The following is a 144,179-nucleotide window of genomic DNA, read 5'->3' as shown; positions in this document are numbered from 1 at the left end:
TACTGTACCTAAAATGCCACGTATCTACCATGAAATTACTACAATGTATTTATAATATATTATTTATTCTAAATATGTATGCATATTTAAATCATTAACGAAGTCTAATTATTAATGTATTATTTCTACATTAATGCATTATGTCATATATTAATATGCTAATTAAATCACATTAATATATTTATCAAAACAGAAAATGTATATACTTCATCAACAAAACCACCTTGCAGTCAAAGCAATAAACATGAATAAAGAATCCAGGAAGTACCAGGTGCTATTCTAGGGCTGGAGACAAGCATAAGAGATAAATAATATTTATCTTGTTTCTTAATGTTGGAGGAAAAGCACAGTTACTAAAAAAAAAAAAAAAAAATGAGGAAATAGATGGAATTTTTTTAAAACGGGACTACCTTATCTAAGTGACTCTTAGGTAGAGAGATATTTTTTAGGCTTTTATGTCTAATTTTACTGTTAAACTTTGAACTTGCCTTTTCCTGAAGGATGAAGTACCTCTGCTCTTAATGGATAGCCTGCCTTTTTTTTTGTTCCCAAATAGGGTGAGATTTTTCTGAAGTAATTCTTGGCTAAGAAGTAGAAGAGAGGAAGGTGAAGAGAATGGTTAGGATTAAATACGCAGGCACATGAGAATTGTACCTGATTGTTCAGTTCTGCTAGGAGAAAGAATGAGGAAGACTAGAGGACTGAGCCTCAAGAAAGGATCCTCGGCAGCCTCTAGGACAGGGAAAAGGAAGAGAGGGAAAGCATGCAATCAGCCTTTAGACACAAATTTCCCAGTCTGCTAAAGAAAATCTCTTGCTGAGTGCTATTAAATGTTGCATCCTGCAGAGACTACCACTTAAAAAATACATCACTAGAAAATGAGGAAGGAGTGACCAAGTCAGGCATGAATAGGCCTTCAGGCAAGGTCAAGAAATCTGGGTTGAGTGGCCCCACTCATTGATTTCACAAAACAGCAAGAGAATCAGGGACCTACAAGTGAGTTGAAATTATATATGTAACCCAAAGAACAGGAGGCTGGGCCAGGGGGACAAACTGTTCTGGAATACTCTCTTATTTCTTCTGCTGGAAACTCAGGCTGTTTCTCTGCTAAGGCAGGCCTCTGACAAAGACAAAGCATGGGGTGGCTGTCCCTCATGCTTCTCAAAGAGGTGCCCCAGCCTCAGTGTGTACACATTTTTTTTTTTTTTGAGACAGAGTTTCTCTTGGTCACCCAGGCTGGAGTACAGTGGCCCACTCTTGGCTCACTGCAACCTCCGCCTCTTGAATTCAAGCCATTCTCCTGTCTCAGCCTCCCCAGTAACTGGGATTACAGGTGCGTGTCACCATGCTCGGCTAATATTTTATATTCTTAGTAGAGATGGGGTTTTGCAATATTAGCCTTGAACTCCTGACCTCAAGTGATCTGACTGCCTTGGCCTCCCAAAATGCTGGGATTACAGGCAAGTTTTCTGTCTGAAACTGTCTCCACCCCTTCTGGTCAATGAATGCATCCTTCCTCAATGTCTTCTCTCAATTTATTTTGTTTCTAGGATATTTTCTTTTAAAACATCCATATCTCTTTGCGTGGAAACTACACCCAATCTACCTGAACCTGCAGCACCCCTCCGGTTACCCATTTGGATTCTCTGATTTCACTGCCAAAACTCTCAAGGAGTATTTTATCACATACCACCTTTATTTTCTCAGTTCTCTTTCATGTTTTAAACACGTAAAATCTGATGGTCTGTCCTCAACCCCACTGAAACTGTGATGCCAGAAACTTTCTAAATGATAAAGAGAACAACCTTTTTCATCTGCCCCCTTTGAAGAAGCCCTCACCAGTCTTGAGGGAGTTTGCCCTCTTCAGAAATACTGTAACATTTACATACTGTAATACTATATCGATACTGTTTTATATATTTAATCCCATGTCTGGTGCTGTTTCTTTAATTTATTCAACTACTATTTGCCTCTATGGTTAATTTTCCAAGAGTTTCTTCTCTCAACAACCTAATTATAAATTCCTTCATTTCTGCCCCTTATTTTGTGCTTTAAAAAAAATCTCTCCGTGGTACACCAATGTTCATAGCAGCATTATTTATAATAGCTTTAAGGCAGACACCACCCAAATGTCTATCAATAGATGAATAGATAAACAAAATGTGGCATACCCATGCAATGGGAAATTCATCACCCACAAAAAGGAATGTTCTCATATATGCTACAGTATGAATGTACCTTGAAAACATCATGCTAAATGAAATAATCCAGACACAAAAGAACAAATATTGTAAGATTCCACTTATGGGAAATACCTACAACATGCAGATTCATAAAAACAGAAGGATTAGAGGTGGCTGGGGCGGGGGGTGCGGGAGGGAGAATAGAGAATTATTTCTTAACAGTTGTAAAGTTTCTGTTTGGTGTGATAAAAACGTTTTGCAAATAATGGTGATGATTGCACAACACTGTGAATTAATAGTGTAATTAATACCACTGAATAGTATACATAAAAATGGTCAAAATAGCAAATTTATATTATATATATTTTCTTACAATTTTAAAAATTAACAATATGATATAGTAAAACGCAGTGAATTATATGTTATGTAAATTATGTTTCAATAAACCTATTTTTTTTTTTTTTTTTTTTTGAGACAGAGTCTTACTCTGTCGCCCAGGCTGGAGTGCAATGGCGCCATCTCGGCCCAGTGCACTCCAGCCTAGGTAACCAGGTGAAACTCTGTCTCAAAATAAAAGGTGCACACTCTGAGGCAATCTCGGCTCACTGCAGCCTCTGCCTCCTGGGTTCAAGCAATTCTCCTGCCTCAGCCTCTCCAGTAGCTGGGACTACTGGCGCCGGGTCTACAGGCGCCAGCTACCATGTCTGGCTGATATTTTGTATTTTAGTCGAGACAAGGTTTCACCGTGTTGCCCAGGCTGGTTGCAAACTCCTGAGCTCAGGCAATCCTTCCCGCTTTGAAAGCCTACCAAGGTGCTGGGATTACAGGCATGAGTCACCATGCTCGGCCTCAAACTATTTTAAAAGACATCCCTTTGGGAACAAGATATAACCTTACATGTAATAAATGTTTAAGTAATATTTATTGTATCATTTGTTATAATGAGATTCATTAGGGCATAAATTTATATGTGGTAGAAATTAGATGGGTTTTTCAAAGTATGCATACCAGATACGACATGATTACTCTTTGTTTGGGGCTTAGGTAGGTTTAGACAAAAGCCAAGTGCTGAGCAAGTGTGAATTGAGACCTTAAACAAAATTAACCATTTTTACCTCTTCTAGATTACTGGATGTAAAACCAGGTGTGTCACACATACCAACTTCCTAATCTTAAATTTGGTGAATAAATGAATAAAAGTATTAACAAAGTATGCAAATTTGCTTCACGTATATATGCATATATGTTTTTTCTTGACCAACCTTTCATCATTACAGTTGAGACATTTTTTCAGACATCTACTTTTAAGATATAATGCATTATACTATGTCAATAACATAGAATATTGTGTAGCAATCTAGAAAAAACTGTTTTAGGAAGAATATTTGATGACATTAGAATATTTATGAATATTTAGGCCAGGTGTGATAGCTCACACCTGTAATCCCAGCATTTTGGGAGGCCCAGGCGGATGGATCATGTGGTCAGGAGATCAAAACCATTCTGGCCAGGAGATCAAAACCATTCTGGTCAAATTGTGAAACTCTGTCTCTACTATAAATACAAAAATTAGCCAGATCTGGTGGTGTGTGCCTGTAATCCCAGCTACTCAGGAGACTGAGTCAGAAGAATTGCTTGAACCTAGGAGGCGGAGGTTGCAGTGAGCCAAGATTGCGTCACTGCACTCCAGCCTGGCAACAGAGCGGGACTCTGTCTCAAATAAATAAATAAATAAATAAATAAAAGAATATTTATTACAATGGAAATATTTATGATATATAGTAAATACAAATGCAAACTTTTGTATGTATGCCCATTATGCATTTTAGTAAAGATGAGAAAAAGATTTTATTAGTTACACATTTCTGTGTAACAAATCATTCCAAAACTAAGCAATTAGTTCTCTAAAAACAGTAATTATTTATTACCTCTCATGATTTCTATGGACCAGGAATTCAGGAGAAGGTCAGATTAAGGAGTGTCATTTGTGAGGTTGTAGTCAGATGTCACTTGGGACTAGAGTCTTCAGAAGACTCAGTGGGGACTAGAGATTTACTTTTCTTTCTGTTCTTTATTTTCAACCCCCAAGCTTTATTACAATAACAAACTGAAATTGAATGTATTTATGATGTAAAACATGATGTTTTGATATATGTATACATTATGAAAGGATCAAATCAGCTATTTAACATATTTATCACCTCATATACTGATGATTATTTTTGTGGTAAGAACATTTAGGATATACCTGCTTAGCAATTTTCAAGTATGCAATACAATATTATTAGTTGTATTCACCATGCTGTACAATAAAACTCATACACCTTGTCAAACTGAAATTTTGTACCCTTTGATCAAAACCTCCGCATTGTCACCCCTCCCCAGCCGCTTGCAACCCTCATTCTGCTCTAGTTTCTGAAATCAACTTTTTTAGATTCCACATAAAAATTGAGATCTTGCAGAACTTGTGTTTCTGTGTCTGGGTTATTTCATTTAGCATAATATTCTCCAGGTTTATTCATGTTGTTGCAAATTACAGAATTTTCTTATTCTTTAAGGCTAAATAGCATCCCATTGTGTATACCACATTTTCTTTATCCATTCATCTGTCAATGGATGCTTGGGTTGATACCACAGCTTGGCTTTGTAAATAATGCCACAATGAACATGAAGTGTAGGTATCTCTTTGATATGCTGGTTTCATTTTCTTTGGATAAATACTCAGAAGCGGTATTGCTGAATTATATGATAGTTCTATTTTTAATTGTTTTTTTCCTTTTTAAGATGGAGTCGCTCTGTTGCCCAGGCTGGAATGCAGTGGCACGATCTTGGCTCACTGCAACTTCTGCCTCCTGGGTTCAAGCGATTCTTCTGTCTCAGCCTCCTACTTAGCTGGGATTATAGGCATATGCCACCACCCCTGGCTAATTTTTGTATTTTTAGTAGAGACAGTGTGACCTCAGGTGATCTGCCAGCCTCAGCCTCCCAAAGTGCTGCGATTAAAGGCATGAGCCACCATGCTTGGCCTATTTTTAGTTTTTTGAGGAACCTCCATGCTGTTTTTCATAATGGCTGTACTAATGAGATTCTCTCCAACAGTGTACAAGGATTTTCTTTTTGCCACATCTTCACCAACATTTGTTCTTTTTCATCTTTTTTGATAATAGCCATTCTAACAGGTGTGAGGTGGTATTTCCTTGTACTTTGAGTTTGCATTTGCCTGGTGATTAGTGCTATTGAACATTTTTTCATATACCTATCAGCCATTTGTTCAGGTTCTTTACACATTTTTAAAATTGAGTTATTTGTTTTATTGCTATTGAGTTGCTTTGAGTTTCTTACATATTTTGGATATTTGTCCATTTTCAGATACAATATATATGGTTTGCAAATATTTTCTCCCATTCCTTAGGCTGTCTCTACATTCTGTTGATTATTTCCTTTGCTCTGCAGAAGCATTTTTGTTTGATGCAATCCCAACTGCTTATGTTTACTTTTGTTGCCTGTGCTTTTGGAGTCATATCCAAGAAATTATTGCCCAGACCAATGTCAAGAAGATTTTTCCCTTTGTTTTCTTGTAGTAGTTTTATGGTTTCAGGTGTTAAGTTTAAGTTTTTAATCTATTTTGAGTTCATTTTCATATGTGACATAAGGGCTTATTGCTGTTTTCAAAGTTTTTTCTTTGTCTTTTGAGAATTTGATTGTAATGTGTCTCTTTATATTTAATCTGCCTGGGGTTATTTGGGATTCATAGATCTGGATGCTCATTTGCCTCTCCAGATTTGGGAAGTTTCCTATTATTATTTTTTTATATAAGCATTCTCTTTTTTCTTTCTCTGCTACTTTTGTGATTACTGTAATATATATGTTGGATTGCTTGATGTTGTCTCATAAATCCTATAGGCTGTTTTCACTCTTATTCTTTGTTGTTGTTCTCTGGCTGAATATTTTAAATGATCTGTCTTTGAGCTCATTGATTCTTTTTTCTACTTGATTGAGGCTACTGTTGAAGCTCTCTATGGAATTTTCAGTTCAATCACTATGTTCTTTAGATCCAAAATATCTGCCCTGTTCTTTTTTATGGCTTCTCTACCCTCATTGAATCCCCCATTTTGCTTTTGTATTGTTTTCATGATTTGATTTAGTTATCTGTGTTCTCTTATAATTCACTAAGCTCTGTTGATTATTTTGAACCCTTGGACAGGCAATTCATAGATCTCCATTTCTTTAGGGTCGGTTACTTAATTTTGTCATTTGGTGGTGGTATTTCCCTTATTATTCACTCACTATCTTTGTGGCTATAGGCTGATGTCTGTGCATATGAAGAAGTAGGCATCTATTCTGCATTTTACATCTGGCTTTGGGAGAGAAAGCCCTCACCAGTCAGTCTGTCCAGAGATTCTGGGTGGCCTCTCTGGTGGAGTCTGAGGGCAGGCTTCCTCCTGCATTCCCAGGCAAGTTGCCCTGGTGCCTGAATCAGCAGGCAGGCAGGCTGATGGTGGACCTAGATTCTGGGTTCATAGGAGTGAATCTGGCTCTTGTGTTTGCAGGGGTTGGCCTGAAATCTGGGTTTGTAGGGGCCAACTTGTCCCTAAGATGGGCCTGGAGTCTGAGTTCATGGAGGCCCACTTGGTGCTAAGATGGGCCTGGAGCCTGAGTTAACACAAGGGCTAGCCTGGTTACTGGGACTTGCCTGAAGTCTGGGTCTGCAGGGTTTGGCCTAGGGGTTGAGCTGCTGGGGCAGACATGGCTCTGGAGTGGGTGTAGAGCATAGGGATGTTGAGTTGGTGTGGTGCTTGAATGAAGCTGAAACCTGAGGCTATAGAGGCCTGCTTGCAGCCTGGGGCCATATGGGCTGGTCCAGCATAAGGGTGGCCCTGGATGCTCTCATCCACAGGTGCTAACCTAGAGCCTGCGATCATGAGGGCTGTTTTGGCACTGGATTTCATGGAACTAGGCCTGACGCTGGGGTCCATAGCAAAGTATGGGGCTCAGTTCACTCTCTTTCCCCCACAGGGAGGGTATCTTTTTCTGTGCTGTGCACCCCTTGGGGGAGAAGTGATATGAGTAATATGGGACTCCTTCTCACCGTCTTCAATGTGCCTTTTCTTATTTCTGTGCTACACCCTAGTTATGTAATCTCTCACTGGAATTCTTTAGTTCTTGGGAAGGTACATTCATGCATGGATAGTTGTTCAAATTGATGTTTCTGCAAGAGGTTATGTGCTAAAAAATACCATTCTGCCATCTTGCTGAGGTCTGCTTTTGAGGTGACTCACTTACATGGCTGGCATGTTGGTGCGGCTGTTAGCTGGGGACTTCAGTCCTTTCTTTGTGGATTTCTTCATGGGGCTTATTGAATGCCCTTATAAGATGGCATCTGACTGGCTTCTTTGAGAGAGAAACTAAGATGAAAGATAAAAGGCATTCTATGACCTTGCCTTGGAAGTCATATTTCATCACTTTCATATATCCTATTGATCACACAGGGTCAGCCCGATTCAGCATGTGCAAGACTACACAAGGATATGTAAGGATCATGAGAGGCTATCTGCAAATTACCACACATATATGTCAAAATAATTTATAACGTTAATTAACATTGATCTTATTTTTCTTTTTTTTTACTTTTCTATATTTTAAAAATTTTTTATAATAAACATGATTTTGAAATTACACACATACAAATCAACAAAAGTATTCTTTTTTCTTAAGCAAGAGAAATTTATGTTTCACTATCCTGGAGGCTGAAGTTCAGGATCAAGGTGTCAACAGGTTTGGTTTCTCTTGAAGCTGTCTCTGTGGAGTGAGATGTTTGTGTTTTCACTGTCATCATCTTCTTTTTAAGTAAAAGTTATTTTTTTTAAAGCTATACATAGTCCAGAGAGGAGTGAGTCAATTGTTGTTACTTTGATGTAACATTGATGCCAAGCTCAAGATCAAGGTGTCAGCAGGTTTGGTTTCTCTTGGAAGTGTCTCTGTGGATTGAGATGGCTGTGTTTTCACTGTCATCTATCTTCTCCTACTTTTTAAGTAAAAGTTATTTTTTTAAAGCCATACATAGTCCAGAGAGGAATGAGTCAATTCCTGTTACTTTGATATGACATCGATGCATCTATGCTTTTCTGTTTAATGTAACCCTATAACTAAGGAAGGAGAATTTGTATGGGAGGAGGGATAGTTTTAAATATAGAGCAGAAGACTGGAAAGAGGTGACCCACGATAGACAGCATGGGGTAAGCACGGCGGTATTTGGGCCCCAAGGGCTAGAGACATGAAAATGGATTAAGAATCTTATAAAAAGCAACGAGTGTATTATAAGGATTTTGAGTTTCCAGCAGAAGACAGGCTTAATACACACCTTATCTACCTTTGTTTCCTTTTGAAACCCCATTAAAATGAGATCAAAGGGATTTTGCACAAGTGGGAGACAACCTATCTCTCATCATAGCAGAAGGCTGGAAGTTTATTCTCTCAAGAGGGTAAAATATGAGATGTTTAGGCTGGGGGACCCTGGTCTCTGGACCAGGCCTACCTAAAGGCAGACATACTACACTTGAAACTGGAATATTAACTGAAAAGTTCTCCGTCTCACCTATGGACAAGGCAGAAAATATAACTGCTGATAGGTTCTAGGTTTTAGACCTTGTAACTTGGCCACAGAAAAAGGATTTTCTAGTTCTGTGTTCTAAAAATTTGGGAAGGGAGTCATTTGGTTAGGGAATCATCTACCTGAATCACATGTTTGCTCCTGGAATACTCAAATGTGGCCAAAAAAGAAAGGGACTATGATTGGCTACGTTTGAGTCACATGCCCATCTGGGCCTAGGTAAGTGGGGCAGATGGGGTGGTTGAAGGTAGTGATGGAGAGTGGGAATGTCAGGCAGATGGTGTCATAGACATCAACTATAGCTTCTCACCCTCTTCTATAGGAGATGATGTCATGTAGGCAAAGGTCCATGAAGCTGAAAACAGTCTTAGGAATGTAAGAAAAAAAGTCTACTTTACCATAATTATGGTTTTTCAAAGAGCATATTTAAGAAGAATTGAATTATTTCAATTCTTCTTAAAAAATCGTGAAACAAATATTGCCATTGTCATCTTGTTGCCTGATCATTGAGGTGAACTCATAATGGTAATGCGCTGGACTCAGTCATTGTCCCTTGAGAGGATTAAATCATTGCCAGGATGAGAAGCCATGTTTTTTGATTCCTAGTCCTGTGCAATTTTTATTTTATCATCCCAGTGATCAGGATGGGATCACAAATTTGTAGATAATTGGACTGGGAAGGATATCTGGAGAGATGCTGCTTATGGGGAATGAACTGCATTTATGTCCATAGTTTAGTATCTCACCCACAATTCCCTCAACATCAACCCCAACACGTGTAAAATCGATAGAGACTGGAAAAGTGCTGCCAAATGCAGACCGCCTGAGGAGCCGTGTGGCCTACTTTTGGAATAAGACTGAAGGATTAACTTCTGGGAAGGACTTTCAATCTGTTTTTCTGATAAGATTGATTAAAACCATCTAACCAAGTTTTGCACTGTATGAAAGAACTGATGGATTGTATCATCTGGCTTGGCTAAGTTTAGTTCAAATTCCTTAGAGGAGTTCTAGCTCCACTATTCAGGGAAGGAATCTTCACCATAAGACTTCCTGTGGGGAAGAGCAGCTAGGAGGGCCCAGAGGTTAGCCCCACCCCGCCCCGAATGTCTCATTTTAGGTAGCAAGTGGTGCATTATTTTCAGTAAACCAGCTGGATATCAGTTAGACAATTTAACATGTATTTAATATACCCTTTTGCTGAAATTACAGCATGGAAACATTATTTTTCTTTGCCAGTTCTCTTTGTCTCCTTTCCATTTCTCCCACCCTCTCCTCTTCCCACCAAAGTTACTTTCCTTTGTTATTTTTGGTGTAAAGAATTTTCCTTCAATTAATTTCAAGGCTTCAGAAAAGCAGTTAAAAGAAATTGAGATGGAGAGAGGTATCTGATCTTCTTATTACACACATGTAGCCCTATACCTGTGGAATTGAACTGAGTAAAAATGATTCTATCTTTTTGTTTGCTATTTAATGATCGTCTTTACTTTTTTTTTTTTTTTTTTTGAGACGGAGTCTCACTCTGTCGCCCAGGCCGGAGTGCAGTGGTGCAATCTTGGCTCTCTGCAACCTCCACTTCCCAAGTTCAAGTTGATTCTCCTGCCTTAGCCTTCCAAGTAGCTTGGACTACAGGTATGTGCCACCACGCCTGGGTAATTTTTTGTATTTTTAGTAGAGACAAGGTTTCACCATGTTAGTCAGGATGGTTTTGATCTCCTTATCTCGTGATCTGCCTGCCTCAGCCTTCCAAAGTGCTGGGATTACTGGTATAAGCCACCATGCCTGGCCAATAGTCTTTACATTTTAATGGTGAGTTTAGACCATCTACACTGTGGTTATTAAGATATTAATAATAATATTAATACTCTTTATTTTCAATTTATCATTTTTTCTCTCCTTCTTTTGGATATTTCAAATTTTCTTTCTTCTAATTTTTCCCCTCGATTAGTTTGAAAGTTATATAATCTATATCTTTTGTTTTAGTGGTTGTACTTACAAGTTTAAAATACATACTTGATTTAACAAAGTCTAATGTTAATATATTCAGTGTTCTGGATAATGTACAGACCTTAGGAACTTTAAATTCTGATCTCAGTCTTCCATCTTACTCCTGTTGAAAATTTTATTTCCACTCTTTTTTCTAAACAGCTTTGTTAAGGTATGATTGACATGTGATAATCTACACATATTTAAAGTATACAGTTTGATGTTTTGATATATTTATATACCAATGAAACAATCACCACAATTTTTTAAAATGTATTTTTCTAAAAATAATCTAATTCACATTCAGACATAACTGGTTGCACATTACCAACATCTGCTAGTTTTATGTAAACTTGTTTTACTTAGAGTTCTATAGCTTCTGTACAACAGTAACTATGATAATCACTATTCATCAAAATCCACTAGGCATTGTGGTAAGTGCTTTTATTTATTTATTTATTTATTTATTTGAGATGGAGTCTTGCTCTGTTGCCCAGGCTGGAGTGCAGTGGTGCTATCTTGGCTCACTGCAACCTTTGCCTCCCAGGTTCAAGCGATTCTTGTGCCTCAGCCTCTGGTGTAGCTGGGATTACAGGAGCAGGTAGATATGGGGTTTCCCCATGTTGGCCAGGCTGGTCTCAAACTCCTGGCCTCAAATGTTCTGCCCACTTTGGCCTCCCAAAGTACTGGGATTACAAGTGTGAGCCATCATGCCCAGCCACTAAGTGCTTTCTTTACACTAATTATTTCCCATTGTTTTCTCTATTGTTTTTAATTTTTAATTATAGAAGCAATACAAGTTTGTTAAAAATGAAAGTACTCAACTACAATTAGTCATATTTTTAAAGACTTGGTACCCTCATTTTTTCTGCAGAGTGGCTGTATGTTTATTGTTTGTCGTCACTGCAGATATTTTCTGTGCATTTGAAAACATGCATTATTGTAATAAAAATGGGGCTAAATCCGCAGTTTTTTTTTTCAGCTCACTTTTTAAACTTACTACATCAAGACCTTTCCATTTCATCCTCCTCATGGCTCCACGATGAATACAGCTTTGAATAAATGCATTGGGAACATTTTGACGAATTGCCTCTTATTTTTAAGAGGCAATTTGACGAATTGCCTCTTTTCTTCCTTTTTTTCTTGATATTACAAATGTCACTTATTTTTATTGGATAAAATCCTGATGGGGAATGCATTATTTCCAACCCTCATTGTCACCATTTGAGTTGGGTATGATCATTTCCTGTTCACAAATGAGGAATTTTATACTTAAAGCCTTAAGTGACTTACTCAGCTCTTAAGTGACTGAGTGGGGAATGAGATTCCTGGTTTCCTGTTCCTGGTGGACAGCATTCTTACCCCTCACCACACTGCCTCTCCTACTAGTTTGGAAAATGGTTTAAAAAAAATTTTAAGTTTATTTATAGTGAAATTGTCAGGAGGATTACTGAGAATTTCCAGCAAATAGTAGCCTATGGAATTAGAATGCAGGGGACAATATTTCAGGCAATTTATATTTTCACCTGGTCCTTCAACTGAAGACTCTGATGTGAGAGCTGAGGAGCTATTTATAGCAGGTGCCTTTTGAGCACCCTGGGGAGATTGTGAAATAGCTGTCCATCATAGGCATCTAGGAACTGCTTGCTCACCTTTTTTTTTTTGTTCTGAAAGAAAGGATACAGACCATCTGGGCCAGTAATTTAGGTCCAAAATTGGACTTACATTTATTTTACTTAATAAATGTGTTTTTGAATAGTATGAGTTGAATTTTGGTTGGTTGAATGCCATTTTTAGTGCTCCAGGGGCACACACATTTCTTGTAATCCTTTAATGAGTAACTTTCTAAAACAAATAATGCTTTGGTAATATGAATACATTTCTCTTAATTTATATTGAATATAATTTATTATTTTTCTGTGAAGCAGGGAATGCTGTGCTCAGTTGTTTGCGTTTTAGAATGTGTTGGCTGGTGTGGCCATATCAGTTAACAGTATCATGGAATATATATGCTATTAAAAATATAGACAGATATATTTCAACCTCTCACTACAAAGTCCCAATCAAACTATGTGGTGAAGCCATGTAATTCAGAAGAGGGGGTATAGATAAAATTCCATGCCAGGAGGAGTATAGCTGTAGACACTGGGTACCTCTTGTCCTGCTTACATAGTGGGCCCTATTCCTTCCTCAGATGGTATGTGGAAGAGCTGGCTCTTCAGTTACCAAGGCCACAGTGAAGAAAATAAGGTAGAAACAAGTGAGAAACTGACAGACCCTTTTTTTCACCAGCACCATTGCATGCTGTGAAAGTATTATAAAATGTTTTTAGTCCAGCCTGAACATTTTTGTTCTTAATAGCACATCAGTTCACATTTGCTCATTAAAAAAAATTGTTTTGCCCAATCAGCAATTGATTCCATGGCTTCGATGATCTTTAGAGATTATGGAAATCTTTAGAGTTCAATTGTTTCCACGGCTTCAGTGATCTTTAGAGTTCATCGAAATTGTGGTATGTGCAGATAATAAGGACTAACTGGGGGCAAATAGATTCTAACTTTTAACTTTGACTAATTTTAATCAGTTGGATTTAAGATATTTTGTTTTTTTTTTAAATAATGATTCTACATGGAAAAAAGCTAACATTTTTAACATAAATGATTTCATGAATATGCCTGGTGGGATATAATGCTGAAATAAATGTTAATGCCTCTCATAGTATAATCTTGATCCTCAAAGTGAACATTTCTCAGACTTTTTAAGTTCATAACTTTGCATTGCTTTTAGGTCATTTTTGGAAGAATAACTGGAAATATAGAGCATTTAAGGTAAACAAAACCAGTCACTAATTAAAGTGGTAAGAACAGATTTTAATCTGTTATAACTATGATAATGGGGAAAACAGTCCAGTGTGAACTGAGTACAACTTTGATTTGTACAGAAGTGACTAAGCATTTTTAAGGGAGAACAAGGGAGTGGGGATGAGACATGGAGGGCCTCAGTAGATTCAGGAAAGTGAAAAATTACAGAGTTGGTCAGTGTAAATGCAATTAAGCCAGCTGTGTCTGCTGGCTGGAAATTACTGAAGTTAGGATTCTGTCTTTCCAGAGAGACTGGGGAGCAGAAGCCTTATCCTCTGATGTTAACTGGAACAAACAATAAATTTTTTTGGCAGCCTTGAGATCTCTCCAGCAGGTACTTTAAGTGGGACTAGAGTCATCTTAGGATGTGGCCTTGAGCTATTAAAAACTGTATTAGAGTTTGTTCAAGTCTCTATAGGCCAGGATTGAGGCCTAGTTGAAAAGAGAGCTCAGAGGAGCCTGGCTAGAGTTTGGTCAAGGAAAGAATCTTTGTCAATTGTAAATGAATAACTTTGCAATCCCAGTACTCCCAATTTTGGACATTTGTACAATGGAAATAAAAGCACTAGCAACTAAAGATAACGTACCAGGACGTTTAGTGCACTATTCATAGAAGCAAAAACTGGGAACATTTTGAATATTCAGATAATGAATAAACTATGATATCACCATACTACAGAGTAGAATGCAACTATTAAAAAGAATAAATCAAATCTGTATGATTGATTTTGGAGCCAAGATAAATGACCACAGTACATTATTAAAGGAAAAATCGATTTATAGAGTAATGAGGTTTTGAAAGCTCTATGTGAAAGTAGAATCCCATACATATATATATGTGGGAGATACCTTTTTCTATCCCATATTGCATTTTGATACAGGATAGAGAAAGTTGTGTGTTATCTTAGTGAAATAAGAATGGTTGGAAAAGAGGGTTATTACATTTTTCTTTATGTCTATGTCTGTACTCTTCAACTTGCTACAGTGGCCATGCATCGTTTTTTAGATTTAAATATCTTATAAAACACGCAAGAGTTCCTTCTTGTCTTATTTATAAAAGGAAACAAGACTGTGATTCAATGTGATAATGTGAGTATTCTGGCCATTTAGTATATAAGTCTAAAAGGATTTACGGGAATTCAAATACCTCTCAAACTTCAATGTTTAGGTTGATAATTTTCAAGTGTGGCAGTCCATGCTCCTCTGCATTGATTTCTCACTGCCCTGTGTTTATTTCCAGCAACCAAGAAGCTTTATTGAGCTTTATACCACTTATGGTCTATATTAAAAAATCAACAACCACCCCTCAGTTCCAATCCCTCGCATCTCCACTTGAGAAGTTTTACCCCAACCTAAATTGATCCATGACTTTTTACTACTGGGAGTGGCAATCACAGAGATGAGCTTTGAGAAATCTTTTTTAATTAAAACATTAGGGAAAACTGGAAATTTCCCTACGACTTACTTACTTATTTATTTGAGGCACCGTCTTGCTCTGTCGCCCAGGCTGAAGTGCAGTGGCACACTCTCGGCTCATTGTGACCTCCACCTCCTGGGTTCAAGTGATTCTCCTCTCCTCAGCCACAAGAGCAGCTGGGATTACAGGTGTGTTTTACACAGATGTTAGCTTGTAATAAGTAACATACTATATATATATATTAATACATTCTACTTGGTACTATACATAATAATTACGATTACTTAAATATGCCTTTCTACATTTTCTGTTTTCTCCCAGAGAGACTGAGAGCAGAGATTTTCGTCAGGTAGTTTGATAAATCCCTAAATGCAATACACATTGAACGCAGGCACTATATTTTTTTCAGTTACCAACATTGATTTGTTTCATTCAGGAGCTTTAGAGTTATAAACTCTATTCTCTGATGCTGTCAAAATTTTTTCTTTTTGTTACAATTAACTGACTGTGACTGGGTGCTTATTCTGGCCCAAACATAGTTCAAAGGGAAGAAAGAGGGAGGAACAAGAAGGGTAGAGAAAACTTGCCATGATTTTTAGACAAGTGTTGTAAGAAAAAGAAGCAGAAAAGGTATCAAAAAAGTGAATGTGTCTGAAAAAGAGATTGCACAAGGTGGAATTTACTGAGCTGGAGGAATATGAGAGAATGTTGCATACAAAGTCTCCTGAAAGGAAAGGAAGGGAGAGATGGGATGAGACACATTAACAGCAGGTTTCGCGTCCCCAACTTGAGGCAGCTTGCGTGGAATTTGGCATAGGGCGAATGGACCTGCAGCTTCAGGAGGGACCTGCTAGCAGGGAAAGTTGTACTATTTGACAGTGCGAGTATCTTTTGGGAATTTCTGCCTAAGGGCGTGGCTCAGATAGGCACAAAGGTCTATTGGGACCTCCCTGAGAAACAGAATAAGAGGTGCTCAGGCTCTTCCCCCTCTTCCTGTATGCTTGGAACCTTTCAGAGATTTGCTGTCAAATATTGGGTCCAGGACCAGAAAGTTAAAGAAGCAGGACTTGGGAAGAAGTGACTGGCTTTGCTAATGAATGTTGAAGCTTTTTTTTCTTTCTCTCTCAGTGTAGATGATTTGGCTTTTTCTCCTTGTGTAAAGGATTAAAGCACTAAGTGTCTTTTAAGTCCAGTATCTCTTTTCTTATTTTAACAAAATCTTCTTTAAAAAAGAACTCATATATATTTATTATAGAAACAGCAGATAAATGGTGATAAAGAAGAAGGAAATCTATATGACCCCCAACTCCCAGAAATAACCACTATTAAAAATTTGATGTATAATGTTTCAGATTTTTAATACATTCACATATTTTCTTAGAAAAATGGGATTCTACTGAATAAACTTTTGTAACTTGTATTTCTCACTTAATTGATGCTGAATAGTTTTCCATGTTACTAATATGCTTCAACATTATTATCATGTTTTGAGAAAGAGTCTCGCCCTGTCACCCAGGCTGGAGTGCAGTGGTGAAATCTCAGGTCACTGCAACCTCCATCTTTCAGGTTCAAGTGATTCTCCTGCCTCAGCCGCCTGAGTAGCTGGGACTACAGGCGCATGTCACCATGCCCAGCTAATTTTTGTATATGTATTTTTTGTAATTTTTGTATTTTTAGTGGAGAGGGGTTTCACCATATTGGCCAGGTTGGTCTTGATCTCCTGACCTCTTGATCCACCCACCTCGGCCTCTGACACTGCTGAGATTACAGGCGTAAGCCACTGCACCCAGCCACTTCGTCATTATTTTATAATGATTGCACAGTGCTACATCTTATGAATATGTTTTAATTTATTCAACTAGTTTTGGCACATAGATTGTTTCTAATTTTTTCCTAGTATAAGTAATGCTGTATGAAATATCCTTATACATATGCAATCCATATTCTTTTCTTGGAATATATTTCTAGAACAGGAACTGCTGAGTTAAAGGGTATTCACATTTTAAAAAGCTTTTGATACACATTACAAAATTATCTTCCTCCCATGTTGTACGATTTATACTCTTACCAGTAGAGTATAAAGGTGGCATTTTCCAAACCTCCTGCCAACATTGGGAATTTTCATTTGTTCATCTTTGTCAAGTTTATAGATAATAAAAGGTATCTTATCATTGTTTAATTTGTACTCCTTTTCAGGGAAGCTGAATTTTTCATGTGTACATTTCTTCCCTTATAAACTAGTTATTAATATCCAGTTGTTAATTGTGAGTGCTATCTATATGTTAAGCCTGTTAACCCGTTACCATATGTATTTCACTTTTTTTTTTTTTTTTTGAGACAGTGTCTCTGTCACCCAGGCTGTAGTACAGTGGTGTGATCTCGGCTCACTGCAACCTCTGCCTCCCAGGTTCAAGTGATTCTTCTGCCTCAGCCTCCGGAGTAGCTGGGACTACAGGTGTGGGCCACCATGCCTGGCTAATTTTTGTATTTTTTAGTAGAGATGGGGTTTTACCATATTGGACAGGCTGGTCTCAAACTCCTGACCTCATGATCCATTCACCTCAGCCTCCCAAAGTGCTGGGATTACAGGTGTGAGCCACCATGCCCAGCTGTATTTCACTTTTTAATCTCATTTTGTTATTTGTAAATTGATTTTGATTATAGTTAGTTATATTTTACATAAATAAGTTTTATATTTTATGGTTTAAATATTGAACTTTTTCTTATAGTTCCTTCTGTTGTGATTGTGATTAAAATATTTTCATGAAAAAAGTATTTAATCATGATCAAAATAATTTTAAGATTATAAAACCAATAGAATGATTTTCTTCAAGCTTGTATGTAATTTATTTTTTTTTTTTGAGATGGAATCTCATTCCATCACCCAGACTGAGTGCAGTGGTGAGATATCAGCTCACTGCAACCCCTGCCTCCTGGCTCAAGTGATTCTCCTGTCTCACCTTCTCGAGTAGCTGGGACTACAGGCACTCGCCACCACTTCCAGCTAATTTTTTATATTTTTGGTAGAGAAGAGGGTTTCACCATGTTGGCCAGGCTGGTCTTGAACTCCTGACCTCAGGTTATCAGCCCACCTCCGCCTCCCAAAGTACTGGGATTACAGGCATGTATGTTGTTTCTATGTTTAACTCTTTAGTCCTCCATGCTTTTACTTTGTGTGTGGCATGAAGTAATGATTGCATCTTTATTTTTCCTAATAATGATTTCATCTGTTATTGAATGGTTCATTCTTTTCACACTGGGTTTAAATATCATATTTAATAAATACAATAAGCATTTACTATAGTATTTCTGTGTGCATTTCTGGGCATTTGGCCCTTTCCATTGCTCTACTGCTTTTGGCACCAGTAACAAACTTTAAATTCTCATCATTTTTAGCCTATTTCGTACCTAATATCTCCCTTGTGTTTTTTTTTTAATTTTCTTTACCATTCTCAGTTTTTTATTCTTTTCATTAACTTTAGGATTTGTTTCTTGACCTATTTGAGAAATTTCTTTGGGATTTTAAGCAAAATTTGATTATATTTATAAATTAATTTGGGGGGAATTAATATATTTACAATGTTAAGTTTTCCAATACAGAAAAATTATATAACTGCCCATTTATCAAACTGACTTTTTATTTTCTCAGTAAATTGTATATATATTTTATATGGGTTATTCCCTTTTTTTTTTCAATTTTCATTTGACCAATAATTTTATTTTATTTTTTTGTTGCATTTTGGATTTTGGGGTACATGTGCAGAACATGCAAGATAGTTGCATAGGTACACACGTGGCAGTGTGATTTGCTGCCTTCCTCCCCTTCACCCACATCTGGCATTTCTTCCCATGCTATCCCTCCCCAGCTCCCCGCCCCACCGCTGTCCCTCCCCTATTCCCCCCAGCAGACCCCAGTGTGTAGTGCTCCCCTCCCTGTGTCCATGTGTGCTCATTGTTCATCACCTGCCTATGAGTGAGAACATGCAGTATTTCATTTTCTGTTCTTGTGTCAGGCAGATTCATCCATGTCCCTACAAAGGACACAAACTCATCATTTTTGATTGCTGCGTAATATTCCATGGTGTATATGTGCCACATTTTCCCAGTCAGGTCTCTCCTCGATGGGCATTTGGGTTGGTTCCAGGTCTTTGCTATTGTAAACAGTGCTGCAATGCACATTCATGTGCATGTGTCCTTATAGTAGAAAGATTTATAGTCCTTTGGATATATACCCAGTAATGGGATTGCTGGGTCAAATGGAATTTCTATTTCTAGGTCGTTGAGGAATCGCCACACTGTCTTCCACAATGGTGGAACTAATTTACACTCCCACCAGCACTTTTACATTGCTGGTGGGAGTGTAAATTACTCCACATCCTCTCCGGCATCTGCTGTCTGCAGATTTTTTAATGATCGCCATTCTAACTGGCATGAGATGGTATCTCAATGTAGTTTTAATTTGCATTTTTCTAATGGCCAGTGATGATGAGTATTTTTTCATATGTTTGTTGGCCTCATGTATGTCTTCTTTTGTAAAGTGTCTGTTCATATCCTTTGCCCATTTTTGAATGGGCTTGTTTGTTTTTTTCTTGTAAATCTGTTTTAGTTCTTTATAAATTCTGGATATCAGCCCTTTGTCAGATGGGTAAACTGCAAAAATTTTTTCCCATTCTGTTGGTTGCCGATTCACTCTAATGACTATTTTTTTTGCCATGCAGAAGCTGTGGAGTTTGATTAGGTCCCATTTGTCTATTTTGGCTTTTGTTGCCAATGCTTTTGGTGTTTTGGTCATGAAGTCCTTGCCTACGCCTATGTCCTGAATGGTTTTGCCTAGATTTTCTTCTAGGGTTTTTATGGTGCCAGGTCTTATGTTTAAGACTTTAATCCATCTGGAGTTAATTTTAGTGTAAGGTGTCAGAAAGGGGTCCAGTTTCTGCTTTCTGCACATGGCTAGCCAGTTTTCCCAACACCATTTATTAAACAGGGAATCCTTTCCCCATTGCTTGTTTTTGTCAGGTTTATCCAAAATTGTATGGTTGTAGATATGTTGTGTTGCCTCCGATGCCTCTGTTCTGTTCCATTGGTCTATATCTCTGTTTTGGTACCAGTACCATGCTGTTTTGATTACTGTAGCCTTGTAGTATAGTTTGAAGTCCAGTAGTGTGATGCCTCCCGCTGTATTCTTTTTGCTTAGAATTGACTTGGCTATGCATGCTCTCTTTTGGTTCCATATGAAGTTTAAGGTGTTTTTTTCCAGTTCTGTGAAGAAGGTCATTGGTAGCTTGATGGGGATAGCATTGAATCTGTAAATTACTTTGGGCAGTATGGCCATTTTCACGATGTTGATTCTTCCTAACCACGAACATGTAATGTTTATCTGTTTGTGTCCTCTGTTATTTCGTTGAGCAGTGGTTTGTAGTTCTCCTTGAAGAGGTCCTTTACATTCCTTGTTAGTTGTATTCCTAGGTATTTTATTCTCTTTGTAGCAATTGTGAATGGCAGTTCGTTCTTGATTTGGCTCTCTTTAAGTCTGTCTTTATTTCTGCCTTCATTTCATTGTTTATCCAGTCAACATTCAAGAGCCACTTGTTCAGTTTCCATGAAGCTGTGAGGTTCTGGGTTGGTTTCTGAATTCTGAGTTCTAACTTGATTGCACTGTGGTCGGAGAGACTGTTTGTTATGATTTCAGTTGTTTTGCATTTGCTGAGGAGTGCTTTACTTCCAATTATGTGGTCAATTTTAGAGTAGGTGTGATGTGGTGCTGAGAAGAATGTATATCCTGTGGATTTGGGGTGGAGAGTTCTGTAAATGTCTATCAGGTTTGCTTGTTCCAGGTCTGAGTTCAAGTCCTGGATATCCCTGTTAATTTTCTGTCTGGTTGATCTGTTTAATATTGACAGTGGAGTGTTAAAGTCTCCCACTATTATTGTGTGGGAATCTAAGTCTCTTTGTAAGTCATTGGGAACTTGTCTTATATATCTGGGTGCTGCTGTATTGGGTCCATATATATTTAAGATCGTTAGCTCTTCTTGTTGTATTGATCCTCTTACCATTATGTAATGTCCTTCTTTGTCTCTTTTGATCTTTGTTGCTTTAAAGTCTATTTTATCAGAGTTGAGAATTGCAACTCCTGCTTTTTTTTTTTTCTTTTTGCTCTCCATTTGCTTGGTAAATCTTCATCCATCCCTTTATTTTGAGCCTTTGTGTATCCTTGCATGTGAGATGGGTTTCCTGGATACAGCACACTGATGGGTTTTGGCTTTTTATCCAATTTGCCAGTCTGTGTCTTTTGATTGGTGCATTTAGCCCATTTACATTTAGGGTTAATATTATTATGTGTGAATTTGATACTGCCATTTTGATTGTAGCTGGCTGTTTTGCTCATTAGTTGATGCAGAGTATTCATTTTGTTGATGCTCTTTAGCAATTGGTATGTATTTGGAGTGGCTGGTACTGGTTGTTCCTTTCTATGTGTAGTGCCTCTTTCAGGACCTCTTGTAAAGCAGGCCTGGTGGTGACAAAAATCTCTGAGTACTTGCTTGTTCGCAAAGGATTTTATTTTTCCTTCACTTATGAAGCTCAGTTTGGCTGGATATGAAATTCTGGGTTGAAAGTTCTTTTCTTTAAGGATGTTGAATATTGGCCCCCACTCTCTTCTGGCTTGTCGGGTTTCTGCCGAGAGATCTGCTGTGAGTCTGATGGGCTTCCCTTTGTGGGTATCCCAACCTTTCTCTCTGGCTGCCCTTAGCATTTTCTCCTTCATTTCAACCCTGGTGAATCTGATGATTATGTGCTTTGGGGTTGCTATTCTTGAGGAATATCTTTGCGGTGTTCTCTGTATTTCCTGAATTTGAATATTGGCCTGCCTTGCTAGGTTGGGGAAGTTTTCCTGGATAATATCCTGAAGAGTGTTTTCCAGTTTGGATTCATTCTCTTCGTCACATTCAGGTACACCTATCAAACGTAGATTAGGTCTCTTCAAATAGTCCCACATTTCTTGGAGACTTTGTTCATTCCTTTTTTGCGCTTTTTTCTCTAATCTTGCCTTCTCATTTTATTTCGTTGAGTTGATCTTTGACCTCTGATATTCTTTCTTCTGCTTGGTCAATTCGGCAGTTGAAACTTGTGCATGCTTTGCAAAGTTCTCGTGTTGTGTTTTTCAGCTCCATCAATTCACTCATATTCCTCTCTAAGTTGTCCATTCTTGTTATCATTTCATCAAATCTTTTTTCAAGGTTCTTAGTTTCTTTGCATTGACTTAGAACATGTTCTTTTAGCTCAGGTAAGTTTCTCATTACCTGCCTTCTAAAGTCTAATTCCATCATTTCATCACAGTCATTCTCCGTCCAGCTTTGTTCCCTTGCTGGTGAGGGGTTGTGATCCCTTGTAGGAGGCGAGGTGTTCTGGTTTTGGGTGTTTTCCTCCTTTTTGTGCTGGTTTCTTCCCATCTTTGTGGTTTTATCCACCTGTCGTCTGTGTAGTTGCTGATTTTCAGATTGGGTCTCTGAGTGGACATCCTGATTACTGATGAAGTTATTTCTGTTTCTTAGTTTTCCTTCTAACAGACTGGCCCCTCTGCTTTAGGACTGATGAGGTCCACTCCAGGCCCTGCTTGCCTGGGGGTCACCTGCAGCAGCTGCAGAACAGTAAGGGTTGCTACCAGTTTCTTCTGCTGTTATCTTTGCCCCAGAATGATGCCTGCCAAATGTCAGTCTGATCAGTCCTTTGTGAGGTGACTCTTTGGATATACAGGGGTCAGGGAGCTGCTTGAGGAGACAGTCTATTCCTTATAGGAGCTCAAGTGCTGAGCCGTGAGCTACATTGTGCATTCAGAGCTGCTAGGAAGGTACGTTTAAGTCTGCTGCAGCAGAACTCATAAACCCCCTTTTTTTTCCCCAGGTGCTCTGGCCCTGGGGTTTAGGGCTTTATTTATGGTATCCATTGCGTTGCTGCCTTTTTTTTTTTCTGGGCTGTCCTGCCCAGCAAGGGGGCAGCCTAGTCACTGCTTGTAGAGGTTTTGCTGAGCCTCTGCTGTGGGTTCCACCCTGCTGCTGGATCTGCTCTGCTGTCATGTGTATTTCCCTGCAGTCCTGTTTATATGGGTGTGGTTAGAACTGCCATGGCAATGTTGGTCTGCCTCTGTAATGGCAGGCTCTCTCTGTTATGATGGGTTGCCTCGGCAATGGCAGGCTGCATCAGCAATGGCAGACTACCTCCATAGGGGTGGAGTGCCTTGGTAATGGCGGACGCCCCTCCCCCACAGAGCTGGGCTGTTCCCGTTTTAGCTGTGCTTGCCGTGAAACTCTCAACCCCGAGCTTTTCCAATTGCTGTTTGTTTTTGTGGGCATGAGACCTGCCGAGCCTGATCACCTGGTTCCCTGCCTCAGAGCCCCCTTTTTTTTTAAGTTGAACGGTTGACTCTCTCCCAGGTGTTCCAGTTGCCTGCTGAAAGGGCGCAGGGATCTGTGTGATTTCCCGTGTGGCAAACCACTGCGCCGGCTGAAACAACGTGGCTGCCTAGGAATCTCCTGGGCTGCTTTATGTTTCAGTCCCGTTTAATCAGATGAATGGGCTAATCTGCCTTCCTGGATCTCAAATTGCCAGTTTAACAGGGCAACCAGACCAGTGTATTTTGTACAGAGAGCCACTGCACTGCAGCGCTGGCTGAAACAGCTGCACCAGCCGAAACAGCCCCGCCGGCCAAAACAGCCATTCTGGCGACCTGTGGGGCTCCTCCACTTGGGAATCTCCTGTTCTGTGGGCAATAAAGATCCATCTGGAAATACGGCGTCCACTCACCCTCTGTGCTTTCACTGGTAGCTGCAATCCTGAGCTGCTCCTACAGCGCCATCTTGAAAAGTCCTGGCTTATTCACTTTTTAAAAAAATATTTTTTAAATATTCAGCTAGGTGCAGGTGGGCTGAGGCTGAAAAGGGTGTCAGCCGGTTATTCACTTTTTTTATTCCTAAAAATGTTGTTGTTGCTATTATAAATAATAATATAAATAAGAATTTTCTATTTTATTTTCTAAGTTTTAGGTAGTTCTGTGGAAAATTTCATATAATTCCATATAATTGTTCTGTGGCCAAAACAATTAATTTTGTATACTTATTTTATAAATTTTTTGTATATTTGTAACTGTTCACCTTGCTTTTTAATTACTTACAAGCAAATTTTAGTTTGTTCTACTGAGAAAATGAACATTACTCAATCTGCAGGTTGAATATTTTCATCTCCATTTTTCTCATAAAATTCTTCTTTAGTTTCTTTTTCTTGCATGGTTGCAATGGCTCAAATGTCTAGAACAGTGCTAAATGGATGGTAGTGATAATGAGCATCCTTTTCTTGTTTCTCATTTTAGCATGAATACTTTTAGTAGTTTATCATTAAGTATGATGCCTGTGTGTGATTTGAGATGGAGTATCATGTGAAAAACAAGTCTTTTAACTTTGTTTTATGAATTAAAAAATTGATATTGAAATTTATTGAATGACTTTGCAAGATTATTGTGGCAATCCAAAAGTTATTCTCTGTTGACTAGGCTGAAGTGCAGTGGTGTGATCATAGCTCACTGCAGCCTTGAATCCCTTGGCTCAAGCAATTCTCCTGCCTTAGCCTCCCAAGTTGGTAGGACTGCAAGCATCTGCCATAACACTGGGCTATTTATTTTTTTATGATAGAGATGGGGTCTTGCTATGTTGCCCCTGCTGATCTAAAACTCCTGGCTTCAAGTGATCCTACCATTTTGGCCTCCCAAAGCACTGGAATTACAGGGGTGAGCCACTATGCCCAGGCTTATTTTTTACATCTTTAGAGTAACTATGTTTACATATGAAGTTAGTCTGTGGTTTTCTTTATTATGCTTTATCATTTTTTTTTAAGTTGGGGTATTATGTCAGCTTTCTGTTACTTTTGTCCACTTGAACACTTCACATATCAAAGGAATTCATTGTGCTTGAAGCTCAGAGAGAACTCGATTGTGTAAGTAATCTGGACTAAAAGCTTTATTTGGAAATAATTTCTTATTAACTTTTACATTTTTCCATGGTTACTGATTTGTGTTTTGACTTCTTCTTGGGTCAGTTTGCTTCTAATTATTATTTTGGCTATGTCTCACAATATTTGACATGTGGTATTCTCATCACTGAAACTTCTAAGCATTCATTCTGTAGTTGTGGTTTTAATTTATTCTCCAATCGATGACTTAAAAAAAGAACTCTAAAGTTTCCCCGAGAGCTTGGGGTCTTTTTGACTTATACTTTTGTAATTAATGTATAGTTTTATTACAGTGTGATCATAGAATATGGCCAATTTCTTTTGGAAAGAAATTACTTGAATTTTTAGAGTAGCCTAATATAGAATCAAGTTTTGCAAATTTTTCTTACATTTTTTTCTTAATGGGCTAGACAGAAGATCCTTCTCTTTAATTATTCATTTATTCATTGAGCATTGTTTCCACCACGTGTCTCATACATGCCAGGCATTGTATTAGGCATTGTAGGATATGTAATAAATAAGTCATAATCTTTCTCTTAGGTTGATAAAGTTTGGGTAGAACATAAACAAATGTAGACCTAATTATAACACAGAAAGAAATGCAACCACAGCGAAATGTACAAAAGCAGCAGCCAGCTACAGTGGGAGTCAAGCACTATCGTAGGTTCTGGGAATACAAACTTGCCTAAGATGACCCCAGGAGGCTTTCAGGGTGAGACACAAAGCCCAGGCAGGAAGTGGCCTCTTGACAGGAAGAGGGAACCTCTTCTTGAGTCACAGGCAATGCTTAGAACTAGTAGCGAGTATGGGCAAAAAGATGGGATCTCCCCATTTCTTTGCAAGGCTGTGTCATTGTAGAACCTTTAGTCAAACTCCTGGACTCTGACCGAAAGGGTCCTGGGTCTTGGCCTCTGTGTTAACAGTGTACTTCATAGGAAGGATTTAGGATCCATCCCTTCCTCTCCTGGCTATAGAACTAGAAAAGAGCTGGGCGCGGTGGCTCATGCCTATAATCCCAGCATTTTGGGAGGCCAAGGCAGAAGGATCACAAGGTCAGGAGATCAAGACCATACTGGCTAACATGGTGAAACCCTGTCTCTACTAAAAATAGACACACAAAAAAAATTAGCTGCACATGGTGGCATGTGCCTGTAGTCCCAGCTACTCAAGAGGCTGAGGCAGGAGAATCACTTGAACCCAGGAGGTAGAGGTTGCAGTGAGCCAAGATCACACCACTGCACTCCAGCCTGGGGCAACAGAGTGAGACACTCCATCTCAAAAAAAAAAAAAGAAAAAAGAAAGAAAAGAACTAGAAAAGAATCTCTACACCAGTGGTCCCCTCAACCTATTTGGCACCAGGGATGGAAGACAATTTTTCCACAGACTGGGAGTGGGGAGATGTAGATGGTTTCAGGATGAAACTGTTCCACCTCAGATCATCAGGCATTAGACTCTCATAAGGAGCATGCAATCTAGATCCCTCACATGCACAGTTCACAAGAGGGCTCATGTTCCTATGGGACTCTAATGCCACAGCTGTTCTAATAGGAGGCAGGGCTCAGGTGGTCGTGCTCACTTACTGGCTTCTCACTTCCTACTGTGTGGCCTGGTCCCTTAACAGACCATGGACAGGTACCTGTCCATGGCATGGGGGTTGTGGAGTCCTGTGCTATACTTATGACATAGTTTGAATGTTGTCCCCACCCAAATCTCATGTTGAGATGTAATCTCCAGTGTTGGAGGTAGGGCCCGGCGGGAGGTGATTGGATCATGGGGTCAGATTTCTCATTAATGGTTTGGTACCATCATCTTGGTGCTGCTGTCATGACAGTGAGTGAGTTTTTTTGTTTTTTGTCTGTTTGTTTTGAGTCAGGTCTCATTCTGTTGCTCAGGCTGGAGTACAGTGGTATCATCACAGCTCACTGCAACCTCTGCCTCCTAGGTTCAAGTGATTCTCCTGTCTCAGCCTCCCAAGTAGCTGGGATTACATGCCACCATGCCTGGCTAATTTTTGTATTTTTAGTAGAGACAGGGCTTCTCCATGTTGGCCAGGCTGGTCTTGAACTCCTGACCTCAGGTGATCCACCCGTGTCGGCCTCCCAAAGTGCCGGGATTATAGGCTTAAGACACCCTCCCCCGCAAGCCAGTAGTGAATTCTGGCAAGTACTGGTCATTTAAAAGACCCCTTCTCTGTCTTGCTTCTGCTCTAGCCACATGACACACCTCCCTTTTTTCCTTCTACCATGATTGTAAATTTCATGAGGCCTCCCCAGAAGCCAAGGAGATGCCAATATCACACTTCCTGTACAGCCTGCAGAACCGTGAGCCAATTAAACCTCTTTTCTTTGTATAAATTACCCAGTCTCAAGTATTCATAGCAATGTAAGAATGGACTAATACAACTTAACTTTCCTGAGGCTGTTGTCTCTGTTGGGCACTGAAGAATTTCTAAAAGTCTCTCTTTCTTTATGTGGCATGCCACATTAACCCAGTCAATTGTAAATAAAGTGACTGATGGATACCATCAAATCACAAAAGTTCACATTACTGTAAATACAAGGGGGGAAGCAAATCAACATAATGTTTCAAATCCTCAATAGGCCTCTTTATCTGTTTCTGATTGAAGATTGTCACATCAACACATAAGCAAAAATGCCTGTGAAGGTAACGTGTATTTTAGTGCACTGCATTTTTATATCTGAAGTTTACTTCTATTACAAACTTCAAATGCTGAGAAAGGGATTTGTTTCGGTGCTTACAAAATTTTCCTTTTGTAAGCTTTTTCCTGCTCTTTGGGCTCTCACAAGTTGACAACAAATTACTCCCCTGATAGTATGGTGAGACTGAGGGTTTTTTGTCTTTTTCTGTTATTCTAGAAAACACTGTATCTTCTGTAAGGGGGGAAACTCCTGGTTTGATTAACACTAAATAATTATGAGACAAACCTGAATATAAAAGATTACTTACACTTGTGCTTATATTAAGATATCGCATATTAAAAATCAGGGTCGATAATTTAACAGACTCATGGTTCAGAAATCCCCTGGGGGACTTTAACCATCTTTTTTAGGTGTTCACTTTGCCAAATAGGCTGCCTCTGTGTCATATCTCTACCTGAAGGGCTGGCTCAGACACTGATTTGGGGAAGCATCACCCTTACTATACCAAGAAGTCAGACACCTAGGTTGAACACTATGCAAAGTCAGATACTCCAAGGGCTTTCCTGGGAAAGGAGTTTGAAAAGGGAAGGGTGGGAACACCAGCTCGGGGCGGACATCTGAATCCAACAAAACATCAGGGATGGTTTGCCACATTTGTGAGCAAGACAGAAAACGGCAGTTTGGTCCAAATTCCCAGCACACCAAAGGGGGCAGCAGCGCGCGTCTGTAAAGTGTATTGTAAACTTGGTGATAATTTCTGTTTGCCCTCACACTCGCTGATAATCTCAACTGCTTGACGCAATCCAACAGATAGCCATGCGGATGTTCAGCCTTAAACTAGCTGAAATCACTTCCACGAGCTCTTTAGATAAAGCTGCCTTTGATAGTCTTCATTAACCCCTCCCATATTTGCTCCTCAGCGTCCCCTGGCTTAGGAGCCCCGGACTTTGAAATCTAACCTAAGCATTCTCAGATGGCAAGAGTCTGCCTGCCCCAGTCCCAGCCACTTAGTCAGGCTTGCGGCTCATCTAACAAACTGGAGCCTGGGATTCCAAGAAAACGAAACCAAGCAGTTGTTGTGCTCCGAGGTCACCTGGAACACAGAACAACTTCCACCTGCTGTCCGAGTTCCCGATCCTTTTACTTGCTGTTCGAGAGCCCCAGTGAAAACTTGAGTGAGATGAGAGAGCCTGGAGCCCACCGGTCTCCTCAACTCCCCTGCACACACACACGTTTAACCTTCCACTTGTAGTGACCTGCCCTCTAGTCTGACTTATCAGCTGTTTGGCTTTTGTCACTGAAGGAAAACAAATTGTGGAATGTCCTGCTCTGCAGGCTCATGAGATGGCTGAGCCAACTCAGGGGTTACGAGGCAGTTTGTGGGTGAGGAGAAGAATGATCTTCAGTTTCTGACCTCCTGGCACGGTGGCAGGCGGTATTTATCAGGAGGTGCATGTGACTGGTTAAGACTCAGAGCCCCAGCCTGAAGGAAACAGCTGCTCTCAGCGCGCTCCGGCACTTGGCAGCTGGACAGGCAGAGTGCTGATGTGAAAAATACCGCGACAAAACCACCCCAGTAAGTAAGTAGCTGGAGAACTTTCCTCTCTCTCTCTCTTTCATTCTCTCTCCCTGTGTGTGTGTGTGTGTGTGTGTATGTTGCAAGCCACCAACAACTTTTGATTTTGATTTTGGTTTCCCTCTGGCATGATAGAAGGAGATATTTCATTTGTACCTGTTAGCAGCCATTGGTGTTTTTACAGCCCTTTTTTAGAACCTGTTATTTTCGGCAATGGTGTCATAACTTTGAGGATGAATGGGGCATATGGGTTCATTCCTGTCTAGGAAACAGCAAGTTTGTTTCCCAGTGTTAAAGATTTCTCTGGTCCATGGTGTTTAGATTCAAAGCCAAGATTCAGGTTATGAAGTAGAGACTTCATTGAAGTGAGTTGATGACTAGATTTGATTTTAATCTGTTTCTACCACTGAAACCTGAAAACATAGTTGTTTAAAATGACTTGTGAACTTATTGTATGGTTGACTTGACTTTTCCTATTCAATTTTTGAGAATATCTCATTTAACTATGTAGAACTGTCTGCAATAAAGAAAACTGACAAAATAATATTTATCTTCATATTAGGAATTATATTTAGATTTCTTGCCTGCTTTCCAACTAATTGAAAGGTGTATTTTATAGCTACTTTCCTGTGCTTCCCCCTCAAACAAGCTAATTCACCTTCATTACTTTAAAACTAAAAGGTTCAGCTGCTCCTAGTCTTCCTTGTTTTAGTGTTTTTGTGATGCTTGGGCTGTTTCTTCCTTGTTTATGACCTGGCTGGGGAAAGCATTGCCTGCAGCTGATGATGAACTCTGGGAGGACCGGCTCTTCCTCAGGCTCATTCAGCAGTAATTGTGCTTGCTCTTGGGAGAGCAGCAAACCAAGCACCAGGGTTGTTCGGTGAGTTTTGTCCTTCCTTGGTAGTCACCAGACAGAATGCTTCAGAGGATAGGTAAAAGGGGAAGAGAGAGGGCAGAGCTCTGAACTGATGACATAAACCTCTGAAAGCGACAGGTCTCTGAATCAGAGGCTGCAGGGAGATATCAAACAGGTTCCTGTTTCTGGAGATTGCATGGACCTCAAGGAGGGTGAGCAGAGAGAGGCTGGTTTTATTTGAAGTCTTACCAAATCATTGTTTTGCTTCTGATAAGCCTAGGACAACCCTGGAGTGCGCTTACTTCCTCGTGTAACAAATGGATTCTCCTACAGGCTCAAGTTATACAATTTTCTTTCACCCTCTGCCCCCTACCATGAGGGAACACTGTTCTCTCTCCACCTTCACCACCTCCTGTTGTTTGTGGAGAATGGATTAAAAATGACCCGGGCACACCACTTCTGTGGTCAAGTTTCCCTCAACACTGTGGGTCTTGAGTACTGCAGCAACCAATGTTGGCTGATGGAAGCAGCTTCCGATGCCCTGTCTAAACAAATGGCTAGTTTGACATTGAGAAGTTCTCCACCTTCTTTTCCTTGAAATGTAGAAGAATCCACAAAACCTAGAGTAACCAATGAGGAAAACTAGTCCCATTTCTCTGTTCCTCGTTATGGCATTTGTGCGAGGTTGTTGGGTCAGGCCGTGGCCATGTGGTCTGTGACTTCCCTGTCTGACTGCTGGAAGCTGGCGGTCCTCCTAGGTCATTCTTTAGGGAGTTGGTTTCTGGTATAGTTTCAGTTTTTCCATAGGTTGGTAGTGGAAAAGAACTTTCTGGTGAAATTGTGTCTCCGGAATCATCAAGCCTCCCATAACAGAAGGGAATGTCTATATGGGAGTCAGTGATTCTTTGAATTATCCAACTGCTGTATTTTTTGAAAGCCAGTAGACTATTTTGAAAAATCCATGATACCCTGACTTTTCCAAATATTAATAGCAAAATAATAAAAAGTAATTATTTTACTTGCAGGTAGTATATCCACTTAGTCAAAAACTTTTTGACTTGGATAGGAATGATAGAAGGTACAATTTAACTCTCATTTCAAAGATGAGGAAACTGTATCAAATTTATCAGTCACAGTGCAGAGCCAAAGGAGAGAGCTCAAGGCTTCTACTACTATTACCATCATAATTTTCCCACTAATAACAGTCCCTTACATTTATTGTGCACTTACTGTGCCAAATGATGTGCTATGCCAGTGTGTTTCTTTTCAGTCTCCTCACAATCACTCTGTATTATATGTTGTTATTCCAGTTTTATAGATAGGAAACTGAGGTTTAGAAACCCTTTAGTCACTTGACCATACGTGACACAGACAGGAGGGACACCTAGATCTGACTTTAGAACCTGTACACATTAAAAAATAAAAGGGGAATCCCAACCATTTATATCTAAAAACTCACGACATGCAAATGAGAGTATTTCCAGCACAATACGATTACACACACAATGCGTGTTATGGCCTTTTTGAGCTCTCCGTTACGGGAAGGGCTGGGTTTCCCCCTGTGACAATCCAAGCCCGGCTCTATAGGATCACTGGCTGGTGGCATGTTTTTCTCTTTGAAAATAGTTCAGTGATGGTCCTCATGTTGGTAAGAACAGCAACTGGAACTTTGTTACTAACCTCCAGCACATGGCTCCCACGCCCCTTCTGGCCTTTCCCTCCATTTTTCCTGTCACTCCTTTCCTTTGGAGGACAGCCACTCCACCCATGCCCCACCCCAAATAGCTGGCTTAGTGTTGATAAAGCTATTATCAGACCCGTTTCCTGTGGCTCAGCCTGGAAGGCTGGTTGTCTGAGTAGGTTGTTGATGAATAGAAACCATGCACTCTGCCACTGTGCTCCGTTTAGTTGAGCTGTGGCTGTAGGGGGTGGGTCACAGGGCAGGGGACTCGCTGGCAGTGAAGAGGGAGGAGAAGTGTGCTCTTCTCTGCTGCCCACACCTGCCATTCGCCCTTAGTCACACTTCTCTGCACGCCACTTGCGTATCTAAAACACTGGCCGTCTCATCAGTGGGCCATGAACCTGTGGATTTTCTGGGTCATCAGACACACAGAACCCTTACAGAAACCTGCCTCCTGAATCCTTTTAAGAATGTCATTTAGCTGTCCACATTCCTCCACTTTAGGTTAAGTTTCAAATTTTGGGTTGGAGATAAGGAGAAAGAGCACCAGGTAGTACATAGTCAGCAGGGGACCTTTGATTAATCAGGAGGAAAATCAAGCACTAGATATCTCTGAGAAAGTTATCAATGTTTCTGCAAGGTCGTGCTGACAACATTACACATTTTGAAGATCAAGCTATTTATAGCATGAAGAAAGAATTTTTAATCTTTAATCCCACCTGCCTGCTGCCTCTAAAGCTAAGCCCAACTCAGTAGTAGTAAGTGATGTGGTTTGCTAGACCACAACCACTGGGAATTGCCTCCAGTTCTTGCTGGGAATTGCTCATTTCCGTAGAAATTGGCATTGTACAGAGGGTGTTATATGGGGACATGTGAAGTGGACTCAGAATCATGACAGAGTCCACAAGTCATACTACGGAGCCGGTTTGAAAGAAAATAAAATGCTTGATTCGTTCTGGGGGGCGTCTTTTACAATAAGGGCACAAATTCTGGGATACAATACCTGTTTCATTTCTTCGTTTTTGCCCAATTGTTTGTTTCAAAGACATCTGCTTCCAAAAAGTTACCTTTCTTGGCTCCTCCTTTCCCTCGGTATTAATGGGTCACTCACAGCCCCGGAGTTAACAGCTTCAGTGTCATGTCCCTACTGCTCTTTGAGATTTGAAGTCTTCGGGGTTTTTGCTGTTTCCAGTGATTATTATAGCTTCAGAATCTGTGGTGTGTAGAGTCACTGTGCTTCGATCTCTGAGCGCATCTTTGGTATTGAGAAGACAAACCATTTATATATGCTGGTATAAAGCACTTGCTTGCACTTTGCCACAATCCCATGAAAGAGGGAGGATACCATCACCATTGTTTTCAAAGAGGAAACAGAGGGCGAGAGAAAATGAGTGACTTGTCTATGGCCATGGGAAAAGTAACTGTCAGAGCTCAGTTATATCTCCTGTCCACTGACTCCAAGTGCCAGGCTTTTTCTATTATTTGTGCTATCTTTCAGAGAAAGATCAATTTCGACTATTTCATGACCATGCACTTACATAATCTGTGGAATTACCACTGGTGATAAAAAGTTGCATAATTTTTATTCTCTTTTGATAGGCAAAGAGTGAACAGATAACTGATTTGTGACATGCCACTCATGATAGTTCCAAAGCCTGTGGATGTCTGACGTTGGAAACAGGGTCAGCTTAGTCTGCAGACACAGTATTTGCTTAGGGTATTTTTTTTTTTTTTTGAGACGGGGTCCCACTCTGTTACCCAGGCTGGAGTGCAGTGGCGTGATCTTGGATCTCTGCAACCTCTGCCTTCCTGGTTCAAGTGATTCTCTTGCCTCAGCCTTCTAAGTAGCTGGGACTACAGGCATGCACCACCATGCTCAGCTAATTTTTGTAATTTTAGTTGAGATGAGGTTTCACCATGTTGGCTAGGCTGGTCTTGAACTCCTGACCTCAGGTGATCTACCCACCTCAGATTCCCAAAGTGCTGGGATTATAGGTGTGAGCCACTGCGCCTAGCCATCTTAGGGTAATATTTTTAAAGAAAAGTGATCACTTTTCTCCCTTGAAGGACTCGTGGTCAAGTTGGGGTTATACCAACATGGCATGATGTAACATTCAGCTTTTAGAGACCATGTGGTTGTTTCCTGAGATATGAAAACTGCAGTCTGCTCTTCAGCCTGCACACTCCTTGCCCAACAAAACCATTGGCATTCTTGAAAGTTCTGCCTGGGTACAGCATCTGTATTCCTACGGCGGTATAGCATACTCTAGCCACCATGAATCATGTCCACTGTGATCATTTCCCTCTGCACAATTATCTGCCCACAACTGAGAGAGTCTTAACTTGCTAGAATAATGGAGACTCTTCAGTATCTGTCAATTTCCCCATGTGACAATTCAGTTCATTGTGTGGCAGCATCATCAGAGTGTTGTCAAGGGCATAAAAATGGCAGTGCATGTTGCCTGATGGTTTTATAGTGCGTATTGTAATGGCCAGGGCTTAGAGGTAGGGGAAACACATGTGAACAGCTTTGTGACAAGAGTTGCTATTATGCTGTTTCTTTCTAAAGCAACTTCTGAGTATGAATGTGAAAGGTAGCCTTCTTTGAATTATAAAATATCCTGGGCCGGGCGCGGTGGCTCACGCTGATAATCCCAGCACTTTGGGAGGCTGAGGCGGGTGGATCATGAGGTCAAGAGATCAAGACCATCCTGGTCAACATGGTGAAACCCCGTCTCTACTAAATATACAAAAAATTAGCTGGGCATGGTGGTGCATGCCTGTAATCCCAGATACTCAGGAGGCTGAGGCAGGAGAATTGCATGAACCCAGGAGGCGGAGGTTGCAGTGAGCTGAGATCATGCCATTGCACTCCAGCCTGGGTAACAAGAGTGAAACTCTGACTCAAAAAAAAAAAAAAAAATCCTGAAAAACATTTAATTTCTGAGCTGACTCAAAAGCATTTTTCCTTAGTGATGACTATAATCATCAGAACTTTCTTCACTGTTCAAGAGGACAGAGGGGAAATATGATTTTAAAAAAAAGAAATAGTAAGTTAAAAATATACCTTCCTGGATTATAGTCTGTAGAATTTGGGGTAATAGAAAGCTTAATGCCCTTATTGTAAGTGGAAATTCGACTCAATGTATAAATGATTTCTGTGGCTGCAGATATCCCATCTTTTAAGTTTCTATTTGGAGAGATTGGTAATTTTATTTTCTGAAGTCTCTGTTTGCCAAATCCTGCCCTATCTTCACACTAAGTTAGTGTTGGTTTAGGTGGATTGATCTCTACCCCACAATAGGTTCTAACCCCCTTGCAAAGATCATTATGCCACTGATTTGCTAAAGTATTGTAAGTTTTCTTAGAGTTTCAGCTCTGAGCATGTTCCAGGTGCAACTTTCACAGAGAACTAGTAATGTGGGGAAAATAACATGGAAAAAAATAAATTCATATCTAATCCCAGAAGCATGTTTTACTTGTTTTTTGTTTTTGTTTTTGTTTTTGAGATGGATTCTCACTCTGTCACTCAGGCCGGAGTGGTGTGGTACAGTCTCGCTCACTGCAGCCTCCATCTCCCGTGTTCAGCAATTCTCCTGCCTCAGCCTCCTGAGGCACTTGCCACCACACCCAGCTAATTTTTGTATTTTTAGTAGAGACGGGGTTTCATCATGTTGGCCAGGCTGGTCTTGAACTCCTGACCTCAAGTGATCCACCCACCTTGGCCTCTCAAGATGCTGGAATTACAGGTGCGAACCACCACACCCCACCTAGTCACTACTTTTCTATTGCTTAGTTATTTCAAAAATCACAGACAAGGCTGGGCACGGTGGCTCACCCCTGCAATCCCAGCACTTTTAGAGGCCGAGGCAGGCAGATCATGAAGTCAGGAGTTCGAGACCAGCCTGGCCAACATGACGAAACCTTGTCTCTACTAAAAATACAAAAAGTAGCTGGGTGTGGTGGCATTCGCCTGTAATCCCAGCTTCTTAGGAGGCTGAGGCAGGAGAATCGCTTGAACCCAGGAGGTGGAGGCTGCAATGAGCTGAGGTTGTGTCATTGCACTCCAGCCTGAGTGACAAGAGCAAGACTTTGTCTCAAAAAAAAAAAAAAAAATCACAAACAAGTAACTGATTTGAGTGTGTGTATGTGGTTTTAATTGCTTGTCCTTTTCCCATATGGGGTGTTTGTACTATGGTAGAGATCTTAATAATTAATAAATTGACCAAAAGGAGGGGTGACAAGCTGCAGAATAACTCAGGCAAAGAGGTGATGAATCTGTGATGGAACCAGACTCCATTAAAAAAAAAATTGGCTCAGTCACTCTCTGTTTTGTTTTGAGAAAGTAAAATTTTCCCTCCATCCAGCAATTCAAATTTGGCTGAACCAAGTTTCCTTGGAGTCTTTTACATAAACTAACATTGGGAAGGTACCAGGGGGATTCTTTCCTAGGAATTGGCACACATGGGTTGGTTTTACAGAACTCCCTAGACCTAGAATGAAAGGAGTAAAGAAGAAATGTTTTTTTTCTGGCCACATTTTAACAACTTGCTTGTGACTATCAGGGATGAATCTCTTCAAGTCTTGAGTTAATACAGATTTCTGGAGCTCATAAACTACTCAAGAATTTTAAACAGTTTTAAATTGAAGAATTGGGTAAAATCTCCATATTTGGTTCTGGAAAACTCATATCATGAGTTTTATTTGACTGAACTTTGGACTCTGCTCAGCTTTCACTTCTGTTTTTTAAAAGTAGAAAGTATTCCACTTATGCATGGAATGCTTGCCATTCAAAATCATATGAGTTGACAGGATGTTTGAGAGATCGTTATTTTTTTATTGCAAGGACAGTGCCCAGTCTGAATGGTGGTGCTGGAGAGATTTCTCTGTAATCCATTTCTCTCCCCAGTCACTCTTGATTCTGAATCTGCCTCTTTCTACTTTCCTTCTCTTATTTCTGCTATTGAGAGAGGAAATAACATAACATTTATTTTCACATCACTCAGAGGTAGGCATCATTAGCACTCTTGCAGAAGAGAAAAATAAATTTTAGAGAAGTCATATACCTTGCAGAAGGTCACAAGCCAGTAAGAGTCTAGTCCTAGTCTGCCTGGAAACAAAGTAGGTGCCTTTTTCATCCAATCACACAGTCTCTCACTATGTCTATGTTAAAACTGATGATGCTCTCGAAAAGGGAAGCATTCTGTGGAGTTGGGATTCTGCTGTCCTTGTCATGCAATTGACATTATGTCATGTCATGCCTAATACATATCCATTTCCATTAAAAGGATACTGCAGGACAAAGAAATATCCTAGGACTCTGTAGATTTGTAGTTGTGCCCTGCAGTATCTCTTTAGCTTCTGCCCAGAACACATTCAGTTTTTATTATTGAGGTGTTCTCTCAACTGTGCTGCTCTGTGTCTTTGGCAGGGTGCTCCTGCAGAGCTAAGCCTTTGGCAACACTCAAAAATCATTATGCTATCTCAGATGGTGACAGGTATGAAAAGATCATGACTGTTGGACTAGCTGATTAACTAGCAGTGACAGTTTGCTTTAAAATATATTTGGTTTTTATAAGAAGTGACATAATATTGGCAAGAAGAGGGACAATCATATTCATTCCCATAAAATGTTTCTTAGGGCTATGATTACAGATAGATAAAAGGGCCAAGTAGACCTTGAAGCAGAACCAGTGCAGAATATCTCATGCTATTTTAATTCTTTATGTTTTTAGAATAAATACTGCTTTCAACCTCTTTGGAAGTTGCAGGAACTTTGGTTGACTTAAGCCAATGATGGTGGATTTATTATGTAAGAATTGAAGGTTTGTCTTTTTCAGCTACAAAGATGACGGAGACATGTGTCATACATAAAATTCTGCAACTATTTGGAATACCATCACATACCTAACTTGTAGATGAGAGGCTAACATATTTGGAAAATTGTTTTGAGCTTTAGTCACCCATTTAAAAATTTTCCTCAACCAAAACTTCAGGAAGTACAGTCTAGTAGGATCCAGGATTTACATTTAGGTAACAAAAGTCAAGGGACAAAATGTAGAATATATTTTCATACAAGAGGATTCACTTGGTATTTCCTTTCTTTTTTTCTTTTTCTTTTTTTTTTTTTTTTTTTTTTTGAGAGTCTCACTGCATTACCCAGTCTGGGGTGTAGTGGCACAATCTCAGTTTACTGCAATCTCTGCCTCCTAGTTCAAGCAATTCTCCTGCCTCAGCCTCCTGAGTAGCTGGGATTATAGGCACCCACCACCACGCCCAGCTAAGTTTTTGTATTTTTTTTTTTCAGTAGAGACAGGATTTCACCATGTTGGCCAGGGTGATCTTGAACTCCTGACCTCAAATGATCTGCCTGCTTTAGCCTCCCAAAATGTTGGGAATATAGGTGTGAGCCACTGCGCCCAGCCTCACTTGGTATTTCTAAACATATGCTTTTGTGCTGTGTATTGCACAAACATGAAGAATATGGAATTTATCCCATAGGATTTTACTGTTTAACAGATCAATATTTTTAAAAGGTTACAGTAATCATCTTACAATACATAAATGTGTACTTCGTAAAAGAGGTTGTTCCCGAAATGTTCTGTGGGAATTCAGAGAAAGGAGAGAGCTGACTCTATTGGGATGAGTCAGGAAAGATTCCCTAGGGTTGGTCACATTTAAGCTGGATATAAAAAGATACAAAGTCATTGTTCAAGAAGAAAAAGGGTATATTTGAAAGAGTACATTCCAGGAATAACATGTAACTTGTTAGAGCTGAATCATGGGGTATATGTTGGAGGAGGGAGGGGAGAAAAAGAGCAAAGATAAGAAGGTTCCAGGAGGTTAGCAGTAGTGTTTACCCTTCTGAAGCATGTAAGTATTTTTGAGAACTGTTTAGAGTCAAAAGAATCCTTTTTGTAATGGAAAATTTCAACCATATACAAATTAGACAAAATTTTGTATAATTAACCCCCATTTATTATCTAACTGTAACAATTTTCAATTCATGGTCACTTATTTAATTTATATCCGTACCCATGTTCTCCTCTTCCTGTATTAGCTTGGAAGTAAACCCCAGATGTTTCATCATTCCATCTGTAAATATTTTAGTATGTGTTTCTAAAACATAAGTTCTAAAAAGTTCACAATGTTGGCAGGGCGTGGTGGCTCATGCCTGTAATCCCAGCACTTTGGGAGGCTGAGGTGGGCAGATCACAAGGACAGAGATCAAAACCATCCTGACCAACGTGGTGAAGCCCCGTCTCTACTAAGAATACAAAAATTAGCTGAGCATGGTGATGCATGCCTGTAGTCCCAGCTAATCATGAGGCAGAGGCAAGAGACTCACTTGAACCCAGGAGGCGGAGGTTGCAGTGAGCCGCAATCATGCCACTGTACTCCAGTGTGGGCAACAAAGCAAGACTCAATCTCAAAAAAAAAAAAAAAAGGGGACAACATGAATATATTTGCATTCTGGGGAAAAAAAATCTCTGAAGGCAATAAGGAGGACAGATTAGAGAGAGAAAAATATTGAAGACCAAAAGAAGACTCCAAAGATAGGTTTGAATCAAGACAATGATAATAGGATGTAAAAATTTTCAAAATATTTAAAAGGTAAATTTGATTGTTCTTGAGATTAATTGTATATCAGTATGTAGGAAAGGAGGGAGTTAAAGAAATTTTGGATGTTTCAATTTGAATAATCAGTGTATGAGTATGCCATTAGCCTATATAAGGTAGAGATTCCTTAAAAAGCAGTTAGCCTGGTTCAGCATTATACAGAGACTATTGGAAACACATTTTTAAAAACTTCCTGTTACCCTTAAACAAAACTTTGAGATTTTCACCGGTAGTCCCAGCTACTCAGAAGGCTGAGGCAGGAGGACTGCTGGAACCCAGAAGTCTGGAGTCAGTTTGGGCAACATAGTGAGATCCCATCTCAGGAAAGCAACAACAAAACTTTGAGACTCGGAGCATTTGGAATAATTCTGACTGTCCCACCTTAAGAAATCCATAATGTCAGCCACGGTGCTTCATGCTTGTAATTCTAGCACTTTGAGAGGCTGAAGCAGGAGGATCACATGAGCTCGGGAATTTGCGATCAGCCTGGGCAACATAGGGAGACACTGTTTATTGGGCTGTTCTTGTATTACTATAAAGAAATACCTGAGACTGGGTAATTTGTAAGAAAAGAGGTTTTATTGGCTCACAGTTCTGCAGGCTGCACAGGAAGCATAGTGGCATCTGCTTCTGAGAAGGCATCTGGAAGCTTACAATCATGGCAGAAGGTCAAGTGGGAGCTTGCACATCCATTACACGGCAAAAGCAGGAGCAACAGAGAGAGGTGGGAGGAGCCACACACTTTCAAATGACCAGATCTTGTGACAACTACTATTGTGAGAACAGTGCCGAAGGGATACATAAGAAATCCACCTCATGATCCAGTCACCTCCCACCAAGCTCTACCTCCAACACTGAGGATGACAATTCAACATGAGATTTGGGTGGGAACACAGATCCAAACCGTATCATCTGCCTCTACAAAAATCAAAATATTAGTCATGGTGGTGCATGCATGCCTGCAGTCCCGACTACTCAGGAGGCTGAGGTGGGAGGATCGCTTGAGCCCAGGAGGCAGAGGTTGCAGTGAGCCAAGATCACACCACTGCACTCAAACCCGGGCAACAGAGTGAGACTCTGCCTCAAAAAAAAAAAAAAAAAAAAAAAAAAAGAAGGAAAGAAATCCATTAACAAAACTTTGGAAACATACAGAGGATAGCATCTAAAATGTTCAAAGGGACAGAGGAGTTACTTAGACTTAAAACTGAGACTTTTTAGTTTATATGATTAATAGTTATACAGCCTAAGGCCAGTGAACATGACTTGTTCACCAAATCCCAAACCACTAAATGTTTGAAAGAGATAAATTAAGAATAATGTGAGGAATCCCCCCCACATTTTATGACAGTGTTCAAACCAAAAATGTGAAAGAATTTTACAGTTAATACCCATATACCACCAATTCGATTCAACAGTTAAAAATGTACTACATTTGCTTTTTAACACATCTATCCATTTATCTGTCCATTGGTCTATCTTATTTTTTCTTTTTCAAAATCCATTGTAATACCAAGCATGGTGGCCCACACCAGTAATCCCAGTGCTTTGGGAGGCCCAGGTGGGAGGATATCTTGAGGCAAGGAGTTTGAGACCAGCCTGGACAATATAGCAAAACCCCATCTCTGAAAAAAAAAAAAAAAAGCCAGGAGTGGTGGTGTGTGCCTGTAGTCTCAGCTACTGGGAAGCTGAGGCCAGAAGATCACCTGAGCCCAGGAGTTCAAGGTTACAGTGAGCTATGATCACAACACTGCACTCCAGCCTGGGTGACACAGCAAGACCCTATCTCTAAAATTAAAAAAAAAAAAATTAGTTGCAGACAGCAGTACACTTCATTTGTAAACATTTTATCATGTATATTACCAACTAGAGTTCAATATTTGTTATTGCACAATTAATATTTTACACAAGAGAGATTAAACTTACAAATTTATTTTCTCAAAGGGAAAGGCTGTTATTCAAGAAGGATTAACACAATTCATGGCTGATTCTTACTTGATTATTTATGAAAGCAAAAACCTGAGAACCTCTTGATTCTCAAAAGTTGTTGCCATCCAGAGCAGCCTCATCCTACTACAGAATAGCCTTTGAGGAACTATCAAGTATTGTCCTGGCAGACCCACGTTCCTCTCAGTGAATGTTAATTGAATTTGAATTTAAAGAAACTGACACCTAGAAATGTCAGCTTTTTGCCAGTAACTGACAGAGCTGGTTCTAGAACAAATTACAGCTAATGGTTTCTCATTGAGCATCGCTCCTTACCTCTAACAACTCTGAATAGTAATAACGCAACACAGCAGATGACTTACTAGTAAAAAGGTAAAGCCTTCTACATCAAGTCATTATGAGCTTGCTCAGTGCTCAATGGGACTAGGTAGCTGGGCAGTAGGAAGAGAGGTAAAATGCTCTCTCACACACGCACACAAAAAGAACTCTTTATACACAATGGAAAAAATGCCTGTATTCATATTTACCCTCTGACTTCCTCCAGAAGAGGATTAAAGCAGCTTATGACAAAAAGCAAAAATAAAACTGAAAATGATTAATACAGGAATAAAACAAAGGCCAAAATCCACCAGTTAGTCAGGTGGGGAATAAGTTTGGACCTAGAAAGCTTTAAAACGTTCTCCATTATGTCAAATTCTGATGTGATAAATCTTGCTGACTGGTTCAAGAATTAAAAATCAGGTTGAGATGATGTCTAAAAGACATGTTCATTCAACTGCTTTTTTGTTGATGAAGATATTGAGTATTCATTTGGAAACTGAAAAACTTGGTCAAATAGCCAGGCATTTGCCTACACAAGAAACTGACATTTTGATAATAGAAAAGATTTTAGGGGTTTGATTGCTTTTTTTCGTTTCCATTTTGATGTTATGGCATCAGTCTGTATCAGTGGTTCTCAACTGAGAGTAATTTTGCCTTCCAGAAGACATTTGGCAATGTCGGAGGATATTTTTGGTAGGCTCACTGGGAGTGGTGGAGTATTACTGGCATCTAGTGGGTAGAGACCAAGGATGCTGCTAAACATCCTAAAATGCTCACGACAGCCCTGCATGACAATGAATTATCCAACCAAAAATGTCCATAGTACCAACATTGAGAAATTCTGATCTATGTGAAACAATTAAAAATCTCACTCTAACATACCTTCAAGACACTTTAGATGAGTTATATGCAACATTTTTGCTTGTCTGCTGCTAAGCAGTAAGTGGTGATGGCTTAATACACTTGCAGAAATACTGCTGCTTCGGCATCAGAGTGGAAATGAGACGACAAACGGCCAGTCCTTCAGAATGCAAAGCCAAGTTGGGTAGTTCACAACACAGGCTAACAGGATTCTTTGGTGTCCAAAAGATCAAATGCTGGTAGGCAAGGATACTGATACTTAGCAGGAAAATATTCAAAGCAATGAGGGATACGTCATTGTTGCTGGGGTTTGTTTTTTGTTTTTGGTTTTTTTCCCCAAGGTCTAGCTCTATTGCCCAGGAAGTGGTGCAATCTCTGCTTACTGCAACCTCCATCTTCCGAGTAGCGGGGACTACAGGCAGGCACTACCCACCTGGCTGTTTTTTGTATCTTTTGTAGAGAAGGGAATTTCACCATGTTGGCCAGACTGGTCTTGAACTCGTGAGCTCAAGCAGTCCTCCTGCCTCAGCCTCCCAAAGTGCTGGGATTACAGGTGTGAGCCACTGCTTCCAGCTGACACACTGTTGATTAGAACAGAACAAAGGATCTTTAGGTTGTAAGTTATGGGACAGTTGATCCTGGGACTTGAGGAGTTCATTTCTCTGCTTTTAGCTTTTTTCATCTTCAAAAACTCAGGAAAGAGAACTGAGGGCATCAGAACAGGCCGATTTGATATACTCTTGCTGCCAATCTGATGACTGTATATCTCTGATATATGCGATTCTTTTTCATGTTCCCCTTACTAATTATAACTATTATCCATGTTCGTAACCACACTGTTCTTCTTCCTTCTTTCATATTACAACTGGAACCCATCTGCTTCCCTTTGGTTATCTTCTCTTCCTTCTGAGTTTTCAGCTTCCCCTACTAGATTATCCTCATCAGTGCATATGTGTGCTTCAGTAACTCTCACCTTAAAAAATATCCTTTGCTTGCCACAACCTCTGCCAATTTCTCTTCACTGCAATTCTAAACAAACGTGTTAAGCTTGTATTCTACACACATTATCTTTGTTCCTTTACCTCTCATTTACTCTTGCACTCACACCAACCTAGCCTTTGCCCACAGTTCCAAGAAACTACCTTTGTCAAGGTCACCAGTGACCTCCTTGTGTTAAATTTTTATAAAGCAGATAGTTTTCCTTTCTCTTCTTATTTAACTTCTCAGTAGCATTCAACACAATTGACGGCCTCGGTCTCCATTCTATTCTTGGCCTCATGGCACAGCATGCTTTTAAGTTTTCCTTCTTTCTCTCTGACAGTAGCTCCTCAATATGTTTTGCTCCTCCTCCTCCTCTCTCTGACCTCTAGATGTAGGAAAGCCCAAGGCTTAGAAGTGGGTCCTCTTGTCCGGCCTCTATATACTTTCTTCCTGAGCAATCTGAACCATTGCTCACTTGGTGATAAAATCCCAGATGTTTCCTTGGCGCTCCAATTTGTATACATAACTGCAACTTGAGATCTACACATAGCAGTTTCTCACCTGGCCTGTTTAGTTCACTCCCGGATACCCAGACCCTGGCATAATGTCTGGAAGATAGAGACATATTTGTTGAGTCAGTAAAGAACTATTTGGATACAGACACATTTTTTTCTGTGACAAGGTAAGAGTTAGCTGCTTTTGCTCTCAGAGTTGCACTTTTATTAGATTAAAAGTTAACACTTAGGCCAGGCACGATGATTCATGCCTGTAATCCCAGCACTTTGGGAGGCCGAGGTGGGTGGATTGCTTGAGGCCAGGAGTTTGAGACTAGCCTGGCCAACATGGGGAAACCTTGTCTCTAGTAAAAATACAAAAATTAGATGGGCATGGTGGTGCATGCTTATATTCCCAGCTATTTGGGAGGCCGAGACAGAAGAATCATTTGAACCTGGGAGGCAGAGGTTGCAGTGAGCTGAGATTGCTTTACTGCACTCGAGCCTGGGTGATAGAGTGAGACTCTGTCTCAAAAAAATAAAAAAACACTTAAGCGTCATCCCGAAATAAAAAAAGAAACAAGATACTATTTAATAACTGCTTATTGGTTGATGGATAGATTGAGTAATCAATTGGAAATGTATTAATACATAATCCTTTTTTATTCCGATTTATTTATTTATAACATAGAAATAATGCTATTATTTGCCAAATCATGTTAAAAGACACAGATAATAGTTTTTTAATATTCTGTGGAGAAAGACATTTACTACATACAAAATTGCACACAAGATGGTGTAGAGATTGCATGTATTAGCAATTTCCTTAGTCTGAGGACTGCATTGCACTTGTGCCTGAACTCTTGTGGTTTGTGAGCCAAAAAAATACCATCAGCCCTCATTGTTATAAGTCTTATTTGAAAAGCTACACTGGATAGTGTTTCTGTGATATGGCTAGAATTATGTAATTGTCCTTGCAGCCTCACAGCCATTTGCATTGAGAGGTGCTGGGTGAGGCTGGTGGATAGCACAGCACAGTAGCCCCTGGCTGAGGCCTAGGCTAGAGCACAACAGACTTCCTGGCATCTGACCAAGGTGCTGAAGACTAACAGGTGAACAAAGTGGAGAAGGAAACAGCTTCATGGGCAGGAGTAAGGAGTAGTAGATCCCAACAGGGTCATAGGTACTTCTGCAAAAGAGAAAACTTCTGTTTTCAGAGTTGAATGCTCAGTCTGAGGTTGCTCGTGGAATCTTGGGAGGGGATTAAAATTTCAGTATCTTAAATTTTTGTGACTCCAAACAGCTGATGGTGAGTATCAGGAAGTGAAGTGACTTTTTTTCTCCCCTTTTGCATTGGGCAAGTGCATTTACTTTAAGGTAATAAAAAATGACATTGAGTGGTAGAACCTAGGAATATCGATTTCCCTTTGTCTTCTTCAGAAATCCTCTGGGGCAATTGGCCTTTGTGTGTTTGAGTAGAGGTCATGAAACTTTTATTACAGACCCCCTTCAAGCCCCCAAGGAAAGCTATGGGCCTTTACCCTAGAAGGAAGCCCATGGGCACAAATACAGGAAATTCTGCATATGATTTCAGGGTTATATAGATCTCCAATCCTTGGTTGACGGCCTAGCTGTGGACAGAATGTTGTACCCCCAACATTCATATGTTGAAGCTTTAACCCCCTAATGTGACTGTGTTTGGAAATAGAGCCTGTAAGGAGGTAATTATGGTTAAACAAGGTCAAAGAGTGGGGCTGTAATCTCTGATAGGGCTGGTGTCCTTATAAAAGGAAGGGATACCAGACTTCTCTCTCTTTTCCATGTGACAGAGAGAAGGTAGAGGAAAGAAGAAGGTGGTGTAAGTCCCTGTTTGCACTTAGGCAATCACCACAGGAATAAGGTGGCCATCTGCAAGCCAGAAAGAGAGTCCTCAGCAGGGACTTCTCAGCCTCCAGAGCTCTGAGAAATCAATTTCTGTTGGTAAAGCCATCCAGTCTATGGTGTTTTGTTATAGCAGCTTGGGCTAAGACAGGCCTCTTACCCTGGAAGCTGCTCTGGCCCGTAAGGTAGCTGTGCTCTTGCTTACTGATCCATGGAGGGACCAGGATGAGGAGGGGAACATTCTAGTGAGCAAATGTTCTGGGGAGGTGTATGGGAGCCTTGGGGCACCAAAGCAGGTCAGCCAGTTGTACCACACCTGGCTTGCTCTGCCCCGGGCTTCATGAGTCCACAGAGATAGAGTGAAGTGTGAAGGTCACCCAGAAGGATGATGTGCTGTCATGCCGGGTATGTACCTCTTCTTTAGGAGTTCATTTCACTGGGCAGGCTGTCTACCAGAAGCAAGGGGCCTCTTTGAATTTTCTTTCAAGCGTTTAATAAGAGGCATGTATCCTCCTAGACACAATCATCCCATTTCGTAAAGTAGAGAAGTATCTCCCCACAGTTAAGACTGGAGCCACCTGAGCCCTAAACAAACAACTGGCAATGTGGGAAGTATATTTTCCAGACAAATCCACTTACCCCATCCTTTCCCCTTTTGAGAAAGCCGCCATTGTCTGATGTAGGTAGAATGTGGGAATAAGGACAATAGGAGCTGCCATATGCAGGCTAGCTAGTCTGATACCTGGGAGAGCAGGGGCAGAGTCCTTAGCGGGGCTGTCAGAGTGAGTTTGGACTGGGCAGAGGAGGGCTTGAAAATCTTTTCCGGAAGAGTTAAAAAGAGAAGCCAAGGTTTGAGTGGCTAAAAGTCATCAGCAAAATCTGGGATTCAATGTGACATGAGTAAATGAACAGTGTCAGGACCCAAGTGTTGGAGCCAGGGAACCAATGGTTTGTGCCAAGACCCATTTAGAATTCCCAGACTCTGCCTTCTCAAGCTCACTTCCATCAACTCACCTTCAACCATCTCACAGACATCCAGACCTGGTTCAGATGTGCAGCACCCAACAGCCAGGGATTATAGCTTTTTATTGAAATCCCTGCTATCATTTTAGACCAGACTGCTGAAAAAAAAAATGTGTTGACAAGGAGAGATGACCAGATTGGAATAATCTTTACAAAATTAAAAAAAAAATAGATTCCCTTGAAATCAGACCAGTGAGCAGAAATTCCATGCCTGATGATAGCATATAGCTGCTTCATTTCTCCAAATCAAAATGGCCAAAGGGTGACTTCATGTCAGAAAACCTAGATGTTTTTAAAACAGGTGCATTAGTTCAAAATCAGCCTACTGCCTCATATACTTTTTATGTCCCAGAGACCCTGGTATGAGTCTGGATTCTATAGTAGCTTACTATGATGAAATATTTTCCTTTCTTCCACTAACTCACCATTTGCACTTAGGCAAATCACCTTATCATTTTGGCCTTGGGGCTTTGCTTTATAGAACGAGGTAGTTAAACTGGCAACTAAGTAAAACATCCCGTTGAAAAGTGGAAACGTGTCACCTACTAGTACAACATCTTTCTCTACTGGAGCTATAGTTTTCTCTGAGTAGACTCAAAACACTGTCAGAAGACGTGAATGACCAAGCTGATGAAACCAGGTGCTTAGAGACCAAGGCTCACAGCTGCACTGACCAGTTAATAACCTTTCCCTGGCTTCTGGTTTTTCTTTTTAGGGTAATAAACAACAAAAGTAGAATACCAGTTCAACTTATATAGTCACTAATTATATAAGTGACCCATTCAAAGGGCTAGAAATGATCCTACAGGAGATTATCCTGAAGGGCCTACAGTGATAAATATCTATGATTTACTTGAGTCTGACATTGAAAAGTAAGTTGTGACTAGTTGTAATCAACAAATCCAAAACAACCTAGAGAGGAAGTGGGAGAGAGTGAAACTATACTGGCTTTAGTGTGTGGAATCTGAAAATGTTTGCCTCTAAACATGAATAGGTACACTTTTTTTTCAGGCAGCCCAGTGTACATTCTAGGTTCTCTAAATCTTTACAAAGTAAGTTATTGAGGGGACATTGGCACCCAGTCCCATGCTCTTCAGAAATCATTAATGGCTACCTATTTTGTCGATTATGAGAACTTTTTAAAATTAATATAAAGAATAAACCAGAAATCTGAGGAAACTCTAAAACTTGGAGGCGATCTAGACATTTAAATGATATTATAAGTGGAAATAAATAATAACACATTAGACTAACCAAGCTTGACAAATGCTGTAGAAATCTCCAAATGTACTTTCTTGCTCAGGCAGGAGGTGAAATTTGTCTTGCAATTTGAAATTATGTTTTGAGTAAATGTATGTCAGAGGCTTAAGTAAGCAAAGTGACTGTCTTGTCATTCTCCCTTGGTCCAGTCCACAACAGTAACATTCCGAGAATCTGCACTGCTGAAAGGTCCTCCTTAGCTTTTGCATCTGTGGGGTTAGTAGTAGCCCAATGATTCTGAGGTAGGGCCTTGCAATCCCTAACCTTTTTGACACAAGGGACAGGTTTCGTGGAAGACTATTTTTCCACGGACAGGCCAGGGGGTGGGGGTTGAGAAGATGGTTTTGGGGTGAAACTGTTGCACCTCAGATCCTCAGGCAGTAATTAGATTTTCATAAGGAGCATACAACCTACATCCCTCGTATGCGTAGTTCACAATAGGGTTTGTGGTCCTATGAGAGTCTAATGCCAAAGGTCATCTGACAGGAGGGGAGCTCAGGCAGCATTGTTCCCTCACCCCATGCACCTTCTGCTGTGCAACCCGGTTAACAGGCCATGGACTTAGCCACAGCCCAGGGCTTGGGGACCCCTTGTTTACAGGACCAGGAAGATATTATAATGATGTAATGAGTGAAATGAATTAGAAAAAAGAAAAATTCTGGATGAGGCATGGTGCCTCATGTTCATAATCCCAGCACTTTGGGAGGCTGAGGCAGAAGGATTGCTTGAGCCCAGGAGTTTGAGACCAGTCTGGAAAACATAATGAGACCTCGTCCCTTAGAAAACAATTCTTTCTCTGTTTGGAAAAAGTGATAGTTCACTTTCCTCTTAAACCTAATAAAAGAGAAAAGGCACATAGTGGGATGGTAAATGGTAATGTCACTTGGTCTCAATTTGGGGAGACAGCAGAAGGTAGTAGAGGCTTTTGGGAACTGAGAGTCAGTCAGTTGCTTCTCAGCTCCATCCGAATGTCACTTCATGGGAATGCAGCCCTAAAATTAGCAGAACTGATTTTTCCACAAGAATCTAGAAAACTGGATTTTTAAAGTAAAAGTTCAGATTTGTAAATTTTCACAATTAATTCAAAATTTTTGAAACTTTGTTAGAGCCAATCCCGTGTGGACCTAAAAAAAAATATGCATCTAGGAGCTAAATCTGTTTATAAGCTGTAGATGCCGGGTGCAGTAGAACTTACTAGCTTACACCGTCTTCGATTTGTAGAAAAGACAAAGACTCTTGGTTCATTATTTATAAGTCTTTAAACAGGGTTTATCAGATAAAGAGAAAAACATTTAAAAAGAAAGACAATTGAGAACAATATTTATAGTGTGTGAATAGGACTTGTGCTCTTGCATTTCATTCCTATAGCATCACAGCCAGAATTCTTGGGTTAATATGGAATGCATGATTTTATTTTAGGATCCGCAAGGACATTGATGTGAGCTATTACTGATGTCAGGCTTATGGCATCTGTAGTCATCTTGCTGTGAATATGGCCCTTAATAAAGACTTCATCAGAATGATTCAGATAGGGCCTTTGTTGTAACAAAGATATGGGGATTTGGATATATGTAGATGACATATACAATTTTCTAGCTGTCAAAAAATAAATGTTTGGGCAGGGCACAGTGGCTCACACCTGTAATCTGAGTACTTTGGGAGGCTGAGGGGTGGGAGGATCACTTGAGGTCAGGAGTTTGAGAACCGCCTGGCCAACATAGTGAAACCCTGTCTCTGCCAAGAAATACAAAAATTAGCAATGTGTGGTGGCACACGCATGTAGTCCCAGCTACTCAGGAGACTGAGATGGGAGAATCACTTGAATCCAGAAGGCAGATGTTGCAGTGAGCCAAGATTATACCACTTCACTCCAGCCTGGGTGACAGAGTCAGACCCTGTCACAAAAACAAAACAAAACAAATGAAAAACCTGTACTCCCATCACATTGCTTTAGATGCATAAGAGCAATATGTTTTGGGTCTTGAGTATTTCTTGACATTTCAAGTGTAGATACAGCTTTAGATATTTCAGCATTTTTTTTCCTACTCATTGATTTTTTTTTTAATGGTAGCTTTTTGTCCATGTCTCCCAATTCAAGTATATAGTAATAAGTTAACCTGAGATTTATTAAATTTTAATTTCTATTTTTTCGATTTTAATAATATAATAAAATAATTGTGTTGCATTTAGTAGTATAGAAGTATCTTTTTACCTAAATGCTTGGTGAATACTTTCAAATTTTGCATGATTAATAGTTAAAGGGTGCTAAGATAATTAAATAAATATATACATGCTCTGTTTCATGAACTAGAAATTAGAAACAAAGTGTGAGAAGAAGCCACTAGAAATGAGATATTGTGGTGAGATAAAGATTGACAAGGGTCTAAAACTGTGAACTTGCAGACTTGTGAAATCCCCACAGATGACCACAGAAGCTAATGAGGTTCTCTATTTCACTTTAGCCCCAGCTTGGTTTCACTTACTATTTCAACTCTTTGCTATTCTTATTATGACTAGTAGATCTGTTAGCAAAACTTTTGGTGAAAATGTTTTTGTATAATATCCACTCTTCAAAATGGTTTTAGGGGCATTAATAACCTGACATGCATTTATTTTCATTCCACAGAAGAATAAATGCAATGTCCAGACTTGGATTCCATTCAAGATCCATTGGTACACTTGAGATATTACTGACATTTCTAAATGTATCTACTGAAATCTCCCATTCTTTAACCTCTTTGTGGGGAGATATGTGTCTTTGTATTCCCTTGAGTACTTCTTGTGTGTGCTTAATAAATACTTCTTTAAAATTAGATTGTAATTGATCAATAAAGATATTATTGAATGGTTTGGGTGGTATGCCCAGAGATAGGTAGTTTTTAACCTACCACAATAATGAATAATACAGAGTAAGAAGCATATTATAGAATTTTCACTAATGAAAGTATGGACTGTCATAGTAGAAATGGGATTTAAACTAGTTCTAATGTCATGACATAAATCTCTAGCCTATGCTGCCTTTTCCCCCTTCCTTTCTCCAACCCTTCTTTCCTCTCTCCTTCTCTTTCCTTCCTTTCTTTGCAAAATGGGTATATGTAGGTAAAATATATGTGGCTTATGAATTTGAGAGGAGTGACCAATAGAAATCATTGCATCCCTAGGTAGAGGGCACTTTTTGGTCCCTTACCAAAAAAATAGTAACAGCAGCTAACACTCATTGAGGATGTACCATGCCAGTCAATAAGCCCTTTCCCTGTAATAAACTCATTTAGTTCTCATAACAACCCTACAACATTGATAGAACAATTATTATTCTATCATACATATAAAGACACAGGCACACAGTAAATCAATTTGCCCCAAACTACACAGTTAGAAAGTTTAAGAATTGAATTTGATCCCAGTGGTCTGGCTCTAGAGTCCAGGCTCTTAACCACTGTATTCAGAAAAGAATTCATTGAAGAATGAGTAAAATAGGAGCTGTGGTGGCTCAGGCCAGTTGTCCTGGCGCCTGAGGAGGCAAGATTATACATTCAAGGCCAACCTGGGCAACATAAGAACCTCTCAATCATTTTAAAAAATGAGTAAAATGTGTAAGGCCCACAAGAAAGTACTATGTTGGGTTATGTCACATGGCTTTCACAGAATCTTTAGTTACGATGTACAGAACATGATAATCCCTCTCTCCCCTTCAAAATGTTTTTGAGTGAAAGAATGGACAAATACATACTTTAATCCCAACTTCAAGACCTCACCATCCTGTGAGCATTCCTGCTTTTCTAGGCCTCCCTGCCTTCTTCAGTGCCATTTTCTCTGTGTGAAGTGCTCTCCTTCTTCTCTCTGACCAGAGCATCCCTGCTTGTGTGGCTAGACATAACTCAGTTCTGTGAGTCACCTTGCTTTTGCCTCTCAACTCTTTCATGATGCCCCGTGTCGTAACTTCTGTCCATGTGTGCCCCCCTCTCTAGATCCTCAAGCCTCTGAGATCACAATCTGTGCCTGACATGTACTTGTACCTCTGCCACGATGTTAATCATAGTGTCTGGCACAGAAATAAGTGTTTATTCAACAGAGAAGAAAGTGACTGGAGAAATTTCCAAGATTTCCTCTTGGAAAATCTATAATACAAAAAATTGGGAAGCATATCTTGAAATTCCATTATGGGCCTGTTAATATAAAAGGAATAAAATTATTCAATAATGAAAAGAGAAACATCAAGACGAGAATAAGGTTAGACTCATCCCCAGCCCTCTCCCATTTCTGACCTCCGTTCCTCTCCTAAGATTCATCCCAACCCTGGTCCTAGTCCCATCCTGGACAGTGAGTCCCTCCCTAAGGTGAGCCACCTATCTCCCTGGCCTTGTCCAGACACCTAATCCTCACTCTATATAGTAATTAAAACCCTAGTTTTTGGCCAGTTGTAGTGGCTCAATCTCAGCACTTTCGGAGGCCTACATGGGCGGATCATCTGAGCTCAGGAGTTTGAGACCAGTCTGGGCAACATGATGAAACCCCATCTCTATCAAAAATACAAAAATTAGCTGGGTGCGGTAGTACACATGTGTGGTCCCAACTATTCTGAAAGGTGGGGGAGAATTGCTTGAACCTGGGAGGTGGAGGGTGCAGTGAGCTGAGATCATGCCACTGCACTCCAGCCTGAGCAATGAAGTGAGACACTTTCTCAAAACAAACAAACAAAAACAAACAAATAAACCCACCCCTCAGTTTTGGGTGTCTCAATGCACAATGTTAATTAAGTAGCGAAATCTTGGCATTTTAAAAAATCTGAAATATTTACATAAATGATTTAACCCAAATCACTTGTAAGGGTCAACTGATCAACTGATTTGGGTCAAATCACCTATGTCTTGAGCTATACTCAGAGAATTACAGCTGCATTAAGATATCAAATTCAAAAAAAAAAAAAAAGAGAGAGAATAAGACTAGAGAAGAAAATTAAAGAAGAAACCAATTTGAAGTTTAGAGACAATGTCAGAAGAATATGATAGCAGAGAATGGTAGTCATATAAAGATATCAGGCAGGCTGGGTGTGGTCAGGAGACTGAGACCATCCTGGCTAACACGATGAAACCCCATCTCTACTAAAAATAGAAAAAATTAGCCGGTGTGGTGGTGTGCACTACTCCAGAGTTTGAGGCAGGGGAATTGTTTGAACCCAGGAGGCAGAGGTTGTGGCGAGCTGGGATCACACCACTGCACTCTAGCCTGGACAACAGATCGAGACTCCATCTCAAAAAAAAAACCCACACACAAAAGATATCGGGCATACTTCTGGGCTAGGGGCTGAAGAAATATGGTTTTGTTCTTAAACCAGTGGAGAGACCAACAGAAACATTCAGTAACATACATTTTACAAAGCTAAAGGAAGTCAGTATGCTGAGTGCCAAAATCCACCTGGAAGGGTGAGGAGAGAGGAGGAAAATTCTGGAAAAGTGAGTAGGGGATTGCCAAGCAGAAGTTTTGAGGAAGGAGTGACATTCAAAGAAAATAAACAACGTGTGCAAAGCATGGGGTCTGTGAAACCAGAGTTCCCTTTTACAGCGTATCACACACGCTGGAGTAAAGAAGAAAGAGGAGTGAGGGAATGCTAGGGGCAGGCCGTCTATGCCACGGAAAGGACTTTCTATTTATGCAAGACAAAGGGGAACTGTGGAAGAATTTTGGAGAGAGGAGTTCTGCGATCGATCTGTTAATTTGGAAAGATTGGTTTGGCCCCAGGGGAGAGGAGACAGAAACAGGAACTGAGAATCAATCTAGAAGTCTGAGAAGTGAGCCACTACAGTGGGGCAGGGGAAAGGGGACAACAGCTTGAACCCAGGAGAGGCAGTGGAGATGAAGGGCAGTGGGCAAAGAGAAGAAACAACTGGGAGGTAGGTGATCAGACGTGGGCATGAGGGATGGCAAAAGAGGGTGCTAGGAAATCTAGGATGAGTCCCAAGTTTCTGGCATGGAATACGCAGAGGCAGGTTGAGCCATAGACCAAGGAAGGAAATATAGGAGATGCAGCAGGTTAAAAAATGAGAAGGACATATTCTCTATGTCTTTTATATTCTGCTTAACTCATTTCCAAAGTGACGGTACCATTTTCCATTCCTACATATTCTTTAATTAAAACTATTTCATTGAGACATGGTTCATATACCATTAGAACCTACCCCTTTAAAGTGCACAGTTCAGGCTGGGCATGGTGGCTCACACCTGTAATCCTAGCACTTTGGGAGGCTGAGGTGGGTAGATCACCTGAGGTCAGGAGTCCAAGAACAGCCTGGCAACATGGCAAAAACTTGTCTCTACTAAAAACACAAAAATTAGCTGGGTGTAGTGGTGTGTACCTATAACCCCAACTACTTGGGAGGCTGAGGCAGGAGCATTGCTTGAACCTGGGAGGTGGAGGTTGTAGTGAGCCTAAATCATACCACTGCACTCCAGCCTGGTGACAGAGCAAGACTCTGTCTCAAAAAATAAATAAAGTGCACAGTTCAATGGTATTTAGTGTATTCACAAAGTTCAACAACTAACACTATCAAATTCCAGAGCACTCAAAAAAAAAAAACAAAACGAAAAATGGTGAACCCACTGCAGTCACTCCCCATACCTGCCTTCCCTCAGTGCCTGGCTACCACTAATCTACTTTCTGTTGCTATAGTTTTGCCTATTCTGGATGTTTTCTATAAGTGAAGTTATACAGTATGTGACCTTCTATGTCTGGCTTCTTTCACTTACCATAACGTTTTCAAGGTTCATCTATACTGCAGCATGTATCAGTACCTTGTTTTTTTTATCGTTAAATAATATTCCATTGCATGGAGATACTTCATTGTGTTTATCCATTTATCAATTGAGAGATATTTGTGTTGTTTTCACTTTGGGGAAATTATGAATACTACTGCTATAAACACTTTTCAGTTCTCTTAAGTATGTACCTAGGAATGAATTTGCTAGATCATATGGTCACTCTAAGTTTTTGAGGAGCTGCCCAGCTCATTTCCAAAGTGACTGTACCATTTTACATTCCCACTAGCAATGGATGAGGGTGAGATACGAAAACTTACCCAAAGGTTAAATAGAACTTGCCCAAAGTCACCTGCTGGCAAGTAGAAGAGCTAGGATGCAATCCCGAGTCTGCCTGTCTCCAAATCCTACTCCCTTTCTCGGCAGTTTGCATGTCGCTGGTCTCTGTTTGGTTTGGAGTCATCAATGTAGAGGTGGTAGTTGAAACCACTTCTGTGGATGAGTTCAGTGTGGAGACGTGATAACCATTGGCAGTTCAGAGGGCCAGCAGTAGGAGAGGAGTCTGCGGATGAGACTAAGAAGATGTGATTAGAGGTATATAAGAAAAACCAGGGAAGGGATGTTGCCAGGAAAACCAACCAAAATGAGAATTTAAGGGAGAGTGTGGTCAAGAAGTACTACAGTATGGCTGAGCCTTAGCAGAAGAAGAGAATGAAGAGAGCTTAGCAGGTGTTAATGACTTTTGCCAGAGTAGTCTGAATGGAGTATGGAGGCAAGAAGTGGAAGGGGAGTTAGATAGAGCTTGATTTTGGTGGTCTTAAGAGAGGACCAAATAGAACCAGCAAATTCTGTTTGGCTGTGAGGGATGAGAGAGATGGCTGGTAGAGGGTTGCTAAACGTTGTTTGTTTGTTAGTGTTTGGTTTTGGCCAGAAGACACCTCACGTTTACTTACTTACGTAGAGGAAATACAAGGGGAATTACAAGCTAGAGGAAGGAGATGTGATAAGACGCATGAACTCCAGGCAGTTACGTCAAGAAGCTGGTGAAGAGAGAAGAAAGACAAGGTGCTGTTTCTAGGTGTGGGGGGTGCAGATACCTTCATACGGCAGGTCAAGGGAAATTAGTTCACTCTGCACTTCCCTTCACTTGTCTTAATTTGCTCACACCTTAGTAAATTACAATTGATTAATTCCTCCTTTTATAACCTACCAACATCCTTGTTCTCATTCCTTGGTCTCCTCTAACTCTTTTTTTTTTTTTTTTGAGACGGAATTTCACTGTTGTTACCCAGACTAGAGTGCAATGGCACAATCTCGGCTCATTAAAACCTCCGCCTTCTGGGTTCAAGCAATTCTCCTGCCTCACCCTCCCAAGTAGCTGGGATTACAGGCATGCGCCACCATGCCCAGCTAATTTTTGTATTTTTAGTAGAGACGGGGGTTTCCCCTCGCTGACCAGGATGGTCTCGATCTCTTGACCTCGTGATCCACCTGCCTCAGCCTCCCTCCCTCTCTTTTTTTTTTTTTTTTTTTGAGACAGAGTCTCCCTCTGTTCCCTTGTGACCCAGGCTGGAGGCAGTGGCACCATCTTGGCTCACTGCTCACTGCATCCTCCGCCTCTTGGGTTTAAGGGATTCTCTTGCTTCAGCCTCCCGAGTAGCTGGGATTATCAGCATGTGCCACCACACTCAGCTATGTTTTTTTGTATTTTAGTAGAAATGGGGTTTTACCATGTTGCTCAGGCTGTTCTCAAACTCCTGACCTCAGGTGATCCACCCGCCTTGGTCTCCCAAAGTGCTAGGATTATAGGTATGAGCCATCAGGCCCCATTTTCCTCTAACTCTTTAACCTTTACTTTATGAAAGCTAGCTGCTTCTCCCGCTATCTTTCTTTCTCATTCTCTGTTGCTCTAGATCCACTAATGAGTCCAAAATACCCATCAAAAACCCTACTTTCTAAGAGTTGCACCATTTCTGAAAGCTAATCTGGCATGCTAATGAACCAGTCTATCAAGCTCTAAAATTCTTAAGAATGCCCAAAGTTCTCTTTTAGCATTTTCACAGGCTGTTTCTCATATGTAAATCTGTTATTAATCCATTTATAATATTATTTAATAGAAAAATGTATTCTGCATTTCAAATAACCACTTCACAAATTTAGTTGGGAACATTTCGCAATTTTAGGATTTCCTTTTTTTTCATTGTGATTTATGCTCTTAAAACATTTTTCTTTTCTTTTCTATTTTTTTTGAGACGGAGTTTTGCTCTGGTTACCCAGGCTGGAGTGCAATGGCGTGATCTCGGCTCACCGCAACCTCTGCCTCCTGGGTTCAGGCAATTCTCCTGCCTCAGCCTCCCGAGTAGCTGGGATTACAGGCACGCACCACCATGTCCAGCTAATTTTTTGTATTTTTAGTAGAGACAGGGTTTCACCATGTTGACCAGGATGGTCTCGATCTCTTGACCTCGTGATCTGCCTGCCTCGGCCTCCCAAAGTGCTGGGATTACAGGCGTGAGCCACAGCGCCCGGCCCCTTAAAACATTTTTCAAATGAATTTTTTTTTGTTCTGTTGAGGAAGGCACTGTAGTAGTATTTATCCCATGTCAGAGATGATGAAAGTGAACCTCAGAGAAATTAAAGGGACCTAAGATATTACATATTTTTTAGCCTCTTATATTTTCTTCTTTGTTTGTAGGTATGGACTGTGATTTCTTTTCAGGAGTAAGGTGAAATTAGTTGATGTCTTAGATGGGAGAAAGACAGATAACGTTGCCTCTTGAGATTTGTTTTTCTTTTAGGGAAAAGAAGAACCATTTGCTTCAGGAAAAACATCTGAAATAAAAGGGAATGACAAAGCTGTTAAGTGGAGCCTTCTAATTATGGGCATCAAGCTGTATCACTTTATTTGAGAGCACAGAAATAATTTTAAACAAACTGTTTTTTTGGTTCCTGTACTTTACTGTTAATTGGTTCCAATAAAAATTCCAGTTCCAAATCCCTGATTTCAGAAGTAATTTCAAACTGAGATGTTACCGTCCCATAAAAGAGTAGTGTAAACCCATGGGTTTCTAAATAGGAGCAAAATGTTTTCACTTAGATAACATAGTACAGTTTCTCTTAGAAAAGAGAAATTCATATTACATCTTCAGTATCTTAGTGTCTAAACAGTAAAGGAAATCTATCTATTAAAGCTTATCACTGTCAATAGTGAAACTGAATAAGAAAATTAATAAAAGAAAGCAGCACTGGGCAACCCCTATGCTTTCTGTAATGCTTTCTTTTATTTGTGCCTTTGAAAAAAAATCCACAGATGGTTCAGAACTCAATGTGTACCTACCTGACCCCAATCATTTTCTCTGGTTAGCTTTATTTATTTATTTTAAGATGGAGTTTTGCTCTTGTTACCTAGGCTTGAGTGCAGTGGCACAATCTTGGCTCACTGCAACCTCCACCTCTTGGGTTCAAGCGATTCTCCTGCCTTGGCCTCCTGAGTAGCTGGGACTACAGGAATGTGCCACCATGCCTGGCTAATTTTGTATTTTTAGTAGAGACAGGGTTTTTTCACATTGGTCAGGCTGGTCTCGAACTCCTGATCTCAGGTGATCTGCCTGACGTGGCCTCTCAAAGTGCTGGGAATTACAGGCATGAGCTACTGTGTCCAGCTCTTCTGTCATCAGCTTTTAATCTAAATATTGTTGTCTCACATGTGTTCTTATTCATTTTTCACATAATGATAATTTTTTTGAAAGCAAATTGCACATATCTATCCTATGCCTAATTCTGGAATCAGGTTCAGATATTTCCAACCACCTCACTGTCTGACACTGTTAAACTTAGCCTGTATTTTCTACTGTAATTTTGTGACCCATAAAGCTTAGTATCTTTCCTGTCGAGAAGGCTTCCTAGATCTCCTTGGGTGGAATTTGGTCTCATTTTTGTGCTCCCACAATGCCCTGGGCATCTGTCTCTGTCACCAGACTTAATGGACTCATTGGTTTATAATAACTGATTTATAATGTATCTCCTGTATGGGATTGTGTGCTCTTGAGAATGGGCTCTCTACATCTTTAGCATATAGTGTTCTGTTTAATGCTTAATAGACAATAAATATTAGCTTTTGTGCCCCAACCAAACTAATGCCTTTCTCTGAGAACCTGGGGGTCCATTTAAAGGCAGTCTTTCATTACGTTAGTGCTTCTGGCTGCATTCCTGTGTAGCAACTTAGAATTCATGTTTTAAAATCCTTTCCCCTTGTTTTTAGTGGCAGTCAACTTCCACTTCCAGACTAGAGTGATGGCAGTTTAGGGGAGATTTTGTAGTCCAGGCTATGCCTTCTGTTCACATTCTCTTGCTTTTTCTTTCTGTGTAATGTCTTCATTCCCTTGGAGCCTCCTTCATGTAGATTCTATCCTTGGAGATTGTCTTCTGGATCCAGTGGGATGATCCCTAAGAATTTTACATATGCAGTTGTTAAAAATGCCTTCTTGTTCATAGCAGGCGCATGAGGCAGAACACGTTGGTATTGGCACCAAGTACTAAACAGAAGTCAATAACCAGCTCAGAGCTCATCTCACAAGACCGCATTACATTTTATGGTAACAATTAAGTAACAAGCAAGATTTAGCTGAATTTTATTTATTGCTGGATTGCTGGGAGGGGCCTAGCCTCCCAGAGTTTGCTGGGGAAAAAACCTCAACACAGTGACCAACATGAAGAGTGCCTAAATGATTCCTTCTCTTCCTCCTCCTCCACATCATCATCACCACCACCACCACCATTATGATCATCATCAAATCCACTCTGAAGTAAATGGAACAACAAAGGATTAAGGGAATGTGACTTTATTTCAGGGAATTGAGATCAGATACTTCCAGAGTATTAGGACCACAGACAGGATTCTTAGGAATATACTATTGGCATTTTTGGGAGAAGAAAATATTGATCTTTAAAAAAATAATTTTTCCAACATTTAAAATTTTGAGGCTCAAGTTTCCTAGTTTCAGTTTTTACTTTGGGATATTATTTAGAAAGTGAACACTTGAATTGCCATAGTGGTCTTAGCACTGCAATGTGGTTGAATGTGTCCATCTGGAAGCCATCCAGCTGCAGGTGTCTAGAATGTGTATATGTCATTTCCATTCTATATTCAGCTGCAGCCAAATGCTAGGAAAATACCCCTTTGGTGGGACTTTGGAATTTTGTGGTATTTATTACTAAAGCTTCTCCAAGAGTCTGATTTTTTGTTCATATGTCAGATAGCTATAAATATGTTAGATTGGTTGCCAATATTAAATACCAGTAACCAAGAAAACATAAATAAAATCAGTTAAACCTTATTACTTGTTACCAGAAAATGCAATGAGCCCTTGTGAGATGAGCTCTGAGCTGGCTATTGACTTCTGCTCAGTACTTGGTACCAGCGATTCTCTGAGTTGCCAAGCTTGCCGTAATAGCGAAGGTTATTTATTCTCAGACAATAGGGCCAGTGACGGAATGCTTATGAGCCAAACACAGGGAATAGTAAACCTTTGTTCTACACAATGTCTAGAAATTGTTCTAATAGGCAGGCCTTAACAGCAGCTAAAATTCTGTGGGTAGTAGAAAAACATACGTTATTGGAATTGGACTTGGCTTTGCAACTTAACTAGTAACATGGTACCGGACAAGTAATTTAACCTCTCTAGGCCTCCATTTCCTTATCCATGAAATGGACATAATAAGACTTGGTTATGGGAGTAGTATAAGATTTAAAGATAATATAGAGAATTTTTCCAATGTTATATCTGTCACATTACATTGCCACCAATAAATGGTATGTGTAGATGCTGTTATTACTTCATTTTATAAAATCCAGCACAGTGTTGATTATTCCCCATTAGTGAAATCTCTTTTCATGATAAAATAAAAAAAAATTTTAAACCCAGGAAAATCCTATTACTACATTAAATAAACACATCCAATCCAAGAATGACAAAAAAATATTTTTAGAGTTGAAAATTACAGCATTAACCCTGGCTCATTCCTACTGTCATTGTTAAATTACCTTTGGAGATATTGCTTCACCATCCATAAATACGGGGGACTTTAGTCTTCATGTCATGAGTTGTGGTCCATTTACAATGAATGAATTTTGCTGTAAGCACCGGGCCCATTTCTTATATTTGTGCTATCCCAGCAGGTTTGTGATAGAGCAAGTTTGACAGTGATGATAGTATGACTTCCGTGGAGCACGCTGGGAAGAACACCTGATAGAAGAAACTAAAGTAGAAAGAAATATTCAAGGAACAGAGGAGTGAACTTAAAAGGAATGAGAAGGAAAATCTAAACAGAAAGAAGATCAACACAGAAATAGCCAAAGAATTTCAAATATAAAGAGTAAACTAAGGCTGGGCCCAGTGGCTCATGTCTGCAATCCCAGTACTTTGGGAGGCCAAGGTGGGCAGACGGCTTGAGGTCAGGTGTTCAGGACCAGCCTGGACAACATGGTGAAACCCCATCTCTACTAAAAATACAAAAATTAGCTGGGCATGGTGGTGCATGCCTGTAATCCCAGCTACTCTAAAGGCTGAGGTAGGAGAGTTGCTTGAAACTGGGGGGCAGAGGTTGAAGTGAGCCAAGATCACGCCACTGCACTCCAGCCTGGGTGACAGAGTGAGACTCAGATAATGAGAGCATTGGAGAATATGAGTGGTAGGGCAGAGATGCAGAAAGCCTGGTGGGAAAGGTGGGGATCATAAGAAAGTTAGCTCAGGTGGTAGTTGCTAGAATAAAATATTTTGAATCAAGTCAAAGGATGGAAGAGAAATGAATTTCTTTCTGTTGTCCAGGCTGGAGTGCAGTGGTGGAATGTTGACTCCCTGCAGCCTCCACCTCCCAGGTTCAGGTGATTCTCCTGCCTCAGCCTCCCAAGCAGCTGAGATTACAGGCATGAACCACCATGCCTGGCTAATTTTTATATTTTTATTTGAGACAGGGTTTCACAACGTCGGCCAGGCTGGTCTTGAACTCCTGACCTCAAGTGATCCACTCACCTCGCCCCCGCCAAAGTGTTGGGATTAGAGGCTTGAGCCACCGTACCCTGCCTGTTTCTCTTATTATTTCATTTCCAATGGTATCTTAATGTCCTCGTCACTAAGCAAAGCTAGGTGAAATGGGATTTGGGATCTGTGCCATGATGAGGACACCACCTAACAAATGCCAGCCTTGTTTTAGTTTTGAGGCTCACACATATGGAAAGTGTGACTAGACCATAACAATAGAAACTCAGAATTGCTCCTTCAATGCAGGGGAGAGTTCCCATATACATTGTTCCAGAAGTTATCTGAAATAATTTTAGAAACAGGACATTATACAATAGCCCAAAGAACAAGGAACACTAAACTTCCTCTCAAAAAATAAAAATAAAAGATTAAAACCCCAGATGAATTGAAATATTAGCATTCTACTCTTGACAGAAATAATCCTCATAATTCTGGTTCCTTTCTTCAATTTTCACAATGGCTTTTGTACATTTTCTCCTTGATAAACCTCAGAACTTGATAAACATCATACCTTTTGGCAGATGACCATGTCTCCTTTTTAGAGTAAATGAAAGTTGCCAGACAGAAACTTCCTTGACTTCCTTCCATAAAAATGACAGATTTACCTATATTGATGCCCTTTTTTGGGGGTCTCCTGCTATTGCATTGAAAGAAGTGGTCGTCTTCTTTATCCAAAGTCATTCCCTCCACCTGTATGTGGATCCCTTACTCTTGTCCTCCCAGGGACCATGTTACATGAATTAACTTCTCAGTCTCCTGCCCCTTCCTCCAATTCTTTTTCCCTGCCAATTCTTAGCCCTTAAAGAAGCTCAGGTCTTAACTCAGAAGTCTGTAATAGATATCTAGAAGTTAACTCAACAATTTCCCTTCATATAATCAAAGGAAATAATTTAAAACAAAATTTCTCTTTGGAGTCTTAAGCATCTATAACTCAGTACCGCCAAAGTGAACTCATCATTTTCCTCCCATAAACTTGCTTCTCCTCCCCTCTACTCTCAATTTCTCATTCTCAAGGAAGTGGCACCATGACCCAACCAAATATCTAGCTACAAATCTAGGAATTATCCTTGATTTCTGGTCATTCCCCATAGCCAGTAAATCTTTCTGAATGTATTTTCAAAAGAAATTCTGTAACCAGCCTCTTCTTTCCCATCTCCATGGACACATGCTGGTTTAGACAACCATCATCTCTTGCCTGAATGATTTTAATCAATTACTAACTGGTTTCCCCATCCTCATTGTAGGTCTTTACTACAATCTCTTCTCCATTATGCAGCTGGAAAAATCTTTTAAAATCCAGGTATGGGCCAGGCACAGTGGCTCATGGCTGTAATCCTAGTACTTTGGGAGGCTAAGGTAGGCAGATCACTTGAGGTCAAGAGTTTGAGACCAGCCTGGCCACAACATAAGGAAACCTCCATCTCTTCTAAAAATGCAAAAATTAACCAGGCATGGTGTTGCATGCTTGTAATCCTAGCTACTTGGGGGGCTGAGGCAGGAGAATCACTTGAACCTGGGAGGTGGAGGTTGCAGTGAGCCAAGATCATGCCACTGCCCTCCAGCCTGGGTGACAAAGTGAGACCATCTCAAAAAAAAAGGAAACATCCAAATAATGATCATGCCACTCTTCTTTCAAACAATGGCTTCCCACTGCCCTTTGGATAAAGTATATGCTCCTTACTAAAGCTTACACTACTGTCATGAGCTGCTACTGACTTTTTAGTCTCATCTCTTGCCATAATACTTTTGGTCATTCTAAATGTCTTTTCGATTTCTCGTAATTGCCATCTTCTTTGTCAACCTAAAACTCCTCAGGCTCCTAGATTAAATTAGTGCCCCTTCCTGCCTGCTCTGTGGTACAGTAGGCTATTCTATTGTAATTGTTCCTTTAATTCTTTACTAGAGTGTAAAGGCAAGGATTGTGTCTGTCTTGCTTATCCATTTATCCTTCGATTCCCCAACACCAATCCCTTCTACCAGCCACTCTAGTATTTTGTTCAGTGTCTGGTGTCTAGTACATTCTCAGTAAGTATTTGTCAAACAAATTAATTATCTTTCAGAGTTTTTATTATTTCATTTACTAAACTCAATCTTAATTCTCCTATGGTGTATCAAGTAATATAATCACAGCACTTAAAAAAAAATCTTATGTCTGTGGTGATACAGGGAAATTAAGTTTGCATATTTCCAGAACGATGAATGCTGACATCTTTGGCATTAATCTTTAAGACTTCAAAGTTTGTAACAATTACCACTTGTTTTCACAAAGCATTAGTCATTTAGGGAAACCTCTTTGTCTCCATATGGAGGTCGTATTAATGTAAAGATATATATATATATATATATATATATATATATATATAGTCATTTATGCATAAAGATAATGACTGCCTTTAGCAGGGAAGGATCTTCCAGATTTTTTTTTATCTTGGAATAGAGTTAATGTGATAGACAAGACAATCTTTGAAAGTCCTAATATGGCCAACATCATTTCAGAAGGATTTGTTGAATACTTACTAGCTATAATATTTCACCTTATAAATCCTACAATTACCAGAGCCAGGAGAAAGCTTCCCTGTCATTTTGGCATACTTCCTAGACACCGTCTGGGAATTTAGTCTACAGCATCTCTCACAGTCATGACCTAACTTTGGCTTGAGAACCTTTGGGAATTGGAGCCCCTTGCTGGTGAGGCTGCCTGGCCCACTTATAGGTGCAACAGTGTCACCGTATTTTTTCTTCAATATCTTTTCTCTTCTCTAAACGAATATCTCTCTTCCTGTCGCTTCCACAAATTGATCCTCCACTTCAGGCCTCAACTTAAAAGACTTTTAATAAGGGAGGGGAAGGAGTAGTGCAGGTAAAGGGAAACCCTTACCCTGAGCACTCAGCAGGCTCCATGATGGGTTCACTTCACCTGACCCTGTTTGAGGATTGTTTATCCTTAAACAATCTGGTAAAGCAAGCAGCATTATGGCATTTTACTCAGAGATAAGTTAGACTTTCCCCCATTTGGTTACTAAGGTTGAAACGCGATGTTTTTGTTTTTTTTTTTTTTTAATGAAGAGGTTCTGAGTCAAGAGCCTGTTATGCTAATTTATATCTGTTACTGAATAACTATTCAGTAATTGGCTTCCTTTCGTTATTTCTGAAATTGAGAGCACAGTTCTTTTTGTCCTAGGCAACCTCAGAAGGATGTTTTTTTGACAAAAGTGGCTTCACAAGTCCTTTTGCTACATGAACATATCATAGCCTTTGAAATCACTCCCAACAAAAGTCTATTACCCTTTAAAAATAACACTTCTCCTTTAGAAATAATTCAAACCCTGGGAGAAATTTAGCTGATTATGTCCCTTTGAGACTTGGGAGAAAATATCTATGCTGGAGAGCAATAATTTTCATCACAGCCAGAGAGTACCTATCAACACTACAGCAAGTCCTAAACAAACAGCAAGTCCGAACGTCCCCATTGGGAGGCTAAACAGCCTGCACTAAAATAACATTGACATTCATGTTGAGACAATCAGTAGTGATTTAGGGTCAGAGTTTCGTGATCACAACCACAAACTGTTTTAAGGATTTCAAAGTCAGTGTTTGGAAATTCTTAATGAGTAATCCACTTATATATTTGCATGAAATAGTAGTTTATATTATGTGTGTAGAACTTGGTTTTGTCGCATAGGTGGGTTTTTAATAGGCTTCATTTTTTAAAAAGCTCACTTGACTTAAAAAATCATGTTACCAAATAACTATTTTGAATATTTGCCCTTGTTAATTGATTTTGTGGGTGAAGTTTAGACAGAATCTCAAATGGCACCTGTAACTCAAAGTTTTTGAAAATGCTTTAACACAATGTGCATTCTTTTGGGTATCATTATCTCATTCTATGTGGGGGTTTCTTTCTGTTCTTTTGTCAGGTTATCCAAAGTACTTATCCTTCAGTTTGAACAAACCGTTTCTACAGACTGCTTCTTCCATGCATTTCCCAATGATGCTAATTGCCCTTAAAGTTCTTTTGGATTTGGAACTCTATCTGTATGGAAACAACAGGTAAGTATTTCTTTAAATTGTTGTAAATTATGTAAGAATTCTCATAAAACAAATAAATATGCCTAGAGAAACTGAAAGAAACATGATGTTAACAGGAGTTATCTTTGGATGATGAGATTATGGGTAACGTTTTCCTTACTGTCCTTAAATAATGTGTACACTTAAATAATAGGTGTACATTGCTTTTGTAATAAAGAAGCCTTTTTTGAAAAAAGGCAGTGGCAGACTCAATAATGTCCACACATAGGAAATGAGATCGCAGGTAAACGTGCAGGTGACAGAAGGCGGAGGAGAAACTCAGACACGTCTACTGATTGCAGAAACAGATTGTAACCCAATAGCCCGGCCCACCTGGTCCATTACATGCCAGTTTCTTTGCAGATCAGAAATATAACCCTAGACATGGTGATGAGTCTTTGTTTCCAGGTTATCTCTACTCCCTTATGGGAACGCCAACACCTTCCCCAAACAACTCAGCTGAATAATTTTGGTTTTGAATTGAGAAACCAGTTTAGTCTAGGCCTATTTGTTCTAAGTAGTGTGTCTACTGTTCAGTGAGTAACACGATAAAAAAAAAAATGACTGTATACACATGAAGGAAATCAAACTTGCTAATTGTTCAATCTTGATACTAATAGAGCTTACATTAGAGAAATCAGAGAAGTTCTACCCCAACATGCCGTGGAAGAGGCAAGTTCTCATAATGAATATAGGCAGATACTATTAAGTTTAGAAAACTGGCAGAAATTTTTGTCCCAGTGATGTTTACTTAAAGCTGATCTAGTAAACAAACTTTTAAAAAGTCTCTTAAAAACATACGGTATCAGCTGAGCATAGGGGCTTACACCTGTAATCCCAGCACTTTGGGAGGCTGAGGTGGGTGGATCGCCTGAGGTCACGAGTTTGAGACCAGCCTAGCCAACACAGTGAAACGCTGTCTCTACTAAAAATGCAAAAAATTACCTGGGTGTGTTGGTGGGAGCGTATAATCCCAGCAACTTGGGAGGCTGAGGCAGGCAATGCCTGAACCTGGAAGGCAGGGGTTGCAGTGATCCAAGATCACTCCATTGCACTCCAGCCTGGGCAACAAGAGCAAAACTCCATATTAAAAAAAAAAAAAATCTATACACATTCATATAAATACTCATATTCAAAGACAAACCTGTGACAAGTTTTATTACATTCATTTCCTCATCCATTAGTGCACTCATTCATTAATTCAGTGAATAATTTTTGAATATCTTTTATGTGAAAGCAAAACCTTAGGCATTAAGCAGTGTACCAGAGGACAAACAAAAATTTCTACAGTCTTGGAGTTTACGTTAATAGCACTATAGAGATTAAAAAACAAATAAACAAGTAAAATATGTAGTTTGTCAGATGGTGTTAAGTGTTACAAAGAAAAATAAATCCAGGAAGGGAGGTAGGGTATGCCAAGTGAGAGGTGGGTGTGAGGTGAGAGGTGCGTTTGTTTTAAATAGGTCAAGAAAGGCCTTACAGATAAGGTAACTTTGTTAAAAGATGTGAGAGTTAGTTTCAGATTACTTTAATAATCTGCTTTCACAAATCATTTGAGCAGCAGAATTGGGAGAGCTTGTATCCAGTTTCTCTGCTGTTTTTATTGAACACTTGACATAACCCTTTATTTTATGTTCTAAGAGTGGTACCTTCAGCACAAGAATCTGTTCTTTCACAGAATGAATAGATGGCAAACATTTTTTTCCCAAAGTTATGTGCCTGGTGAACAGACTCATTCCAATGTCACTCCAGTGGTCTCACTGAACGAATACAACCATACATATGGTCATTAGGTGTTTTTTCCTATTCATTCACATTTGTTTTCTGAAGTTGACTATGAACCCATTGAAGGTAAGAATGGGACACTGATTTGTTCATCTTGGCAGCCTCAGGGCCTAACCTAGTGCCTGGCATAGGTCAGGTGCTCAATGATTGCCAGTTGAATAAATCAAGTTTGAGAGTAAAATAGACATTGACTTTAAACAGCTTATGAGATGACTCCTCAATGGCTTCGTTTATCTACTAAAATGTCTAAAACGGATAAATGTCTTACATCATGACAGTCTTCCTCCTGCTTCAAGTCCTGTGGGGACCTGGCATCAAGGACCTGCTGTGTAAAATAAAGCGATGATGTCTACCCAACAGCGATGCTTTTGAGTAAGCAATTATAAGAGGTTATTTCCAATCACGTTTTCCCCATGACGATGCTGGCAAATGGGATAGCTGTTATCCCGACATTTTCCTTCTACCTCTGTGACAGATCATCTAACGTCTTTTTTCTGAGATGATGTGGAGGAGTGATACCCTTAACACTAGTTTAGCAGGCAAAATTATGATGGTTTGTGGTATCCATGCTTGTGGAAGTAAGAAGAAAGGGAACACAGCAGCTTTATTTTATAGTGGAGTCCTGATTCTAGGCCTTCATAATTGTATGGATTGGGGTAAGTTGCCAAACCTCTGTGAATCTCATCACCTCACCTGTGAACTGGGAATAATTATTACTACTTCATAGCCTTGTTGTGAAGATCAAGTTGGATAATATATCCAAAGCATTTGGTATGATACATAGTATATAATGTGGGTGTTAAATAAATTAACAGTAGCATTTTTACCACTGCAAAGAATAATCTTATTCTCAGGCAAATAGAATTTTTTATAGTTGTTTAATATTTATGTAATCACTGAAGATAATGTTCATAAATATATTTGTATTAAAAAATTTTCTCTTTACACATCCTTTATTAATATTAAAGTAACCAAGTAACATTTATAGTATTCTTGAGTATCTTATCACTTAAGAATATGAGGAAAGATGGCCAGGCATGGTGGCTCACACCTGTAATCCTAGGACTTTGAGAGGCCAAGGTGGGTAGATCACTGGAGCTCAGGAGTTTGAGACCAGCCTGGGCAACATGGCAAAACCCTGTCTCTACAAAAAATAAAAAAAATTAGCCAGACCTGGTGGTGTGTGCCTATAGTCCCAGCTACTTGGGGTCATAGGTGGGAAAATTGTTTGAACCCAGGAGGTCAAGGCTGCAGTGAGCTGAGATCACACCACTGCACTCCTGCCTGGGTGACAAAGTGACACTCTGTCTAAAAAAAAAAAAAAAAAGATATGAAGAAAGTGTAAAATATTGCATCCAAAAATTTCAGCAGCAAAGTGGGATGATATATAACAGGGAACATTTCTGTGGTCTCCATGCACATCCATGCCCAGGAACAGCTTAGCAGGTATTTTGGCATCATAAAGGTTCATGTAATCTCAATCACTATGATACTTGTAGAAAAATAGAGTAAGTCATTATCTTTTCAGGTAGGAAAGTGATGTTCTAATGGGGTCTGAACTCTAGACTAATAACTTTCTCTTGTTTTTTTAGAGTTTTCTTGAAGTACAACTAAGGACAGAGTTCACCACTAGGCACTAACGTCACTGATTCACATGATTATGGAGATGGTCTATCTGATGCTGAAAATGTCTCTAGTTTTTTGACAACGGTTAAACAACCATGGGATCAAGTGGCCTTGGGAAAGCAGCAACATTAGATGAACTGCTGCGCACTTGCATTGAGATGTTTGGTATGATCCGTTTCTCCTTTCATCTCTTTTGGGTATCTCGATGCTCCCGCTTTCCTCTATTCAGAGGCAAGTTGCTTGTGAAACAGAGTTCAGTCTCTGTACCTTGGTATTTAAGGCCTTTTGGATTGACCCCAGTCTGTCTCTCTAGTTTCACTGCCCTCCGCATTTCTTTCCCTTTACTGCCCACAGCTCGTACTGCAGTCCAACTGTCCACTTAATGTTTCTGGAACATTCCCTGCACCTTTCTACCACCGTGCATTGGTCTTATTCCTTTCATTGAAATTCTGTTTCAGGGCCGTCTCAGATGTTCATAATACCACTCCTAGTCTCCTTGATCAGGAATGCTGCTTGCCTCTTCCCAAATCCCACATCCCATTGTAATTCCAGATAGCACATGGCATATGCCTCTGTGATTGTTTCTTGTTCTTTTGTCTCAGATGAATGTGAGTAGCACAGTTTACTGCATTCTACATTCATGCATGTTGTATCTACTATTAGACTATAGACTTTACAGCTGTATGCTCCTTGTGGTGGTGTTTTCATTTCCACCACAGAATTCTGGATTACCCTTGCTGTGTTGTTGTTTTCATATCCACCTCAGAATTCTGGATTATCCCTTGCACAAAGAAAGTCAACTCACATGAGGATTAGTTATTTATTGAATTAATTACTATAGAAACCAGAGTTAAACCAGAGCAAGCTTGCCAGGTAAAATACAGGATGGCCAGTTACACCTGAATTTCTGACAAACATCTTTAGTTTAAGTGTGACCTAAATAATGCCTGGGACATACTTACACTGAAGAAATTCATCATTGTTTCTCTTAAATTTAAATTTAACTGGGTGTCCTGTATTTTTATTTATTAAATCTGTCAACTGTAGACTAGAGGAAGGGTAAGACCCACCTACTTTTACTTGCAAGGAAATACTAGCTGAACTAGGAAGTCAAAGATCATTGTTCTATGAACAGTTTTTTACCCTAATGCTTCTCTATTGATGTTAGAAAAAGTAGAGAATAGCACTGTGATATCTTCACTTCTTGTTCTATTTTTTTTAAACAGATGACAATGGAGAGCTGAATAACAGTTATTTGCCAAGAATAGTTCTCCTGATGCACCGATGGTATTTATCTTCCACTGAATTGGCAGAAAAACTTCTCTGCATATATCTTTTCAACTACTGTGTAATTTTTACAATCATAAATCAAGCTTTGTATTTAGATAGAGTGTCTATCCAAAGCCAGTAAATTAAGATGAATAAATAGTCTTTGGTTATCCAGCTCTTTTGTGAATATATATAGATGTCTAGACAAAACATAGCTGGATGATAGACCAGATAGTTGACTCTCCATCTGGATGTTTTGGCTGTACTTGAAGATAATCACTAAGATGTAAAATGAAGCAGGAACTGTAGGCTGGATGTTTCTAACTTGTCTTAAACGTTTCTGTTGTTAGAGCAATGAGAGAATATTTAACAATGATTCAAGACCAAATTTATTTATTCTGGGATGACAAAAATGGTGGGCATAGAGGATGCAGCTTAATCATGTGGAAATACAGCCAAAATAAGATGCTGTTGCTTGGCTAAACATCAATTTAGTTTTCACATCTCCCCTTGCTGCCAAGACAAATGAACATTCTAGCAGGTTTATTATGATTTGTTGACTGACACTAATTTTAGATTTTCTTCTGAAATACAAACAAAAACATAAATCCCATGGTTAAAAATGCCATTCCAAAATGAGGGCTTTTAGCAGCCTACTGCTTCTGTACATCATGCAGTCCTGAAAAGTGGTTGAAAGCCAAATGACTGAAAATGCAGTTTCCCATTTGTAAAAGGTTCTATTCCCTGCGAGACAATGCTTATTACATAATCTCTAATGCTGGTTCCTGCAGTCTTTGCCTTCTTCAAGCCCATGAGGCCCTGGAGATGAGTGTTAACCCCTACAGGGGGAGGGGAAGGCCTTAAAGGGAGAGGTGCCATCGAGTGTTCTTAGGACCTACCAAGGCTTCTGGAGCCAGTAGGGTGTCCACCTGTTCAGTTCAAGCTTCCTCCACTTTCTACTTCTTCTCTTCATCCTCCTCACAATCTCAGAGCAGAAAGGGATGTTAGAGCGTCTATGAGGTCTGTGAAAGTGAACAAGATCCTAGTCCCCAGTGGTCCAAGGGTTATATGAGTCCACTGTTGAAATGTAGAACATAGGTAAGGATGGAGGACATTGACTCAGTCTGGCCATACTCCTGACAATCTAGACATTGTCCAAAGAATGTACTATCAACAGCATTCTCACCCTTAGCATGGCCACCAATTCATGAGACACAAATAAAAAGGGATGATTAGGCATAGTAATGTTTAATGTGGGAAAGGCGAAGACTACCTATGAATTGACATTTCTTTAAACTTTCCTCCCTTTGGATTCCTTGCTCATGCTGTATCAATTGCCTGGCATATACACAAGCTCAATATATATCTGTTAAAAGGAGTATGAATAAATAGACTTACAAGTAAATAACACAACTTGAGTACTAATATACCTGAAAATGGCATTTTCAAATATTGAAGAAGAAATTAGAGTACCCATACTGTTACGCATAGCATAACCATAGGAATAAGTTTTGAGAAATTCATCATTAGATGATTTCATGATTTTGCAAACATCATAGAGTGTGCTTACAGAAACCTACGTGCTGTAGCCTACTACACACCGAGACTGTATGATACAGCCTATTAATCCTGGGCCACAAACCTGTACAACATGATGCTGTGCTGAATTCTATAGGCAATTGTAACACAATTGTGAGTATCGTGCATATAAACATAGAAAAGGTGCAGTAAAAACACAGTATAAAAAATAAAAAGTGGTACACCTGTATAGGGCATTAATCATCAATGGAGCTTGTAAGACTGGAGGCTGCTCTGGGTGAGTCAGTAAGTGGTGAGTGAATGTGAAGACCTAGGACATTACAGTATTGTAGACTTTAGAGACATTATACACTTAGGCTACACCAAATTATAAAAATTACTTGGTTTTCTTCAATAATAAATTAACCTTAGCTTACTGTAACTTTTATACTTTATAAACCTTTAAAAACTTTTTAACCCTTTTGTCATAAGACCTTAGAACACAAACATATTGTACTGCTGTATAAAAATATTTTTTTAACCTTTATTCTACAACCTTTTTTCATTTAAATTTTTAAAAACTTTTTAAACTTAAAAGCAAAGACACAGACACGCATTAGCTTAGGTTTAGGTTTATACAGGCTCAGGATCATCAATATCACTGTCTTCCACCTCCATCTCTTGTTCCACTGGGAAGTCTTCAGGGGCAGTAACCTGCCTGAAGCTGTTTTACAGTTAACTTTTTAATTTTTTTTACAGAAGTAAAAGGAGTACTCTAAAATTACAACAAAAATAGTATAGTAAGTACATGAACTAATAACATATTTATTCTCATTATCAAGTATTATATACTATACATAACTATACTAGATATTTATATGACTCACAGAACAGTAGGTTTACACCATCATCACCACAAACACATGAGTAATACGTTGGGTTACAACATTATGCTGGCTACCATGTCACTAGGCAACGGGAATTTTTCAATTCAATGTCATATATGCGGTCTTTCATTGACTGAAATGTCATTATGCGATACATAACTGTATAAGGCATTAATTCTAAATATAAAATCTTTTTGGTTAAAGTAGCATTTCTCTGTGCTGTCAATTTGAATTATGTATAGTTGGCAATCTATTTGTAATTACAGTTGGCAGTTATTGGTTAATAAATGTGAATAAAAGCAAAACTAATTCAGGTTTCAATTGTTCAGTGTTGAAGTCATCAGAGGCCACTTATCTCCGTATTTGAGTGTCCATATAACCTGAATGTCCCTAGTATGGTCCTCTTATTAGGAATTTGTATAAATTGAGGACACAGCTACAGGTATGTGCAAAGGAAACAAGGTGCAAGGATGTTTTCTTTAACTGGCTTACGTATCAAAATGCCACTGGAGAAAGCTGCAGTGAATTTCGATTGAAGATCTGCTACTTCATGAGGTAAATATATTTACAAATTTCATTTCTTATACCTTCTGGTTCTGGCACAGTTTGTAGTTTCTAGTTCTGGAATTGTTGATAATTTCCTTTTCCCCAAGCTGCAGACCTAGTTTGACAGAAGCATCTACTGTGATACCCCTCCCACCAACTTTGTTAAAATTGGTCCTCCTCTGTTGGGTGGTGTGGGGGGATCTTTATCTTTTGGACTAGAGATCAAGTAATAGTAAATGTGATTAGGGAATGAAACTAGCTCTTAGAGAGGGTGGATTTATTTTCTTCTACTCCCTCACCACACGCATTCCCACCTACTTTTGTTAATTGAAGGAAAGGTTTCCTCTCAACCGAAAGAGGGGCTATGAATGGGAGTGGTTTTAGATTGAAGAAGGGCAGAGAGAGGCTCCACGAGATGGATGGGGATTTAGAGACAGGAGATGGCTAATTTGAAGTATGGTCCTGGATGGTCCCAGGTTTGGTGTTAAATGTAGTCTGTAAAATGGTACAATTGTTTCTGTAGATATCCAACTTGAAATCTTCCAGCTGCCAAAAATATTTGATGCCTTTCAGGTACTGGATTCTGAAGTTTCCTGCAGAGTTTAATTTGGATCTTGGTTTGGTTCGCATGACTGAGGAATTCCGGGAAGTAGCTAGTCAACTAGGATATGAAAAACACGTCAGCCTCATCGACATATCCAGCATGTAAGAGTGGAACCAACGTCTTTCATACTTGATGAGCCCACTGCTATAGGGGAGGAAGTAGTAATCACCCAACTTGTCCTGAGTCCATCCCATTCCTGAATCCAGGTTTGCTTCTGTGAGCAAAGCCTTTCTGCAGTGAGCTCAAGCCATATTGGACACAACTCACCTCTCCAAGCTGCAGTTTCTGTATTTACAAAATGCAGACAGTACCTTTCTCACAGGATTACTATGCACATCCAATAAATACATAAGATAGCGCATGAAAGCATTTGGCACACAATAGATGCTCAGTATCAGTTACTGAGTTGGAATCTAGTTGATGTCTCTTATGCCTTCACTACTCAAAGTGTGGTCCGCAGACCAGTAGCGTTGGTGTCACCTGGGAGCTCATTAGGAATGCAGCCTCTAAGCCCTGCCTTAAACCTGAATTGGAATTTGCACTTTAAAGATGCCCAAGTGATTCACATGCAAGCTTGAGAAGCTCTGTAGCATGGTGCTGCTGAGGTTGGCCTCAGAACAACAACCTTATGGTGGTTGATCATAGATGTGAGGAGCTGGTTAGCTTAGTTATTAGGTAACTGGTGCAATTAGGCCACTTTCACATCAACTAGGTAACTTTGCACAGGGAAAACTATTTGATGATCCTAAATATGGTTATACATCTTGCAAATGTATGTTCTTGTGTTTTAGGTATTCATATTCTACTCTGTTTTCCACTGTTGATGACTATTGAATACTTCTTCAATAGTAATCAATAGTGAATGATCCAGGAATTATAAGGGATGTTTGGTGAAAATACATATTATTTAGGATCATTCCTAATGAATCAGAACCTCTGGCAGTGAGGTCCAGGCCCCTGTCTTTATAACAGGCTTTCCAGATAATTCATGTTATACTGAAGTGTGAGAACCACAGCTTCTACTGGTTTCCATGTGCCTTAAATCATCAATTATATCCTGATAAACTCCCAAATTTACATATACTAGCCCCAACCTTTCCTTTATGATCCAGACCTTGCCGGTCACAAAGAGACTAAATAAGAGATTCTGGATGGATCAGTGCAAAACTTACTCTGTCTGGAAAAACAACTCCAAATTTATGTTCTATTGGCAATTGGTCAGTGGTTTTCTCTTCAAATATGAAAGATGGCATGTATTTTGCACAAGCCCCTGGAAGCAAGCCAAGAGTTACAGAGTCAGTAGGTTAATAACTTCCATTGAGTGAAATGGGCTTTCAGCACATTGACCGGACTCACTCTTCTTTTATAGTCCTTCCTATGACTGGATGAGAAGAGTCACACAGAGGAAAAAAGTATCCAAGAAGGGAAAAGCCTGTCTGCTGTTTGACCATCTGGAGCCCATTGAATTGGCTGAGCACCTCACTTTTCTGGAGCATAAATCTTTTAGAAGGATCTCAGTAAGAAACTTGACATTTATTCTTCCAAGGATAACAACCACCATGCCAACTTTCCCAAGAGCCGCATTTTCATACTCTGAAGTGTTGGCAGCTTCTATCACTGTGCTCTGTTGGAAAAGTGCCCTTAATTCACAGGAACAATCCCTTTTAACCAAAGATAAATATTATTCTGTCTTTATTTTATGGCTCAGGAGCTATATTTCTGTCGCTATTTTCAATGTCTCCTTTCATAGGATTAAAGCATGATTTTTCTAAATACTCAGTGGAGATTTAACCATTCAAGGTTGATTTAGCTCCATTGACTTCTCCCAAATGAATATGTTTTGCTAGGCCCTTCGTTTTTGGGAAAAAATATTTAGTTAGGTTCAGATTTGTATAAATGGCTAATTATGGGTGTAGGTTGAAAATAGGAATTGTCGACTATAAGGAGAGTCTCAATATCAGGTTGTTTCTTTCCCAGAGATAGAGATCCTGAATTAAACTTCTCTTTCCTACTCATCTTGAAGGAGCCTCATTCCTTCCCAACTCCCCCTTTTCTTTCTCTGGTCTGTGATTTCTTAGCCTCCTGCTCTCTATCCTCTTGTTATGGTAACATTTTCTACATTGGTTCACAATCAGCCAGCCACTTTGCTTTGTCTCACCAAGCTCTGGGGAAGTCACTCCTCCTTTTCCAAGGCGTCAGAGAATGAATTACATTCGAAGCATGAATTTCTGAAAGGCTGATTCTTTCACTAAGTAATCTTACTTGGAGAGGACCTTAACGATTCCCCGCAGGCAGGCCACGGGAGGGAGTCCCCTGCACTGTTTATATGATAGAAAGCTTGTATGTATTTCTTGACATCCATGCTAACATTCTGAAAATATGTTTGTCTTGCAGTCTTGCTTCAACTGAATTTTTTCCCTCTGTCTTCTTTTTCTTGAAACAACTTTACAACGCATGCTAATTTGAAATCGTTACATTTATGTTCATATCCTGTCTTTAAGATGCCATTGTATCTTTAACTTGCCGAATTGGAATCACCAGCAGTGTGTTAAAATTGGAAATTCTTAAGTTTTTCTTCTGGAGACAGTGATTGTTTATACCTAGGGTGTTCCCAGGAACCAGCATTTTACTGAGTGCCACAGGTGGATCTTATGAACCAGTAAATTTTGAACTCATTGGAATAAGACTTTAAATCTTGCCCCTTTCTCCTCTAACCGACACTGTGATGTATAGTAGTGGGTGTCTGTGAGTAGGATGAGAAGTGGGGTTTGAAAAGCAGCAAAATGATATTTAAAAGACACATGTATATTGAAACTTGTAGGATGCCATTTTAAATGTGAAATAAATTGTTCTGTTATGAAATAATATCTCACCTCTTCTATGCAATATTCTAATTTTTGATTTTACAAAGTCTCCATTAATTCAGAATCTCTGAATCTTCCTTTCCTAGTTCACTGATTACCAAAGCTATGTCATCCACGGCTGCCTGGAGAATAATCCAACCTTGGAAAGATCTATTGCTTTATTTAATGGAATCTCTAAGTGGGTCCAGTTGATGGTTCTTAGCAAACCAACCCCCCAGCAAAGGGCAGATGTTATCACAAAGTTTATCAATGTTGCAAAGGTATGTCTGGTCATCAGACTGGGGTTCCTGAGTTCTAGATGTTCATTTACTTTACTGAGAAAAGTCATTGAGGAAATGTGGTGATCACAATATGCGGGCATCGGACTCGCTGATGTCTAATGAACAAATCATATTTCTACCATGCAAAAAGATTTGCTTTCAAAAAGTAATGCTTAGAAGCATTTAATGTAGCTATTTTTCTGTGCAATAAAATAGATATATTTCTCTGATTCTATTTGTGCATCCTTCTAAATTAATGTAATCTTTTTCCTTAGGTCCTTGTTATTAAAATTGTGCATGCATTTACTTGTAATTTAGAAAGTTTAGAATAATTCAGAGATCCTTAAAAAGCATTGATGCATTTTAATTGCAGAAGCTCCTTCAGCTCAAAAATTTTAACACCCTGATGGCAGTGGTGGGAGGCCTCAGTCATAGTTCCATTTCACGCCTCAAAGAGACCCATTCTCATCTCTCTTCAGAAGTTACAAAGGTATAGTAGATTTGATTCTAATCAAAAGTAAAAAATGCATTCGTAAATTGGTCAAGTTTAGCATATGCCTAACAAATGTCACTCAGAGTGGGAAAGTTTTCCTTTTAAACCAATGGTAGGTTATACATGGGGACAAAGTAGAAAGGGTAGCCACACCAGCTAAGTCCACCTGGAAAAACAGGTTGGAGGTGGTGGTAAGTTCCCAGGAAGAATGCTTTGACATATCATTAACGTATTGTAGTGGTAAATATTCAACAGATACCTATTTGGTCCTTGCTATGTGATAGGCACTGTGATACACAAGGTAAATAAGAAATAGCCAGGCATGGTGGCTCAGGCCTGTAATCCCAGCACTTTGAGAGGCCGAGGCAGGCGGATCACCTGAGGTTGGGAGTTCAAGACCAGCCTGACCAACATGGAGAAACATCATCTCTACTAAAAATACAAAATTAGCCAGGCATGGTGGCACATGCCTGTAATCCCAGCTACTTGGGAGGCTGAGGCAGGAGAATAACTTGAACCCAAGAGGTGGAGGTTGCGGTGAGCTGAGATCTTGCCATTGCACACCAGCCTGGGCAACAAGAGCAAAACTCTGTCTCAAAAAAAAAAAAAAAAAGAAAAAGAAAAAAAAAGAAAAATAGTTCCTACCCTACCTCCTGAAATAAAGTCACTGAATGACTATTCATGACATTGTGTTGGGCACATCAGAAGATAGAAAGAAGGGGAAGTCATAGGCCCTGTATAGAAATCCTCAGATTTACAGCTGAATTGTCATGAAGAAGTATATATTAGATATTAAAAAGAGTGATCATTTTACAAACTGAGCTTTTCTGTTATATTTATTTTCATGACATGATAGTCATGTTTCTTCTTGAACAAAAATGAACATTGTATAGGGATGAATCTTTATGAAAAGATTCTCATGTAAGAGTGCACTTTGCTGTTTCAGTCAGGGCACGTCTAGCTGTGAGTTTAAAAGAAAAAGAAAAAATCTTCTACAGTAATTAAACAATAAGGAAATGTATTATCTGTCAGGAGTGGTGGCTCACACCTGTAATCTCAGCTCTTTAGGAGGTGGAGTTGGGAGGTTTGCTTGAGGCCAGGAGTTGGACACCAGCCAAAATAACATAGCTAGATCCTGTCTCTACACACACAAAAAAAATTAGCCTGGTGCATTAGTGTGTGCCTGTAGTCCAGCTATTTGGGAGGCTGAGGTGGAATGTTTGCTTGAGCCTAGGATTTTGAGGCTGTGGTGAACCATGCTCATACCACTGCACTCCACCCTGCGGGACATACCTGGAAGTCTAGAGAACAAGCCAGCATGGTCTGTTCAGAGCTCTGACTCAGGTGCTCTGCCTGCCTGAGTATCAGGGAGTTTTGTTTGTTTGTTTGTTTCATCAAACTGATTTCTCTCCTAATTGGGCTATCTGTAGCAACCAAAAAATTATGTTCCCTTGTTCATAATTTGTAATAATGAAAGTTGAAGATAGGGAAGACTTCTCACTTCAACTCTTCACCCATACAATTAAAGACCTCTTGAGCCATCTCAGGTCTTAGGTCCATCCCTGGACCAGTAACAGTTGCCAGAGGAATATAATGTACTCATTGGCTTAACCCTGAGTTCCTGAACCAATCACAAACTAGAGGGATGCAATTACACTGATGATAAATGAGAACTCATTCTTGGTCCTGGAAATGGAAACAGCTCTGTCTGAGTCACATGGGCTGCTTTGGGAGATAGTAAACTAATCAAAATTGGGATCTACTAAAAAGGTCTGGTTGCTGTGAAGTATCCATCGATAACTTGTCCACATAAGAGGAAGTAAGCCACAGAAGTACCATTGTTTGACCTCATACTCTTATTCATTCCAAGTAGAATGGGACTTATTATGTAATAAGTACTTCATTTTCTTTTCTTTTCTTTTTTTTTGACGTGGAGTTTCGCTCTTATTACCCAGGCTGGAGTGCAATGGCGTGATCTCGGCTCATCGCAACCTCTGCCTCCTGGGTTCAGGCAATTCTCCTGCCTCAGCCTCCTGAGTAGCTGGGATTCCAGGCACGTGCCACCATGCCCAGCTAATTTTTTGTATTTTTAGTAGAGACGGGGTTTTGCCATGTTGACCAGGATGGTCTCGATCTCTTGACCTCGTGATCCACCCGCCTCGGCCTCCCAAGTACTTCATTTTCTCTTAGCTTTGTACCAAATCTCAAGGAAAAAGCAAAACCAAATTTTAAATGTTGTGAAGAATAAGAATCTGATAGAAGCTTATAGAGGCTTGGAGAACTACCAGTGTATCTTTTTAAATTATACGTGGGAACTTCTCTAACAGAGAAAGAAACTGAGGCCCAAAAAACTGAAGTGACTTGCTCAAAGTTACTCTTCTAGTTAGGCAGAATACAGAACCACAGCTATCTCACACCGCATTGCAACTTTCTCTACCCCATACTGTCCCAGATTAACCTCAAGTAATATCTGGAATGTAACTTTCTTGGAATAACTAAACAATTTTTAATACTCAACATGCTTCAATTTGTGGACAGTAATATTTTCATATATTCCAAAACATCTAACTGTACACGATGCCATTTAATATCACAACATCCTAGTAGGTAGGCAGACTTGTAGGCTGTTTCTGTTTTATAACAAAATGGAACAGGCTGATCAAGGCACAGCCAGGCCTAGTACATTTTTTTAACTTTCTTTTTTCCTGATTCATATTTCCCTGCATCAATGCTGGTGCAAGTGATACTTTTCTCAGTAGCTGAGGAATTTCCTAGCCATGCATTGCAGGGCCTGGGGGTATGCAGAAGGGAAAGTTGTTTGAAAATTCTACTTTTCCATCTGTTCCCAGAACTGGAATGAAATGACAGAGCTGGTCTCCTCCAACGGCAACTACTGCAATTACCGCAAGGCCTTTGCTGACTGCGATGGCTTCAAAATCCCCATCCTTGGAGTACACTTGAAAGACTTGATAGCAGTTCATGTCATTTTCCCAGACTGGATGGAGGAAAACAAAGTGAACATTGTGAAAATGCACCAGCTCTCCGTTACCCTGAGTGAACTAGTCTCCTTGCAGAATGCCTCTCACCACTTAGAACCCAACATGGATTTGATCAACCTGCTCACGGTGAGTTCCAAGGAGCCAAGTTTGGGCTTAATAACTCTTCTGCAGGAGACATAGGACGATGTGTGCCAGCAAGTCATTCTGGGGGAAAATTGGTTTCAGAGTCAATAAATGAGAGGAAATCTCATCGGACAAGGGAAAAGGAACCCTGGTTAATATTTTCCATAACTGGCAAATCTTGGGGCAAAAAAATCTGTCTTTGTTCAGAGGGGCCCAGTCTGTGCCAGATGGCTCCACTTCTGGAGTTCTTAGAGAGGCTCCTCCAGACTCTGTCTCAGCCCTCATTCTCCTTCTGTATGTCCTCTAGTCAGTCATCTGCTCCTCTTTATCCTCATTGCACTGCTTTGGCTGAAGCCTGTAGTAGTGCAAGGACCTTCTACATGATCTTCCTGTTCCCATGATGAACCTCCCAAACCCCCAGGTTGTGATTTGCAGTCTGGCATTCAAGGTTCTTCAAGACTCTCTCCGACCATCAGCCCAGCCTTGTTTGCCATCACCCTCTCCCACATTTCACCAGTCTTTGAGAAATATTGAACTTCTTGTACTTTCCACTGTGAAATGCTGCCTACTGCTTCCTGGCCTTTGCACTTTCTTGGAGAATCCCATCCCTACCCATTGATGTGTTGAGTTCAAATTTAAAAGCCTGTCCTTCGGGGCATTCTCTTCCCCTCTCCAAAGCAGTCATGCATCTGTCACATGTCGCCCTTGCACTTTATATTTTCCTTAACTATAGAAGGTGTCACTTTGCAATCAATTTTTTTTTTCTGTTTATCTGCCTTACATATCATATCCCTAGCACCTCTCACAGTTACTGGCATATTTAGAAACTCAATAAATGAACTGCATGCTGTATTTAGGAGTGATGTGGCTTAGACAAAAGAAATTCACCTACCACTCACATTTTTTTGGCATTTGTAGCATACATATTTAGATAGTCTCTGGGTCCTATCTTAGAACATTTAGACACAACAGGTGTATAGAAGAGAATGTTTCCCATTGGCTGCTGCTTTGTGGGAAGAAGAAGCATAACCAAATTCTCTCTCTTGCCCTTCCTTAAACAAAAGTAGATTGCAACTTCCCTGTTTGGGTTTATAACACTGTAGCATCCGAAATTCAGCTGCAATACTGAATTAACTGTTTTCCTTTTATCGCTATGGAAATTGAAACCAATAACTCCTCTCAATTTCTGAGATCCTAAATCACCTAGGACTGCTACATTGGAATAAGAGTGTGTTTTCTCACCCTTCTCACAAATTATTTCTAGAGCATGTAATTGTTTACCAAAGAATAGAACTCTGCCCGGGTGTGGTGGCCCATGCCTGAAATCCCAGCACTTTGGGAGGGCGAGGTGGGTGGATCACGAGGTCAAGAGATCAAGATCATCCTGGCCAACATGGTGAAAACCCGTCTCTACTGAAAATACAAAAATTAGCTGGGCGTGGTGGCATGCAACTATAGTCCCAGCTATTTGGGAGGCTGAGGTAGGAGAATCACTTGAACCTAGGAGGCAGAGATTGCAGTGAGCTGAGATTGTGCTATTGTACTCCAGCCCAGGCAACAAGAGCGAAACTCCGTCTCAAAAAATATATATATATCTATATCTAGATATAGATATATATCCCTCTAAGTGTAGGCAATAATGCTAGCTATACCCTTCAAACAAAGCAGAAGTGGCCAACACACAGAAACACAGATCTCTTAAAGTTTAGTTTTTATAATAAATAGTAAACACACAGACTTTCTCTACTGGGGGTGGGAAACACAACTCACAATAATCTAAACACCTGCATTTATTAATCATTTGCCATGTAAATCTGTTTCCATTAATAAGTGACAAGAGTTACAGCCCCAATCAGAGTACAGACCCACGGTCACAAGGGATGTCCGCAGACCGGTCTCCACATGGAGCCTAGGCTTCCTGTGTCTGTGTCCAGGCTGTCCACGATGTCAAGCATGCATAACTTCAGAGAGCAGGTGCCTACCCTTGGGCAATTTCTCATAAAGATAAAAGATAATAATGAGGTAGGGAGATTAATTTTGAGTTATAATTGAAACAAGAAACGTTATGACAAAAAGATTTTTAGAGTAACATTAGGCTGAGCGTGGTGGCTTGTGCCTGTGATTCCGGCACTTTGGGAGGCCAAGGCAGGTGGCTCACGAGGTCAGGAGTTCAAGACTCAGCTGGACCAACATGGTGAAACCCTGTCTCAACTAAAAATACAAAAATTAGCCAGGCATGGTGGCACCTGCTACTTGGGAAGCTGAGGCAGGAGAATCGCTTGAACCTGGGAGATGGAGGTTGCAGTGAGCCAAGATTGTGCCACTGCACTCCAGCTTGGGCAGCAGAGGGAAACTCTGTCTCAAAAAAAATAAAAAAATAAAAAAAAATAAAGCGGGGTGGGGGATATTTAGAGAAACATTGAAGGGTTTTCAATAAAATTTCAGGAGTACAAAAGAAAAAAATCTAAACTCTAGAAATAAAGGTTAAGAAAAATATTCTTTTTTGCAGGGAAGGAATCTTTCTCTCATACTGAAGGAAAACTTAGAAGCCATCAAGCGCCATATTTAGTAACTGCAATGTTGGGTAGCATAGCGTAGTGGCAAAATCCTAGATGTCAGACCTTACTTTCAGCCTTGCCTCTGCAGTCCCTTTGCTTTGTCTCCTTGCTATCAGCCTTGACTTTGGCTTTTTTAAAATAATCATTTTGTCGGCCGGGCATGGTGGCTCACACCTGTAGTCCCAGCACTTTGGGAGGCCAAGGCGGGTGGGTCACGAGGTCAAGAGATCAAGACCATCCTGGTCAACATGGTGAAACTCCGTCTCTGCTAAAAATACAAAAAATTAGCTGGGCATGGTGGTGCGTGCCTGTAGTCCCAGCTACTCGGGAGGCTGAGGCAGGAGAATTGCCTGAACCCAGGAGGCGGAGGTTGCAGTGAGCCGAGATCGCGCCCTTGTACTCCAGCCTGGGTAACAAGAGCGAAACTCCATCTCAAAAAATAAAATAAAATAAAATAATTTTATTATTGTTTTGTGCTCATTTGTGAGGTCTTTTCCAGCTCTAAACTTCTAGGATTCTAGATGTAAGAACCGGTGGAGCCTTGAATATAAGGAAGCAAGAGTCAACCTGATTCTGTAGTACCAGCCCAATAGCGCATCCCAATAGCACAGTCCTGTATATGAGTCCTCAAACATCAAGCCAAGATCCTTTCTCTCTCCCCACAACTAAGAAGAAAGTTTAGTGCAGGCCAAGTGTGGTGGCTCACGCCTGTAATCCCAGCACTTTGGGAGGCCAGGGTGGGCAGATCATGATGTCAAGAGTTCAAGAGCAGCCTGACCAACATGGTGAAACCTTGTCTCTACTAAAAATACAAAAATTAGCCAGGCATGGTAGCACATGCCTGTAACCCCAGCTACTCAGGAGGCTGAGGCAGGAGAATTGCTTGAACCCAGGAGGCAGAGCTTGCAGAGTGACTCCATCTCAAAAAAAAAAAAAAGTTCAGTGCATAGCAGTATATATTCATGCTTCCTGACTCCTGGGGAGTTAATGTCCTCAACATGGGGACCGAGGAGGCTTCTCTCCCTTGGGATATAAGGGCAATGTTCTCTATGAAGCCACACACATCTGGATTAGAACCATATGGCTGACCACAGCTGCCCCAATGCATGTGAAGGCGCCCACACGCCAGCATCAGAAGGGTGATTCATTTTGCCTATTTCTAAGAACATTTCCCTCATATCCCAATTCATTTTGGGACTCTAAAGTTTCATCCAAAGTGTTTGTTTTCATCTAAACATGGCTCGAGTGAGGTCACCTATATATGGAGATAGCCCTGGAGGACAGAAAAAGAGAACCCTTAAGTTCATCAACAATTATTAAACGCCTACTCTGCGTGGTAGGCTGCAGGGCAGTGCTTTAACTTTCTGTAATAGTTGATTATGATTTCCACAGCACTTTTCATATATATTTCCTCAGTAAATTCTCACATGCACCATCCATGCAGCCTGGGCAGGGCAGCAAGTGGAACATAACCCTTGATCCTTCCTTTTTTTTTCAAACAAAAAAAGAAACTGAGATTCACAAAGGACAGGGAGTAAACGTCTGCATCCCAGCCTGGGCCAGGTTCCCCTCAAATGGACATTTGTGCTTTCCTGTGAGCGCACTGCTGACATCTAATTTTTTATTTCACGTCTGTAAAAATTAATACTGCTCTCTCCCCCTCTTCATGATGTGCAGTAAAGGAGGTAATTGCAAGGCAAAATCTATGAGGGTGGGGGCTATGCTTGTCATTTTTATCATTGTATCCTTGGCCCCTGGAAAACAGCACCAGGCGCGTTGAGGGAAGGAGGATCATGCCACCAAACTGTTGGGATTGGTATTGTTCCTCTTCTCAGGAACTATCTGGAGAGAACATTTCCCTTATATCCCAATTCACGTAACCCGGAGTTTTAAAAACTGATGCTTCTGTTGCATGGTATATGAAATAGTCTGAATCTCTTCATGGTATTTTTAGCCCTATCAGTTACTTTTACCATTTTGAGTACATGCAAATAACTGGAAAGCCCCTGTATTTTTAATTTTAGTCTCATTTTTAAAAAAGAAGAAGAAGAATAAGAAGAGTTTCAAAAATGGTGAGTAGAGGCAGTCTGACGTCCAGGTGTGTTTTATTTTGTGATAAACAGTCGAGCCCATGTAGATCCTAATGAAGACTGAATCTGCAACCAGCTTTCCTGAAAGGATAGGTTGGTCAATGCAACAACCTAAAATAGTGGACTGGAACATTTGTCAGAAGAAAAAAAACAGCCAGGTTCAAAATATGTTGGACAAAAGCAAATGTTCTTGAAATTCCATTGACAAGCAGCCCATATTATTAAAAAGGTGTGTAGAAAGTAGAACAGATCACTCTTTAGGCAGGTCCATAAAGCCCAGAGGAGATCAGAGAGAGGAAGTGGAATCGTGGTTGGGAAAGAAGAGATGCCAGGAGCTTTACATTTACGAGGGCAGCTTTACATTCATGGATAAGCACAGTGGCATTCGACTGTTGCACTGACTGGAAGTCAAACCCTGCATTTGTGACCTTCTTTTTTTTTTTTTTTTTTTTGAGACGGAGTTTCGCTCTTTTTACCCAGGCTAGAGTGCAATGGCGCGATCTCGGCTCACCGCAACCTCCGCCTCCTGGGTTCAGGCAATTCTCCTGCCTCAGCCTCCTATTTGTGACCTTCTAAACAAACCTAGTCAGACACCCATTCGCTCATTTCATCTTCGCCACAGTCCTGGGAGGCAGCTATTATTTATGATCCCCATTTCACAGATCAGGAAACTGAGACTCCAGAAGATCCATTGCTTGCCCAGGCTCACACTACTAATAAGCAGAGAGCAAATATTCGGAGACTACCAGAACATTTTCATCGCTGAGCCAGTTATCTCTTTGACACATGGAAATACCACGGATGTTCTGTTTCTTTTGAAAGAGCATCTCCCTGACTTAGTGTGTGGCTTATTTGGATTTTTGGTTGGCCGTTATAGTGCTGCTGTCATCTGGGGCAGATGCTGGTGCCAGTCATTACGGGATTTGGAAGCTGAGTCAGGAGGAAGGGAACATGCTCCTCCATGTCTGGATTAACTCCTGATAAGGAGTTCAGAAGAAAGGAGTCACTCAGTTTTCTTTTTATGTGACCTTCACAGTGCAAGGCTGCAAGCTGGGACTGTGGGTACAGAGGTGCAATAGACAGATGTGCTGCCCACTTTCACGAGGCGTAGAGCCTGGCAGAGTTGTCTGTTGTGGGATTTACAAAATGGTAGTCAACTGCCCATGGCTGATGTATTTTATTTAGCCCACATGGAATTATAAAATTTTTTGTTGTTCCCAGTGTTTAAAAATTGGGATAGTTTACCTAAAACTCCAGATTTCTGGCTTCTCCTAACAAATCAGAAAATCTGGAAACTCAAGGACCATTGGTAGGCTGGCAGCAATTTGCCATCGCTGGGTAGTGATGTTCATCCCAAACCACACCTCTCCCTGTTGCTTCCTTAACACAAAGAGAGGTGTTAGGGCCCATTTATCATCGCACATTTTTCTTATTATAGCACAAAGAGGAAAGATCCCTAAATAAATTACATCTGTAAAGACTGTTTTCCAAAAAAGATGCTCTGGTACCAATGTCTCTATCAACATGTACCTTTTGCACATCCTACTTTGCTCTTTTATATAATGGGCTGGCTCCTAAAGCCGTTTGTTGGTGACATGTAGATGTTTCCTTTCCTATAAAAGGGCAGAGTCGGGGAGGTAGGAGTGATTGCTGTTCAGGGGAAGGCAAATACAATCTCTCTTCTTTGTAAGCAAGATTTTCATGATCTTGAAATGATACTGGGGAAACTTTACAGTTAAATCAGTTTGATTTTGTTTAGAAAAAAACTGTGACAAAGTACAGACAGCCAAAAGAAATGTGACCTGATTATGAAGTCCTTAGTTTAAACGTTATATTCAAGTAGCTGCTGCTAGAACAGCGACTAGAATGGTCCCTGGCACATAGTACATTACTGACAAATATTTGTTGAATGAATGATTTGAAAATGAAACTTTATGATGCCAACTTCTTTTTTAAAAGAAGTAGAACAGGAAAAGGAATCTTTGAAAACATCTTTGCCTCTGAGTTTTCTCTTGCTTCCTCCTTTCTTTTCCCTTTCACTCCACTCTCATACACATATTAGATAAAATATGTTAAAGAAAATTTTTCCTTCCTACATCATCAAAGAAGGGAGCCAGCACTGGTTATGTTCATGGCCAGGAAAGTGATGTGGTTCATCGAGTGTTCTAGCTTTAAAGGAATGGGTAGGAATTGTTCAGACTTATTTTAAGCCTCGTGACTTCTGTTTTAGGTGAGCAGGAACATGCATTGTAGGCTTTACAGATTTTATCCATGTTCTCCAATCTGGATCTGTGTTGTCCTTGCCTACAGTGACCTTCCTCTTTCTCTTGTCCAAATTAAGTCCCAATCCTCCTGGTTAAGTCGCAGCTCACAAGGACCTCCATGAATCTGTCCTGATCATTTCAGTCTCCAGTGGCCCCTATGCATCATCATAATAATATGACACATGCAATAACAACAGTAACATTAACACTACACAATAACATTCCTTGAGATTTTACTGAGGTCCTATGTGAAATACTTTGCATACATTATTTCGTTTGGTCCTGATATACAGCCAACTCAGTAAGGACTTTTATGATCATTCCCATTTTCCAGATGCAGAAACTGAGTGTCAGAGAGGAAATGACTTGCTAAACGTTACAGAGCTAGCCAGTGGCAGGCTGCATGCTTGAACCCAGCCCTGACTGACTACACAGCCTCTGATCTCTTCTACTTACTATGCTGCCTCCCTGATTCCTGACCAATTCCTGGAGCACTTAAGTGGAGCAACTACTTCACACTCAGCATGTACTGCCTTTTATTGCTATGAACACATCTTTTTAGCTTCAAATAAGTTATCAGGCCCTGGAGGGTAAGAAATTATTTTATATCAGCTTGCCTCACCAGGACTTAGCACAATGCTCTCAAATAATAGGAACCTAGTTAATTGTACCTGTATTTCCACCTTGAAGGCAGCATTTACTACACTTATAAGTCTTATTGTTTGCATCTGTCCTTGCTTCCAGCCTGGAAACAGCAGGTCTCCCTCATCTGTCACTCAGCACTGAGCATCTGGGAGCTGCTCAGTAAATACTGCTGAGGAATTGAGTTGATGGTTCTGGTCAATACTGATGATAAACGATATTAACGTTTTCTCTTTTAAATTTCAATTTCCATCTCTGCACTCCGTCTTTTTATTGTTCTGCATTTACTCAAATTACTGTAGAAATTAGACAGTGAACTTAAACATTCAACTTGAAAAATTCAGCAATGTAAATAAATAACTAAAGGTAATCCAACATATTTATCCCTTTTAATTTTGTTGTAGCTTTCCCTGGACCTCTATCACACTGAAGATGATATTTACAAACTGTCACTGGTGCTGGAGCCTAGAAATTCTAAATCGGTAGGTATAATTTTCTCTCTAAGGATCAGTGCCAGTCACTATTTTTTTGTTATTTACAGTAATTGTCTATAACAGTGTTGCTTTATGTTCTAAAATGGAAGAATTTAAAAATTGACCTTATTCCCATTTTATCAGTGGGGGGACAGCTTAGCCCTGACAGTTTGAGAATTATGTCTTCATACCAGAGGCTAATAAAGAGGAATAACGTCATTCTCATTACTCTGTTTTATAATTGATCTTCTATTTGTTGTGTTCCTGCTAAGAACTCAACACAAATAGGACCAAAAAAAAAAGGAAAAGAATAGTAAATCATCTTAATGTTAAAGATCATTTGGACCCTTCAGGCTTTAAAAAAGTTCCATTCAACATAAAATTAGATTTAAAATTGTAAATATCTTGATGATAATTTACAAATTTCTCTGCTAACCATCGATTCAACTCAGAATTTGGATGTCACATTGGATGGTGTCTCATTTAATAGATGGCAAACTCTTAGTAAATAAACATTATATAATGAGATTGAGGGCTGGGTGTGGTGGCTCACACTTGTAATCTCAGTAATTTGGGAGGCCAACATGGGCATATCACAAGGTCAGGAGTTCAAGATCAGCCTGGCCAACATGGTGAAACCTGTTTCTACTAAAAATAAAAAAATTAGCTTGGCGTGATGGTGGGTGCCTGTAATCCCAGCTACTCGGGAGGCTGAGGCAGGAGAATTGCTTGAACCCAGGAGGTGGAGGTTTCACTGAGCCAAGATCACACCACTGCACTCCAGCCTGGGCAACAGAGCGAGACTCTGTCTCAAAGAAGAATAATAGTAAATAATAAAAATAAAATAATAGAATTTAAATTGCTATTAAACAAAAGGTAGTATCCAAATAGGTTTTTAGTTACAGATTAGATTTCAGTAACAAAAGATGCTTGTTTTATAAGCATTTAAAACATAAAAAAGCTACATAAATGTAAGTTTCTGCTGGTATTATGAATACACAAAACTTACTCATTCTTCTCAGCATCCCTGGCCCTAGTTGCTCAAGGCCCCAGTTGATGTTGACAAACATGGCCAGTCGTGGTAGCCCATGCCTGTAATCCCAGCACTTTGGGAGGCTGAGACAGGAGAATTGCTTGAGCCCAGGAGTTAGAGAATAGCCTGTGCAACATGGTGAAACCCCATCTGCATTAAAAATACAAAAATTAGTCGGGCATGGTGGCACACACCTGTAGTCCTAGTTACTTGGGACACTGAGCTGGAAGGATGGCTTGAGCCCAGGAGGCAGAAGGTGCAGTGAGCCAAAATTACACCACTGCACTCTGGTCTGGGCAACAGAGCCAGACCCTGTCTCAAAATAATAATAATATAATTGAAAAATATGTGTTTTTTTTTAATCAGCAGCCTACCTCCCCTACGACACCCAACAAGCCTGTGGTGCCCCTGGAGTGGGCACTAGGGGTGATGCCAAAGCCAGACCCCACAGTCATCAACAAGCACATAAGGAAATTAGTTGAGGTAAGTGGATGAGGGAGAATAAAGAGAGGGCACTAGAACACCCCTTCTCTTTCCAGAATATTCTGCGATTGTCCAGGAATCTGATGGAACCCATGAAAACAGCCCTCTGGCAGGTAGGAACAATTTAGCAGGCACTTCATACTACCTAGCATTGGCCTCTGGGGAGAATCAATCGGAAAGACCTCTTCCCTTTGTCATCCATCTACTCTCTCTTGCCCAGATACTCTCAGCTACTCTCAGCGCCTCTAAGCTCCTCTCTTTCCCAGGCATTTGCCACCTCTGACATTGTCAACAGCTCAAGGGATTGGGGATTAGAATCACTCATAAAAAACTCACATGGGTCACACTAAGATGCCCAATAAATTGGTTACCCAAGGGCAGGAAAGAAATCCTGTAAGTTGGGTAGTTTCTCCTTTTGTATAGTTTTGGAATTTGACCATACAGAAGCCCAATGTTATTGAGATTAGAAAAATCACTTGGAGGACAAGTGATTTGGAGGACAAGTGAATGGAGGACAAGGCTCTGTCAGAGTTTTCTGTGTAGAAAAAAGAGCAGAAGTGCCAATGCAGGGAACACGGAAACATCTTGGGTAGAGGAAACTGCAATCCTGAACTAAATGTCCACTTGAATGGATTGGTAGGTACATCTGCTGGTGCAACAGAATTGAATCTTTGGGATATAATGTGCTTTGGGCTGGGAAAAGATGTTTAAAGAAAAGGAAAGAATGTCTTACATCTTAGATAATCCAAGAAACTAGGAGGCGCTGAAAGAAAAATTTTATGGAGCATGTGAGGCAGGAAGGAAAAGGGTGGTGCTGGTGCAGAGAGGAATATTAGTGAGAGAAGGGGCTGAGGAGATAAGGTCCAGTGGAGGCGGTGGTAATAACAGACCCAGCTTGGAAATGGAAGGTGAGGAAAGGATCCAGGGGCCCCCAGGGAATGCAAGGACTGAGTTGTGGCTCAGGAATGTCTGAAGCCAGGAAATGGAGTCAGGTCTGTTCTCTCTCCCAGTGTTATTCTGACTGCCTCTGCCCACTTGGAGAGTTTCTCTTTCTCTCATTCCATCTTCCTTACCTTCTCTCTCTTCCCTTTTCTCCAAATTCCTTACCATTGGTTCACTCAAACAAAAGACCTGGATTTTCTGATGAATTTTACTCCATAAAAAATCTTCAACTCAACAGTATAAATGTGGATATTAAACTATAAATAGTAGGTATTCCAAAATAGTTAACTTTTAAGCTATTTTTATTATAGCTAAGCAATGATACTGGGATTTTCACACACACACACAAAAGAATGTTTTCTGATTTTGCACAGTTCTGTTACCTATGAAAAAGCTTGAGATAGGCTCATTTTAGTCATATTTTTAATTAACGCCTTCCTTTATACCTTACCTACTTCCCAAAATACTCCTGAAGCAACTGCCAACATAGGGCAACACTGATAAATAGAATAAATAGAAACTACTGGGAAAAGGGAGAAAGATTAATTAAAACTGGAATCAAAATCAAATATTAATTTGTGTACATGTGTTTGCAGAAAGAATTTACAAATTTTTTTGAAAACCTAATTTTGCAGAAGGCAATGGGAAACCTTTTTTATTTTTCTCTGATTATAAAGGAAGATAGAATCATCGAAAGTATTAAAGCATTACATAATTTGTAGAAAACAAAAAGCTTTACTTTGAGATCTTGGTCGTTCTGTTCTCCAGGGATAACCACTGATACTTTGTAGATTATCTTCTGACTTTATTCTCTATGTATATATTAACACACACATACTACATACATACATACATGTATATCTTACACAACTTGGTTCAATTATTTCTTTAGAACAGATTCCTTGAAGAGGAATTGCTGTGTCAGAGAGTAGGCACTTAAAATTCCTGATTGTCTTCCAGAAATACCGGGGCTATTTCCGTCACTAACTTGATACAAGAGTACCTATTGTCTCACACCCTAGAAAATGATCAATCACAGTATTTTAAGATTTTATTTAATCTGAGAGGTTAAAAAAGTTTCATTTATGTTTCTGTAATGATTGGCAGAGTTGAATACCTTTCCATGGAGGTATTGGCCATTTGTATTTTTATTTGGTGATTGCCTGTTTGACTTTTGTGTCTTAGCTCTCATATATGCTGCAAATAACTTGCTCTGTTTGACATTTATCTTAAAATTTGTTAATTAAACTTTTTGGGTTCAGATATTTTGCATTTTTTAATAATAAAGTATTTTTCTTTATGGCTTCCGACATTGATGTCATGCTAAGAAAGTCCTTTCTCACAATAGGATTAGGAAACATGAAAAATATTTTCATTTATTTATCTTTGGTACTTTTATGCAGCTTTGGGGGTTGTTTTGCATTAAAATATAGAATACACTAGTGCAGTGACTCATGACTGTAATCCCAGCACTTTGGGAGGCTGATGCAGGCGGATGGCTTGAGCCCAGAGTCTGAGGCTGCGGTGAGCTATGATCATGCCACTGCACTGCAGCCTGGGTGACAGAATGTGATTCTGTCTCTAAAAAGATAAGTAAACAAATAATATATAATACATCTAGAGTATAGTTTGGAGGTAATTTATTTTGTAAGAATATTAGCCCTGGCCGGGCGCGGTGGCTCAAGCCTGTAATCCCAGCACTTTGGGAGGCCGAGGCGGGTGGATCATGAGGTCAAGAGATCGAGACCATCCTGGTCAACATGGTGAAACCCCGTCACTACTAAAAATACAAAAAATTAGCCGGGCATCGTGGTACGTGCCTGTAGTCCCAGCTACTCAGGAGGCTGAGGTGGGAGAATTGCCCGAACCCAGGAGGTGGAGGTTGCGGTGAGCCGAGATCGCGCCATTGCACTCCAGCCTGGGTAACAAGAGCGAAACTCCGTCTCAAAAAAAAAGAAAAAAAAAAAAGAATATTAGCCCTTTAACTCAACAGCAGTTACTGGATAATCCATAATTTCTCTGTGGATTTTAAAAGATACTTATCAATATTTTAAATTTTATATAGACATGTTTCTGGACTCCACTCTCTGTGGCATTTTGTATCGTGTTGTTTTGATTAATGTAGCTGTGTAGAGTATTTGATTTCTGAAAGAACATGTTCCTCCTCATTGATCTTCATTTAAAATAATTTTTTGCTTACTTTTAACATACCTACTTTGATTTGAACTTTATAATCAATGTGTTCATTTAAAACAAATCCCCACTGGGATTCTGATTGGAATTGGATTAAATGTACACTTTAATTGTTGAGATAACACCTTAAAGCTTTATTTTATATTGTCATCGTGTTGGAATTTGTAAATTCACTAAGCCAATTCCTACTCAACCCTGAGGTTTTGGTTTAAACCTTGCTTTTCCCAGGAAACCTTTCTTAATCTACCTCCTCTTTTCCCCTCACTGATAAGACTATTTTATTGATTGATTGATTGAGACGGAGTTTCACGCTTGTTGCCCAGGCTGAAGTGCAATAGCACGATCTCTGCTTACTGTAACCTCCTCCTTTCAGATTCAAGCAATTCTTGTGCCTCAGCTTCCTGAATAGCTGGGATTGTAGGCATGTGCCACCACATCCAGCTAATTTTTTTTTTTTTTTTAGGAGAGGTGGGATGGGGTTTCACCATGTTTGTCAGGGTGGGCTCAAACTCCTGACCTCAGGTGACCCATCAGCTTTGGCCTCCCAAAGTGCTGGGATTATTTATAGGTGTGAGCTACTATGCCCAACCTCTGTTTTATTTTTAATTTATTTTTTAGAGATGATGCCTTGCTCTATTCCCCAGGCTAGAGTGCAGTGGTGTGATCTTGGCTCCTTGTAACCTCAAACTCCTGGGCTAAGCAAGCCTCCTGCCTTACCCTCACAAGTGGCTGGGACTACAGGCATGCACCACCATGCCCAACTAATTAAAAAAAAAAAATGTAGCAATAAGGCCTCTCTATGTTGCCCAGGCTGGTCTCAAACTCTTGGGCTCAAGTGATCTTCCAACCTCTGCCTCCAACTCCCAAAGTGCTGGGATTACAGGGGTGAGCCAACACACCCAACCATTACTCTGTTTTTATCCTCAACAAACTACTTATCTTATTATATTACAAAGGCCTATTGACTTAGTTATCTTTCACTAGATTATAAACTCCTTGATAGAAAGGATCATATGCTAATTATCATTGCTTTCACAATAACAAGTTCAGAGCCTACTTCACAGTCATTCAATAAATACTTATCTCGGGCGGTGGCTCATGTTTGTAATCCCAGCACTTTGGGAGGCTGAGATGGGCAGACCACGAGGTCAGGAGATCAAGAACAGCCTGGCTACCATGGTGAAACCCCATCTCTACGAAAAATACAAAAAATTAGCCAGACGTGGTGGCACATACCTGTAGTCCCAGCTACTCGGGAGGCTGAGGCAGGAGAATCGCTTGAACCCAGGAGGCAGAGGTTGCAGTGAGGTGAGATTGCGTCACTGCACTCCAGCCTGGGTGACAGTGAGACTCTGTCTCAAAAAATAATAATAAATAAATACTTATCTTTCCTTTGCAGTCTGTATTTAGAAACTATGATCATGACCATGATGGGTACATCTCTCAAGAGGACTTTGAAAGTATAGCTGCCAATTTCCCCTTCTTGGATTCCTTCTGTGTGCTGGACAAAGATCAGTAAGTTTTAATTTTGTTTTATTTTAATGCAACTACCCTAAAGCAGAAAATTATTATCAGAGGAGAGAAGGAGAAGCTTGACGGCTTCAACCCTAGTGCTTTGATGAGCCAGGTCTAATTTGTCACTGATTATTTACTTGTGACCTGAATGGAATCACCGGGCAGACCGTGTTGTCAGTGTTGAGCACAAGTGCACATTTGTAAATGATCCAAGTGCACCATTTGCTATATTGTTTTTATTGCTTAGCTCTCAACCAAAAAAAGAGTAGAGGAGAAATATAGTTAGGTCTAGCCTGGGAGAGTCCTCAGCATTAGTGGGCCCGAAAGCAATCTTTTTTTTTTTTTTTGAGACGGAGTTTCGCTCTTGTGACCCAGGCTGGAGTGCAGTGGCGCAATCTCGGCTCACCACAACCTCCGCCTCCTGGGTTCAGGCAATTCTCCTGCCTCAGCCTCCCGAGTAGCTGGGATTATAGGCATGCGCCACCATGCCCAGCTAATTTTTTGTATCTTTAGTAGAGACGGGGTCTCACCATGTTGACCAAGATGGTCTCGATCTCTTGACCTCATGATCCACCTGCCTCGGCCTCCCAAAGTGGAAAGCAATCTTAAAACTCATGAAGATTAAAAAAAAAATTGGCTGGTCATGGTGGCTCATGCTTGTAAACCCAGCACTTTGGGAAGCTGAGGTGGGCAGATCACTTGAGGCCAGGAGTTCAAGACCATCCTGGCCAACATGGCCAAACCCCATCTCTACTAAAAATATAAAAATTCACTGGCGTGGTGTTGCATGTCTGTAATCCCAGCTGCCTGGGTGGCTAAGGCAGGAGAATCCCTTGAGCCTGAGAGGCAGAGGTTGCAGTGAGCTGAGATAGCACCATTGCACTTCAGCCTGGGTGACTGAGCAAGACTCTGTCTCAAAAAAAAAAAAATTATTTATAGTCTTCATGAAAGCATGATAGCTGCAGATAGCCAAGAAGCATTAATACTCTGTTTTTTTCTTTGATTGATCAAAGGTTGTCTTGATAAACAAAGAAAAAATGTTTGTTTTTAGCATCAAATGATTCCTAAAAATCAAATGGCTTTAGAGACTAAAACCCAACTTATTAAAAAAATAATAAAAATTTTAAGAAATTGCTGAGAAATCCTGGCATTAATTTGATTGTTACTTGTGCAAGATTTATTCCTAATTTAAAAATCACCTGTAAGGAAACACTGGATTTTGTTTTGGTAAAATGGGCAAATTAAATTACATTAAAATCCTCTCATATTTTTGCTGTTATGAGTATTTTTAAAAAATGAAATTTGGGGCCAGATGTGGTAGCTTACACCTGTAATCCCAGCATTTTGGGAGGTTGAGGTAGGAAGATTATTTGAGGACAGGAGTTTGAGACCCGCCTGGGCAACATAGTGGGACCCTGTCTCTAACAGACAATTTTTTTTTTCAATTAATTTAAAAAAATAAAATCTATAATTCAACACACCAAGAAAAGTCTTGACACATTAATATAACTTAAAATCCTAAATTCATCTTCAATATATACCCAGAACAAAGAATACTTTTAAAATAAATTATACTAGAAACATAAACTTCCTTTACAAAGTAAAATTTAAATTGCCTGCTAACTACCCACTTCTTCACTTAGTTTATTACTATCAGTGACATGTAAATAGGACATTGACTTAAAATAACTTCCCAGTCTTCATTTCTTTTATCTGTTGGTTCTAGAGACAGAATTGAGATTGTCGCAGCAAATATCTACATCTATCTCTATCTCTATATCATCATCTCTATATCGACCATTACCATATAATATCATACATATCATCTTATTGATATCTATAGAATTGTTTTCTATGAATGAAGGTTTGAACTATTCATCTCGCTTACATGACACTGAAGTTTTGAATGGTTAATACTGGAAAGATCTCAAAAAGGTGTTTTCTGAACGATTAACAGAAGTAGCTGTTAATTAGTGCTTTTGAAAAAGGAACTGACTAGTCACATGTGAGAAACAGAGGATTAAATCTCATTAAATAGATGTCTTTACTGTGTGACTTCCCAGACTTTGTATAGGCTAAAGTATGTTACATTGTGAGTCCCTAGGAGGAGTGATGGGCTAATGCACTGTTACACAAATGTATGTAGTAAATTATGTGATGAATTTGTGAGACAGTGCATTAATAAATTTATTTATCTCGTATATATGACAAGGATTGTTTTTGGTGTCTTCATTATGAAATCTATGCCCATTCCTTTGAGTGGGCAAAGGACACAAATGGATACTTTTCTAAAGAACACATACATGCCAATAAACATATGCAAAAAAGTGAAATGCAAATCAAAACTGCAATGAGATACCATCTCGCACCAGTCAGAATGGATACTATTTTTTTTTTTTTTTTTTGAGACAATCTCGCTCTTTCACCCAAGCTGGAGTGCAGTGGCACAATCTCAGCTCACAGTAATCTCGGCCTCCTGGGTTCAAGTGATTATCATGCCTCAGCCTCCCGAGAAGCTGGGATTACAGGCATGTGCCATCATGACAAGCAAATTTTTTTCTTTTTTTTAGTAGAGATGATGCTTCATCATGTTAGCCAGGCTCATCTTGAATTGCTATCCTCAGGTGATCCACCTGTCTTGGTCTCCCAAAGTTCTGGGATCCCAGGAATGAGGCACTTCACCCAGCCAAGAATGGCTATTATTTAAAAAGTCAAAAAATAACAGGTGCTTGCGAGGTTGCAGAGGAAAGGGAACATTTATATACTGTTAGAGTATAAATTCATTCAACCATTGTGGAAAGCAGTATTGCAATTCCTCATGCAGCTAAAAACAGAACTACACTTCAACCCAGCAATCTCATTACTGGACATATACCCAAAGGAATGGAAATCATTCTACCATAAAGACACAGGCATGTGAATGTTCATTGTAGCACTATTCAAATATCAAAGACACGTTATCAACCTAAATACCCACCAATAACAGATTGGATAAAGAAAATGTGGTATAGATATACCATGGAATATTATATAGTCATAAAAAAGAACAAGATTATGTCTTTTGCAGGAAGATGGATGGAAGTGGAGGCTATTATCCTTAGCAAACTAATGCAGGAAGAGAAAACCAACTACCACACATTTTCACTTGTAAGTGGGAACTAAATGATGAGAACTCATGAACACAGAGAAATGAATAAAGACACTGCCCTCCTTGATGGTGGAGGATGGGAGGAGCAGAAAAAATAACTGTTGGGTACTAGGTTATGCCATGATTTATCCCCAGGTTTGATTATTTAAGATCCCTTTCTTAACTCCTATGCAAAATAACTTTAATAATAATACTTATAATGTATAATAATCAGTTACTTTGCATCGGAGGTAAGAAAGGGATCTTAAATTCTCAAGCCTGGGGGAAAATCGTGGCACAGCAAACAGCAATAGGGAAGGAAGCCTGGGCAGGGAGTATGGGGAAGAGAGAGATGAAGCTGAACTTAAATACATTGATTGAGACAGAGTGGATCATCAGGAAGAGAGGTCCAGCAAGCTATTGAAGATGTGGTACAAAAATTCAGGACAACAGTCAGGACTGGAGATGGAGATGAAGTCTTTAACCCCACTGCAAGCTGGAGTCCTGATCTTGTGAGCACACTCTGGTGGAACGCTTAGAAGGTGGTGAGCTTGGGGCCTGAGGAATAAGCCTTCAGGGACTACCCTCCCACATGCAGACACTGAAAAGAATCAGTGGGCCCTGCAGGCGAGCTGGAGAAGAGGGAGCTGGAGAGGAAGGAGGAGAAGCAGGGTGGCATGCAATTCCAGGGTCTCTAAGGGGAGTGTGCCAAAAGAAGGAAATATGTCTCTGTGTTACCTCCTGCCAATGAGAAAAGGCCACTGAGGATGTCCTTGGTGACAGATTGGTAGGGTTAGAAACCCAAGAGGCATAAAGAGTAGCTGGAGGAAATGATAGAGGAGCCTAATGAATACTCTTTTTGAAAACTTTGGGAGTAAAAGAAAGATGAGAGAAATGACACCTGTTAGAGATGGCAGCAGGACTGAGGAAGGATATTTTTCAGGTGAGGAAGTCTTGAGCATATTTGTGAACGGAGGAAAAACAGGGAAGAGACTGAGAACCTGGAAGAAGCAGAGTCCCGGGGAGGCTGGAGAGTGCTGGATGGGGCAGCCCGTCCTCTGAGAGACGGGCCCCAAGATAGGACAGAGGAGGTAGAAGAGAATTCTGAACTGGAAAGGAAAGGTGTGATCGCCAGCACATGCTGATGGACAGAGAAGCAGTCTGGAGCTCACCTGTGTCAAGTGAATCCAATCACTTTTGTTTTTGAGACAGAGTCTCATTCTGTCGTCCAGGCAGGAGTGTAGTGCGATCTCAGCTCACTGCAACCTCTGCCTCCTGCCTCAGCTTCCTGAGTAGCTGGATTACAGCATTACAGTTACACGCCACCACACCCAGCTAATTTTTGTATATTTGGTAGAGTTGGGGGTCAGGCTGGTCTTGAACTCCTGACCTCAAGTGATCCGCCCACATCGGCCTTCCAAAGTGCTAGGATTACAGGCATGAGACACCGTACCCAGCTGATTTGATAATTTTTGATAAACAAGAAGTAAGTGTATGTGGTAAGTAGGGGTAGGAAGGTGGGAAGAACCAGAGGTTTGCTCTGTGTGGAGTAGATCTGGAAGAATTGTTCCCAGCCAGTCACAGCAAATGGGCTGTCAGCCACTAAGATGTGAGTGAAAACATCATCAATGGAGTAGCAGCCCAGACAGCGTCAAGCTGAATGAATTTGAGAATGGTCAGCCCAATTATTATAGTTTTCCGCCTTTCTCCAGCATCCTAATTCTTGCAGCCCTACAGCTAGGCAAGGACTAGAATGATGTCCTTTGGGAAACTGCTGTTCATAATAAAGAAGACTTTCTGTGCTGCCGAGCACAGGCCACATGTATGCTCATATGAATATGCTCCCGCGCACGTGCGTGTGCGCTCACACACACACACACACATGGGTGCACATATGCAATTTTCTGCTTACTGAAAAAGGCTTTGAACACCTGAATACGCCTTTTACGGTTCTCCCCTTCTCTGAGATGGAATAGAGAAGTGAACATTCTTCATCTGCTTTTGGCCACAAAGGTTTGGGAAGTGGGTGATTAAAGTGTGACAACTGTGGCTGCACCTGGTGGCTCACACCTGTAATCCCAGCACTTTGGGAGGCTGAGGTGGGTGGATCACCTGACGTCAGGAGTTCAAGACCAGCCTGGCCAACATGGTGAAACCGTCTCTATTAAAAATACAAAAATTAACTGGACAGGTGGCACACGACTGTAATCCCAGCTACTTGGGAGGCTAAGGAAGTAGAATCACTTGAACCCAGGAGGTGGAGGTTGCAGTGAGCCAAGATCACACCACTACACACCACGCTGTGCAACAGGAGCGAGATTCCATCTCAAAAAAAAAAAAAAGAGTATGTCAACTACTTAGCAACCTGGTATTCAAAGACACCTCCCCGCTTCTTTGATTCTTTTAACAGGGATGGTCTGATTAGTAAAGATGAAATGATGGCTTACTTCCTGAGAGCTAAATCCCAACTACACTGTAAAATGGGACCAGGATTCATCCATAATTTTCAGGAGATGACCTATCTCAAGCCAACCTTCTGCGAGCACTGTGCAGGATTTGTAAGTCTGTTTTCCGTTGTTTTCTTATGCATGTAGTTATTTGTGTAGCATTCTGAAAAGGTAAGAAAATGATACGCTAAATAAAGTCCACTGTCTGCTTTGAATCACAAGTAAAACAAGGTGGTTCCCTGAAAGTAAAGATTGAACACCCAAAGCAAGATCTTTGGGTTTCATTATTTTCTAGGAATGCAGGGCTAACACAAACAGGGAAGGTTGTCGAGGGCTGTTAACTCAAGAGAGTGGTGTCTATTAATCCCTGCCAGGGAAAAGTGTCAGCCCAGTGAGCCCTGGCATTCATCACTAATATTCCTAAGTGGTTGCAATTAAGAGGTGCATTTATCTTAGCCAGTTCCTTCCAGTTTTCATTTCATGTGGTATTAGTGACCAGAAATCCATCAGGGCATGGTTCAATAATTCACAACTCAAAAAGGAAAAAAAAAGTCTTCTTGGAGAGAAGCTGGTTATAATAATAAATAACATTTACGCAATGCTGGATGGTAATAAAGTACTCCCGTAGACATTAGGGTAACTAATCTTCATTGCAAACCCTTCAAGTGGGTATTTTACATTTGCCATCTTGCTTATGAAGATAAAGAGGTTCAGAGGAGATAACCCAAGTTCCTGAGGATTGCACAGGTAATCATTACCAGAGCTTGGACCCCGGCACAGGTGTATCGACTCTCAGCCCTGTGCTTCACCTATACCACTGCAACAAATGAAGACTGTGTGCTTCCTTCCCCTACCTTTGATAATTCTTTGGGAACTGAGGCCAGTTTTTGATCCTGGCCTTAACATAAACGCTTGAGCCCTGAATGTCTTCCAGTTGATATTCAAGTTAAATAAAATGGAAAATGCGGCATTCCAGGTGAAGGAGGCCCAGCACCCAGATGAGTAAGACAATTGTCCCTTTTTCTAGATGCCAGAGCTCAGTTGTGTTAGCTTCATTTGGCAGCCATGTCCCCCTGTGGACTCACTGACCCATACTGAATTTGTTGCTGATATTATATGCTACCAGAAATTACATTTTCCCCATCCCGTCCTCAAATAACTGGCTTTGGGGAGCCCAAGGTAGGAGTCTGTGTTCAAGCACACACTCTCTGGGAATGGGTAAATAAGAGGCAGTTGTTACCTCAAAGATGGCCCCAGGTGGTCACAGCAGCTGATGTGGCACAGGGCAAAGCCAGTCTAACTAGCTCTCTATTCATCGCAGAGAAGGTGAAGTTCTTTAGCATCTCCACTGGGATTGCATGACCAGACCATTCTATCATAAAACAAATGGTCTCCTTTTTCATGTTTCTCTATTCTGATGGAAATTTTTGGAAATACATAGACCTGAAAATTCTGGTGTGGTATGGGGTCATGTGTAACACACTCCTACAGAGTGGGACCCAGTGAACAAAAGGTCAGGCTGTTGGGCCATGGCATGGCTCAGCCAAAAGTCAGGATAATACATCTGTCTTTTGGGTGGGCTGTGAGAGTCAGAAGGCGCTTATCAAATCTCAAGGTCTCAGGTGCTATAGCATGGACCTGTAGTTCTGGGTACTTGGGAGGTTGAGGCAGGAGGATAGCTTGAGCCCAAGAGTTTGACTCCAGCCTGAGCAACATAGAGAAACCTGCCTGCCCCCCACCATCTCTAAATATAATTAAAAAAAAAAAAACTCAAGGTCTTATCTCTGCTCTCTAGTCCTTCTGTCCTGTCCCTCTATAGAGGCCCTGGTTCTGTAGGAACAGAAGGTAGACTTTCTTGGGAGCTGGACACCTGTCTCCCTGACTCATTGGAGCAGAGATGCTGGTGCTACATCTTGATGAAGCTGTGATGCAGGAGAAAGCTCTGGTCCTGGAGTCTGGAACTTGGGTTAAATTTCTGTTTTTCCCTTGCTAACTCTAGATCCTTGATCAAGTTATTCACCATCTTTGGGTCTATTTCTATCTGTAAAAGGGAGTTAATACTTACCCACCAAGTTGTTGCATGATAAAATACTATTTAGACATGTTGCAAGTCACACGGCTTGGAGTACACATTTTTTATGTATTCCTTGATTCTTTGAGAGTTTAATTGAAATTAAGTCATTTGAAATATTTACAGCTCTTTTTATTTTTAAAATATATTCAATTTTATTGGTACAATTTGATTTGATCTTTACCGACACTCATGTTAAAGAGTCCATTGGTGGCTGGGCATGGTGGCTCACGCCTGTAATCCCAGCGCTTTGGGAGGCCGAGGCGGGCAGATCACCTGAGGTCGGGAGTTCAAGACCAGCCTGACCAACGTGGAGAAACCCCGTCTCTACTAAAAATACAAAATTAGCCGGGTATGGTGGCACATGCCTGTAATCCCAGATACTTGGGAGGCTGAGGCAGGAGAATCACTTGAACCCGGGAAGCAGATGTTGCAGTGAGCTGAGATCACACCATTGCACTCCAGCCTGGGCAACAAGAGTGAAACTCTGTCCCCCCCTCAAAAAATCCATTGGTTTTCAAAGGAATTCGTAACTATAGTTCTATAGATGTGTTGTTGAAAGGAATTGTGTGAAAATGGTTCCAGTGCCAGAACCATCTGTTTTTTAAAATAAATTCCATTTTAAGGTTAAGGAAGACAAACAGACTTGCTCTGCAGAAGATTTATTTTAGAATTAGAATTCTAGAACTGAAAGAGTGTTAGTAATTCCCTTATTTTGTAGATGAAGAAACTCAGGTCTGGAGAAGTTAAGTGACTTCCCCCAAGGTCACACACAGATCATTAGCAGCAAAACTGTGAGTCACACACAGGTCTCCTGACTCTCAGTCCAGAGCTCCTTACACCACAGTTACTCCAAATATTACAGCAGCCAGTGGTCTCAAATCAAAGGACTGTGGGAAATGCACCTGCAAACCCATCCACATGGCATCATCCTCTACTGTCTTTGGCTGGCACACTGACCCAGTGCCTCTTTCTAGCTACTGTTTATTCCTAGTTAAGTAAGCATTAGCAAACCGTGTCTTCCTCCCCACCCCCACCTGCACCCCTCTTGCTTGACTATCTTTCACCAGTTCCTGCAGCTATGCTAATAATGTAACATATCTGGATATTAGGATGTCTCTTCTTAAATCTTATCCTTTCTTGTCCCACCTCAATGTCTTTGCTCACACACAAAGTATACAGGAGCTATGGCTTCCTGTCTTTTCCTTAAGTAATATATTCATCTTTCCCTCACTAGCTATGAGACCTTGCCAAGGGACTTCACCTCTCAGTAGGTCAGTCCCTTCATCTGTAAAATTGAAAAGGCTGTGAGCAGTGGCTCACGCCTGTAATCCCAGCACTTTGGGAGGCCGAGGCAAGTGGATCACCTGAGGTCAGGAGTTTGAGACCAGCCTGGCCAACATGGTGAAACCCCGTCTCTACTAAAAATACAAAAATTAGCCGGGTATGGTGGCTTGTGCCTGTGGTCCCAGCTACTAGGGAGGCTGAGGCAGGAGAATCACTGGAACTCAGGAGGTGGAGGTTGCAGTGAGCTGAGATTGCCCCACTACACTCCAGCCTGGGCAACAGAGCAAGACTTTGTCAAAAAAAAAAAAAAAAGAAAAGAAAATTATTATTACCTATACCATAAGGACATCATGAACAATTACATAAGTTAATATGTATAAAGAGCCTAAAGCTGTGCCTCTCACATAGCAAGAGTTCAAGAAATGTTAGCTCTCATCATTATTATCACTACTATCATTACCAAGGGCTCTGGAGAAAGAATTTCCAGGTTGTGGGAGACTGCAAATTATCTAACTTCCTGGATCATCACATTCACCTTTTACAAAAGAGAAGCAAACTAGATTATCATAAAGATCACGCTGTGATGATCCTGGCCACCACTGCCCTTTTTGGGAGCATGCCCCTCTCTCTTCCAGCCACCCTTGCTTCTACTTAGTTGTCATATAAACCTTCCTGTACCCAAGACAAAATATTCTTCTGTCCTTGGAGACATTTGCATTTCAATATGTATTCCAAAGGAGCAAATAGCTGTTAAGGCTCAAAGGAATCTTTGAGTTTTCTACTTGTGGAAGTTCCTTGTCAAGAAGAGGTAAGGAGCCATCTTCCTGGACTCTTAAGTCACTTCACATTGGCGGTGACGTACTCTTCTGGAAAAGGAGGGGCATTGTTTGCTTATAATACACTATGGACAGGAGAACAGCACCCCCTTCAGTCCCAGTGGGCCCTGCTTTTTTCAAGATAATAGCCACCTAACCCAAATATGAGAAGGTTAGCAATAGTTCTCCAACTTGAGCTAAGCCCATTTAATGACCCATACTATACACCTCTGCTATCTCTATCACCTGTGAAAGAGCTGTGGGGAGACACAGGAAGGGCATGGGAAGGGCTCTCTTCTTCATGGTGTTTAGAAGGAGTCTGTCTGGCGAAAGATGACACCACCACCAGGATGTGCCCCTGAACCTCCCAGGCAAACGCTCCCTCGTGGAACTGCAGGCCTTCACATCTCCCCTCCCGCACTGGTCACTTCCTACTTGTTAACCACGAAGAAGTCACAGACTCCTTGGTTGGCAGATTCTGAGTTTTCTCGACATCTCCCTACAGCCCTGGCACAGGCCAGACATAGAGCCAATGTGGAGAATGAAGACATGAATAACTAAGATCATTTCCTCTTCTGTATTTTTCCACGGGACAAAAACTACGCAGAAAATAACCTAGCATAATCCAAGTATTTTCATGTGAGGTGCGCTGCGCTTCTTCCATTGCTCTATTTCCTGTGGTGGGCACCAACGGCAACTAGTGTCATTAAAAAGAGGGAGCTAGGGACTCCCAAAGACCAAGTGGCCATCGCCTCCGTACATTTTGCTGGGAGCGCACCATGCCAAAGTCTGAGGATCAAACATTAGTCGTCTCCCATCCTGGCTCCCAGTTGGCTCTGAGAAAGAAAGGGGAAGTGAAACTCATGTTATCACCACCCTCGTAGAGGGTTCTTCTATCTGGCAGGAAGGGTGTTAAGAGTGGCGACATCCTGTTTGTGCCTGGCCAGTCATGAAGCTTCCCAGCACTTCCCTCTCAGTGGCCTTGTTTTCCTTCCAGATCTATCCTCAGATTCTCTGACATTCCTTTGTCTTTTGTTACAGCTCTGGGGCATAATCAAGCAAGGATACAAATGCAAAGGTAAATCAATCTTATTTTGTTAACATTTTTAAAAATTTGACATTTTGGGTAAGAATCAAATTTGTCTGGTTAAACTACAAAAGCTCTTGGCATCATTGAGAATTTCAGTCTTTTGGGTCAATGGCAACTGAGAGTGATTGCCTCTGAGGAGGAGTTTCTGGAGTTTTGGAGAGCCAGAGTTGGAATTTTATAGTTTGTTACAAACCACTCTTCTCAACACACAAATCTAGTTCTTTTGAATCAGCAGCATCCAGTTCAGGTGGGAATTCTGAAGTGGGACAAGCCTAGCTAAAATATTGTATATAAAAACTTTTTTTTCCAAAGAAAAAAACCTCCACACCATTTCTGTAATCCATACTTAGCTATTCCTTTCTCTACCAAATCACATAGATGGTGACAAAAAAAGAGAAAACTAAAACATATTTTTGTCCTTTTCAATGAATGCATTCCTCTATTTTTCCAATTTAATTAAGTTAATAAACAATTGAATCAATTGTTTATAAATTTGACAAACTGACAAATGCAATATGCATGTACATTAAGAATTCAGGAATGTGTTGCTACTTGTACATGTATGATTAAGTACACATTGTTTAGGAAGTTGCTGGACACTTTATGCAGACGATTTATACAGTTCTTTTAAGAATCTTCTAATGCTATTGAAAAATATAATAAAACTATAAATAAAAACATCTTAATCACAGAATGCCTTCAGATGAATGTTATTCCCCTGGGATGCCTTTTTTTCTCCAGTTATTTTGCAGTATTTGGTCCTCATTTTGCATGAACAGAAAACTTCCCGAACCTCAATGGAAGCTACTGTTTAGTGCTCAGAGGGACCTTTCCGTTAGTGCTTCTCTATCGCTTGTCTTGGTCTAACTTAGATTTTGACTTTCAAGCAGCAAAGATACTGCAAGATCTTATTGCCCAGCAATGAGTCATTAGTTTTACTCTGGTTTCTATCCCCATACCCTAAAACACACACACACACACACACACACACACACACACACACACACACACAATTTTATAAAGATGAAAATCTATTAAACCTTTAGATTATCTCTTGTATTCTCTTAATGGCACATAAAGTAAAAAAAAAATAAAAACTAATTAAAATAGACCGAACATTAAGACTATTTGAAACAAGACCACTTAGGGGAAAATGGGTACTGGAAATAGTTAGAAAGATCCTCTTTCATGGTAGGAGAGAAATGACCATGTCTATTCAATGATGCTCAGTGAAGTGTAGGACCCTCATCATAGGTAATAATTCTGAATCACCATCTGAAGTGCCACATTTTTCTATCCCAAGTAGTAATTAACATTCTACTGCCTGATCTAAAACATCCTAATGGGTAATTTCACAGACTCTGCTGCCTGCCGTTTCAAAGCCATAAGCACACATAGACCATATTTACTAAGCATATGCCCATCTTCTATTTTGTTTCTATACAAAGAAAGGAAGCAGAAGATATAATCATTGGCCCTGAAAGGTTTTTGGAAAATGAAGAAGAGTAAAAATATCTAGACAAGTGCTGAATGGAGGAACAGCTCACCGTCAATGATCAGGGGCAGCAGTTGGCCTGGGAGAGACTGGAAGCTGAGGCTTCTTGCCATCATCCTGGCTGAGGCTGTCTTTGTGGGGATTCCATCTAAGCCTGGGAAAGAATCCCAACCCCATTTGATTTGCATTTAGTTTTGGGCAAAGGCAACTGACCTCTCAGGCCGGACTCCATTTGCTCCCTAGGCTCAATTGCTTGTTAGGTCCTCAGTTACATAGAGAACCAAGCTGAGCAAATATAAGAGAACTTTTGGAACTTCAGGAAGGCAAGTGCGGACCGATGGCCCCTTTCCAAACCCTGGACACACCCCGTGGGCCTGTGGGTGACTGAAATTCAACACAGAAACTGGGACGGGGGAGGGGAGGGCTGACAAGTGCCACCCTGGAAACTCAATCAACAGCAGACACACTAATCATCTTCCACACCCTTGGAATTTTTCAGACTGTGGAGCCAATTGCCACAAACAGTGTAAAGACCTCCTGGTTCTGGCCTGCAGGAGATTTACCCGGGCGCCCTCCTTGGGAAGTGGGCATGGGTCACTGCCTGGAAGCCCCTCGCTGCCCCCAGGTAATGCCCTCTGCTTTCTTTGTTGCCATGGTGTCTCTCTGCTTGGACCTCATTTAGGTTCTGGATCTAAACCCGGTTAGTCACTCTAAATGCTAAGGCTTTCTTTAGGGGGAACAGCAGTAGCTAAACCCTTGAATCATTCTTGCATCTCTTTGCTTTCCAGTCTCAGGAACATGTAACCTGCCTGCAGCTAATTGAATTCTGTCCCCAGTTGGTTCCTCTAGGACCTTGCATGCCAGACTCGTGCTTGTTTGCTGTCAAGCAGTCAGATGCTAAATAATCACCATCCTCTTTCACTTCCAGTCCAGGATGAGGTGTTTGAATTTCCCGGAGTCACTGCTGGACATAGGGATTTAGACAGCAGAGCCATCACACTGGTTACAGGCTCTTCTCGCAAGATCTCCGTGAGGCTACAGAGGGCCACCACCAGCCAGGCTACCCAGACTGAACCTGTCTGGTCAGAGGCTGGGTGGGGGGACTCAGGGTCCCACACCTTCCCCAAAATGAAGTCCAAGTTCCATGACAAAGCAGCAAAGGACAAAGGCTTTGCCAAATGGGAAAATGAGAAGCCCAGGGTGCATGCTGGTGTGGATGTTGTAGACCGGGGCACGGAGTTCGAACCTGACCAGGATGAAGAAGAAGAGACCAGACAGGATGGTGAGGTAAGTGCCAGGTCACCCCACAAATAAAACCAGAAGGAGGCTGAAAGTGCTGAGATGAGCATTACAGAGGGTGTGGGAAGCAACCTGGTAGATCTGAAGCAGGTTGGGTGGGAATGAGATGTGTATCATTTTAGTCTTGCCACTGGATTGCTATGTGACCCTGGGCATATGTTTCTTCTTCCTGGATCTCAGTTTCATCATGTAAAAACTTGGACCAGAGCAAGTTCTCAAACCTAATGAAGGCTGTCATGCCTGTGTACTGAAATGATATACCCCAGGAACCCATGACTATATATCCAAGATACCTGTACATGATACAAATCAGCCTGGTTTTCCAAGCTAGAACCAAGGCTCAAACTCAAGAAAGGCAGTGGAAGCAAAAGACTTTTAGATAATGGAGAATCGCACAGTTTTGACTCTACTTAAAAGAGGCATTTGACAGTATCATGGAAAAGGGGGTGGTAAGAATCAGAGACATGGGGCCCTCAAGGATCTATAAACCAGGCTCTGCCTCTGCATGAGAATTACAGATAAATCATGCAAAGCAAACGGGGATGCAGATGGAATTTGTTAGAGTATGCTGACATAAAAATTGATTCAAGATGGAGTTAGAGAAATGTATTAGTTAACAGTCTACAGTGTATTAAGAAAAAGGATTTGAGAAAATTGGCATCATATTCCTAACTTTTAAAGCAATGTCATGGAGGACAGCCACTGCCGCCCTGTGGAATCATTCTCATAAACAGAATATTGGGTTAGGCAGAGATCCTACTGGATCAAGCCAGTGCTCTTTGGTCTTATGGGTGGTCCTCCACATTCCACTCTTCAGGAGACTTAAACACACGTCTCCCTAAGTTTCCCATCATGAGAAAAACTCCAATGACCTTTAACCCAAAATCCCCCTAGTTCTTTCCTCATTGAAGGCAACGCATAAGGAGGCTACACATTATCTCTAGTCATGCAAGGTTTATTTTAAGTTTCTGCTGGAATACTTTTTTGTTTCTAATAGCATCAACTTTTAAAAATAGCTTTGAGATGTAATTCACATGCCATGAAACTGACCCATTTGAAAGTATACAATGTAATATCCTTTTAGTATACTCACAAAGTTGTGCAACCATCACTACAATCTAATTTTAGAATTTTCATTATTCCAGAAAGAAATCCTCTACCCAGGAGCAGTCACTCTCCCCGACCTCACTCCAGCCCTAGGCAGCCAACTAATTTATTTTCTGTCTCTTTGGATTTGCAATATCCACTTTATTGTTAACATTTCCCCCACCAATCATCTTGGCAACTGTTACCAGTCCTATCCTCCCACTTCGTTTACTGGCCTAGCACAGTTCAAGCTGGGAATATAAATGGGAATAAGAGAAAGATCATGATTTGGTGCCAACAACTCTTAACCTGAGGTCTATTTAATGGCTTTAGGGGGTTCATGACAGCACTTTATACTTTGTATAAAATTATATGTAGAAATATGCTCATTTTTGGGGAGAGGAGTCAATGCATTAAACAGATTCTCATGGGGGTATGTGATCCAAAAAAGCAAAGAATCATTGTGCAAGGTGATTTTCTGGATTCTCTGTGCTAGACACCCCATACGCCAACTCAGCCTGTAGATAGACACCCCGTACACCAACTTGGCCTGCAGAGGCTGTTTCCATGGGTGCTATAGCTGCCCCTGGAATCTCAGGAAAAGAGCTTCTCCAGGTAGATGCTAGGATGACTACCAGAGTGCTTTGGGTGGCACCCACCTCATGGGCATCTCTGAATTCAGAGGAGAACCTGCTTTTGTTTAACAAATAGTGAAATTGGTCATGAGCTCACCACTATTGGCCTCTGAGTTAAGAGAAATTCACAGCCTGTTGGCTATAAGACAATTACATAGGTAAGATTTTTTTTTTTATCATTATTCTCTGTAAGGAAATGTAAACAAATATCTGTGTTTTTTCAAAAAATAATTTTGTTCCCTGGAAATTCAACTTTTATATTCAAATGTTCTCTTATCCTTTCAGTGTTCTTATCTCTCTCTGTTTTGTGTGTGTGTGTGTGTGTGTGTGTGTGTGTTCTGAGATGGAGTCTTGCTCTGTCACCCTGGCTGGAGTGCAGCCTGGTGACACAATCTTGGCTTACTGCAGCCTCCGCATCCTGGGTTTGAGCGATTCTCCTGCCTCAGCCTCCTAAGTAGCTGGGACTAGAGGCATGTGCCACCATGCCTGGCTAATTTTTGTATTTTTAGTAGAGACAGAGTTTTATCACATTGGCCAGGCTGGTTTTGAACTCCTTGTAAAATTTATTGCCAAGGTAAAAGTGAGGAAACTGAGGCAAGTATAAGAAAGTGAGAAGCTAATTTATTCAGCTCCCAGGTGAGGTTCTGTGGTCCAGGGTGGGGCCAGAGAAGTCACGCCTGGCTGTTCAGGGCATGGAGTTTTATGGGGAGGGCAGGCAATTGACTGGGTATTGGGGAAACAAAGAAGGCATTTCTATTGGCTGTTGAGGAGCAGGAAGTACATGGAGTTAAAGTAGGAAGTACATGATACTAGCTGTCATTGGTAGGTGGGTGGGACATTGGGTAAGGGCCTGCTGGGGGCTTACAGGGCAGGCTGTTGTCGGGCAGGGTATGGTGGGGCTTCTTTAAAAAATTTTTCTGCAGGGTTTTTTAACAGCGGGCTGGAGGTTGAATGCATAATTTAGTGCTGAGTGTGGGCTTGGGTATGATATGCAGAGACGGGTGCGGGGGGAAGCCATGTGGCAAGGCCAGATAATGAGCTTGGGTGATGACGCAGTTATCAGGCGCGGAGAGTGATGAATGTGTCCGTTTGACTCCAGGCAAGGCAACCGGCCTTACATTCCTGACCTCAGGTAATCCACTCGCCTTGACCTCCCAGAATGCTGGGATTACAAACATTAGCCACCACGCCTGGCCATGTTCTTATCTCCTAAAGCACAGGGATGGTTCGCTGAGCACAAGTATTTAATTTTATCTGTGCTAATGAATGAAGGAAGTATGCCCTTGTATGAAATGCATATATATAGTATATTGTCTCAGGACCATTCAAATCAGTAACAAATGAGATGTTTGCCCTGTTTAGGAAATAAGCAAAGAAGGAAAAAAAAAAGTGACAAAATTATACCCAGGAGTTGAATATGTAGCTAAAAGAGTTTTCACATTTTTTTCTGCCAGGTAAGACCAATGATTGGGATTAGGAGCAATGACTTACACATTTATTATTTAGTATCAGATGATGTTTATGAGTCCTACAGTTAAAAACTAGAAGGCAGAAAAGGTAGTTGTGTTTGTAATCTGTGTATTTCCTCCAGTGGAGTTCCAGGATTTACACTCATTTTAAAATATAAGGGTGTGAACATTTTCTGTGGCAGTGTACGTCATCTCACCAATGGCCACCAAGCCCCTGCATGTCAGAACCAGTCAAGATTACTCTCTTGGCAGTAAGAATACATGTGTTTCCTTTGAACTTCTTCTTTTGTTTTCCTTTATCTTCTGCTCTATTAAACCTAGTCAACAAATATTTATCATAAAAAGAGTTGGGAAATGCTGATTACATAAAATGGAATATGTTTATGAATATATGTAATAAACATATATAGTCATACATATATACATATATAGAATGTATACTTCTCTATGTACATTTTTTTTTAAACAGATTTTTCTCAGTGCCCTCACGTACTAATTTACACTGTGGATTTCTTAGAGGAAAACCTTTTAACAAGAATCATTTTGAGGCACTAATGATTTGTGGTACACCCTTTAAGGTTAACATCCTAGTTGGACTCTGTATCTTTAGTCTTTAAGAGTTCATGTGCTGGGTGAACTACATGATCTCTCTCTCCCCCGTCTCTCTCCCCTTTATCTCCCTCACCTTTCTTTCTCCCCTGGCCTTTCTCTCTTCCCAACCTCTTTCTCCTGGACAAGATCTCACTCTGTCCCCCAGGCAGGAGTGCGGTGGTCATAGCTCACCACAGCCTCGAGCTCCTGGGCTCAAGCGATCCTCCCATCTCAGCCTCCCAAGTAGCTGGGCCTACAGGCATGTGCCACAACACCCAGCTAGTTTTTATTTTTTGTAGAGAGAGGGTCTTGCTATGTTTACCAGCTGTTCTTGAACTCCTGGCCTCAAGTGACCCTCCCACCTCAGCCTCCCAAGGTGCTGAGATTATAGGTGTGAGCCACTTACCCAGCTACCTACATGATCTCCTAATTCCCACTAAATCCTGAGACTACAAGGTACTGATCATTTCAGATATTCCCTCAAATTCATCAGAAAAACCACTTTCTGGGAACACTCCTATTTTGTTACATGAGATCCACCCATGCAATAGGTTCCAATTTGTGTTTCAGGATGGCTGACTTCAGGCTGAGGAAACTGAGGATACCTTGGCTTTCAGAAGGAGCAAGATGAGAAACTCTGAAGAAAGCTCTGACTCTCAGGAAGTTATCTGGAAAGACACCTGGATGTTTACTGTCTTTTAACACTGTAAGATCTCCATGTTTAGACTATGGGACAGAGAACTGACCCTAACTATGAACTATTTATTTCCTCCCTACTCCCAGTGAAGTGCCACAAAGACTGTGTTATGTAGTCAGTAGTTTTTTCATGTATCTTTCTCTAGAGCCATTTATATACGGGTGAAACGAAAGCTTTTTTGCATGTACTTGATACTTATTCTGTAAACTCAGGCTTTGCTTTTTTTGTGAGAATATCCTTTCAATATTTTTATAAACATTTGTGTGTGCTGTGGCAGGGCACAGTTAACAGGGAGTTGATTTAGAGGTTTTTTTTGTTTGTTTGTTTTTTTGGTGTGCTTTTTGGATGGCACCAGGACTTAGGAAGCCCTTCAGACACTGGAATGCAATGATGCTTATGGTCAACTGTAAGGAGAAGCTGTTTACATTGTTCCTATCATACAATTGCTATGATATGTAACAAGTCACATATGTATATATCACAGAAGTCTTACTAATTCTGTATCACTAGGAAGCTATGACATGGTCATGACAGCTCTCCTAATACTTGCCATGGAAGAAAATTAACTACTTGTCCCTTCTGAGTGGGTCAAGCCATCTTTCTTAAGATTCCTGAAGTATAAATAGCAATTAAGAAATCAATTCAAGATTTGAAGGTTAAAATTTAGCAGAAAAACAAAGCATTGAATAAGCCACTAGGTGAAATGCAAAACAACCATCGATTTTGTAAAACTCAAAGTAAGAATTTTGATAAGAAAAAAACACAAGCTTTCAGTTGTGAAAGAGAACCCCTGTGCTCTTCCTGAGAAACTGCCTTCCTCAATTAAAGAATATTCATAGAAAGAAAATAATCATAAATTACCTGTAACATTTCATTTAAGCTTTTAAAGTATCGATCTTTTAAATAGCTCCCTTTTACTCAAAATAACTAGTTATGTGTCTATTTCTTCCATTATTAGAGGACAGAGAACTTGAATCAAGATACAAAAAATAGGCCAGGTGCAGTGGTTCACGCCTGAAATTGCAATACTTTGGGAGGCCAAGGAGGGCAGATCACTTGAGGTCAGGAGTTTGAGACCAGCCTGAAAAACATGGAGAAACCACATCTCTACTAAAAATACAAAAAACTAGTCAGGCATGGTGGCACATGCCTGTAATCCCAGCTACTTGGGAGGCTGAGGTAGGAGAATCGCTTGAACCTGGGAGGCAGAGGTTGCAGTGAGCCGAGATTGCACCATTGCACTCCAGCCTGGGCAACAAGAGTGAAACTCCGTCTCAAATAGAGATGAGACTGAGCCTGTGAATGACAGGAATGATCTACCAAATGACTAGTCAGAAACTACTCCAGAAGGGTGTACTGGTCTACATTTGGGGCTTAAATGTATATATATATATTCCATTTAAAATGGAATTTGGCCCGAATAGGGGCAGTCTTCAGTAAAGGCTTGCTTTCTCCTCTTTTCTCCATTGAGGACAGTTCTGCTCAGCAAGACTGCTGAGTACCTCTCTGGGCAAGTCCCATGCTATATACACAAAGGTAAGCAAAACTTGGTCTTGGCCCCTCAGAGCTGACAACCCATGGGCATTAAGGCAAAGTCGTTCTAGTGATTTAAAATATGGTAGAAACAACTTGTGCCAACCAGATTTACAGATTGGAAATACCGCAGATGAAATGAAGTTATTAGTTGACGGAGCTGTGATTAAGCTTGCTAATAAGCGAACATGCCATCTGTAAGCACTCAGAGGGCAGCCAAACCTAGATGTTGATTTCATGTATATATCCAATCTACTACTATCCATAAATGCAATGATATGCATGTTAACAACATTAACAACAGAAAACAGCAATCTAAGTACCAAAAAGCTTTTCTGTGTATTTAAAAAAATTGAAGAAAATCCAGGAAGAAACTTGTTAATAAACATTGTACTGTTCTTTTACTTCTCAAAGGCTCCTTGCCACTTAGTTTTGTTATTTTTGAGTTTTCATACATAGGAAGTTTTATATTGTCAACCTTCCTGTGACAAAGATATTAAATGTTAACTCGAGTAAAAAAGAATAAATATGTATCCACATATATAACTATGTATGTGCCTGTATATTGTGTGTGTATATACACAGTAAGTCCTCATTTGTCCATAGATTCTTGGAAACTGCTACTTTAACAACTTGAAGTTGGTCTTGAAACACCTATAACAAGACCAACTTTTAGCTCATCAATGTTGTAGCAAAATGAAATTGAATGAAACTACCTTGTGGAGGACCAGTTTGAACACTTCATTTGACTTAAAGTTGCTGTTTCCAAGAACCTACAGACCATGTTAAGTGAGGACTTACTACACACACACACACACCCCTAACCCTATTATTACTTCGCTGAAGAAGAATTTAAGTCTGTAACAAAACTGCTTTATAATTTTGATTATACCACTTACTGATGACCAATGACTCTGATGTTTCCAATCTATCAATTTCCCAAAATCAGTAAAATAAACAAAATGGTTAAATCCATGATGGGGCAAAAAGAACAATCACCATTGACTACTCCAGACCTTCATTTTGCAGGTTAGATGATCACTATCGCCCTGAAAATGGAAAGGAAAAACAAAAACAAATGCTTAACAATGAAGATGAGGCATGAAGGCAGGATTTATTAGATGCTTCAATTGTGTCTTCATTGGAGCATCTATGAATTGACTGATGCCTTCTCAAATCTGCCTAAACCAGAGTAGCCATGACTGGTATTTGAATGCTTGGGTTGAGTGGATATCCCCTGAAGCAATAATGTGCCCAGATTTTCATCGTTAAGTCTACAATAGACAGAGGAGTTTGTAATTTAAAAATAAAGACAAGACTTCAACAGAGGAGAACATCAAAATGTTATTGACAGTAGGAAGCTTAAGTATTCCTAAGATAAATACATTAATTTTGCCAAAATATCCAGAATGACTGAGATCGATTCAGTGAATCACAAAAGTGTACCATCAGCATGCAATTCCCAAACAGATCTAAATCTCATCTTGGCTGCTTATCGTCATGGAATCCTAGACAAGTCACCTACATCTATTTGAGCCTCAATTTCTTCATTTAAAAAGAGATATTTCACCATCTTCTTCAACTACCTCATAGAGTTTTGGTAAAGATCAAGTCAGATAATATATGTAAGAGTATTTGTAAAGACCTTATGTTATTCTTTTGCCATTAAGCAGGATTATTCTCTAAAATTGCCTCAAAGCCCAGATTTTCTGTATATTAATTGGAGGCTCTAAACCAAATATTTAAATTTTCTGTTAAAGATTTAAGCAAAGAAGTATTAATGAAAATAGTCAAAAGAGATTTTATTTCTGCCACTATGTATGTGTGTGGGATTAGTTCTGGTTTGATTGTAACATTGACTAGTCCTGACCTGGTTGAAAACAGACCAGCAAGGTTAAGAAACCAAATGGGTAAAATGTAAATGAGTTAAAGTTGGCCAAATAGGTAACAGCTCCAGTCTGCTGTTCTCAGCAAGAGTGAGCCAGAAGGCGAGTGATCTCTGCATTTCCAACTAAGGTACCAGGTTTAGCACATTGGGACTGGTTAGACAGTAGATGCAGCCCAAGGAGGGCACGCCAAAGCAGGGTGGGGCATTGCCTCACATGGGAAGAGCAAGGGGCAGGAGAACTTCCTCTCCTAGCCAAGGGATACTTTAGAAACGTTTCCCAAGACTTTGGCCCTCTGGCTCAAATATTGCACTTTTCCCATGGCCTTCACAACCCACAGACCAGGAGATTTCCCTCTGGTGCCTACAACAACCAGCGCCCTGGGTTTCCAGCACAAAACTGGGCAGCTGTTTTAGCCACAGCAGTTTTTTTTTCTAATATATATTTTATTGCGTTTTAGGTTTTGGGGAACATGTGAAGAACATGCAAGACTGTTACATAGGTACAATAATGGCAATGTGGTTTGCTGCCTTCCTCCCTATCACCTATATTCTGGCATTTCTCCCCATGTTATCCCTCCCCAACTCCCCACCTACTGCTGTTCCTCACCTAGTTCCATCACAGTCCTCAGTGTGTGATGCTCCACTCCCTGTGTCCATGTGTTCTCATGGTTCAACACCTGCCTATGAGTGAGAACATGCGGTGTTTGATTTTCTGTTCTTGTGTCAGTTTGCTGAGAATGATGTTCTCCAGATTCATCCATGTCCCTACAAGGACACAAACTCATCATTTTTGATTGCTGCATAATATTCCATGGTTTATATGTGCCACATTTTCCCTGTCCAGTCTATCATCAATGGGCATTTGGGTTGGTTCCAAGTCTTTGCTATTGTAAACAGTGCTGCAATGAACATTTGTGTGTATGTGTCCTTATAGTAGAATGATTTATAGTCCTTTGGATATATACCCAGTAATGGGATTGCTGGGGCAAATGGAATTTCTATATCAAGGTCCTTGAGGAATCGTCACACTGTCTTCCACAATGGTTGAACTAATTTAAACTCCCATCAGCAGTGTAAAAGTGTTCCTATTTCTCCACATCCTCTCCAGCATTTTTTAATGATCGCCATTCTAACTGGCGTGAGATGGTATCTCAATGTAGTTTTGATTTGCATTTCTCTAATGACCAGTGATGATGAGCATTTTTTCACGTTTGTTGGCCTCATGTATGTCTTCTTTTGTAAAGTGTCTGTTCATATCCTTTGCCCACTTTTGAATGGGCTTGTTTTTTTCTTGTAAATCTCTTTTAGTTCTTTGTAAATTCTGGATATCAGCCCTTTGTCAGATGAGTAAACTGCAACAATTTTTTTCCCATTCTGTTGGTTGCCAAGTCACTCTAATGACGGTTTCTTTTGCCATGCAGAAGCTGTGGAGTTTGATTAGGCCCCATTTGTCTATTTTGGCTTTTGTTGCCAATGCTTTTGGTGTTTTGGTCATGAAGTCCTTGCCTATGCCTAGGTCAGGAATGGTTTTGCCTAGGTTCTCTTCTAGGGTTTTATGGTGTTAGGTCTTATGTTTAAGTCTTTAATCCATCTGGAGTTAATGTTAGTGTAAGGTGTCAGGAAGGGGTCCAGTTTCTGCTTTCTGCACATGGCTAGCCGGTTTTCCCAACACCATTTTTTAAACAGGGAATCCTTTCCCCATTGCTTGTTTTTGTCAGGTTTGTCAAGGATCAGATGGTTGTAAATGTGTGGGGTTGCCTCTGAGGCATCTGTTCAGTTCCATTGGTCTGTGTCTCTGTTTGGTAACAGTACCATGCTGTTTTGATTACTGTAGCCTTGTGGTATAGTTTGAAGTCAGCTAGCATGATGCCTCCAGCTTTGTTCTTTTTGCTTAGAATTGACTTGGCTATATGGGTTCTCTTTTCATTCCATATGAAATTTAAAGTGTTTTTTTTTTCCAGTGCTGTGAAGAAAGTCATTGGTAGTTTGATGGGGATAGCGTTGAATCTATAAATTACTTTGGGCAGTATGGCCATTTTCATGATATTGATTCTTCCTAACCATGAGCATGGAATGTTTCTCCATCTGTTTGTGTCCTCTCTTATTTCCTCAAGCAGTGGTTTGTAGTTCTCCTTGAAAAGGTCCTTTACATTCTTTGTTAGTTGTATTCCTAGGTATTTTATTCTCTTCATAGCATTTGTGAATGGCAGTTCGCTCTTGATTTGGCTCTCAAGTCTGTTATTGGTGTATAAGAATGCTTGTGATTTTTGCACATCGATTTTGTATCCTGAGACTTTGCTGAAGTTGCTTATCAGTTTCAGGAGATTTTAGGCTGAGACAATGGGGTCTTCTAAATATACAATCATGTCGTCTGCAAATAGAGACAATTTGACTTCCTCCTTTCCTAATTGAATACCCTTTATTTCTTTTTTGTGCCTGATTGCTTTGGCTAGATCTTCCAATACTATAGTGAATAGGAGTGGTGAGAGAGGGCATCTTTGTCTAGTGCCAGATTTCAAAGGGAATGCTTCCAATTTTTGCCCATCCAGTATGATATTGGCTGTGGGTTTGTCGTAAATAGCTTTTATTATTTTGAGATATGTTCCATCAATACCTAGTTTATTGAGAGTTTTTAGCATAAAGTGCTGTTGAATTTTGTCAAAGGACTTCTCTGCATCAATTATCATGTGGTTTTTGTCTTTGGTTCTGTTTATGTGGTGAATTACATTTATCGACTTGTGTATGTTGAACCAGCCTTGCATCCCCAGGATGAATCCTACTTGATCACAGTGGATAAGCTTTTTGATGTGCTGTTGCAATTGGTTTGCCAGTATTTTACTGAAGATTTTTGCATCAATGTTCATCATGGATATTAGCCTCAAGTTTTCTTTTCTTGCTGAGTCTCTGCCAGGTTTTGGTATCAGGATGATGTTGGTCTCATAAAATGATTTGGGAAGGATTCCTTCTTTTTGAATTGTTTGGAATGTTTCAGAAGGAGTAGTACCAGCTCCTCTTTGTATGTCTGGTAGAATTTGGCTGTGAACCCATCTGGACCTGGGTTTGTTTTTGGTGGCTAGGCTATTAATTGCTGCCTCAACTTCAGCCCTTGTTATTGGTCTATTCGAGGTTTCAGCTTCTTCCTGGTTTAGGCTTAGGAGGACGCAAGTGTCCAGGAATTTATCCATTTCTTCCAGGTTTACTGGTTTATGTGCATAGAGTTGTTTATAGTATTCTCTGATGATGGTTTGTATTTCTGTGGAATCTGTGGTGATACCCCCTTTATCGTTTTTTATTGCATCTATTTGATTCTTCTCTCTTTTCTTTTTTATTATCTGGCTAGTGGTCTATTTTGTTGATCTTTTCAAAAAAACAGCTCCTGGATTTATTGATTTTTTGAAGGATTTTTTGTGTCTCTGTCTCCTTCAGTTCTGAGCTTATTTCTTGTCTTCTGCTAGCTTGAGTTTTTTTGATCTTGCTCCTGTAGCTCTTTAAATTTTGAGGGTAGGCTATCAATTTTAGATCTTTCATTGCTTCTCATGTGGGCATTCATTGCTATATATTTTCCTCTAGACACTGCTTTAAATGTGTCCCAGAGATTCTGTTATGTTGTGTCTTTGTTCTCATTGGTTTTGAAGAATATCTTTATTTCTGCCTACATTTCATTGTTTATCCAGTTGAATGTTGACTCAAGAGCCAGTTTTTCAGTTTCCATGAAGCTGTGCAGTTCCGAGTTAGTTTCTGAATTCTGAGTTCTAACTTGATTGCACTGTGGTCTCAGAGACTGTTTGTTATGATTTCCGTTCTTTTGCATTTGCTGAGGAGTGATTTGCTTCCAATTATGTGGTCAGTTTTCGGGTAGGTGTGATGTGGTGCTGAGAAGAATGTATATTCTGTGGATTTGGGGTGGAGAGTTCTGTAAATGTCTATTAGGTTTGCTTGGTCCAGGTCTGAGTTCAAGTCCTAGATATCCTTTTTAATTTTCTGTCTCATTGATTTGTCTAATATTGACAGGGGAGTGCTAAAGTCTCCCACTATTATTGTGTGGGAGTCTAAGTCTCTTTGTAAGTCATTAAGAACTTACTTTATGTATCTGGGTGCTCCTGTATTTGGTGTGTATATATTTAGGATCGTTAGCTCTTCTTGTTGCTTTGATCCTTTTACCATTATGTAATATCCTTCTTTGTCTCTTTTGATCTATGTTGGTTTAAAGTCTATTTTATCAGAGACTAGGATGCAACTCCTGGTTTTTTTTTTTATGCTTTCCATTTGCTTGGTAAATCTTCCTCCATCCTTTATTTTGATCTTATGTGTATCCTTGCATGTGAGATGGGTTTCCTGGATACAGCACACCAATGGGTTTTTACTTTTCATCCAATTCGCCAGTCTGTGTCTTGTGATTGAGGCATTTGGCCCATTTACATTTAGGGTTACTATTATTATGTGTGAATTTGATCCTGCCATTTTGATGCTAGCTGGTTTTTTTGCCTGTTAGTTGATGCAATTTCTTCATTGTGTTGATGCTCTTTACCATTTGGTATGTTTTTGGAGTGGCTGGTACTTGTTCCTTTCTACGTTTAGTGCTTCTTTCAGAAGCTCTTGTAAAGCAGGCCTGGTGGTGATGAAATCTGAGTAATTGCTTGTTCATAAAGGATTTTATTTCTCCTTTGCTTATGAAACTTAGTTTGGCTGGATATGAAATTCTAGGTTGAAAGTACTTTTCTTTAAGGATGTTGAATATTGCTCCCCACTCTTTTCTGGCTTTGTAGGGTTTCTGCCAAGAGATCCACTGTGAGTCTGATAGGCTCCCCTTTGTGGGTAACCCAACCTTTCTCTCTGGCTGCCCTTAGCATTTTCTCCTTCATTTCAACCCTGGTGAATCTGATGATGATGTGCCTTGGGGTTGCTATTCTTGAGGAATATCTTTGTGGTCTTCTCTGTATTTCCTGGACTTGAATATTGGCCTGCCTTGCTAGGCTGGGGAAGTTTTCCTTGTTAATATCCTGAAGATTGTTTTCCAGCTTGGATTCATTCTCTCCATCACATTCAGGTACAACTATCAAACATAGATTAGTTCTTTTTACATAATCCCATATTTCTTGGAGGCTTTGTTTGTTTCTTTTTACTTTTTTCTCTAATCTTGGCTTCTCATTTTTTTTTCATTGAGTTGATCTTCAACCTCTGATATCCTTTCTTCTGCTTGGTCAATTCAGCTACTGAAATTTGTGTATGCTTTGCGAGTTCTCGTATTGTTTTTCAGCTCTATCAGTTCATTTATATTCTTCTCTAAGCTGTTTATTCTCGTTAGCATCCATCAAACCTCTTTTCAATGTTCTTAGTTTCTTTGCATTGGGTTAGAACATGTTCTTTTAGCTCAGAGAAGTTTCTTATTACCCACCTTCTGAAGCCTGCTTCTGTCAATTCATCACACTCATTCTCCATCCAGCTCGTTCCCTTGCTAATGAGGAGTTCTGATTCCTTGGAGGAGGAGAGGCATTCTGGTTTTGGATGTTTTCATCCTTTTTGTGCTGGTTTCTTCCCATCTTTGTGGATTTATTTACCTGTGGTCTTTGTAGTTGGTGACATTCAGATGGGGTCTACGTGGACATCCTGTTAATGATGAAGTTATTTCTTTCTGTTTCTTAGTTTTACTTCTAACAGTCAGGCCCCTCTGCTGTAGGACTGCTGGAGGTACACTCCAGACCCTGCTTGCCTGAGGATCACCTGCAGCAGCTGCTGAAGAGTAAGGGTTGCTGCTAGTTTCTTCTTCTGCTATCTTTGTCCCAGAAGGATACCTGCCTGGTATCTATCTGAACTCTCTTTATGAGGTGACTATTTGGATATACAGGGGTGGGGGAGCTGCTTGAGGAAACAATCTGTTCTTTATAGGAACTAAAGTGCTGAGCTGTGAGCGCCATTGTTCCATTCAGAGCTACTGGGCAGGTACGTTTAAGTCTGTTGCAGCAGAACATATAACTACCTTTTTTTCCCCAGGTGCTCTGTCCCTGGAAGGTAGGGCTTTATTTATAAGTTTCTGTTATGCTGCTGCCTTTTTTCAGGGATGCTCTGCCCAGCGAGGAGGCAGCCTAGTCAGAGTCTGCCAGCAGAGGCGTTGCTGAGCTGTCCTGTGAACTTCCCTCCAGTCCTGTTTATAGGGGGTATAGTTAGAACTACCTTGGCAGTGGAGGCCTGCCTCTGTAATGGTGGACTCTGTGTAATTGTGGGCTGCCTCAACAGTGGTGGATTGCCTCAGTAATGGCGGGCGCCCCTCCCCCACCAAGCTGGACCATCCTGGGTTCAGCTGTGCTTGCTGTGAAACTCTCAATCCAGAGCGTTTCAGATTGCTGTTTTTTTGTGGGGGTGGGACTGGCCAAGCCTGATCACCTGGCTCCCTGCCTCAGACCCCTTATTTTTTTTTCAGTTGAAAGGATAACTCTGTCTCCCAGGCATTCCAGTCATCAGTTGAAATGGCACCTGGATTTGTGTGAGATTTTGTGCAGAGACCTGCTGTGCCAGCTGAAACGGATGCACTGGAGACTTGTGGCACTTTTCCACCCGGAAATCTCCTGATCTGGCTCCCTGTTTCACTCCCCTTTTTATCAGTTGAATGGGTGACTCTGTCTCCCAGGTCCTCCAGTCGCCAGCTGAAGCAGCACCTGGACCCCTGTGATTTTTTGTGTGGAGACCCGTAGTGCTCCTCCCCCCAGGAATCTCTTGGTCTGTGGGCAATAAAAAATCCATCTGGAAATGCAGCAACCACTCACCCTCTGTGCTCTCGCTGGGAGCTGCAATGCAGAGCTGCTCCTACTTGGGCATCTTGGATCCCTCCCCCAGATTTTTTTTTTGTCATACCCCAGTGGTGCCTGGAATGCCAGTGAGATAGAACCATTTATTCCCCAGAAAAAAAGGGGGCTGAAGCTAGGGAGCCAAGTGATCTGGCTCAGTGGGTCCCACCCCTATAAAGACTAGCAAGCTAAGATCCACTGGCTTGACTTCCTTGCAGCCAGCACAGCAGGCAGAGCTCAACCTGGGATGTTCGAGCTCAGTGCGGGGAGAGGCGTCCACCATTACTGAGGCTGGGTAGATGGTTTTAACCTCTGCTGTGTAAACAAAGTCACTGGGAAGTTTATACAGCAACTGGGCGGAGCCCACAGCAGCTCAGCAAGGCCTCTGCAGGCAGACTACGACTAGACTCCCTTCTCGCTGGGCAGGGCATCTCTGAAAAAAGGCAGCAGGGACTTATAAATAAAGCCCCCACCTTCCTGGGACAGAGCACCTGGGAAAAGGGATGGTGTGGGTTGCACTTCAGCAGACATCAATGTCCCTGCCCAGCAGCTCTGAAGGGAGCAACAGATATCCCAGCACAGCACTTGAGCTCTGATAAGGGACAAACTGCCTCCTCATGTGGCTCCCTGACCCTGTTAATCTTGACTAGAAGACACCTCATGGAAGAGAGCTCTGGCTGACATCTGGCAGGTACCCTTCTGGGACGAAGCTACCAGAGGAACAGGCAGTGATCTTTGCTGTACTGCAGCCCCCATGGGTGATTTCTAGGCAAGCAGGATCTGGAGAGGACTTCCAGCAGACCTGCAGCAGAGGGGCCTGTTAAAAGGAAAACTAACAAACAGAAAGAAATAGCTTCAACATCAACAGAAAGGACATTCACTCAGAAACCCTACCAAAAAGTCACCAACATCAATGACCAAAGGTAGAGAAATCTACGAAGATGGGCAGGAACCAGTGCAAAAAGGCTGAAATTGGCAAAAGCCAAAATGCCTCTTCTCCTCCAAGGGATCACAACCCCTCACCAGCAAGGGAACAAAACTGGATGGAGAATGAGTTTGATGAACAGAAGCAGGCTTCAGAAGGTGAGTAATAAAAACTTATCCAAGCTAAAGGAGCATGTTCTAACCCAATGCAAGGAAACTAAGAACCTTGAAAAAAGGTGAGAAGAAATGCTAATGAGAATAACCAGAGTGGAGAAGAAAATAAACAAAATGATGGAGCTGAAAAACACAGCATGAGAACTTCGTGAAGCATATGCAAGTTTCAACAGCCAAATGGATCAAGCAGAAGAAAGGATATCAGAGGTTGAAGATCAACTCAAAGTGAGAAGGCAAGATTAGAGAAAAAAGAGTGAAAATAAATGAACAAAGCCTCCAAGAAATATAGGATTATGTGAAAAGACCAAATCTACATTTGATGGTGTACCTGAAAGTGATGGGGAGAACAAAACCAGATTGGAAAACATCCCCAACCTAGCAAACCAGGCCAACATTCAAATACAGAAAATACAGAGAAGACCACAAAGATACTCTGCAAGAAGAGCAACCCCAAGGCACATAATTGTCAGATTAACCAGGGTGGAAATGAAGCAAAAAATGCTAAGGGCAGCCAGAGAGAAAGGTCGGGTTACCCACAAAGGGAAGCCCATCAGACTCACAGCGGATCTCTTGGCAGAAACCCTACAAGCCAGAAGAGAGTGGGTGCTAATATTCAATATCGTAAAAGAAAATAATTTTCAACTCAATTTCATATCCAGCCATACTAAGCTTCATAAGCAAAGGATAACTAAAATCCTTTATGTACAAGCAACTGACAAGAGATTTCATCACCACCAGGCCTGCCCTACAAGAACTCCTAAAGGAAGTACAAAACATGGAAAAGGAACAACCAGTACCAGCCACTGCAAAAACATACCAAACTGTAAAGATCATCAACATTAGGAAGAAATTTCATCAACTAGCAGGCAAAACCAGCAGCTAGCATCAAAATGGCAGGATCAAATTCACATATAATAATATTAACCTTAAATATAAATGGGCTAAATGCCCCAATCAAAAGACACAGACTGGCAAATTGGATTAAAAACTCAAGACCCACTGGTGTGCTGTATTCAGGAAACCCATCTCATGTGCAAAGACAAACATAGGCTCAAAATAAAGGCATGGAGGAAGATTTACCAAGCAAATGGAGAGCAAAAAAAAAAAAAAAGTTGCAATCCTAGTCTCTGATTGATTAAAAACTTTAAACCAACAAAGATTAAGAGACAAAGGAGGACATTACATAATGGTAAAGGGATTCATGCAACAGGAAGAGCTAACTACCCTAAATATATATGCACCCAGATATATAAAGCAAGTTCTAATGACCTACACAGAGACTTAGACTCCCACACAATAATAATGGGAGACCCACTGTCAATACTAGACAGATCAAAGAGACAGAAAATTAACAAGGATATCCAGGACTTGAACTCAGATTCTTCTCAGCACCACATCACACTTATTCTAAAATTGACCATATAATTGGAAATAAAACACTCCTCAGCAAATGCAAAAAACAGAAATCATAACAAACAGTCTCTCAGACCCCAGTGCAATCAAATTAGAACTCAGGATTAAGAAACTCATTCAAAACTGCACAATCACATGAAAACTAAACAACCTGCTCCTGGATAAATAATGAAATGCAGGCAGAAATAAAGATGTTGTCTGAAACCAATAAGAAGGAAGACACTATGTATCAGAATCTCTGAGACACACTTAAAGCAATGTCCACAGAAAAATTTATAGCACTAAATGCCCATATGAGAAGTGAGGAAAGAGCCAGAGGAGCAAGATCAAACAAATTCAAAAGCTAGCAGAAGATAAGAAATAAGATCAGAGCAGAACTGAAGGAGACAGAGACATAAAAAAACACTTCAAAACAATCAATAAATCCAGGAGCTGGGTTTTTGAAAAGATCAACAAAATCAATAGACCATTAGCCAGATTAATAAAAAAGGAGAGAGATAAGAATCAAATAGATGCAATAAAAAATGATAAAGGGCATATCACCACTGATTTCACAGAAATACAAACTACCATCAGAGTTTACTCCAAAAAACTCTATGTACATAAACCAGTAAATCTAGAAGAAACGGATAAATTTCTGGACACTTACACCCTCCCAAGCCTAAACCAGGAAGAAGTTGAATCCCTGAAGGACCAATGACAAGGTCTGAAGTAGAGGCAGCAATTAATAGCTTACCAATAAAAAAAAGTCCAGGTCCAGAGGGGTTCACAGCCAAATTTTACCAGAGGTACAAAGAAGAGCTGGTATCATTCCTTCTGAAACTATGGGTATCCTCCCAAATTCATTTTATGAGACCAACATCATCCTGATAGCAAAACCTGGCAGAGATACAATTGAAAAAGAAAATTTCAGGCCAATATCCATGATGAACATTGATGCAGAAATCTTCAATAAAATACTGGCAAACCAAATGCAACAGCACATCAAAAAGCTTATCCATCACAATCAAGTAGGCTTCATCCTGGGGATGCAAGGCTGGTTGAACATAAGCAAATCTGTAAACATAATCCATCACATAAATAGAACTAAATACAAAGAACACATAATTATATTCATAGATGCAGAGAAGGCCTTCAACAAAATTCAACAGCCCTTTATGCTAAAAACTCTCAATAAACTAGGTATTGATAGAATGTATCTCAAAATAATAAAAGCTTTTTATGACAAACCCACAGCCAATATACTGGATGGGCAAAAACTGGAAGCATTCCCTTTGAAAACTGGCACAAGACAAGGGTGCCCTCTCTCACCACTCCTATTCAACATAGTATTGGAAGTTCTAGCCAGAGCAATCAGGCAAGAAAAAGAACTAAGGGGTATTCAATTGGAAAAAGAGGAAGTCAAATTGTCTCTATTTGCAATGACATATATTTAGAAGAACCCATCGTCTCAGCCCAAAATTTCCTTAAGAGGATATACAACTTCAGCAAAGTCTCAAGATACAAAATTAATGTGCAAAAATCACAAGCATTCCTATACACCAATAGCAGCCAAATCATGAGTGAACTCCCATTCACAGTTGCTACAAAGAGAATAAAATAACTAGGAATACAACTATCAAAGGAGGTGAAGGACCTCTTCAAGGAGAACTACAAACCACTCTTTAAGAAAATAAGAGAGGACACAAACATTCCATGCTCATGGTTAGGAATCAATACCGTGAAAATGACCATACTGCCTAAAGTAATTTACTGCCCAAAGTAATTTTAGATTCAATGCTGTGCCCATCAAACTACCATTGACCTTCTTCACAGAACTGGAAAAAACCACCTTAAACATTATATGGATATAAAAAAGAGCCTGCATAGCCAAGACAATCCTAAGCAAAAAGAACAAGGCTGGAGGCATCATGCTAGCTGACTTCAAACTATACTACACATCTACAGTAATCAAAACAGTATGGTACTGGTACCAAAACAGAGATATAGACCAATGGAACAGAACAGAGGCATTGGAAATAAGGCCACACATCTACAACCATCTGATCTTTGACAAACCTGACAAAAACAAGCAATGTGGAAAGGATTCCCTGTTTAATAAATGGTGTTGGGAAAACTGGCTAGCCATGTGCAGAAAGCAGAAACTGGACCCCTTCCTTACACCTTATATAAAAATTAACTCCAGATGGAGTAAAGATTTAAATATCATAAAAACCCTAGAAGAAAACCTAGGCAATATCATTCAGGACATACGCATAGGCAAGGACTTCATGACTAAAACACCAAAAGCAATAGCGATAAAAGCCAAAGTAGACAAATGGGATCTAATTAAACTTAAGAGCTTCTGCACAGCAAAAGAAACTATCAGAGTGAACTGGCAACCAACAGAATGGGAAAAAATTTTTGCAAGCTACCCATCTGACAAAGGGCTATTATCCAGAATCTATAAAACCTAAAACAAATTTACAAGAAAAAAAAAAAAACCCATCATAAAGTGAGCAAAAGATATGATCACACGCTTTTCAAAAGAAGACATTTATTTAGCCAACATATGAAAAAATGCTCATCATCACTGGTCATTAGAGAAATGCAAATCAAAACCACATTGAGATACCATCTCATGCTAGTTAGAATGGTGATCATTAAATATCTGGAGGTAACAGATGCTGGAGAGGATGTGGAGAAATAGGAACACTTTTACACTGTTTGAGTGTAAATTAGTTCAACCACTATGGAAGACAGTGTGGTGACATTTGACACAGCAATCCCATTACTGGGTATATGCCCAAAGGATTATAAATCAACCTATTAAAAAGATACATGCATACATATGTTCATTGTGGCACTGTTTGCAATAGCAAAGACCTGGAACCAACCCAAATGCCCATCAAAGATAGACTGAATAAAGAAAATGTGGCATATATACACCATGGAATACTATGCAGCCATATACAAGGATGAGTTCATGTCCTTTGTAGGGACATGGATGAATCTGGAAACCATCATTCTCAGCGAACTGACACAAGAACAGAAAACCAACCACCACATGTTCTCAATCATAAGTGGATGTTGAACAATGAGGACACAGGGAGGGGAACATCACACACTGGGGTCTTTTGTGGGGTGGGGGACTACGGGAGGGATAGCAGAGAGTAGGGAAATTGTGGAGGGATAATATTAGAAGAAATACATAATGTAGGTGATGGGGAGATGGAGGCAGCAAACCACCTTGGCATATGTATGCTTATGTAACAATCCTGCATGATCTGCACATGAACCCCAGAACTTAAATTTTTTTTTAAAGGCAATCTTTATAAAATCAGGAGACAACAGATGCTGAAAAGGATGTGGAAAAATAGGAATGCTTTTACACTGTTGGTGGGAGTGTAAGTTAGTTCAACCATTGTGGAAGACAGTGTGGTGATTCCTCAAGGATCTAGAAATAGAAATGCCATTTGACCCAGCAATCCCATTCCTGGGTATATACTCAAAGGATTATACATCATTCTATTATAAAGACATATGCACATGTATGTTTATTGCGGCACTGTTCACAATAGTAAAGACTTGGAGTCAACCCAAATGCCCATCAAAGATAGGCTGGATAAAGAAAATGTGGCACATTTACACATGGAGTACTATGCAACCATAAAAAAGGATGCGTTTTTATGTCCTTTGCAGGGACATGGATGAAACTGGAAACAATCATTCTCAGCAAGAACAGAAACCCAAACACCACATGTTCTCACTCATGGGTGTTGATCAATGAGAACACATGGACACAGGGAGGGGAACATCATACACCGGGGCTTAGGGGATGGGGGACTACAGGAGGAATAGCAGGGGGTGGGGGGATAGGGGTGGGATAGCATTAGGAGAAATACCTAATGTAGTTGATGGGGTGATGTATGCAACAAACCACCACCATGGTACGTGTATACCTATGTAACAAACCTGCATGAACTGCACATGTACCCCAGAACTTTAATAAATTTAAAAAAAATTTTTTTTAAAAAAAGAAACTCACTCAAAACTGCACATCTACATGGAAAACGAACAACCTACTCCTGAATGACTACTAGATAAATAATAAAATGAAGGCAAGAATAAAGATATTCTTTGAAACCAATGAGAAGGAAGACACAACATACCAGAATCTCTGGGACACATTTAAAGCAGTGTCTAGAGAGAAATTTATAGCACTAAATACCCACAAGAGAAGCAAGGAAAGATCTAAAATCGACATCCTAATGTCACGATTAAAAGAACTAGAGGAGCAAGATTGAACAAATTCAAAGCTAGCAGAAGACAAGAAATAGATCAGAGCAGACTAAAGAAGACAGACACACAAAAAAACCTATAAAAAAGGTCAATAAATCCAGGAGCTGGTTTTTTGGAAAACAACAAAACAGTCTGCTAGCCAGACTAATAAAAAAAGAGATAACTGAATAAATGCAATAAAAAATGATAAACAGGGTATCACCACTGATCCCACAGAAATAAACTACCATCAGAGATTACTAGAAACAACTCTATGCAAATAAACCAGTATATCGAGAAGAAATTGATAAATCCCTGGACACTTACACCCTCCCAAGACTAAACCAGGAAGAAGTTGAATCCCTCAATAGACCAATAACAAAGTCTGAAATTGAGGTGGCAATTAATAGCCTACCAACCAAAAAATGTCCAGGTCCAGAGAGGTTCATGGCCGAATTCTACCAGAGGTACAAAGAGGAACTGGTACCATTCCTTTTGAAACTATACCAAAAAATACAAAAAAAGAGAATCCTACCTAACTCATTCAATGAAATGAACATCATCCTGATACCAAAACCTGGCAGAGACACAACTAAAAAATAAAATTTCAGGCCAATACCCATGATGAACACTGATGTGAAAATCCTCAATAAAATACTGGCAAACCAAATCCAACAGCACATCAAAAAGTTTATCCATCATGATCAAGTTGGCTTTATTCCTGGGATGCAAGGCTGGTTCAACATAACAAATCTATAAACGTAATTTATAACATAAAGAGAACCAAAGACAAAACCACAGGATTATCTCAATAGATACAGTGAAGGCTTTTGAAAAATTCAACAGGCTTTATGCTAAAAACTCTCAATAAACTAGCTCTTACCTCAAAATAATAAGAGCTATTTATGACAAACCCACAGCCAATATACTGAATGGAATCATTCCCTTTGAAAACTGGCACAAGACAAGGATGCCCTCTCTCACCACTCCTATTCAACATAGTATTGAAAGTTCTGGCCAGGGCAATCAGGCAAGAAAAAGAAAGAAAGTGTATTCAGTTAGGAAAAGAGAAAGTCAAATTATCTCTATCTGCAGACAGTATCACTGTATATTTAGAAGACCCCATTGTCTCAGCCCAAAATCTCTTTAAGCTGATAAGCAAGTTCAGCAAAGTCTCAGGATACAAAATCAATGTGCAAAAATCACAAGCATTTCTATACACCAATAACAGACAAACAGCCAAATTATGAGTGAACTCCCATTCACAACTGCTACAAAGAGAAAAAAATGCCTAGGAATACAACTAACAAGGGATGTGAAGGACCTATTCAAGGAGAACTACAAACCACTGCTTAAGGAAATAAGAGAGGACATAAACAGATGGAAAAACATTCTATGCTAATGGTGAGGAAGAATCAATGTCATGAAAATGGCCATATTGCCCAAAGTAAGTTATAGACTCAATGCTATCCCTGTCAAGCTACCACTTATTTTCTTCACAGAATTGGAAAAAAACATTTTAAACTTCATATAGAACCAAAAGAGTGCCCGCATAGCCAAGACAATCCTAAGGGGGGAAAGAAAGCTGGAGGCATCATGCTACCTGACTTCAAACTATACTACAAGGCTATAGTAATCAAAACAGCATGGTACTGGTACCGAAAATAGAGATGTAGACCAATGGAACAGAACAGAGGCATTGGAAGTAATGCCACACGTCTACAACCATCTGATCTTTGACAAACCTGACAAAAACAAGCAATGGGAAAAGGATTCCCTATTTAATAAATGGTGTTGGCAAAACTGGCTAGCCATATGTAGAAAGCTGAAACTGGATACCTTCCTTACACCTTATACAAAAATTAACTCCAGACGGATTAAAGATTTAAACATAAGACCTAAGACCATAAAAACCTTAGATGAAAACCTAGGCAATACTATTCAGGACATAGGCATAGGCAAGGACTTCATGACTAAAACACCAAAAGCAATGGCAACAAAAGCCAAAATAGACAAATGGGATCTAATTAAATTAAATGTTTCTGCACAGCAAAAGAAACAATCATTAGAGTGAACCAGCAACCAACAGAATGGGAAAAAAGTTTTGCAAGCTACCCACCTGACAAAAGGTTAATATCCAGAATCTACAAAAAACTTAAACAAAATTACAAGAAAAAAAAAACCCCATCAAAAAGTGGGCAAAGGATATAAACAGACACTTCTCAAAAGAAGATATTTATGCAACCAACAAACATATGAAAAAATGCTCATCATCACTGATTATTAGAGAAATCAAAACCACACTGAGATACCACCTCACACCAGTTAGAATGGCCATCATTAAAAAATCAGGAGACAACAGATGCTGGAGAGGATATGGAGAAACAGGAATGCTTTTACACTGTTGGTGGGAGTGTTAATTCAACCATTGTGGGAAGACAGTGTGGCAATTCCTCAAGGATTTAGACATAGAAATTCCATTTGACCCAGCAATCCCATTACTGGGTATATACCCAAAGCATTATAAATTATTCTATTATAAAGACACATGCACACGTATGTTTATTGAGGCACTGTTCACAATAGCAAAGACTTGGAACCAACCCAAATGCCCATCAGTGATAGACTGGATAAAGAAAATGTGGCACATATACACCATGGAATACTATGCAGCCATAAAAAAGGATGCATTCATATCCTTTGCGGGGACATGGATGAAACTGGAAACCATCATTCTCAGCAAACTGACACAAGAACAGAAACCCAAACACTGCATTTTGTCACTCATAAGTGGGTGTTGAACAATGAGAACACAGGGACACAGGGAGGGGAATGTCACACACTGGGGCCTGTCAGAGGGTGGGAGGTTAGGGGAAGGACAGCAGGGGGTAGGGGGAGAGGGGAGGAATAGCATTAGGAGAAATACCTAACATAGATGACAGGGTGATGGATCCAGCAAACCACCATGGCACATGTATACCTATGTAACAAACCTGTGTGTTTGCCACATGTACCCCAGAACTTAAAGTATAATAATTTTTTTAAAAAAGTTTCTATTTGTGCATAAAGATAAATGTAGGAAAATACCAAAATGTTGACTCTAGGTAAAGGGTAAATGGATGGTCATTGTACTATTTTTTAAACTTTCATAAAGTTTTGTGATTTTTTTATAAAGTTGGGAGAAAATCATTATTTCTTCTCTTACAGGAAATAATTTTAAAAACCATCAATGAGAATAAAAACAAAAAACAAGTTCAAGAGCAACAGAGATTGATCAGAGAGGCTTGCAGGAGGACAAGGACTGACACTGCTCTGGGAGAGAGAGATTCAGTAACTGCAATTATTTAAAACATACACATAGGGGCGGGTGTGGTGGCACACACCTGTAATCCCAGCACTTTGGGAAGCCAAGGTGGGTGGATCACTTGAGACCAGGAGCTTGAGACCAGCCTGGCCAATATGGTAAAACCCCACTTCTACTAAAAATACAAAATTAGCTAGGCGTGGCAGTGTGTACCTGTAATACAGCTACTCAGGAGGCTGAAGCAAGAGAATTACTTGAACACAGGAGGCGGAAGTTGCAAGTAAGCCAAGATCGTACCACTACACTCCAGCTTGGCGTAAGGCACTGTCTCAACACACACACACACACACACACACACCAGGCAACAGCAAATATCCATCTCAGAGAGAAGGGACACACTCTGTAGTACAAATCCTCAATCCTCGTTTACAACAGAAGAAACAAGGATATACCAGTCAGTGGCAGGAGCTTCCTGGGACTGTTTGGTTCTGAGCAGCAGGAGACCCAGGGCACACTAACAAGCAATATTTGCTAAAAGCAATCTGTGTCTGCGACAGCAGAATAGCAGAGGGCTTTTATGAGGAAAAAACAACAACAAATCCCATGTTTGCCAGTCCCCAGCAAGATGTTAATACTAACAGAACTCACATTCACACTCAATACTTAGGATCATAAGAGAAATTCCACCTGGCCTGAACACTACTCTCGTTCCTTTCCTACATGAACTTCCAACTTTTATTTTGAGTTTAATAAAAGCTCAAAATTAAAACAGAGCTAAAACAAACGCCAAAGGGATATGAGAAGAAAATAAAAAGGACAGTTAGACAAATGTCAGAAAACTCACCAGAAAACAAAATTGCTACAGATTATATGAAAATTGTTTCTCCAAGAATTAAAGCTACTTAATGAATTCCTGATTCACAAAAATCGTGGTAATAAGAAATGCTCAGTTTTATGTTACTGGGTATTAGGGTATTTTGTTACACAGTACACATGAATATAATATCCTACAAGGCAATTAAATCATAACTTTGCAGTTATCTTCTCTACTGGACAGAAATAATTTACACCTCTACCAGATAAAAATCCGTTGTATCTTACCCATTTTCTGGAAGTCAGAAACTAAGCTCTAATCCACAGTAAATAGTAAATTTTTAAAAATTACATTCCCCTAAAGAGGATTCCTATATCTCTGTACTATTGACACCTGGGGCCAGAGAATTCTTAGTTGGGAAGTGGGCCATCCTGTGCATTGCAGAGTACTTAACAGCATCCCGAGCTCTGCCTTCTAGTTACCACTAGCACTTCCTTTATAACTAAAAATGTCTTCAGACATTTCCAAATGTCCCCTAGGTGACAAAATTGCTCCTGGCTGAGAACCACTGTCCATGCATCAGCATCACCTGAATGTTTGTTAAAACACAGATTGCTGAGCCCCATTCACAGAGTTTCTGATTCTGCTGGTCTGGGGTGGGGCCTGAGAAGTTGCATTTCTAAGTTCCCAGGTGATGCTGGCGCTGACAATGCTAGTTGGGTACTGAACTTGAGAACTGCTTCTAGAAAGTCAGGTGGCTCCAAGGAAGGGTTGTTAGACACTGCTGCAGAATGACACCAAGGATAGAGAGCCATCTTTCGCCTTATTTTCAGCTTTGAGATCACCTCTTTTGTAATTCTTTCTAAAGAAGTATAAGGTGAAGGTAATTCTACCTAGTTATAAAGGTCCACATTGCAGCATAATTTTAAGTCTTCCTAAATATCAGAGTAAATGCAAAAACCAAAGCAAAGAGACACTATATAAAAGATGTTTAAAAGTTATAAAAACAGAAGACAGAACTTAACAGAACTAAGTTCAAATATCTGTTATATAAATATAAATGGGTTAAACTCACTTTTTTTGAGAGGAACTCTTGCTCTGTCTCACAGGCTGGAGTGTAGTGGTGTACTCTTCACTGACTGCAACCTCTGCTTCCTGGGTTCAAGCGATTCTCCTGTGTCAGCTTCCCAAGTAGCTGGGACTACAGGTGTGCGCCACCACGCCCAGCTAATTTTTTTTTTTTTTTGTATTTTTAGTAGAGATAGGATTTCCCCATGTTAGCCAGTATGATCTTGATCTCCTGACCTCATGATCCGCCTGCCTCAGCCTCCCAAAATGCTGGGATTACAGGCGTGAGCCACCATGCCCGGCTACTTACTTTTTTCTTAAAGGATAGTCAGACTGATAATACCACCAAAAAATCCCAATTCTATACTGTGTACTAGAGACCTGCCATAAAGTTATTCAGGTGGTTGAAAAATTTTTCCAATGGGCAAATATATACCAAACAAATGCATGCAGAGAGAAAACACTGATCATAAATACAGTATTACACAAAATTAAATTCAAGGCAAAAGGCACAGAGACAAAAGTAGGGCCATTTTAATGCTAAAGGATACAGATCACAATCAAAATATAATTAATATCTGTACCAAATTATAGACCATCGTCATCTCTAGAATAAGAATAGATGATTCAAAGATACACAAAAATATATTAGTGGCATAAGATATTTATTATCATCTCACTCACCTCATGATACAGCCAAGTACCAAGTACATAAAAAATAAGGCACTTAGACCTGTGCCATTCAACATGGTAGCCTCTGGCTACATGTGGCTAATGAGCACTTGAAATGTGGCTAGTCCAAACTGACAGGTGCTGTAAGTACAAAATATGCCAGACTTCAAATACTTAATATAAAACAAAGAAGGTAAATAAGCTAATTGTTTTCTATTGATACATGTAATAATGTTTTTCATATCATGGGTTAAATAAAATTTCACTTATTTATTTTATTGTATTTATTTTTGTGTGTGACGGAGTCTCACTCTGTTGCCCAGGCTGAAGTGCAGTGGCACAAACTCAGCTTACTGCAACCTCTGCCTCCTGGGCTTAGGCAATTCTCCTGCCTCAGCCTCCCGAGTAGCTGGGATTACAGGTGCCCGCCACCACGCCTGACTGACTTTTTGTATTTTTAGTAGAGTTGCAGTTTCACCATGTTAGTCAGGATGGTCTCAATCTCCTGACCTCATGATCTGCCTGCCTCGGACTCCCAGAGTGATGGGATTACAGGCGTGAGCTGCCATGCCAAGCAAAATTTCACTTTTAAAAAACCTCAACATGGCTACTTTAAACTTAAAATGGAATGTGTGGCCTGTAATACATTTCAGTTGGATAGTGATGCTGCTTTAGAACTAATCAACCAGGTAGATCTAAATACTTATAACAGCTAACACATGTATAGTGTTTCATTCCAGACACTGTTCAAAATATTTTACACATATTAATGCATTTAGTCTCTCAACACCCTAAGAGATAGATGCTGTTATTACAACCATTAACCATTTTACAGATGAAGAAACTGAGGCACACAGAAGTGAAGTAATTTGCAAAAAATCACAGTAGTGAATCTGAGATTTGGTTTCCATCAATCTGGCTCCAGAGTCTGTACTCTAAACCATGATGCTACAATTGATAAATGTATGTATTGAACTATGTCCTTTGAAAACAGAGCTGTATCTCCTGTTCCATCTTCTTCAGTGAAACAGTCACAAAAATTGACCACAGATTAGGCCACAAGAGAAATATCAAGTTTCAATACTGGGAAATAATATAGAGGAAATTATACCATAATGCTATAAAATTAGAACTTGACAGCAAAACTAGAAAAATGAAGTAGCTAAAGTTCAGAAATGAAAACAAAACAACACAAAACCCACCTCTTCCAAAGAGCTCTTGAATAAGAGAGGAAATCAAAGACTAGAAAATGATCGTGAAAATACTGTTCAGCCTCAGCACTACTCACAGAAAAATGTATAGGCTTAAATACATTAATAGATAAGAAAGTACAAATAAATGGCTAATCTTCTCAAATTGAAACCAAAACAATAAATAAAAACCAAACGTGGATACTTTTCTAGGAAAATAGAATTTATAAAAACTGATTTAAGAATTAAAAAGTACAGTTGTTGAAGAGCTACTGTCCAAAATTATCAGGCTCAGAAAATTTTTATCAAATTTCTAAAGTTTGATAAAACTTTAAAGTAACCCATGATCTTACCTATGTTCCTAGTCCAGGTATGATAATCAAAATCTCTCCTATTGGCTGGGTCCAGGTTTGAGAGTCATCATATGGCCAGTGAGGTAGGTTCAGAAATGAGTCACCATCCCAACTGTGGGCTGTGCCCATGTAGGAGGGTCAAATCACCTACATGCCCAGGCCCATAGATAATTTCGGTGTAACTTACGTTGTTTTTAAACACAAAGAAAAAACTTTTAAAAGCTTTTCAATGAAGGTAATATAACATTATTCTGCAATAGAACTGTGGAAAAAATAAAAAATAAAATGACAACACAACAATAAAAACAAAATATAACATTAATACCAAAACCCAGTAAGAATTGTCCAAATTAAGAGAACTGAAATAATCTCATTTCTGAATATCAAAGCAAATCAAAATGCTGTAAATATCATAAAAATATGAAGGCTCTAAATAGAAATTCAAGAATGGCTCAATATTCATATATTTATGAATGTAAGTATGTTAATAATAAAGAAAACTATATAATCATGATAAATGCTAAATAAACATTTGACAGAATTCAACACATATTTTGATTTAAAAATTCTTAAGTCAAAATAGACAAAAATTTCTAAATATGAGTAAAATATATCTATTTCCACCCCAAAACCATCATGATCCATTACAACAAATTTTTTTTCAGACAGGGTATCATTTTGTTGTCCAGGCTGGAGTGCAGTGGCATGACCTCGGCTGAATGCAACCTCTGCCTCTTGGGATCAAGTGATCTTTCCACCTCAGTGTCCTCTGTAACTGAGACTACAGGTGCCCGCCACCATGCTGCAGCTAATTTTTGTATCATTTTGGTAGAGACAGTTTCGCCATGTTGCCTAGGCTTGTCTCTAACTCCTGGGCTCTGCTGGCCTTGGCCTCCCTCCCAAAGTGCTGGCATTACAGATGTGAGCCACAAGATTCTTAATGATGGAATAATGCAAGCATTTATCTAAGAACTTGTCTAGGATGACAAGGCTTGTCACCACCATTATCTAACATTGCTTTTGAGGTACTAGACACTACAAATAAATAAAAAAAGTAGATTGTATACTTAAAATAGGCAAAATTATTACTGTAATATAATCCTATACCTAGAAACCCAAGAAAATCAACTGAAAACTTCCTACAAACAATAAGGAAAATCAACAAGGCAGTTGTGCATGAAATTAATAGACAAATAGTTTTTATAATGTAGACAGCAATCAGAAAACAAAAGACCAGTGACAAAAATAGATAAAATATCAAGAAATACACTTAAGAAACAAGCAGCTATATGAAGAAAACTTTAAAATCTTCATGAGAGACACAAGAGAAGACTGAAATGAATGGAAAGGCACCAAGTTCTCAGGAAGAAATTCATCATGAAGATTTCAGTTCTCTTCAAGTTAACCTTCGAATTTAATACTGTGATTCCCCCAAAACACAAAGATTTTGTTTTTGGTATTACCACATTGATTTTTAAATGCATGGAAGAAAACCAAACATGAATAGCTAGGAAGTATCTGAACAAGAGTAATGAGTATTAGGTCTGCCAGATATTAAAACAAAGTCTCAACCAGTAAAAGAGTGTATTACAAATGCCTGCATAGATAGAATAGCAAGTCCAGAAACAGAAACAGCAACATAGCAATTAAGTATATGCTAAAGTGGGCATCTCATAACATTTCAGAAAACAGTATCACTCAATGAATGATTTGAGACAACTGGGTAGCAATCTTAAAATAAAATTGAATTTATAACTCAAAGGCATTGATCACCACCTGAGACCTTGATCATGTGGGGTCACCACCTGCGGAACTCTGTCCTGCAGACTCGACTCAATGACTGGATGAATAAATGCACTCACACACTAGAATCTGAGTTGGCTAGGGATGGTTGTCAGCTGCTTTCAGAGGATGATTGCAGCTAACCAACCACGACTCCCTGTCCTCCTCGCATTTATTCAGTATAGATTTAATAACAGGTTCTAAGTCAACATGCTTGTGGATAATTAACATGGTTAAAAGAGTTGTTTTATGAATGATAAAAGATCTTGGTTGGGGGGGACAGAGTAAACACATTAATGGGTAATTCCCCTTTGACCTCCCCCGGAGAGGACCATCCAGCACAAAGTTTACACGAGCAAACAAATTAGAGTAAGGACAAAGGGATGTGGGGTAATCAGACTTAACTGGAGAAGTTTTATTATCCTAACATTACCCTATGAGTTAAAATTCTAATGTATTGCACTGGCTGCCTTCAGCCCATTCCATTAAAACCTTTTGGCCTTCCAAAAGGTTTCATACTATAATCTTCTAACTTTCCCTAACATTTCCCTAATATTTCGCCAGCCACCCCAAGTGAATCCCAACACCTCAAAACTTATACCATGATAATTCCAAACAAATGAGTGATTTAAATGGAAAGAAAAAGAACCACAGAAATGAACCATATGAAAATTATTTTTAATTACTATCTTGGACAGGGGTGTGTGACACAGTTCTAAGTGTGACACAGTTCCCAGAAGCCATAAGAAAGAAGAGTGACAAAAAACTGCCATGTAAAAAGTCTGATTGGCTGATTACACCAAAAGTTAAGGGAAAAAATAGACAAAAAATACTTTAAAACATTTACAAATCCTATCACTAACACAGAGCTAATTTACCTAATATATAAAGATCTACAAATTCATAAGAAATGTAATGTCCTGGTTTCAAATAAAATGAATTAAATAAACAATCCACACCAAAAGAAATCCAAGGGATTCATAAAACCATGTAACATCCCTCACAAAGAAGAAATGCAACTTAAAAGTACACTGTGGGCTGGTAGTGGTGGCTCAAGCCTGTAATCCTAACAACACTTTGGGAGGCTGAGGTGGGCAGATGCCTTGAGTCCAGGAGTTTAAGACCAGCCTGCACAGCAGGCTGGTGGCAAAACTCCATCTCTACCAAAAATACAAAATTAACTGGGCATGGTGGTGCACAGCTGCTTCGGAGGCTGAGGTGGCAGGATCACCTGAGCCCAGGGAAGTCAAGGCTCCAGTGAGCCTTGATGGCGCCACTGCACTCCAGACTGGTGACAGAGTGAGACTCTGTTTCAAAACAAACAAAACAACAAAACTACACTCTGATAAGAGTTTCACTCATCAGACTAAAATATTTGAATACTCTCTTGGCACAAGTGTGAAAAACAGACATTCTATTCATGACACTACTGGGAATCACTACTGGGCAGATCACCTGAGGTCAAGAGTTCAAGACCAGCCCTGCCAACATGATGAAACCCCCTCTACTAAAAATATAAACATTAGCCAGGTGTGGTGGTAGGTGCCTATAATACCAGCTACTCGGGAGGCTAAGGCAGGAGAATTACTTGAACCAAGGAGGCGGAGGTTGCAGTGAGCTGAGGTCGTACCGGTGCACTCCAGCCTGGGCAACAAGAGTGAAACTCTGTCTCGAAAAAAAAAAAAAATTAAATTACAATATTAGCAATAATAGTAACAGAATGATATGGATCCTCCTTAGGGTCTATGTCACAGAGGAACAAAGGGAGGCAAGGTAACAATGACAAATGTGAGGACTGACTGCAGCAGAATGTATAACTATCCTTTTGATAATCACTTAATGAAATAGAAAAACCCGGAACTAGTTATTAGAACTGAGACAAGAATCTTAAAAACTCCTAATACAATCCTCTTTCCATCACCCTTGTTTTTCCTATAACTAAATGACTTCGAAGGTGGTATTCTATCACAGAAAATGGTAGAGGTTATAGTCTGAAAAACTATACCATATTCAGAGAAATCCCTCTCTGGTCTGTGACAGTGCATCAGTAATGAAGTATCCCTCAGACACACATAGACATTTACCAAATTAGTGGTCTTTAAGCCCTTGTACTTACCTGCTCATTTTAAAGTTTATATACAAAATGTTTCATCATAAATTTAAATAAGTTTACTGTTTGCTCAAAGATGAAATGAGCATTGACTGTGATTGGAATAAATATTTCGTGACATGATTTGATAGTCTAGGTTTTAACTAGCTTATTGCATTGAGAACCCTGAATGTGAAAGAAGTCATATAACAGTTGACTTTAATATATCTTAATAGATTTGGTTTTCATAAAATATTCTAGTTATAATGAAAACAACCCACATAACTAGCTTATATTGTTTTGGTTGGTCTGAATTCAGAATATCCCCAGACAAGCCAATTTGATCCTTAAGGGAAATACAGTACACAAGGATTTAAAGGGTTTGAATGCCTTCTTTATGTAAATTGGGAAAAGTTGCTTTCTCAGCTTGTTTGGGGAAAAAGTAACTGTGGAAGATGATCTAGAAACCAATTTCCTTGCTTAAAGTTACTTGACTTAGCAGCATACCTCTTGAAGTGACATGAAGTCACTTAATCCATTTTGGAAAACACTGTGCTAAATCACAGGCATCAATCTACCTTCTTATTTTTATTTTCTGAGATGGAGTCTCCCTATTACCTAGTTTGGAGTGCAGTGGCCTGATATTGGCTCACTGCAACATCCCCCTCCCAGGTTCAAGTGATTCTTCTGCCTCAACCTCCCAAATAGCTGGGATTACAGGTGCACACCACCATGCCCTGCTAACTTTTGTATTTTTAGTAGAGACAGGGTTTCGCCATGTCAACCAGGCTGGTCTCAAACTCCTACCTCAGGTCATCTGCCTGCCTTGGCCTCCCGAAGTGCTGGGATTACAGGTGAGCCATCATGCCCAGCTGTGTTTTTATTTATGAGAGACAAGGTCTCACTGTTGCCCAGGCTGGAGTGCAGTGGCACAATCACAGCTCCTGGGCCTAAGTAATCCTTCTGCCTTAGCATCTCAAGTAGCCAGGGAATACAGGCATGTGCCACCATGCCCAGCTAATTATAAAAAAAAAAGAAAAAAAAATTTTTTTTTTTGTACAGATGGGGCCTTGCTGTGTTGCCTAGGCTGGTCTTGAACTTCTGCAGTGATCCTCCAACCTTAGCCTCTCAAAGTGCTGGGATTACAGGTGTGACCCACTGTACCCAGACTATTTTGTTTTCGATGGGAAAATAAAAGGGTGCCCAATGAGAGGGAATGTTCCAAAGGGACATAAAAAGAATTCTGTGGCCAGGCGCAGTGGCTTACTCCTGTAATCCCAGCACTTTTGGAGGACAAGGCAGGCGGATAACGAGGTCAGGAGATCAAGACCATACTGACTAATAAGGTGAAACCCTGTCTCTACTAAAAACAAAAAATTAGCAAGGTGTGGAGGCTCACGCCTGTAATCCCAGCACTTTGGGAGGCTGAAGCAGGCAGATCACCTGAGATCAGGAGTTCGAGACCAGCCTGACCAACATGGAGAAACCCTGTCTCTACTAAAAATACAAAATTAGGCAGGCATCATGGCACATGCCTGTAATCCCAGCTATTTGGGAGGCTAAGGCAGTAGAATTGCTTGAATGCGGAGGCAGAGGTTGCAGTGAGCTGAGATAGCACCACTGCACCCCAGCCTGGGGAGCAGTGAGACTCTGTCTCAAAAAAAATAGAATTCTGTAACATGAGCCAATGACTCACTGCCTTTGTTGTCCTTAACAATGCTGTTACAGAGCAGCTCTATTCTATGCAGTCACACGCTGAATACGACTGAAAAAATTTCATTAGAAAAAAAGCTAAAACACAAAAGCAGACTTGAGCATCATGTTTTACTGTTGTTTTTTTTTTTAAAGCAAAAAGATGCAGAGCAGATTGCCCATCATAGATTCTGTATGTGTGGGTACTCAGGGTATCTTAGGCTGTTTTGAAGTTGTAGGAAGGGGAAATAATTGGGTGCTATGCCCTTCTTTGCAACACGTGTTCCAAATCTGAACCAGGAAGATTAAAGAGATTTCTCCTGGAGATTATGCTTAGGAAGTTCCTAAATATTAGTTATCTCTGTATTGATGATAATAGCTAAACACTGAATATATATTATGTGCGATACATTGTGGTAGGTATTTTACAGGGATCATCACAATCCTCCCAGCTCTTCTAAGAAGGTGGGAATTACTTTCACTTTAGAGATTGGAAGATGATGGGTTAAATAACTTGCTCAACATCATGTAGCTAGTGTACCAGACTGCCTCCTGGTAATTTAAATGAATTGTTAGGCAAGTATTTATTGTATCCACTCATTGCTCTCAAATTTTAAAATGAAGCTTCTAGAACTAGAGTGGTCCCTTGGTATACATGAGATTAGTTCCAGGACCCCTGAGCTAACGCACACACCAAAATGCACACATACTCGAGTCCACAGTCAGTCCTGTAGAACCCACATATTTGAAAAATCAACCCCTCCCTATATAGTGGTTTTGCATCCTGTGAATACTATATTTTCCAGCAGCATTTGGTTGAAAAAACTTTCTCATATAAGTGGACCTGTTGTTCAAGGTCAACTATAATTTAAATTTATGATTTCTTATCTAATTCT

General features: G+C 40.1%; 1 protein-coding gene across 1 annotated transcript; it reads left to right on the top strand.

Moving 5' to 3' along the window:
• The first annotated feature begins 29,175 nt into the window (after positions 1-29,175).
• RASGRP3 (RAS guanyl releasing protein 3) lies at positions 29,176-115,867 on the top strand. Its single transcript, XM_008980888.5, has 18 exons — positions 29,176-29,290; positions 65,919-66,051; positions 69,447-69,645; positions 70,707-70,809; positions 73,647-73,709; positions 74,274-74,405; positions 75,674-75,821; positions 77,255-77,428; positions 77,802-77,918; positions 80,771-81,046; positions 89,002-89,079; positions 90,470-90,586; positions 95,121-95,236; positions 100,774-100,921; positions 106,025-106,061; positions 108,068-108,193; positions 108,497-108,855; positions 113,219-115,867. The coding sequence occupies exons 3-18, from the start codon at positions 69,576-69,578 to the stop codon at positions 113,225-113,227; spliced, it is 2,073 nt and encodes a 690-aa protein (XP_008979136.1). The 5' UTR covers positions 29,176-29,290; positions 65,919-66,051; positions 69,447-69,575; the 3' UTR covers positions 113,228-115,867.
• The last annotated feature ends 28,312 nt before the right edge of the window (positions 115,868-144,179 follow it).

The sequence above is a fragment of the Callithrix jacchus genome, chromosome 14, assembly GCF_049354715.1.
Source record: "Callithrix jacchus isolate 240 chromosome 14, calJac240_pri, whole genome shotgun sequence".
Lineage (NCBI taxonomy): Eukaryota > Metazoa > Chordata > Mammalia > Primates > Cebidae > Callithrix > Callithrix jacchus.
This window is presented reverse-complemented; position numbering and strand designations above follow the sequence as displayed.

What these genes read in the sequence shown, in the direction of transcription:
- RASGRP3 (XM_008980888.5), top strand. Translation starts at nt 69,576, where the DNA reads ATGGGATCAAGTGGCCTTGGGAAAGCAGCAACATTAGATGAACTGCTG. An exon ending in CACTTGCATTGAGATGTTTG is followed by an intron (nt 69,646 to 70,706) that starts GTATGATCCGTT and finishes TTTTTTAAACAG; the next exon opens with ATGACAATGGAGAGCTGAAT. An exon ending in AGCCTAGAAATTCTAAATCG is followed by an intron (nt 89,080 to 90,469) that starts GTAGGTATAATT and finishes TTTTTTAATCAG; the next exon opens with CAGCCTACCTCCCCTACGAC.